Source organism: Papilio xuthus, unplaced genomic scaffold (assembly GCF_000836235.2).
Source record: "Papilio xuthus unplaced genomic scaffold, Pxut_1.1 DF829758.1, whole genome shotgun sequence".
In the NCBI taxonomy this organism is placed as follows: Eukaryota; Metazoa; Arthropoda; class Insecta; order Lepidoptera; family Papilionidae; genus Papilio; species Papilio xuthus.
Window position 1 is genome coordinate 3727109 of NW_013528891.1, and position 144179 is coordinate 3871287.

Sequence of the window (144179 nt, forward strand, 5' to 3'; positions counted from 1 at the left end):
GACCGATGATCTGGTCAAGATTGCGGGAGCCTCCTGGATGCAGGTAGGACAAGACCGGTCATTGTGGCGATCTTTGGGTACCTATGCCCAACAGTGGGCGATTAATGGCTGAACAAATGAATCGCTTGTAAAGATTTATAGCTTAATACTTGGATATTTTGTTTCACATATATATAAGTTCCATTTACGAAAAACCTGTTAAAAATATATTAAAAACTGTATTTTTTCAAATCAATCTTTGATATAATTTTTGTAAATTTATTTCTACAATGGAATTTACATTATGAAATTTATTTAAACTATCAATAATTATAAAATCTGATTATATTTAATAAATTCATCTTACAAAGTAAATCATAGCCTTTACAAACTTATAAAAAAATACCAATAAAAAATTACTATGATGACTACCTTTTTTTTTGCGATTAAAATAAAACTTTAAATATTTTCACATTCCGAAAAAACTAGTTGAAATATTAAAGAAAAATCTACATCTAGATTTATTCAGTAGTTAGTATTATTTTTACCATAAAAATTTTGACAAACTTCAAAGAATTATTTAGTGAGACAAATTTATTTGACCCGGTGACGCTATAGTAAGGCCTTATTTATGGCAGGGCGAGGTTGGGCGATTGCCCTTTGCGTTATTCAGATAGGAGCGCGACAGATCTTATAATTCTTCCAATAGGCATTATTAAAAAAAGAAAAGTAAGCTGTACAGATCTCGCCGAGGACGATAGTAAAGCTGGCAGAAAATACATAAAAATTTGGGCACAGAAAATGATATGACAGCTAAAGTCTAATGTCACTTTCATGATTAATTTGTCAATTATGTCCACCGGGTCAGATAAGTTTGTCGATCTATATGATTTATGTATCTAAAATCTATTGAGAACTTTTTTTTAATTACACAAAAGTTTAATAAATACTAATATAATATCTGAACGCATACTTTCATCACAAAAGATCACTTTTCTTTTGTACTAAACACGTAATTTGTTTGGCAACAATCAGTATTCTTTTTTCGAATTTTATATTTTTTTAAAGTCTTAATACATTGCCATTACACTGGCAGCTTACACGAATAACGTTATACGTTACAACGATTATAGCGTTATAACCGTTATAACGATATAACGGTTATTACGTTATAACTTTGAATCGTAGTAATAACGTTAAAACGGTAAACAAAAATAACGTTTTTATAAGTTATAGGCCGTTAGCCTGATATGTTAGGCATAAAGTTTATTCGTAATTTCGTATGATTTCACTCGGATTAATTTTTTCATCAGCTTGCACTGTTCACAAACACTGTTCACAGATAACACTGCTATAACGTTATAGCGTTAGTTTTTAACGTCTCCTTTAAGCGCTTGCTCGAGTACTGCTTTTGACGCTATTTCAACTGTAACCGTTTTGCTGATGGTGCAGAGTTGTGTCTGGTCGTTGACTTGAGACTCGGCGAGCGGTTCTGTTACTATCCTGAGAGAGGATACTTTGGCACGTTGGTACGCTATTACTGTGTTCATGCTTAGGAATCTGAAATTTAAAAAAAAAACAAAATTATATTTTATTAAATACATTTATTGCAAGTAAACAGATTTTGACGAGTCAGATCTTTTTTTTTTAAATTAAATAGTTATTTCTATACAAATATCAAATAAATAAATAGAAAATTATTGTGCATAGATCCTCAGTCTATTTGTAACCCTTTGCGCTGCCACACCTAACATTAGGTTCTGCTCAACGACTCGTGCGATTTTTTCTTTCTCTAGACTTAAGAGCGTCGGTGGCTGAAGGGTTAAACACTTGATTTGTAATCTGCAGATCATGGGTTCGAATCCCGCCATGTACCAATGTTTATAGATTGACAAAAGTACTGTCGACGTTCTTACTTTAAAGGAAAACATCGTGAAAGAAATTCAAAGATATATGATGATACCTGATGGCGACGTAGCAGACGAGGAGAGCTGCACCAGCGCAGAGCACGCGCACCACAGGGGAGGGGAACACCTGAACCAGCAGCCAGGCGGCAACTCCAGCGCCGCACATACCCGCCACCGCCAGTGCAGTGCGCGTCCAGTGTGTGCAAGTGAATCCGCGCTCCCACTCCACTCTGACATACAAAACAATCTATTTTAATACTTAAATACTTAAATCTTCACTAAGATAACCCTTAGTTATTAATTTACTACCCAAAGTGAACATTAAGTGATCACTAAACCTTTCCTGTAGATTACTTATTCTAAATATACATCTAAAACACTTTAAGCCTTTGATTGCGGCACTCAGGATCATCAATTAGTCAATTTGTAACCCTTAGTGATTGTAACACTCTGTTAAGTGTTCATTTAGAACAAAATTGTCAAATTTACTAGTACTAAGGATTTTACTATATGCAAATGTAATTAAAGAAATCCACTGACCTGTTTGTCTTTTGTACAATATAAGGCGTGTTGCACACTTTGCACTTCAAGCCGTCCGGTGTGGTTGCACTCTGGAAGAAATAATTTTAAATAATAACTGATTCATCTAGTATTTTCGTTTTTCTTTACAAATCTTATGACAGTTTTGGATATTGACCCAGAATTTCTTTTGTGTCTTTTATTTCAACAATTAGTCAAACAACAAGACATCTAAGTTGATGAGGGGCGCCACTGTCGCAATTAGTTCTGGCAGAAAATATGCGAAACTTAAATAAGCATAGAAAATGACTTTAAAAACATGACAGCTGCACTAATAAAAGTAACTCGTGACTCTTAACTTTTGCCCATCGGTCGGTGGCTCAGGGGTTAAAACACTTGACTTGCGATCTACAGCTCCTACGTTCGAATCCCGTCATGTACCAATGTGTTTTTCAATTTCAGATTTACATATGTACATTTATTCGACGTTCTTAGAGTGAAGGAAAACATCGTGATGCTGCACATATCTGAGAAGAAATTCAAAGATATGTGTGAAGTCAACCCACACTGGGTCAGCATTGACTATGGCCCAGTTACTCACTTAGGGTAGGCTCCGTGAGCTGATGAGCCTATCGGGTCTCGAAGTGTGTCAGTATAATTTATGTTCAGAGTAGACATTCTGTACCTCAATGAGCCAGCGACGCAGACAGTCATGATGTACAGCGGAGACATCACCAGTGCAGCGACAGGGTCGGATGAGCGGCTCGTTGCGCGACCCGTCGTAGCAGATCCAGCAGTCGCGAGCTGAACCCACACTGCCCACCAAAGAGTCCGTCTCCACATTCTAAAATACAAAATTATTCATATTATACAACTATTAAACAAAAAACTTTATAAGTAACCTATGTTCTATGCTAAATTTCACTGAGATCTATTGAGCCGTTGTAGAAATGCTTTCTAACAAACATACATCCATCTAAACAATAGCATTTATAATATTAGTAAGAAGTAAGACTTGGCTACTAAACCAAACTTGGTTTAGTAGCCAAGTTGCGTTTCAAAAGTTAGTCCAAAATAATCTATTTAAAGAAAATGCTACGTCTACCTTTCGAGAGTAACATTAAAACAAGAAATATTAATCACGAAAATTTTCACTCAAAACTTACCTTTTTAGATATCAAAGAAACATCCTGTAGACCTTCCAAATACTTAGCAGCAACAACTACATTGAAAACAACTCGCCAGACCAAAGATTGCCAGTAATTAAACATTTCTACAACCAACAACGCCCATCCGCGCCATTTCAAGTTCCAAAATGTCATCAATATCTGAGGACCGAGATTGATACCTTGAGGTAATCCTTAACAAAAAAAATCTATTTATATGAAAATAAAGCTTTTAAAAGCTTTTTATTTAAAAGAACAGATAAATCCCAATGAATTACAAACAAAAAAATATATAAACAAATGAAACTTTGCACCTGAATGAATAATAAGACATGTCTTCCGATGATCATTGTTGTCAAACGCTTTACACAGAATTTTCCAATCACGATAAACCAATGGACGACAAACATTAAAAACAACTACCAAATCTGTTTTATAAGATTGGTTCCATGTATTATAAATTACTTTAGCAATACAAAGAAATTACCAGACAGGATTATTTTTTAATTCATAAGATGGCAAACAAGCGAGCGGTCACCTGAAATCGCTGAAATAGCGAAGTGGCCGTTGCCCATAGACATACGCAATTGCATATTCGTTGCCTATCTTTAATCGACGGAGGAAAGGATGCACATAAAGAAAATATTTTCCCCTTCCATGCATCCTCTCATCCGTAAAGACCACTTCCACTTCCCATCATTTCCTTAAGAGAAAGAGGGTGGGAAGGGAAAGAGGACTAAATTAGGCCTCCGGGACGCACACTCATCAGACGAAACGCGGAATTGATTCCACTTCACGCCTGTCTTCTGTGTGGTCGTGGTATTTCACCGGGCGAGCCGGGCCGATTCGTGCGAACATGTTAAAGCGGCCTTTACTACTGTTACTGTATCTGTTTACCAATAATATACCTAACAAGCAAGGCAATAACATTTTCGACAAGAGAACAAAAGCATACAAGCTGAAGACTGACGACCTTACACTAAAAGCCAACAATGGAATCCAAAACACATTTAAAACATCGCGTCAAAAAGGTTAAAAATCAAATCAAAGTTATTGGATAAGGCATTTCAAATAATTTATTCGCTTAGCAAATCGTCAAACATACATCGGTTTTTTTTAACCGACTTCAAAAATGAGGAAGTTTTTAATTCGTTTGTATTTTTTAACCGGCCAATCTAATTTGTTATGCCATACTCCTTCAATTACTAAAAGTTTTATATATTTAAAAATCAATACTAAAAATATAAATTTGTAGGAACCTAGAATTCAATACACGAACGCCCACTCTTTAGTATTATTACTAACCTTGGCATCATGATGATGTGCGAGAAGGTCAGCGAGCTTGGCGTCATCGAGCTGCCTGGCGAGCAGACGGCGCGGGTTGAGCAGCCACAGCCGCTCCGGAGCCATTGAGTTCCACAGCACGCAGGGGAACCATAGCGCGACTCCGATCTCCGCCAGACGGAACACCACGTCGTGCCAGTTGCGTGACACCACCGGCACTCTTCATACAAACAATACGATTTTTTTTAACACCTACCCATAGATATCCGTAATACCAGGTGCATCTACCTTTAGTTGATGAAGGAGGGACGGAAAAAGGATATTTCCCCTATCTTTGCGTCCCACCCTCAGTCAAATCCACTTCCCCTTCACAACCCATCAATCTATTGTAAATAAATGTACTTCATATTACCTCTAAATAAGAAACCTCTATAAGCGAGAATATCGCGGACCCTTGACCTCTCGCTTATCCATCTGAATAAATTTATTGGTGCTACCGTTGCCAAGCGTCCGGATAAAGTCTAAGGTAAGCTTTTTGATTGGGTGTCCGGCCTTAAAAAAACCGTATCCTTGTTGTCCGGCTTTTTACATTTCGCAAAAAGGAATGGCCAAGCGAGGAGAGGTGACTGACGGTTGCTCAATATAAGTTGTCCGGCCTTTCTACCCAAATGTCCGGAAAACCTGGTTTGTCTGTCCGGCAATTAAGCAACTTGTGTTGAAGTAAGTGTAACAAAACATCCGAGTAAAAAAAGCCTACTAACTTGGTCTTCCAAAACTCGCTGAGTGTTTCCGAGGCCAGGAAGCCAGCGATCAGTATCAGCATGAGCGCCTGGCTGACGAGGCCAACACGCGACTGGTGCAGCTGCGACAGATCCACTGAGCGCAGGTCCACGGATCCGTCGCGATCCGCCAGGTCCGTCTGTATGCCCTGCAACCACGCATAAATATACATAAGACAGCTGTAAAGTGAAACTAATTCTAGGTTACGTCTTATGAGTGTGGTGCCAGCCAGGGGAATTGTCTTCTTTCCCTTCTCATGCTTTTCTTATAAGGTAAAGAATGGGAAAGCGGATTTGATGTAGGCGCCTCCACCAACGTCGATCATGTCATGTCACGTAATAATTTACGATGATAAGGAAGGTCTGCTCGCCTGGTATAGTAACACGACCACACAGAAAACGGACATAAAGTAGAAATTTCCTTTTTTAAAATAATAATATGGAGTCTAAATTCATCTCTTTTAAATTCACTAAATCAAAAATTTTATAAACAAAGCTATATTAATAGCCTTAGGATATTTATCGTCAAATTTGATATGCTAATCGGGACCGAATGAATCGGAAGTGGAGATAACTAAAATAGCAGCTTACCTTGACCGCTATATAATAATTATTATGTTCCTATTTCATAGATCTGCTATTGACCTTATATTTTTATTTATGCATATATCAAACATATAATCAAGCACCCGCCTGCTAACTAACATATTAACTAAACTTTAAAAAGCAAAGATATTGAATAGTATTACTAAAGTTAAACAAAATTATTAATAACTAGCTGTCACCCGCGACTCCATCCGAGCGGTATTAAAACTTAGTAGCCTATGTGTTCTTCTAGCCTATGTTCTACTTCAGCCAACTTTAAGCGAGATCCATGCTGCTGTTCTGGAGATGCATTCAAACAAACATCCTAACCTAACAATCTTACTAATAATATAAACGCGAATGTTTGGATGGATGTCTGTTAGAAGGTATCGCCAGAACGGCACAATGGATCTCGCTGAAATTTAACATAAACATAGAACATAGTCTTGAACACATAGGCTACTAATTAGGATTTTTAAAAATTCGGACGGAGTCGCGGTCGGCAGTTAGTTATAAAATAAACTGACTTGTTTTGTGACGAGTGTATCCTGCACGTCGTCATCGTCGGCACTAGACGGTCCAGGTCGTGGGGAGATGATTGTACATACTTTTGTCTCCTTCAGGAACTCACCACGGAGCTGCAACATAAAACAAATGACATGCCATGACAAACATACGAGTCAGTTGATATGAGGCTTCTTTGATAATTCACGAACAAAACAAAACCTAAACCGTGTTTACACAAACATATCTTACTAATATTATAAAAACTAATGTTTGGTTTCATGGATATCTCCTGAACGGCTGTATGGATCTTGCTGAAATTTGATATAGATGTAGAACATAGTCTGGAAGAACACATAGACTACTATTTTTTTTTAAATTCAGGGGGTTGGACAAAATGCATTCGCTTCGAAGCGATTCTATAAAGAACTTCAAAAATGTATAAAACTGGTAATAATTTTGGATATGTCACGTGATTGTCGCGTCAGTTCTATACAATTTTGAAGTTCACTTTGTCTAACCCCTGAGCAGAAAAATCACGGGAGATAACTAGTTTTCTATGTCTATCTATATCTATTTTTAGTTATTTATTAATAACAATCCTTTGGCAGGAATGACGTGCCTTCGCTACAAAGTCAAGTGACAGAATGAATCTGATGGGACACAAACGTCAACATTTTAGTAAGGTGAGTGAGTGAAGACTGAATTAATACACTGGCTGATTTCCGGATTTTCTTCCGAACACTATATTAAAATATGATAGCATATTGGGTTTATCAAGGGTAGGGAAAGACCAAAAAAAGTATGGAATGACTGTGTGAAAGAGGATATGCGTAAGAAGGGGGTAGACTCGGATATGACGGCTGATTGAGATGTATGGAGGAGTAGTACATACTGTGCCGACCCTCGATAGGGATAAGGGCAGGTTGATGATGATAGCATATTGGGTTTACATTCAAAACATCAAAATAATTAGCCATGTGGCTTTATTTCTGTGGTTCAAGTATTTAAAAATAGTCAAGATGACTAGACATCGCAATTACACTAATCATACACCATATAAGAGAAGAACATCTGTTTGAAATATGTTTTAATTAAAACAAACCAAAGTACACTAATTTATATGACAGACTAACTGTTTTTACTTTACATATATGGCAAAGAATATACATTTTTTATTATGTAGCCTATTTTTGAAATTAGTCGAATAATTTTTAAGTTTATTCGTAAGATTTTTAAGCAGATTTTCGTTAATCTTACGAATATTATAAATGCGAATGTTTAGATGGATGTTTGTTTGATGGGATTTCCAAAACAGCTCAACGGATCCCGCTAAAATGTTAGGAAGAAAATCCGACATTGTACCGGTTTACTGTCGCAACACCAGCCTTACTAAAATATCAACGTTTATGTCCCCACACTAATCATTCTGACACTTGACTTTGTAATGAAAGCGCGTCATTCACGCCAAATGATTCTAATTAATAATGGCTTAATTTACTAAGAAAGTTTTTTTTAATTCCACGCGAACGGATTACGGGCGAGAGTTAGTGTTAATAAAATGGGTTCTAACAATATCAACTCATCGAGGTGACATCCCTAACATTGTATATGTTAGGGATGTCACCTCGCCCGTATGCCATATGCCCACACAATTCGCTATTCCCACAACAATAGGACATAACACGTGCCAAAGTCTTCTAATACGGCAACTGATGAGCTCTAGACATGACAATAAAACCATCTTGGCATCATATTGTGGTATCGTAGCCTTGGCGAAATTATTAAATAATTGTACTCCATTGTTGTTATGGTTTGTAGAGAATGGTTACAGTTGATTGTAAAGCTGTTAAAACACGTACAGTTTTAAATGAAGGTCTTGCGTTCTAATTATAGCACTCTTTTCCTTCCTACCCTTTTTCTTATAAAGGATGGTAAGTAGAAGTGGATTTTCTGGATAAGGGGATGTATAGGAAGGGAAAATAATCTTTCTGTGCATCAGCTCCGTCGATTAAAGGTAGGCAATCGCATGCTATTGCGTTTGTTTATGGGCAACGGTCGCTTCGCTATTACCTGTGGTGTGCTGTTTTTCCAGGTCCCGGGTACGAATCCCAATGTGTTTTTCTATTTTCGATTAAAATACATACATTTATCCGATGCTCTAAAGGTGAGGAAAATATTGTAAAGTCAACTCGCAATGGGCCAGGGCGGTTGACTATGGCCTAGTCACCACTGACTTATGGAAGGCTCCGACCCCTTAGTATAGACGTATAACGAGTCGATCATGATGATAATATTACTTGTAACTTACCTTAAAGTAAACTTCAACCCCATAAATGAGGAAGAATATGACGACAATAAAAAGAAGCACAGCGTAGCAACCGTTGAAGACGTGCTGGTAGAAATTCTGCAACAAAACATATAACCTCAATTTACTATTATAAGACGCACATATATAAAGAACTATATCTAGATTTCATAATGTCTAGCTGAAGCAAAACCAGATATATCGCTAATTTATTTTCTCTTGCCACAACCTTCCACTTCAACAGCTCGATGACCGAATGTCCAACCGACCTCCTCCTATCTCCCACCTCTCGATAACTTTCCGTCCCTCTCCCTGATAGCTCAAAGTATTGGCCGCACAATTAGTGAACCCTAACACTATGGAATAGTAGGGCTGGATGGATCTCGTTGATATTTGGCATAGATGTAGAACATAGTCTGGAAGAACACATAGGCTACTTAAGATTTTGATTACCTCGCGGACGTAGTCGGACAGCTAATCGATCTATTACGATCCGAATATACGTACTTAATAAAGAGCACTTAAATTACGTAATATTTGAACATAAGCAATAATGAATGTAGTCACCTAGATATTTCTTTAGTGCGTTTATAAAAAGCTTTAATATTTATTTTAATAATAACAAGACTTGGTCACTGTATTGTAACAATTTTAAGGTTTTAACAACATCAGTATGAGCGCTATATATATTATAATTATAATATTTAAAATCAGTAAAACAGTTTAGACTAAAGCTGTCCTAATAGTACGGATAAACAGTCAAACCTAGATAAGACAAATCTCACCCACCATCATCATACTAATAAAATAAATGCGAATATTAAGATGAATAGATGTTTGAAGGTATCTACAGAACGGCTGTATGGATCTTTCTGAAATTTGTTATCAATGTAGAAAATAGTCTGGAAGAACACATAGGCTATCTATAAACATTTTATTAAACTCGCGCGGCCAGAGCCACGGGCGACAACTAGTTTAAAAATAAAAACATTCCTTATAGAGATATCTCTCCTCCTAGAGATATCTATCCTCTATATTCATAGGATGATTTTTTTTTTGTAAATCGTATTCTTATGACCGGTAATTTAAATATTACCGAGAGTCATTGTCCGCTCCCGACGGGCGACTTCGATAAGATGAAAGAGAAACAAGCATAAAATATCGTAGTCCTTGGACTCTAGTTTATCAAGGTTGGACTGCGTTTTCTTGTTAGTCGGACAATAACAACAATTACCATGAGGTCAAATAATGGTCTACTACACCCACGATGTCGTTTAATCAAATTATCTTATTTAGAAGACACTATCTATCGCCCGCGACTCCGTCCGCGTGGATATATAAAAAAACGTAATTAGTGAAGACCACCCATCCATCCACATCACATCCATCTAAACATTGGCATTTATAATAGTAAGTTAAATAAAAAGCAGCTCTTCAAGGCATACATTCGAAAAAAAAAATGAATAAATAGTATCCTATGTCCGTCTCCTGGCTCTAAGCTACCTCCTCACCAATTTTCAGGCATATCGGTAAAGCCGTTCTTAAGTTATAAATAGTGTAACTAACACGACTTTCTTTTATACATGTAGAATAGATTTAATAGGCCTATCCGCCTACCTTAAGATAAGTCAAAAACACCCATCTGATTTGATGCTTATAATAAAGTTAAGTTATAAAACTTGTTATAGCATTTTTTTCTTTAATCAATAAATAATCTCCAACTTTTATATTGTAAAATTCTTACTAATATTATAAATGCGAATGTTTAGATGGATGTTTGTTTGAGTGTATCTCCAGAACGGCTGAACACTAAAATTTGTCATACATGTAGAACATAGTCTGGAAGAACACATAGGCTACTTATTATGTTTGTTTTTAAATCCGCGCGGACGGATTCGCGGGCGATAGCTAGTATATAAATAAGTCATGTAACCATCGTTTTAAATTTTGACACATTACCGCAAAAAAGCGAGTCTTTGTATTTTTAACTCGATTGTTTAACTATTTTAATATTTGCGAATACATATATAGCCGTGTTACAAAATCAGTTTTTAATAATTATTTAAACAGGATAAAACTTATTTACTTTGACTAACATCTATGCCTAATTTCAGCTAGATCCATACAGCCGTTCCGAAGATACCTTTAAACAAACATCCATACATCCATCTAAACATTCGCATTTATAATATTAGTAAGATGACGACACAGTTATGATTGTAAACGCCCATACAAAACAATGTTCTTAGTTCTTCTAACAGATGGTTATCGAGACTAAAATCTGTATAAAACATGGTCATCTTCTATAACGTAACAATATAGTTTAAATGGAGATTTTGGTCTCAGAGCTCCACGATTCGTGTTTAATAAAATATTACTCTTACCTTCTTCTCAGCAGTTGTATTAGCTACATTCGTGGTAAGTACTTCTGCAGCTAGCAACGAATAGCTGATCACATTGAAGGTGACGAAAGCCAGGAATGATTTGGACAGGAACCGAGGTCGCTCCCAACGTATATCACGAAGATGGAATACCTAGTGACAAACAAAATACAATATTTATAGGCAAATTAAAAAGAACAACACTAGTAATAACGAATGGCATCTGACTCGTTTAATCGTTGGTTTCTGAGATCAATATCTGTGTATAAAACATATCATCACTGTCATTATGTTTGACAAAACCGAGATAAAAATATGTTTTAAACTTTTGTTATTTATGTCTTAGAAACCCACGGTAAATCGGTCACAAGACTTACACGTGAAAACATTACCTTACTGAGTCAGTCGGGTAAAAAAACTTTATTTCTGCTAACTCTAAAAAACCGTCATATTAAGGAAAAACATGAAACTAAGTTTGCGGTTTTAGGGTTCCGTACTTCGAAAGGAAAAAAAACTGTACCCATATAGTATTTATTTTTAATCTGTCTGTGTGTCAAGACCCTTTTACTCAGAAACGCGTGAAGGTATCAAGCTGGAATTTATTTATATTATTTAGGATACATATGTGTATTATGTAAATAATTTTTATTAAAAACCAGCTGTCGCCCGCGACTCCGTCCGTGTAGATACATAAAAAAACTTAATTAGTGTAGCCCACCCATCCATCCACAACACATCCATCTAAACATTCGCATTTATAATATTAGTAAGTTAAATAAAAAAGCAGCTCGAAATAAAAAAGAATAAATAGTATCCTATTTCCGTCTCCTGGCTCTAAGCTACCTCCTCACCAATTTTCAACCATATCGATAAAGCCGTTGAGTTATAAATAGTGTAACTAACACGACTTTCTTTTATATATATAAAATTAACAATGACTAAAAACTATTTACATATACGTACGAACAAAGACTGAACAAGGACCATAAGATTACAAGTATTAAAAAGTAGTACAAAATTTAAATAATAAGTACATTTTAAAGTCTCTATTTGTTATTCGAAAAACACTATCAAATAATTATGTAAAAATTAAAAAAAAAGCGATTGTCAATTCATTTTAAAATTGGAACACATAATAGTTTTTTTTAATATTTTTTTAATAAATATTTATAACATTTACAACAGCGAAGGCATCGGTGGCTCAGGGGTTAAAGCACCTTTTTTTAATAACAGGAGGTGGCAAACGAGCAGCGGGAACACCGAGGTGTTCAACGACGCCCATGGACATCAGAAATACCAGAGGAAAGATGCGTTGCCGGCCTTTGAGGTGGTGATAAGCTCGCTTCTTGAAGGACTTGTAATCTGCAGATCCTGGGTTCGAATACCACAATGTACCAATGTGTTTTACAATTTACATATGTACATTTATCCGACATTCTTACGATGAAGGAAACATCATTATGCTTTGCACATATCTGCAAAGAAATTCTGAGATATATGTGAAGTCAACTCGCACTGGGCCATTGACTGTGACCTACTTATCCCTAACTTAGGGTAGACTCCGAGCCCCTCAGTGGGGATATATAGTGAGATAAAGTTATAACAAAAGTTAATGTATATGCAACAAGTTATCATCATCAGCTCACTATACGTTCCACTCGAAGGGCTCGGAGCCTACCCTAAGGTGGCAAACGAGCGAGCGGCCACTTGAAATCGCTGACCAGTAAAAAAAGGGTGAGAAGCGAAAGAGGACTCAATTAGGCCTCCGGGACGCACACTCATCAGACGAAACACGGAATTGCTTCCACTTCACGCCTGTCTTCTGTGTGGTGGTGGTATTTCACCGGGCGAGCCGGGCCAATTCGTGCGATGATGTTAAAGCGGGCTCTACCATTGTTAAAAAAGTTAGGGGTGACTAGGCCGTAGTCGACCACGCTGGCCAATTGCGAGTTGACCTCACACATATTTTTAAATTTCTTCTCAGATATGTGCAGGTATTAATTATAGCTATTTTTAATAACGTTAGAACAATCAATTATACAAATGATAATTTTTTAATTTTCTTGTAAACACACAAGACCTCTGACACCGGCTAGTGACTGGGCGAAGCTTGTTTTTCTCATGTAATAAATAGACGATATTAACCTTCCATTCCGTGAAACAAATAAAAGATTGCTTTTTTATTGTTCATAAATATTATGTCAAGAATATTAATCCAGGTGTGGCTGGGTTCTGACTGTATAAAAAAAAAGTCGTAAAAATAAATCTTACTATTATCATTAACTAGCTGTCGCCCGCGACTCTGTCTGTGTGGTTTTTAAAAAAGCTATTGGTCGCAGCGTTATGTTATATAGCCTAAAGCGTTCCTCTATAAATGGACTATCTAATAAAAAAATATGTTTTCAAATCGTACCAGTACTTTCTGAGATTAGCGCATTTAAGCAAACTTTTCCGCTTTATAATATTAGTATGGATTACTAATTACTAATATTATAAATGCCAATGTTTAGATATATATGTATGGATGGATGTCAGGCTGTTAAAGGGATCTCGGTGAAATTTGGCATAGATGTAGAACATAGTCTGGAAGCACACAGCCTACTAATTAAGTTTATAATTCCGCGCGGACGGAGTCTTTGGACGGAGTATTTATAAACCAAACTTTTTAGATTATTGATAACGAAGGTAATACCAATTTAAAGTCTACAAAGTAAATAAATAAAATAAGTTGAATTATAGTCACGTGTATAACAAAAATTGATCACATTTCTCTATTAGATTAAAACTGTTTTAACTCTACGACTCTATCCGCGTGCGACTTAAAAAACATAATTACTAGCTTACGTGTTCCAGGCTATGTTCCCCATCTATGCCAAATTCAGCGAGATCTATGCAACCGTTCTAGAGATACCTTCAAACAAACATACATCCATCCATCTAAACATTCGCATTTATAATATTAGTAAGATAAAAAGTAAGATAAAGTAATTTTCTAAGTCATAAATCATTGTCAAGTAAATATATACTGGATTATTTATACATTATTTAGTTATATACATATACATGTTCACGTTTATTGTTGCTACTCGATATAATAACATTATTTATATCTTACTAATATTATAAATGCGAATGTTTAGATGTATGTTTGTTAGAAGGTAGCTCCAGAACAGCTGTATGGATCTCGCTCGCTCGACGACACATAGAACATAGTTTGAAAGAACACATAGGTTACAAATTAATTTATTAATACCGCGCAGACGGTGTCGTGGGCGAGAACTAGTATTTTATAAGATATTTATTTATTAATGATATCACGTGTTTTAGACTTAGATGCAGACAAGAAGGCGACAGGACAAGAAAGATTTAATTACCAAAGGTCAAAGGTAAAAAAAGGCGCCGCAAAAATCTCGTCCAGGGCGCCGGAAATACTAAAACCGGCCCTGTATAACTTGATTATTACATCATGAAATCCAATTAACTGGGTAACCTAAATAATAATTAATTACCTTATAAAACAACCTTGAATATAATAATACCAATTGACTTAGTAACAACGAACAAACAATTTTAATCCTTGACTAACTAATTTTAACATTTTAATACTGTATTCACTTTAATAATGGATCATGAAACAAAAGTAGTAGTAGTTATAAGTAGGGCCGCGGACGAGAGCGAAAGCGTGCCCGTGGTCCCGTCCCGATGCGTTGGAGGAACAGAGGGGTTTAGTGGGTCGCCTCCGCTATGGAGGAGAATCCCACATAACTACCGCGTCCCCCCCGGGGCGAGGAGTATGCATAAAGCATTCCCCTCTGAAAAAAAAAGTAGTTATAAGTAGACTTCATACTTTTTTTTATATGATAAGGTGGCAAACGAGCGAGCGGCCACCTGAAATCGCTGAAATAGCGAAGTGAGGGTTGCCCATAGACAAAAAAAAACAGAGTTTTAGAAATAAAAACTATTCCATTATAGATAAAAAGATTACTTTATACCAATTTTTAATAAATAAGAGTATAATTTGACACAGTAAAGGTTAATGTGTAATAAAAAATAAAAAAAATCTTTGATTATGAATAATAATACAATTTTTAGTAATGGTGACCACTACTACGGTCAATTAAAGCACATGACTTGCAATCTGCAGGTCCTGGGTTCGAATCCCGTCATTTACTAATGTATTTTTCGATTTCCGATTTACATATGTACATTTATCAGTGATGCAACCTGCACATATTTGAGAAGAAATTCAATATGTATGAAGTCAACCCGCACTGGGCTAGCGTGGTTGACTATGGCCTGGTCACCCCTAACTTAGGGTGGGATCCGAGCTCTTTATTGTGGATTTATAGTGACCTAATGATGACCACTAAACAGGTAAAAATAACTGTAAATAAAATTTTATTTTTGTTTTGCGATTGTATACAGCATGATTCAAATCAAGTAATATTTGGAGACCACAAATGAGCAATTCGTGAGTTGTCTGCATTTTTAATGACGTATTATAAACAATATTTTTGCCACAGTGAAAAACCAAGTGACCACCATGATAAGTGGTGATTAGAATCGGTCGGGCGGTAGGTTTTTAACAGTGGTACAAGCCAGCAACAATAAATGTTCGAGGCCTATTCGTATAACAATCATTTGTTAGGCTGTGAAATAACACGAGCACAGAGAACATACGGCTCATATGCGATCTCCTTCCAACTACAGTCCGATGAGTGCGTGCAGGATGCCTAAATTGATCTTTTTACCCTTCCCACCCTTTTCTGTCTTTGGCTTTATTATTTATTGTACACACTTTTTAAACAATATAAAAATTGCAAAAAGTTATAAAAAGGCAAGATTAACTCAACAATTGAGTTATCTACCAGCTAACCGTTAAAGAGGGAGAGCTTGGTGAAGGAGGGAGCACATAGGAATGGAAAATATCAGTGCGTCTCCTCCTCTGTCGATTAGATAGACAACTAGTAGACACTGTGCCGGTGTACTGGCACAACACTAGCCTTACTAAAATGTCAACATTTACGTCCCCTCACTAATCAATCTGACACTTGACTTTGATAACGAAAGCACGTCATTCGCGCTTAATGATTCTAACTAATAAAGTCTAAAAGTTGTAATTTCTCATTTCTTTTTATGGCAACATATGTTTTGTTTCTTTTTCTTTATTTCTTCCAATAGAAGTATCACGGCAGTGGAATTTTACGGTAATTAATGTATTTAAGTATTTACACGGACGCGTGACCTGAGTTTTGTTTTTCTGTGCACTGACAATGAGCCCTAATGGGAGGTCGCGACTCATTAAATAATTAACCCACTGCTACCTATAAATATATGGTACTAGCAGTTGCCCGCGACTCCGTCCTAATGAAACAAAAACCTAGCCTAGCCTATGTGTTCTTCCAGACTATTAAACATCAATCTCAAATTTTAGCGAGATCCATACAGCCGTTATGGAGATACCTTCAAACAAACATCCATCCATACATCTAAACATTCGCATTTATAAGTAAGATAATAACATGTCCGCACGTCAAACAAATCAAGCGTAGAACTTATATACATATTTTCAAAACATTGAAACTAACCCCGCTTTTAGTAAATATTGACTTTTACAATAGTATCAGCATATAAGGCCCTATGTACACAAGCAATGTTAATCTCGGAAACTAATACTGGATTACTCGCTACGCAAGTAGCGTGTATAGCGTAGCGCGCGCTCCGTACGTTGTTGAATCGTAGACGCGAGTCGTCTATACTTTTAGCACGGGCATAGCGACTACACGGCTAGCACGAATTAACAAGAAATCACTGTATACATTTGTTCCGTCATCTTGAAATTCGCAGCGATTTATTTTACAACGATCTTGACAAACAAGTAGCGATTGATTTTCGCGACGGAAGAACATAACGGTGACGAACGTCTGTGTTCTTGCGTGTTAGCGACTAAAATCTAAAGATTTAAATAGCATCGCGCACGAAGAGAATCAATTAAAAGACTATATAGATAATAGCCTAAACTACCTTATATACAACTAACTATGGGTTTCAAGGAAAAAATCTCTGAATAAAACATTTCGTCCTTATTGTTGACAAAACAGATACAACAATATGGTTCAAATAGAGACTATGATCTCAGAAACCCACTGTAAATGAAAACCAGATACTGGTTTCGATGATACACCTGTGTTTATAATATTGACATTTGAAGTAGGTTATATACCAGGAAAAGCATTAAACATATAAGTTACAATCATGGGCTATATGAAAACAGGTTTGTAGCGAATCTTAGTAAAAATAAAACCCTAGGACCACAAAATTCGAACCCAACATTTAAATATACGGTGTTTAGAGCGCATTAACACGGGCGTTTTTTAAACGCGCGTTAAAAATGTAAAGTAGACTTACGATGTAAAGTAATCAAATAAAAATTACAATAGAATAATTAATGAAACGTAAAGCTTAGTCTCATTAATTTCACAATCAATGATTAAAACCTCAAGTTTTATTGTTGTAATAAAAATTAATTGAAAACTACAATAATCGATACGTGCACATAAATATTCATACTGCTTACTGTACTTGTACGGTGCAGACAACCCTTTTGCTATATTACTATATAATAATAATAATAATAATAAGTCTTTATTCAGATACATTTACATTTGTACATTGTTACATTTGTATAAGGCACAGATACACTTATTCGGTGTCTATGCAAATAAAATATTTAAATGTTCGTATTAAAATCAGTCAAATTTTAACCCTGATTGCGCCCTTGCCTTCTAATATACGATTTAACCTTTAATATGTTAATTTCACAATCAAAAACTTGTCTCTAACTAGCATCAAAACATCAAAGTATGAATTTAACAGTAGGTTTCCATTGCTACTAAAATACTATAAAAACTAAATCTAATTTCTATCTTATACAAAAGTTTTGCTTATTACATCAGCTCACTATACGACTCTATTAAGGGTCTCGGAGACTACCTTAGGGTAGTAGGTTAACTAAGTTAGGGGTGACTACTCCATCCCACGGAAGTAAGCAAAAGCGTTCCCGTGGCGCCCGCCACAATGCGTCAGAGGGCAGTCAGGTTTTAGTGGGTATTCTGGTCACCTTCTGTGGCCGGCGAGTCCCACACTCCCTACGCCATTGCACCGCCCGGCGTAGGCGTGCGTAAATGCATTTCCTGACTATAAAAAAAAAAAAAGGGTGACTACTCCATAGTCAACTATGTTACCTATTTATGATATTAAAATGAATTAATTTATATCAACAGAATAATTTTGTTTAACTCCAACATATGTCATTATCTGACTCTCCTCATAATGTACTCGTAAGCGGAAACGGCGATATAAAACAATGGACATACTAATACATGTGATGCATTCAACAATTAAACCAGCAAACACCATACGACATAACACTAAAGCCGTACGTACACGAGGCAACGTAAATCTTCAAAAACTTGCGATTTTAGTTGCTAATACTATATAAAGGTTAGAACACAGCATGCATCGCCGTCGTTTCTATTTGTCACCAAAGGGAGTCTCTCGCAACCTGTTTCTGAAGATCGTCGGAAAAAATTCTCTGCGATTTTCAAGACAACGGAACAAATGCAGTTGACATGTAGTCGCTATGCTAATAATCGAATTGACGCGTCGGTTCAACGTTATGTGTATAGAACGAGAACAACGCGTTCATCGCGACATAAATGAAGACAGGCGTGAAGTGGAAGCAATTCCGCGTTTCGTCTGATGATTGTGCATCCCGGAGGTCTTAGTCCTCTTTACCTTCCCACCCGTTTTCTTATAAGAAAAGGATGGGAAGTGGAAGTGGACTTTTCGGATGAGAGAATGCATGGAAAGAGAAGATATTTTCTTTCTGTGCATTCTCTCCTCCGTCGATTAAAGCTAGGCAACGCATATGCACTTGCGTGTGTTTATGGGCAACGATCACTTCGCTATGTCAGCGACTTCAGGTGGCCGCTCGCTCGATTGCCACCTTATGATATAAAAAAAAACATCTTACTAATATTATAAATCCGAATTTTTAGATGGATGTTTGTTTGAAGGTATCTTAATACTAGCTGAACGAATCTCGATTATATTTGGCATACATATAGAACATAGTCTAGAAGAACACATAATTATATTTGTTTTGACAGCTAATACAATATAAGTTTCGACTTGCCTTGTGTACCAAGCGCCCAACTGTGCGTTTTCATTGCCAAAACATAATACAACACATTGTATCTGACTAAACTAAAGTCTGACAAGTAGAAGTACACAAAACAAAAACTCTATTTACTCTAAGTATAAGACGCAAATGTCTCACAGATTGAGATCATTGACCTACACGTTATTTAAAACGAAAAGTACACCCTTTATAACCTTTTTCTTAGTCACATGTAAACTGCCAGTAATTAAAATTACGAATAACCTTTAAAAAGAAAGGCGGAAAGAGGAAGAGTTCACGCTGGTTTCCTCAGTCACCGAGCGAAACGGAGACGTGTATTGCCGGATTATTCTAAGGTCAAGCAAAAAGTATAAACAGCTAATAATTGTTACGCAATAAATTTATATTAACAGTTTCATTTATTCCCGAATTGACACAGGCGTGTTGGGGAAAACCCATGCTCATGGGAGTTGCAAGAAGGGGAGAGACAAAGGGTCAAGCCTGTAAAATTGAATGTGACTTCAAAGGTAGAAAAAGACAAAAGAAAGTATATGTTTTTAGACATCATTAGTTAGAATCCTGTGGTGCTTTCATTACCTAGTCAAGTGTCAGAATGAATAGTGTAGGGACATAAACGTCGATATTTTAGTAGGGTAATGCGCCAGTACACCGACACAGTGTCGGATTTTCTTCCTAACAGTATGGATTGTGTGAAAGAAGATATACGTAAGAAGGGAGCGAATTCAGATATGACTGCTGATAAAGATTTATGGAAGGAGTTGTGGCTTCGTAAAGCAGTAAAATAATGAGTTTCGTCAATGGAAACCTATGGTTACAAAAATATATGTAAAACAAATTTTATAGGTATTAACTATTGTATAGTCATTCTTTAGGCTTGAGTCATGTTAATTGCTTTGGCCTTAAACATGACACCATATAACAAAGGATACAATACGACTTTTACATCTCAAAAACACTAACCGTGGGTTTCTGAGACCAGAACCCCCGTTTAAAACATATTGTTATATCTGTTATTTTAAATGATATTGACTGGGATGACATTTTGAATACAGAGATTTTAGTCTTAGAAACCAACGCTAAATAACTACTAATAACAACATACAGATATATTTATTTTCAATCCAACGCCTAAATTAAGTACACAAAAAAGCGATAGCATATTTAAATAATAATAATAAATTTAGTCTTAAAGAGCTCTCGGTAAACAGTTGGATTAAGGGCCCGATACAAAAGGCAGTTATCCTAGAAACCGCACGCATCGTGAAAATGTTCCTGCAGCCCTCACCACTGGTTGTTTCAGTCATGGGATTCCGCAGCCGATGGTGCTCTATTTTTAATATAATTTATTTTGCATTTTTATTTATTTTATATATTAAATGTACTATATTAAGAATATGATAAATAAATAAATACGTAATTAAATATAGAAAATTTATACTAATATTAAAAAGAAGAAATATTTAGCTGTTTGTTTTCATTGAATAAACTCCGGAACTACGGAACCGATTTAAAAAATACTTTCACTATTGAGAAGCTATTCAACCCACAAGTAACATGGGCTATATTTAACCCTTATTGTGGCAAGATATCTTTTTTTAAGAAAAGCAAAAAAACAAATTTAAAAAAAAACTAAGTTAAAAATGATATAGTGATCGTATATTTTTATAAAGTTGTATGTATGCTATACAAAATGAACATAAGAGTTATATATTTTTTAATGAAACTATAACTATAAGTATTTAGCAATTGAAAAATATAATAACTTAATAATATATACATAAACTTATTATTGAATTACTTAATTCCATATTAATTATTAAGTGACTAATTAAATTAAAATTAATCTACCAAAATAATACTATAAACTATAATATATACTAAAACTAAACCAAACTAAATAATATAAAAAATCGACCCCAAATTTTTAATTAAAATTATATAATATTCTATAATACAACATACAACTTTGATATGGACAAATGCATCAAACCACATAATATAAAATAATATGACAAATATTTATAAGTTAATTACAATCGAATTTTAATACAAATGAAAAAAAACACAGACAAATTACGAACCACCTCCTTTTTGAAGTCGTTTAACAGTTTTACCTTTATAAGACTGTAATCAAGACTTAATAAATACAGATATGTTTATAACATCTATTTAAACTTTATAAAATAAAATAAATATATAAACCATCGAAATCTACTTACTAATATTATAAATTCCAATGTACGGATAGTTGGATGTTTGTTAGGTATCTCCATAACGTTCACATGGCTTGTTGAAATTTGACATAGATGTAGAACATTGTCTGGAAGAACACATAGACTAATTTTAATCCCGAGCACGGAGTTTCGGGCGACGGTAAATGTGTAAATAAAATTTGTCATTTCCATTGAATTCGACTCGATCTAGTCAACCCCAATGATATTATAGAATTATAGAATTTATAGCACAAACACTAAAACTGCGCATTTAGTTTTTTTTATTGTTAATAGTTACATTCATATCGTTCATTTTTTATACAAAGAAATGTCAGCTTTGTTTATTTTATCTTTTATTATTTTATACAATCATTATAAACCTCTCGTTATCTATAGTTCAATGTTTATCGTATGTGAGCTTTTTATTCCAAAATTACAAAAAAAAACTTTATTATCGTATATTTATAATAAAAAAAGTTAATTAATAGTTCAATTAAACGTTATACTTTGATAACAAAACGTCTATAAAAAAAAACTTTTTTTATCTATTTAATAATGACTAAAATATAATAATTAAAACCTTTGAAAAACAAAATTAACAAAAAAAAATTACCTTATTCACAAACTAAGTCGTATAAAAACAACACGCACAAATCCACACTTGAGAAACGTCCAGTGCGCACGAGCACACAACAGCATCTGATATATCTATCACCACTTGCTCATATTTTGGTCAATAGATGTATAATAATATTCAAACGTATGGGATGCATGCATTTATAAGATGGGAGTGAATTTAGATATGAAGACTACAGAAATATAAAGAGCACATATTGTACTGACTGAAACAATTATACGCTTATCAAGCTGCTTATCGCGGTTTTTTTAATTTACATTATCAAACTATGTGGTTTAAAATTAACCAACCTAAAGCCAACGATAGCATTTATTTAGAGGGCGACGGAATAATTTTCTTCGTTTAATACAAATTAAAATAATTTTCGAACAATAATATAATAATATTGATGATAAATTTCGACCGTTACTAGAGTTTTGTAGTTTGATACTTTTATGTTGTTCAAAGTGTCTTACATTACGAGCGGCCGTAAAGTTTGAATAGTATTATACATACGCACAAACAGTTTATCTACTGCACATTAAACGTAAAATTCGTGTCATTAGTGTTAACATCGTTTGTTTCTTTGTTTTAAGCTCGAGATAAAAACAATTAAATTTTTGTCAATAATACGAACAAAATTAATGTATGAATAGTTTAAAATTATATCAAATTTCTATGTAGAAAAAAAGACTAATATTATAAAGAAAAAAATTTCTTCATAATTTATTTTTTATAAACTAAATAGCTTTTGAAACTATTTAAAAATCCTATTTCTTACTCTTACAATCTTACTAATATTATAAATGCGAATGTTTAGATGTATGTTTGTTAGTAGATACCTTCAGAACGACTGTATATATCTCGATATTTGTCATACATATAGAACATAGTCTGGAAGAACACATAGACTACTTAAGTTTTTATTTCCGCATAAACGGTGTGGGGACAGCTATTATTTTATAACGTTTTTAACCTTAACATATTACGTTATTACAATAAAAAAAAATGTATAAAAACACGAGATATCATAAACTTTCTCACGACACAAATGTGTTGATATTACAATATCAAAACAAGGATGCTGAATAAAGGATGGAGTAAAATACACATACATTTTCCCACAAAAACTATAACACTAATAGTTGTCTGCGACTCCGTTTCCTTGGAATTTTAAAAATAATAAGTAACCTATGTGTTCTTAGACTGTTCTTTTTTGTCCATGCTTTATGCATACTCCACGCCCCCCTGAGACGCGGTAGTTATGTGGGATTCTCCTCCATAGCGGAGGCATCCTAAACCTCTCTGTTCCTCCAACGCATCGGGACGGGGCCACGGGCACGCTTTCGTTCTCGTCCGCGACTTCTTAGACTGTCCTACTTATGTGCTAAATCATGATCCTTCGAGCCGTTCTGGAGATACCTTCTAATAAACATCCATCCATCTAAACATTTGTATTTTTAACGGAATAATATTTTAAAAAGGTACTAAGGTATTACTAAGCAACATCATTAGATTAATCTTCAGAACGATCTTGATAATAAAATATTGAGGTCTCTTTTTTTTCTTACAAAGAAAGTGACTTACGAGTAAAACTCTCATAATTACTACAAGACAAATAACTATAAAGATCGTCATTAGCTATTCGTTACTGAGTCAAGGTCAACATGTTATTTACACACTAATTTGGCAATGTATTACATAAGTATTTATCAATGTCACATAATCAGTTCACGTATCGAGGATTTACCGTGTATGCTAACGGCATACTATAAGTGAATCTTCTATAACTCCTTATATGGAAAGTAGTACAAGAGCTAGTAATCAAAAAAAAGTTCGTACTGTTTAATTTTTTTTTTCAATTAGCTTATAAATGTATAAATACACTAGCTGTCGCACGCGATTCCGTGCGCGTAAATAAAAAAAACGTAATTAGTATCTTATGTGTTCTTCCAGACTATATTCTACATTTATGACTAATTTCAACCGTTCTCGAAATACCTTCAAACATACATCCATTCAAACATTCGCATTTATAACATTAGTATAATAAGATTAATTATGCTAATAATTAAAGAAAATATATTAATATAATAAAGTAAACAGCCGAGTTTTAGTTCAATATAAGGGTCATAAGATATCTAGGTGTCACAGATTACAAAGTGAAAATATTTAAGAAATATGGATAGGTTACAAAGTCGGCTGCAATTATTTAACAGCTAGATTTATTCTTTTTCATTATAATCTACAAGAGTATTTCAAGATTGGCTCTTAGACTACACGGTGAGTTAATGACGCGCATTAAGGCCTGTCAACAACAATGTTGTATTAACAGTGAATGAATGTTTATATAAACATTAGTATATAAACGACGTAATCGTTATGATAAACAAGTGATAACTGAGGTAATTTGATTACGTCCTTTAAGGGAATAAATCTTATAAATTTTAACTCAGAGAGATAACAATAAACCTACACTTAGGGATATTCGTTACACAACTTTAACGGCTTTATAAAACGTAGAAAGAAATAAATTCCAGCTTGATACCTTTACGCGTTTTTGAGAAAAAGGGTCTTGACAGACAGACGCACGGACAACAGTGATGCTATAAGGATTCCGTTTCTTTCCTATGTGGTACGGAACCCTAAAAATGAATCTATTAATGCAGTCACAGCATATACACGCAAATCTTACTGATATTATAAATGCGAATGTTTATTTATATGGATGGATGTATGTTTGAAAGTATCTCCAGAACGGCTGCATGGATCTCGCTGAAATTTGACATAGATGTAGAACATTGTCTGGAAGAATATATAGGCTAATTAATTTTAATATAATAATTATAGACGTTCAGAAACTATTTCTATTCTGACTCAGTCAGATTCTGCTGTCTTATAATGCAATATTATATCGGTCATTCAGTCTAAGCCACGGCGAACGGTGCACCGACCCTAAGCAAAACCGGTATGAATAGGGCTGCCAACAATAGTCGATCAGAATGTTTTGACAGTGGTAGACGCCAGTTATAACATCGGTTGCGCGAATGGGCCGCTTGCCCGTAGCAGTACAACGACCACACGGAAGACTCGCGTCACCAGCTCACTATACTTCCCCACTAACGGGGTTTGGAGACTACCCAAATGTGACACGTAAAGTGGAAGCCATTTCGCGTTTCGTCTGATGAGTGTGGTGCCGGAGGCCTGATTTTAGTACCCTTACCCTTCCCACCCTTTTCTTATAAGGAAAGGATGGGATGGTTAGGTGGATTTGACAGGATGTGACGCATAGGAAGAGGAAACATTTTCTTCCTGTGCGTTCCATTCAGCATTCAGAGACTTCTTTACTTTTTTTAACAGCCAATCTAACCCGAAGACATCTAACAGTGGTTACTGATACCAAAAATTCTGTATAAAACATATCGTCATCCCTTTCATCTTTGACAAAGTAGAGATAACAATATGTTTTAAACATTTTGATATCAGAAAGCCACGGTAGGTTCACATACGATAAAATCGAAGAAGTGGCAACCCTAGTTATGTTCAATACAGACCCTGTATTACATACAGTTATACTTGGCTTAAAATATGCATTTCGTTTTATTTTATCCGTCTGCGTGTAAAAAAAGAACATTGGTATTTCTCGGTAAAGGTTTCATATCCTTATTTATTATCCATACAGTAACACAGATTTAAAGAAATTAATTTCAATATTGTTATCATTTACCGTTGGTTTGATTTACGTTGGTTATAATTTATATTGACGTATGTTTTTTCCGTTTGCGGCTATATGCAAGCAATTAGGTTTGTTAAGTTGGTACAACATATTCCATGATAATGTGCCTATTATTTGCTACTATAGCTTTAAAAAAAAAACAGCAAACACTTTAAGGTCTGACACTGGCCACGCAACTCTGAGGTCATACACAACATATACCTATTTTTATAATTATAAAAGCTGGCCCCTGATGTTAAATTTCCCATAAACATAAGAAATAACAAAATGTTTTAAAGATCCAGTACCTAATATTGTACAAATTAAAAAGGACATTTTAAATTCAAAAGGCATTTTCATATTGATTTTGTAAATAAAAAACAGACACCTAACGCCATCTGTATCAACCATTTTACACTAATAATAATTTGCTTCAAGTAACATAATAGTTCACTAAACAATCACTAGATGGCGCTTTACTTAAATATAAATTGCTTTACCAATCTCTGGGAGCATTTTATACGGCGCGTAATATAATTATTATAAAAACTTACCTCAGCCCAGAAGCACACAATGAGCGAGGATCCAGACATTAGGAGAGGATAGTAAGCTGATAGAAGACTCGTCGCCCATCCCTCTTGGAACGCTGACTGCAAAGCAAACGAAAATCATAACAGTTATTTAACATTGACAAGTGCTTACAAATTTTAGGGTTACCAGTGAGAAAAAATTGGCAATTCCAAGCAACTGATTTGCAATTTATAACCTTCTAGAGTAATTCCTTACTATCTTTATATATATAATTCTTCTGTGAGCGTGTATGTCACTGAACTTCTCTCAAACGACTGGACCGATTTTGATGAAATTTTTTGTGTGTGTTCAAGGGGATCTGGGAATGGTTTAGATTCACAATTTTGTCCGCGGGACAATGTTTTTTAATTAATTTTTAATTTATTTGTAGTTGTTGATTTTGGAATGTTTTACATTGGATCCGACAGACGGCGCTACCATCATTAATTCAAATTAAAGACGTGTAGACAGGACAACGTCTGTCGGGTCCGCTAGTTTAATTATATATTTTAATATATTTAAAGAGCCAACAAGCTCGATAGACTGTACCCTAAAACACTTAGGGGAAGAATACGAATCGAATAAAACCTGTGTCATAAAAAAAGTTCAGTCATTTAGGCTACAAAAAGTCACGTCTTTGTGGTATATAAAATACTAGCTATCGCCCGCGACTCCCTCCGCGTAAAATGAGAAAAAAAACTTAATTAGTTCCCGGCAATTGTTCGAATTTTTTCTCACCTTTTAAACCTTCCCTAGACCTCTAAGAACACTTCAAGACCAAGATAGGATAAATCCGTTCAGCAGTTCTCGAGTTTTAGCGAGACTAACGAACAGCAATTGATTTTATATACATATCGATTCTTTACTTTATTCTACACATACTTACCGGTGAAACAAAGTAAGCGCCGCGTATAAGGGACGCTAGAAATGCGACGAGGTAGAGCATCTTTTGAGTTGTGACTTTACAGGCGCGGAGGAATGTAGGCGCCTTCAGGCGACGGTACTCCGTCACCACACATATCGTCAGCTGCACCGCGCACACGAATGCCACCAATAGGAACACACCGCCAATACCTAGAAATATACATAAAGTAGTAAGCTTCCTTCATCACCAGCTTTTGCCCGCGACTTCGTATTATACCGCGCAGAATTAAAAAAAACAACTTAATTTGTAGCCTATGTGTTCTCAAAGACTGATGCATTTATGCAAAATTTCAGCGAGATCTATACAACCATTTTGGAGATACCTTCTTACAAACACCCATCCATCCATTCTCATTTATAATATTAGTAAGAAGTAAGATTTTATTTTATTTTTTTAGTTAGGTCCCTGTATTCAAAATGGTGCGAAAAGTTTGAAGCTGACTAAATCATTTCCCCCTTATCTACCCCCACCCCCTTAATCCGATTATCAGTACTCACATGCATGGTACGGCAGGTTGGGTCCGGCGCACTCGTCACCCGCGTACCGTATCTCGCAGAGACAAGTACCGTTCATACAATCACCGCGACCGCTGCAGCCAAGCGCGCAGCCAGCACCGCGCGCCGCCGCCGACATCACGTCCGCGTAGTACGCTAAGATAGAGCGCATTTTATGCGCCTACGCAACGACCTGCGAACAAAGAGAAACGTATATCAGCTATGCCTTCATATAGACTAGCTATCGCACGCGACTCCATCCCCGAAGAATTAAAACTGCATTAGTAGCCTACGTGTTTTTCCAGACTATGTTCTATGTGTGCCAAATTTTATACCGTTGAGCCGTTCTGGAGATACATTCAAACAATTATCCATACATCTAAATATTCGAATTTATAATATTTAGTAAGAAGTAATATTTAAAACTCAAACTTTACATAATAAAACCAATAATTCGTAACACTGACATCTCTTCAACAGAAAATGCGTCCTAGGCCGGCTTAGTGGTGCGTCTGGTATTGGGGACATCAACTAATATACGTTCTTTATTATATTTATTATTATTAAACAGAGTACAATATAAAAAAATTGCAATAATAATGTCTAAAAACTCATTGCGGATTTATTTTAGCAGGCGCTAAACCTTTTCGCACCCAGGCCAAAAATATAGTTTAGAACACTCTGTAAATTCGCAACATACGCAATTGCTTAAACCTATTGTATTGTACACCGAATAATAATATCCATTATATTTAAATTTGTGTTAATACATTAAATTTATTATTCTGTCTGTGTGATAAATTAAACGCCCCTATGTGACTTGAATATTGATACATCGAATCATACATAAACATTTATATTATAACTAGCTGTCGCCCGCGACTACGTCCGCGCGGGACTATAAAATAGATAGTACTTATTACGTACTTAGCTTACAAAATTTCATGAGAATCGGTCAAGCCGTTTCGGAGGAGTATGGAAACGAAAATTATGGCACGAGAATTAAGTAATGGCAGCAAATGTAGTTTTACTATATTTAAAAAAAACATACCTACTTAATATATTTAATACACAGATGTACAAATTATTTTTAACCATTAGCAAAACAAATCTTACTAATATTATAAATGCGAATGTATAGATGGATGTTTGTTTGAAAGTATCTACAGAACGACTGCATAGATCTTACTGAAATTTGGCATAGATGTAGAACATAACCTGGAAAAACATATGCTATAAATTGTGTTTTAATCTCGCGTAAACGGAATCGCGAGCTACAGTTCGTATCTTCTAAATATTTTAATAACTTTTAGTGTATAGAAACATATTATCCATTTATTAACTTTAGTATATTTGTTAACAAAACAAAATTGTCCGTAATCAACGTATATAAAGTCTTGTTTTTATATTATCATCACGAAAACATTATAGAGAACACGAATTTAATTTACCCAAGTACATTAAAGTACAAATAATTCATATTATATAACAAAGTAGAAAGACATCACAAAAAAAACGTTAATTAACAAAGGAATTTATTACTTCAACCCTTTACATAAGATCTAAATTCCAATGCAAAATATCCGTCTATATGTTTTGCAATCTGTACAACAAGTAATACATTGGACAAAGTCAATAACACATAATACATTGTAATATCACACTTCTGCTAACGTAATAAGGTCTTAAATACAATTTGATTAAGTACTATTTTTTTATTTATATTTGCTATTAAACTTGATGACCTTGAATTTTTAAAATGATGGTACTCATAGTCTAAGATTGATTAAATAATAAGCAAAGAAACTGGTAATCTTACTTATATTATAAACTAACTGTCACCCGCTACTCCGTCCGCGTGGATATATAAAAAAACTTAATTAGTGTAGCCCACCCATCCATCCATCCATATCACATCCACCTAAACATTCACATTTACAATATTAGTAAGTTAAATAAAAAACAGTTCTTCAAGGCTCGAATTCAATAAATTCGACAAAAAAGAATAAATAGTATCCTATGTCCGTCTCCTGGCTTTAAGCTACCTCCTCACCAATTTTCGGGAATATCGGTAAAGCCGGTTCTTGAGTTATAAATTTTTATATATAGATGCGAATGTTTAGATGGATGTTTGTTTGTAGCAATATCCATGGCTGCATGGATCTTGGTGACATTTGGCATGGATATAGAACATAGTCTGGAAGAGCACATAGGCTACTAATTAAGTTTGCTTTTAAATTGTTAAACAAAATATGCTTCTAATACACGACTAAATATAACTTTGAATAGAGATGAATTTATAACACTAAGATATAATAAATGCATTAACATTCATCTTCTCCTTGTCTCTATATTCCAGAGAAAGAGGGAAAGAGAGAGTTATATAACATGTTTATTTTACTTTTTAAGTATGAACACACTATTAAACCAGTTTGCTGCCAGCAACATCATTCCAATTTAGACAAACATTCGAAATTCAAATTCAAACGTCACTTTCCTAATTTAAATGAAAACAAAGAAACATAGATAAGATAATATTCACAAACATTATCAAGAATGTATATCACAGATAAAACACTGGGAATATTTAAACGATAATAAAAAAAATATCCTTAATCTAACATCAGTTGCTATGCTTCGAGCAAAAAAACTTTATAACAATGGTTAAAGCATGGTTTCTGATACCAAAATCTTTATATAAACATATCGTCCATTACATTCACGAGGTCGATCACCTACCCGCTGGTCCGATCAAGTGCAGGATATATTGGGACTCAATATCACGACTGCATGAGACAAGCCAGGTAGGCGTGGAGGCAGCTGGTTGATACAGCCGTAAAAGCATATCAAGACAAGCACGACCTTCAGTAATGAAGTATACGAAGAAGATCTTCCCTGTCATTTGACAAAACAATATATTTTAAACGGAGATTTCGGTCTCAGAAACCCACTGACAATAGAATATAACTCGTGTGCAACATTTCACCGTACTGTGTATACATTTCAAAGATAAGATAGTAGAATATTGATAAAACCAATCTAGAAATTATTTTTTACAGCGCACTTCATTGATTTATTCTTAGGTAAATACAGTGGCTTTTGCTGACTCTACTTTTCCGTGCAAATGCACTTAAAAAGTAGAGCCTGCAAAAGAAGGCAGTAATCAATACATTGCCTTCTTATGTTAGTCGCAATTTGACTACGCGAGTTCTGACTCTGTTCCGCAACTGTCCCTTTCACACTTGCTACGATATGTATTAGTAATAACGAAACGACAATATCAGGCAGATAGTTTAGAGCCTGAGAAAGGATATAAGCTATTTTTTAATGCAAAAGGATTGTAAAAGGTTGAAAGGGGAGATGAAAAGTTGTATACAAGTATCGTTATTTTTACAATTAGAACCTTAAAATTTATCTTAGCGAAAGTTTGGATGGATGGATGTTTGTTGCAAGGTATCTCCGCAACGGCTGAATTAGGCACAGATGTAGAACATTGCCTGGAAGAATAGGCCTATTAAGTTTTTTTTATTTTACGCGGACGGAGTCGCAGGCGACAGCTAGTTTCTTACGAAAACATGGTATGATTTACCGATTAAAATACAAAACTCCAAATGAATTATAGATTTACTTGAATTACAAGACACATTATTAAATTAATTACAATTTTAATAAGATAAGTTAAATTAAATATTTTTTTACGTATAGCATATTTGCAAAACACACCAGTGTTGAAATGATAGCGTTTGACCCGTGTTGAATAAGACCACGACCCGTACAACGATTGACCTAAATATATTACCACAGAATATATAAACAATTGATGCTTTTAAAATGTACTAAATAATGTAATTAACATAAAATTCAACACTATCACAACTATAATAGATAGGGGGATTTTAATCGTTCATGTTTTTATTAAACTTTTGACATTGTTTTCTTGGAATATTCGTATTAAAAATATAATACACTTGCTGTAGCCCGCGACTCCGATAACACGAGAATTAAAAAAAACATAAGTAGCCTATGTTCTTCCAGACTATGTTCTATATTTATACCAAATGTCATCGCGATGAACCGTTCTTGGAGATACCTACAAACAAACATCCATCCATTCATCTAAATTTATAATATTAATCAGAAATAAGTTTTACAACTTATCGGACACACTCAATAATTAAAATTAAACATTATAAGGTTTAACAAAACAACTAATTTTGATCATTACGTCAATGTGTCGCAATAATACTGGGTCGTATGTAAAATCAGAATAAAAAAAACACAATATCCTCCCTCTCACTCTTTGAAAGAAACGGATGTTTTCGTAAGTATTTTGTCTGTGGATTGTGGATTACAGTTTGCATTAAGGTTCGTTCCGTTTTAATTAGAAGCACTACAGCTAAACCAATTAGTCGAATTCAATAAAAAAAAAGTTTTTTTTACACATGTCGCTGGCTGACAAAATTCTGGCTGGCTATAATTCTTTAGATTGTCTTATAATTTCTAATCTGTTTTAAATTCGAATATTGTTATCTCTGTTTTACCAAAGATAATGAAAGGGATGGCAATATTGTATTTCAAGCGTATGACGCAGTGGTGTTCTACGGTACTATTTTAAGGTACGCGTCCAATGGCCCTCGCAAACGCACCACGGCCTGGAACGGATTGCTTATAGATAATTGCTATCTTTCGATGCGAGCGGCGCGCAAACTAAAATCCGTTGCGGGCCGTGCGTACCGTCCAATGGACACGTATCCTTATAGTATGGCCGTTACATTGTTACACGATAAACACGCGGCGTTCATTTCACGCACTTTACACTGAAGTAATTAATTAACGCTAATGACTCATACATCAAGAGGTGGGGCATGGAAAATAAGTGCTACATTTTGTACTCAATCATTCTATAATATTACTAGCTGTCGCCCGCGACTCCGTCCGCGCGGGATTAATAATAGATGTTGGCCGATTCTCAGACCTACTCAATATGCTCACAAAATTTCATGAAAATCAGTCAAGCCGTTTCGGAGGAGTATGGGAACGAAAATTGTGACACGAGAATTTTATATACAAGATAAATGCGAATGTTTAGATGGATGGATGTTTGTTTGAAGGTATCTCCGAAACGGCTCAACGGATCTCGCTGAAATTTGGCACAGATGTAGAACACAGTCTGGAAGAACACATGGGCTACTACTTATTAATTTAATTACGCGCGTACAGAGTCGCGGGCGATAGCTAGTATTTTTATAAAAACTAAAAACCGTCATCATTTGTTTGTCTTTGAGATTATTGCACAAGGATTAGTTTCCTGTCTTTTTTTATCCTCGAAAATGTCTGGTTTTTACATCTAATTAAAAAAAAAATACTAGCGTTCGCCTGCGATTCCGTCCTCGCGTAATAAAAAATAACTTATTTAGTAGTCTGTGGTCTTTCAGACTATGTTCTATATCTATGCCAAATTACATGTAGATCCGTTGAGCCGTCCAACAACTGCTTTTCCAAAAAAAAATTGGTATGTCAACAAGTCAAATGAGACAAAAGATGGTAATCTTCCTCTCTCCCGCTCTAAGCCACTATACACAACACGTGATTATGTATTTCTATTACCATACATAAATGTATGTGAAACGTTATATACTCTAGTTAATATCATCGCGTCGTTAATGTGTCCTTCGTTCGCAGTAAACAGATAAATTAGCGCTACGCCATAAGCTTTTTTATACACGTGTACGACAAAATAACAGTCCCGTTTTATGTTTGTGTACAGGAAATTATGTTTCTATTCTATACAAGCCGTGCCCGCGGCTTCATCCACTTGAAACACTGTATTTATTTTTCTAAAATAAACTTAGCCTAAGTTACTCACTTGACTTGCAATCTGCAGGTCTTGGGTTCGAATCCCGCCATTTTTTCGATTTCTGATTTACATATGTACATTTATCCGACGTTCTTACGGTGAAGGAAAACATCGTGATGCTGCACATAGCTGAGGAGTAATTTAAAGATGTGTGAAGTCAACCAACCCGCACTTGGCCAGCGTGGTTGACTATTGCCTAGTTACCCATAACTTAGGGTAAGCTCCGAGCCCCTCAGTGGGGACGTATAGTGAGCTGATGATGATAGAAAAAGTTTAGGCTTCACTATGATTTAATATGATTATTGTTCATGACAATAATAAACGCATTATAACAAAGTATGTAGATCTAAAAACCCATGTTTATCACAATTAATCGGTTCAAGATGTCTCTGTATTAGGATTTTCTTAATAAGGGCTCGTTAAGTTATATTCCATCTCCTTATGGTTTGGTAAACAAGAACAGGTTGCTGTTTGTCCATTACATATCCAGTGTATCTTGTAGCCTAAGTAAGATATTTAAATAATACCCACTGACATGGACCGGCTATAACCCGTGGTATTTTGTGACTAATTGATTTACGCCATTTTGGCGCTGATTGTTGCGGTTACGGTGGTGGGGATGCGAACTAATAATAAAGATAGAAGTAAGACGAACCAGAATTTTTTCACAAATGATTAGTATATTTACTTAGAAAATTTAATTTAAAACATTACCAAAGTTTTGAAAGTATTTTTGGCAAATAATATATTCATCATTGTTTGCAAATTTACACCTGCGTCTAGTTTGTCCACCAATCAGGTTTAATTTACTGTTATACAAATTTGAACCTTATTTCTATAGCTTTATGATTTAATTATAAAATTTTCTTGGTATAAACATGAAACCGGTTGCCTCGTAAGTTTTTCCTCTGTCATTGTATCGTGATGTCCTTAAACCTGAGCTGAATCTCCATTTGACATTAAAATCCCCACCCTCTTGTACCCGCCAAAAACCCGTTCGATCGGTCAACATGGTTGCACTAATAAACATATCGCCATCTCTCTCATGCTCTTTGGAAAAAATGAGAAAACATAATGTTTTACAAGTTTTACGGTAACAAAGCCACGATTATATACAGAACTAGAAATTATCTGTGGGCACAGCAATGTCCCAGAGAATCGAACTTTTAAGTCGCTTAACGAAAAATAAAAGTCGTATTAATGGTCAATGGTCTTACAGAAATAAGGTGTCGATAATTGTAACCAAAAAGGTCCGATCTGAGTAATCCCATACGCTCACATAGTATTACTTTCAATATAGAGTTCAAGATTTATTACTAACAAGTCGCCCGCGACTCCATCCGCGTAGAATTAAATAAAAACATAATTAATTGCCCATGTGTTCTTCCAGTATTCTGTATGTATACAAAATTTCATCGAGATCCGTTCAATCTTTCTGGAGATAACTTCAAATAAACATCCATCCGTCCATCTAAACATTCGCATTTAAAATATTAGTAAGCGGTAAGATAATAATAAACGTTTAATGCCACAAAGAAATTTACAAAGCTATACAGTCATTTGAAAACAGTGATGACAAAGACAGTTTTAAAAATGGTAGAGCCCGCTTTAACATCTTCGCACGAATTGGCCCGGCTCGCCCGGTGAAATACCACGACCACACAGAAGACACGCGTCAAGTGGAAGCAATTCCGAGTTTCGAATTGCGTATGTCTATGGGCAACGGTCACTTCGCTATTTCCGCGATTTCAGGTGGCCGCTCGCTCGTTTGCCACCTTACGGTATAAAAAAAGGCTCAGCTTTACCAACACCGGTGAGAATCAAGTGACAAGCTGATTTTCAGCTACCCCCCCTTCCCAAGATGAAAAAAAAGACTGGATAGTCGATGGTCGTTGTAAATTAGTTATATTCAAAGAAAAAATCATTTTTAAACCCGACAACTGTACCAAAAACCAGATATAGCAATAATAAAAGGGTCTTCACAGACGGACGGACGGCCAACAAAGTGATCCTATAAGGGTTCCGTGTTTTTCCTATGAGGTACGGAACCCTAATAACGGTGATACAAGCCAACATACAATTCCAAACAGACACAAAACAGCACACAACTAATTACAATGATTAATTGGGCAATCTGGTAAAACATTACAACGTTATCCACATCTTACTAATATTATAAATGCGAATGTTTGGATGGATGTTTGTTTGAAAGTATCTACAGAACGGCTGAACAGATCTCGATGAAATTCGTCATACATGTAGAACATAATCTGGAAGAACACATAGACTACTAAATAAGTTTTTTCACAGATGTAGGACATAGTCTGTAAGAACACATAGGCTACTAAATTTTTTTTTTAATTCCGCGCGGACGTAGCCGCGTGCGACAGACAGTACAATATAAAACAAAACACAAGCATTCTATAATCACACCGGTCAGAATTTCGCCTTTCACTCTCAATGCCAAATATTTGAAATAAACATACGGAGCCAATACTTTTATGTATAAGATTGTACCAGATTGTGATTATGTGGAAAATTTGCCAAGTTTGTATGTCACGTGTGTGATAAATCTATATGTTAGGTGACGTGTTATATGTTATATAACATAATAGATATTACTTATATACAACGCTTTTAAAAATAAGAGTAAGTAGAGATACATCGACGTAACTTTCGGAGCAGTGGTCACTTCAATTTTGAAGTGAAAACATGTTTTTGCTATAATTAACAGTAAGTTAAACCCATCCTACTAATATTATAAATAAGAATGTTTAGATGGATGTTTGTTAGAAGGTATCTACAAAACGCCTGCATGGACGTAGTCACGGGCGACCGCTAGTTTATAAATAAAATCTATATTAAAATTTGTCACGTAAGATCTATTCTCTGGGGTGTCTTGAATCCTTTAGCTAATACAAATATTGTAATCCAGATTAAAGAATTAAACAAACGAACGACTACATTGAAATAGACGCACAGAAATAGAACCGAAATAACTTTCGCTTACGGATGGCGCACCTCTGAGTCACGTGCCAACACTAGGAAGATCACTGTCTGTATGTTTTATACATATTAATAAAATTGGAGTGTCTGTATGCTAGTTGTCGCGCGAAATTTTAAAAAAACACAAATAGTAGCCTATGTGTTCTTCCAGACTATGTTCTATATGTATGCCAAATTTCACCGAGATCCGTTCAGCCGTTTTGGAGATACCTTCAAACAAACATCCATCTAAACATTCGCTTTTGTAATATTAGTAAGATGTAAAATCAAGAAATAATTAATATATCGTACTTGTGTTGTTGATAACGTAAAAACAATTTTTAACATTTATGTCTGTCTGTGTGTGTACGTAAAGCCGCGCCTGTTCCGTCTAATCCTGAACGGCCGGACCTCGGCTCGGTAGGGAAAAGTACAGGATGATCCTCAAATTGTTACAATTATAATGCAACAAACTGGTTGAAAAACCATTCTACAATTTGTATCTTAAAAAAAAAATTACAAATTTCGTCCGAAGATAATTTTTTTTTATCTTCGGACAAAGACAGCAAGCTATTCGAAAGACTAAAATTATCTAAATTCACTACTCGTACTGATAGTTCACGTTATATTAAAAAAAGACTAAATTTTCCGGTTCTCACACAGTTATATTTATTTAAATTGCATTACAAAGACAACATGTTTTTATACAGATGAACAGTGAAAACGACTCGCATATCTACAAAACATGTTTTATCGTTGCAATAAAATTTACTACCGTTCCTATTCTGTTGTAAATTAAATACGTTTGTGAACTAACATTATTATTATACGTAGGTGTACAACTGGGTACTTCGGGGGCAATGACTGGTCGGACTGCCGACAGCAACTCAATATTTATCAAGCAAATATTGACTGTAGCAACAATTTTAACAGCTCTTAGCGTCCGTGACACTATTCCTGTTGAACGCGGAGATAACAGCACATTTTATAAATTAAAATAATAATTTAAAAAAAAAAACAGAGCAAACAGTTCAGGGAAACATTAGAAGCGTCACTAGTCAAATCGATTCAATCATATAGACTACAGTAGAGTACAATGGAATTGACAGACAAACATACAAAAAAATTACCATCCTAAGCGAAAATCATAGTGATGTTTCTATATCCCACTCACGTAGGGTTGGTGTAACAGTTTCGGTCCACCACATCTTCTACTATTATTTCAGTCATCACTGCCTTGTTTCTCATGTCCGATAAAATATGATAGTATTTTGTTTATTGAGGAAAAACTTGTGTTTGGAAATAATATTTTGATAACATATCCCACTCACGTAGGGTTGGTGCAACAGTTTTGGTCCACCATATCCATCTACAATTATTTCAGTCATCACTGCTTTCTTTATCATGTCCGATAAAATATAATAGTCTTTTGTTTATTATTGAGGAAAAAGTTGTGTTTGGAAATAATATTTTTATAACATATCCCACTCACGTAGGGTTGGTGTAACAGTTTTGGTCCACCATATCCTCTACTATTATTTCAGTCATCACTCCTCTTTTTATCATGTCCGATAAAATATGATAGCATTTTGTTTATTATTGAGGAAAAAGTTGTGTTTACAAATAATATTTTTATAACATATCCCACTCACGTAGGGTTGGTGTAACAGTTTTGGTCCACCATATCCATCTACAATTATTTCAGTCATCGCTCCCTTCTTTATCATGTCCGATAAAATATAATAGTCTTTTGTTTATTATTGAGGAAAAAGTTGTGTTTACAAATAATATTTTTATAACATATCCCACTCACGTAGGGTTGGTGCAACAGTTTCGGTCCACCACATCCTCTACTATTATTTCAGTCATCACTCCCTTCTTCATCATGTCCGATAAAATATGATAGCATTTTGTTTATTGAGGAAAAAGTTGTGTTTACAAATAATACTTTTTATTATAATAAAACTACACAACTAAATAAAACAGTGAAATCTTTATCTAGTTGACTTTGTTATCAATGCAAAAGCGATAGAACATTTTATCCTTTACACCTGCTTACATAAGCTTAGATTTACCGATAGAAATAATATTTTAATTTTACAATATGCTAAAAAACTACAAAAAAAAGTCCACAAAAACATAATTATTCCTGAATTACGTAAAATATACGACATAAATTTCACAGATACATCTATGAAAACACTAATTAGCACCAGAAAAATTGGTTCAAAGTAAATTGACTTGGCGATCTGCCATACCAGAAGCAGTTTGAGCTTTAATAAGCTTCCTAATAAATGGCCTAAAAATTTATCTGCAAAATAAAATTATCAAACCACATTTCCTTTAAAACTTGATAACAAAATAACTACTATAAAGGTTAAAATAAATGTCGAAACAAAGCGACTTTATGACTTTAGTTAGATGTTTTTTTATTTCAATATCGCATTAAATTTATTTCTTTTTTTTTCATTTGCCAGCATCATAAACTATTAAAAATCAAAAAGGTTTTAAACTCTAATATGAAATGTAACGAAAACTTCAAATATCAATCTATTACTCACTCGAAGGCATTTTCGTATCAGTCCCAAACTTTATACTCTTTCGAAATCCATGCCAAGTTAAAACAAGCCAATTTTCTCACAAACACAAAATAAAACCGGCCAGCGGTCAACCACTTATCACTTCAAATACAAAAAAAAACAATTTTATAATATTAATCTATACTTCAACACTATTAAAAAATATAATGCAACAATAGCTACAATTTTTTTAGAAAAAAAAACAGCAAATTTTTTAATCTTTGTTTATAGCGCGCGTAAAATTCAAATAATATAATCTGTGACAACGTGACGGCGCGGGAGCAGCGCGGTGTAGACTGCGCGCCATTGCTCAAACGCGCTCAAAGCATTATCAAAACGATATTAGTTATTCACATCGAGTGGCAATCCTTTGTTCTTTTATTTATAGACCAATGACTTTTGACACTGGCTGGAAAAAAAAATAAGGACTGACACGTATAAAATGAGGTGGTAAAGGTATTAATATGAATATTTGAAAGTTTGGTCGAGGCTTTGTTGAAAAGACTTGTACAATTGCCACAGTAAGAAAAGGCACTTAGAACTTACTATTCTTTGAAATCATAAACAGTTTAACCCATTGATATTATAGCTAGTTTCTTTTTTTTATTTCTTGTTAACTAGCTGTCGCCTGCGACTCCGTCCGCGTGGATATATAAAAAAACTTAATTAGTGTAGCCTATGTGTTCTTTCAGACTATGTTCTATACGTATGCCAAATTTAATCGAGATCCGTTTAGCCGTTCTAGACATATCTTCAAACACCCATCCATCCATCTAAACATCGGCATTTATAATATTAGTAAGTTAAATAAAAAGCAGCAATTCAAGACATAAATTCGAAAAAAAAAGGAATAGTAACCTATGTCCGTCTCCTGGCTCTAAGCTACCTCCTCACCAATTTTCAGGCATATCGGTAAAGCCGTTCTTGAGTTATAAATAGTGTAACTAACACGACTTTCTTTTATATATATAGATTTTACACATCCTGTATTTCACTAATCGTGTCTAACGAATTTATCCTTGTGTGACAATGACATTTTCGTTACATTCAAACTTAAACATACATTTACATATTTACACGAAGAGAAGAAGTAAAACGAATTTAAATTACATGTATATTTGCATAAATTGGATTAAGATAAAGCAAACATAAATTACTCCGTCGAAATGGTAATAAATATTGTTAACTCTTTTTATTTTAAACTGAATGAGAGAGACGACTATATATTGTTATATGCGTTTCGATAAAGAAAGCAAGGAGAAATGAACTTGAACAATCTGTATCTGACTTCCTTTACGGCATGGATCATGGTATCAGAGCATGGCTTCTTAAACAATGAAAATACCATAACAAAAACAAAACTATACAATTTAATCAATACTAGACCGGTTCGCAAACGAATTATTTATAATTAGGAAACGGAAATTTTCAAGGTTAACCAATTCATTTATTTACCTAGGAAATAGAAGCAATATATTATAAATTTCCATTATAATAAAAATGCTAAAAACGAAAACCTTATTAATTGGATGGACAGATAGACAAGACAATAATCCGGTTGGCGGAAAAGACATCGCTAACTATATAACAAACGCATAATATGAACTTGTATACCAGGTCGAAAGGGTTCCGTAGAAATCACAAAACATCACAATAGGAAAGATTGGATTGTTTGTTTGCATTGAATAGATTCCGAAGCTACGGAACCGATTTGAAAAATTCTTTCACTGTTTGGAAGCTACATTATCCCTGGGTAACAAAGACTATTTTTATTACTATTTTTTTTTAATTCAAGCGGATGAAGTCGCGGGGAACGGTTAGTATTTTATTAAACAAAGTCGCTTTGCGTGTTCTTTTTTTGTAGATAAAATTAAATCAAACGTATATATGTCTTGCAACCCGGGTAAAGCTGTGGCAGGTCACTAGTATCTGGCCACGGAAGTAAGCAAAAGCGTTCCCGTGGCGCTCGCCATAATGCGTCAGAGGGCAGTCAGGTTTTAGTGGGTATTCTGGTCACCTTCTGTGGCCGGCGAGTCCCACACTCCCTACGCCATTGCACAGCCCGGCGTAGGCGTGCGTAAATGCATTTCCTGACTATAAAAAAAGGGTCACTAGTATCTAACTAAATGATTCGCGGACCGAATTAAAAAAAATATAAAATTATAGCATGTTATCAAAACATTGAATTATCACATTCTGGAAACATCTCACAGATAAAAACCGCTTTTTTATTATTTTTGAACAAATTTATCGTTATTTTTATTTAATAGTTGTAATAGCTTGATTTTGTTACAGATTAACAACGTCAAATATAAAATAAAAAAAACTGAAAAAAGTAGGAAATATGCGAAAATAAATTTTACTTTTCAATTATAAACAAATCATACTTCTTAAATATACGAGCGATTCTTCGTAAAAAGCAATGAGATTATCAAAACAAACATAAAAAAACCCATATTTTAATTCATAACGTATCGAAAAATAAACAACTCTAACAAAACAAGTTTAGCTTCTGAGAATAATGGGACATGATGTGTATATCACCGATCGATCGTAAATTCCGCCCGTTAGTAATTTGCCTACACAAATAATAGAGTCGGCAAATTAGACATCGGACGTGTCATCAATATTGTAATGTTTCAGCAACAAATACAATAAAATACTTGAATTATATAATTTGTCTACTTTACAAATTGTTTAGACAACTTACAAATGGGCGGCATTTACAATTTCCCGGTGACGTATACACATTCAACCATACGAGAGACGCAACACGTGTAGGGCTCCCCACTAAACGTACACGTGTAGGACAGGTTCCTAACCTACGCAGTAGTAATATCAATTACGTTCTAATGTTTACTAAAAATAGGGATGATCAGTGAAACATCGATAATATTGATATCGATAATTAACAATCGATACTCGATGTAAAATCAACACCGCGCGTCTACGCATTTTCCACACATCTTAGTGTAACAATTATATAATAACTATAAGGAATTCATAACTTTATATACAATTTATAATAATTCTAGTAATGTGTAAACATAAAATATTTAAGACATTTGAAGATATCGATACTTTCAACTCGATACAAAAATAATTAAAGCAATGAGAAGTTCCTACAATGAATGCCCGTAGCCACTTTGTACTTTTAACAATACTGAATTTAAAAAATTATAGAGCTATTATCTGACTCCCGTGACTCCGTTCGCGTGGAATTAAAAAAAACATTATTAGCCTATGTTTTCTAACAGGCTATGTTCTACATATGTGTCAAATTTCAGCGAAATCAATACAGCAGTTCTGGAGTTAACCTGCTAACAAACATCCATCCATCCATACATTCAAACATACATATTTATATTAGAAAGAAAAGTAAGATAAAACTTATCTTAAAAACAATTCACTAACAGCACGGTTCTTTGAAATAATAAACAAATATCTATTACCGTAGAATTCCACTATCGTGATATTGTGGTCTGTTTTGTCAATTACAATGAAAGAGATGTCAATATGTAGAAGTGCCACAACAGTGAAGTTCTACTCTTACACATACATAATAAACATTTCTTAAAACTGTGTATAACAATATTTGCATTGAACAAACATTTGATAGCACTTTCCTATCTCATGGCACAGAAGCGTTTGAAGTAAAAAAACTCGATAAAATTAAGATATCAGAATGACGTCACTAATTTTAAAGTGACACTGATTGATGCGAAATTATTATCTGTATTGCGTAATATGATACAGTCGAACCGGGATAAGCGAGAGTTCAAGGGCCTGTGATATTATTCTCGATTGTAGGGGTCGTCTGTGAACAAGACAATGACTCTTGATTATAGAGGTATCTCGCTTATCCAGATTTGACTGTATACGACAATTATATATATATAATATGTCTGTAATTTTAATCATAATAGTATTGTAAATGCAAATAATTAGATGGATGGATGTTTGTTTGAACATATCTCCAAAACAGTCAAACGAATTTCAATAAAATTTTGCATACATATTAAACATAGCAGGGAAGAACACATTATGTTTTTTTTATAATTCAGCACGGACAGGGTAACGGGCGACAGCTTGTCATATCATAAATGTAACAAATCGATATACAAAGATGATTTGCAACCTTGGTCCATTAATAAACGTGACACTAATGACAGCCGTGATCTAGAATCTAGAGCGTAAGTAATCTAGCCAAATCTGTCAACGTAGACGCGTTGCAAAACTATCGTCATTATAAAGGTTCATTTAGACAAAAGAGGGTATCGTACGAAGAACGCTTAGAAGTCGCTTCAGAGCGAGACAAATGTATGTATTTCCGATAAGTTTGTCTCTCTCTGGAGCGACTACGTTTTTGGTACGATTCCAACTTTTGTCTAAAAGAACCTTAAGTCGTCTAATTACGTCATAATCATCATATCAAAGGAAGACAATTTGCTGACGTCACAGAGAAATGCATGTTATTCACCCAGTCACCCATACTTTAGCACTCCCTTAGAGATTGTTTAACAATCTTAAGAAGATAAAATTATTAAAGCACTAGCTTTGGCCCTCAACTTCGTTCGCGCAGAATTAAAAAGAAAAATCTAGTTATAAAAATCTACGTCACTCAGGGATAGTATAGCTTCACAGTGAAATATTTTTTAAACTGGCTTCGTAGTTTCGAAGCCTATGCAAACAATCAAACTTTCCTCTTTATAATATTAGTAGTAGAAGTATGGATATTGTAATATACATAATTTAAGCTATTTTCTATGATGATACATAAATCTTTATAACAGTAACAATTCCAACATAATTTCCTTTACAACATAAATAATTAAATATATTAAAAACATAGGTCAAGGCAAGGAAGACGTGTTGGTTAATGACTTTTTACATTAACCGCAAAACCTTCGTAATTACTTCCGAGGATATTTATTTGATTCTAAATGAGGAAGATTATGTACTAACTACCATTTAATTGCCACTAAAGAAGTACCTTAGTGTAGATATATTATTATTAAAAGTAAAGTAAGAAATAAGCCATAAACAATACAATACTAGAAATTGCACTAGATTTCGTTCGCGCAGAATTAAATATAGTTCATATGACCCAGGGATAGTGTAGCTTCTAAACAGTAAAATAATTTTTCAAATTGGTTACGTAGTTTCGGAGCTTCAATACAAACAAACAAGCAATCTTTCCTCTTTATAATATTAGTATAGCAAATATAAAACCGGTATACGGGAATTACGGTTAAAAAATAAATAAGAACACTGTAAAATGCGAACAATCCAATATCTTGGATGTGATCCAACTAAATACCATTACGATACTATTGTAAAGAAACTCAACATTCGAACTATCAAGGCCACATCTAGGGAACAAACACCGATATTGTATTTTTATCAATCAGCTTTTAGTAGCAGTTAAACGACAAAAACATTTGTACGTGACCCAGACCCTGCAAATTACAAGTCAAGTGCTTAACCTCTGTGATCGTATCCCCCCTCTTTCTAGCGATTCTAGCTTTCTCGATTGTTATTAAAAGAGGTTATAAGGTAAAATCTTTTTTTTTTCTTGATAAAAAATTGAAAATCATAACTGGCCGGTACTAAAATAGTGCTGGCTTGGTCTAGTTACGTAAATATCAAGGTAAGTACATAGGCCTAGATTACCTACGCTATTTATGCGCATAACACTTTATATGCACACGGCCTTCCCCGCACGATATTTTCTCGTAACATCTAGTATAAGGGGAACAATTCAAAAGGTTATGTACAGCAGGGTATTAATAGATAAGAGTGCACTTAAGACCTGATTCCACAACACTCTCAGGCGCTAGTGAAATTAGCACACACAGCTAATGAAATTAAATCCAACTTGAACTAGTCTACGCAAATTATTCGTTACAACTTAAAACTATTACTAAACCTACTAGGCTAGGTTAGTCTAGGTTTTATAACATACTAGCGGACCCGACAGACGTTGTCCGGTCTACACGTGTTTAATTTGAAAATTTCAAACTTTTTTTAATAAGCTAAAATTAAAATTCGAATATTATTTAAAATTTGACACTGCGATGGTAGCGCCGTCTGTCGGATCCCATGTAAAACATTCCAAAATCAACAACTACTAATAAATTAAAAAATAATTAAAAAATATTGTCCCGCGGACAAAATTGTGAATCTAAACCATTCCCAGATCCCCTTGAACACACACAAAAAATTTCATCAAAATCGGTCCCGTCGTTTGAGAGAAGTTCAGTGACATACACACTCACAGAAGAATTATATATTTAAAGATAATAGTTGTCGCCCGCGACTCTATCCGCGCAGAATTGACAAAAATAATAATTAGTAGACTATGTGTTCTTCTAGGCTATGTGTTAAAACATTCTTCTATATCAAATTTCAGCGAGATCCATGCAGGATTTTTTGAGAGACACCTTCTTACATTCAACCATCCATCTAAACCAGTGGTTTCCAAACTTATTTTGTCGCCCCCATATTTTCACATATTTAAAAACCACTATAACTTCAAATTAAATTAATTAATTATTGTGACCTATGTATGTATATTAACATACGGTGAATTCTAAACCCCCCAGGCCTCTACACACCACCCCCATTTTCTGTCTGGGTCTCTTACCTTAAGACCTGCAGCGCCCACAGGGGGGCGTTACTTGCACTACAGCGCCCACTTTGGGAAAGACTGATCTAAACATTCGCATTTATAATATTAGTAACATCAATTCACTATATTTAAAAAAAATCACAAAATAACAGAAATAGTGAAATACAGTAATGGCCGCCAAGTATGAAACATTCCTTTATATAATTTCAGCATTAAATTGAAACAACAACAAAATATATAATCAAACTGAAACAAATATCATCCTTATCGCATTATTATCACTAGTAAATACCATATAGACAAAACATCAAACAATAAAAAACCTCAGTTGTACAAAAATCAACTCTGTTACCAAAACAAAAGGTTAATTATTCACAAAATGAATAAACACCAGTGCGATAAGTGCACATGTCCTTAACCTGACTGTACTTACATAATATTAACATATGTTTTCACTGCTGAACCACATATACAAAAACATATCATCATATTCGTAAAAAAAAAGGGTCTTGACAGACAGACGGACGGACAACAAAGTGATTTTATAAGGGTTCCGTTTTTTTCCAATGAGGTACGGAACCCTAAAAACAAGATAAAAAGGCAATATACTTGAAGTGTCTTTAGTTTGAACTAAAAGCCGCACTTAGGTAAACAGAGGCATGCCAAAATCTATACATTGCGGCCAACAAATATGCATCCATCTAAATTTTCACATCTTACCTTTGGATGGATGGATATTTATTATTAGATATCTTCAGAACAGCAATACGGAGCTTAATTTAATATAGATATAGAACACAATCAGAAAGAACACATAGGCTAACTAAGACCTGTTCACTTTTCCGGGTTCTTACCCGGAAAAGTGAACAGTTCCTAATATGTTTGACGAGTTAACATATTTTATTAAAATTTGACACAGGTATAAAACATAGTTTGAAATAACACATAGTATAATAACTTTTATTAGTATATTCATTCCCTTTTTAGTATCGGGCAAAAGATAGTTTACAATATTAGTAAGATGTTATAAAAATTCTATTAACACACATTTGACGCATTTAAAAACAAAACCAGCAAAAAACTTATTCTTTGGGAAACTAATTTCCCGCTGATATTATCAAAACATCTATAATCTTACCAACATTATAAATGTGAATGTTTAGATGGATGTTTGTTTGAAGGTATCTCCGGAACAGCTAAACTGGCTCAATGAAATTTAGTAGACATATATAACATAGTCTTGAAGAGCACATAGGCTACTAATTATGTTTTTTTTAATCCCTCGCAGACGTAGTTGCGGGCGACCGCTAATCTTTATATATATAATTCTTCTGTGAGTGTGTATGTCACTGAACTTCTCTTAAAACGACTGGACCGATTTTGATGAAATTTTTTGTGTGTGTTCAAGGGGATCTGGGAATGGTTTAGATTCACAATTTTCATCAAATATTAACTTCATATTAATTTATTCAAATTAAACACGTGTAGGCAGGACAACATCTGTCAGGTCCGCTAGTTCATTATAAATTACAAGTTTCAAACAAAAAACCAGCCAGCAATTTAGTACTGTGAAAAATGTATAAATAAAACTGATCTGTCTTGACTCACCGTTAGTACACACGCACTCAATGCACTAACGCTAATGTATACTGTACTGAATGAAGGAAATTGCGCCAGTGACGCGTTTCTATTGACTACAATTGAATTGTGTAGACTGAGTCAGCTGTTCAATACATTTATTACGCTCAAACAACATATAGAATACTACATAATGATACAGAACCTTTAAAAACAATTTAAAAGGTACAAAAGTGTTATAAAAATGCTAATTAATCCTTAAAAAAATGTTGGCTATAATATTTAATGCGTTATAATAAAATATAAAGGCACTAAAAAGTAATCAAATTTTTGAATGAATTTAAAAATCTTAGAATATCATTGTAAACTATGTCAGTAAACAATCTTTGGTCAATTAGTTATATAGCTACTAGCTGCCGCCAGCGACTTCGTCTATGCAAAATTAAAAAAAAATTATGACTATGTGTTTTTCTTTTAGACTGTTCTTCATCTATGACAAATTTTATCAAGATCTATGCAGCCATTCTAGAGATAACTTCAAACAAACATCCATCCATCCAAATATTTGCATTGATAATATTAGTAAGATTAATTTTGATGAGACTTCTATACTTAAAATACCATAACTATGATTTATCTACACTTTAACAGATTTTTAGTTACTCATTACTCATATTACTGTATGATTTCTATTAAAAACTGAAGATTATAAAGTTTTACAACATCTTAATATATTCCACTATAGCAATATCCACTAACAACGCTTTTTATGCCAAAATTTGTATCAAATTGAACATAACACAACATGATTTATCTTAACTCACAAAAAACATTAAAGAAAAAACAAGCACCGGCTACACAATCAAGAAACCCAGCTAAAAACTCTAGGCTGTTTGGAAATAACAGCCATATCGAAAACAAGCATAATGTTAAAAATAACATCAAACAAATATAGCACCTAAAACATTTGGTATTAAAGTTGAAACATCAAACAAGACAAAATAGTAACAGCGCATCAAAGTAATACATATTCTATGTAACACAGATAAGGTTCAATTCGGAATCTCACATTTTAAATTTTTCTGAGTACATTTGCACCGAATGCACCGAAGTCAGGTCATTACGTGTCAGTGAAAAAACGTGAAGTGTTAACATTGCTTACAAAACAATCAATTCTTTAGTAAAAATGTTTTATATTGAAACTAGCTGTCGCCCGCGACTCCGTCTGCCCGGGATTAAAAATAGATGTTGGCCGATTCTCAGACTAACTCAATATGCTCATGAAATTTCATGAGAATTGGTTAAGCCATTTCGAAGGAGTATGGGAACGAAAATTGTGACACAAGAATTTTATATATAAGACTAGCTGTCGCCCGCGACTCCGTCCGCACGGGATTAAAAATAGATGTTGGCCGATTCTCAGAGCTACTCAATATGCTCACAAAATTTCATGAGAATCGGTCAAGCCATTTCAGGGGAGTATGGGAACGAAAATTGTGACATGAGAATTTTATATATAAGATGGAATGCATGTATAAATATACAAGCATTATTTGAATAAATAAATTAAATGTAATTGTACATTTTAATTGATAAATTTCAAACATGTCATTTTTTATAAGTATACAGTTTAACAGAAATTTTTACAACAATTTCAATGTATTTTTTAAATTTTGTATAAGGTAGCACTTGACTGTAATCCTACCTGATGGTTAGTGATTATGTGGTCAAAAGATAGTAGTGCTAGCTTAGTAAATGCCAGTTACACCTTAGAAAGTAGTAAACATAACAACAAGGATTTATATTCATAATGAAGCTTTTAATGTAGAGGGAGACAAAGAAAGTATGGACGGATTATCTGAAAGAGATTATGTCTAAGAAGGTATATTAAATATACCAGTTGATAGAAATACACACAAACCAGCATCTGATATAACCATATTGTTCATACCAAACAAAGCCATACTGCAGATGGAAAAGTAGATCATACTGTAACTGTAATAAGTTAAATTTACATTTGGAAAGAGCCATATTTGTAAGAAATTTATGATTGCAATACTTTTTTTTTCAATTGCAATACATTTCCTTGAATATAGCCTTTGTTGTTGAGCCAGTTTTGAATTGCAAGATTTACAGATTCTTTACTAGCCTTTGTGTTAAAAAATAAAGATTTCTTGATGAAAGATAGAGTCGAAAGTATAAAATTTCATTTAAATCTAAACTTGATGCACGGTTTGGTAATTTGTAACATGTTAGCAAAAATAATTAAAAGCTTTCTAATAACAATATTGATGGAAAAATCAGCGAAATGTACTTCGCGGGAATAAGTTGTTTTAAGTACGTTTAAGCTATATACGAAAACACGTTCTCGTTGTCGTGTATTTATGTACGATAATACTTAATAAATATAAAATTAAATACTCACCAAATTCGATTAATCGTGAACAATTTCCTTTCCAACCGGAATAAATGAGCAAAATTCAATTGTACACAAAAATAATATGACACTAAAGGCACAAACACTTAAAAAATAAAAATAAAACAAACAAAATCACCGTATTGATAAAATTAATTTGCAATTCTTTACATTCAGGCACGTTCAATTTCAAACACAAATATCAACTTGCTCTTTCTCCATCTGTCCAAATACGTAACAATTTCATCACACCAGAGACCACCAGAGACAATTGTTATGCTTTTTATACAGAGTATCTATAACTATTATGTGCTTGCAAACTTGCGGTGTACCGAGGATTCAAATCCGAAAAGTAGTCAAAAAATTCTAAACATATTTCATAAACTTTATCTTTGGCATCTATAAGTCCATAAAATGTTTGAAATTGAAGAGATTCTTTCCCAGTTCTTCGTAATCATAAAGTATTTTGATCTTATCAACGATATTTAAATAGAGTTTAAATATAAATATGTATGTATTTTACAATTAAATATATAACTATTATGTAATTAGAAAAACTTCATCACATTATATTAAATTTAAAGAAATGAGAAAGATAAAACTCATACTATAGTCACGTGAACAACATGCGCAACGCGCCATTATTGATTTTTCCACTAAGTTGCTAAAAACCTTTTACCGTATTAAATTCAACATGCTAAAAATACCTTTTTTGTGGATCATCTACATTAATTTTGATTTATATAAAAGTTATGTATGTGAACCGACTGCTGTTCCATTCACATTTAAAGAATACCCATACAAAGATACGCCTAAGAACGTATGTTCGGAATTTTATTGTTGTGTTTTTCATATTATTGTTATTTCCATAATGCGATATACTTATTTCAGGAAATGACGTTCCGAGAATTTGAAACAGCCTGCGAACAAAGTAGTGCATGCAGTCATATGAATGGTTTGGCGCGAACTCGCTGCATCAGAGAATGTGTTTCGCCGTCTTGTTACAGAGAGCTTTACATAAACGACCCTGTAAGTTAATATTGATTGTTGTTAACGTTGATTAAATATTGTATAATGAAGAAATTAAGTTTCTATACCGATTTGTTTATTTTTTTTACAGCTCGAAGAGGGTGAAATTGATGTCCGATTAAATTCCTTTAAAGGTTGTTTTATACAAAGAAGCGGACGTACGCGAAACTGATTTCGTATGAAAATTATACTATCTTTCATCTTTTGTATTAATAAGATACACAAGATTAGGCAAAAGATACAATTTATGCTAATGGTAAGGAATAGTAAGGTTTTGCGTGATACCAATATAACACGTTCCCATTAAGCCAGCACATTCAGCGCTCGAATTCACCTAAAATATGTTTAATTTCTAATTTTTACAGCTCCTGATGGCCCTGAATTTAAAGCGTACTACAATCTTTATTTTTACAATAAGAAGGTTTAAGAGGTAAAATAATAGAGTGTGAAAACTATTTATCTAATTTATTGCGAAAGATATAACATTTCATATAGTTTTTTAGCAGTGAACTGGTATGTTCAGCGCAAAAAATATTAACAGGTGAATAAATAGTGTTGATTTTATCAGAGTTAATGAAATAATAGTTAATTTCCCGTAGCATGACAGTATTAACATAAAATTAAGATTAAGAACACTTTTTCCTTCAAATAAAATGGATTTCATTATTTTTTTCAATATGAACTACTTATAATGTAAATAACTTCGTTGTTATCTTTCCAATTAAAAAGAGATAAAAAAAGTTTATACGGCATTTTTAATTTAAACCCTTTTAGAAAAAAAATATTGCTACAGTATAATTATATACATAAATACCTGAAAGTATTTTTATAAAACGAATATTTTATGGAACATAAACACACAATACAATTATAATAAGATCTTAAAAGAAATTTTAATCTATCAATTTAGATAGTAGGAGCTACTCACTATCCCTTATAAATTAGAGAATCATTAAGGGGATAGATATTCCGGAGGGCTTATTATAAAAGAAACAAGACGAGTGGGTATAGAAAAAGAGAAAAATAAGGTAATATTAAATAGTACAGAGTTGACGAATCGATGGCGATATCATTTTAAATATATCAAATGATATATTTTAATAAATCTATCCCGTTTTTAACTTGTACTCAAAATAGTAAAAGTTTTCGACTTTAAACTTGTGTGAAAGGAGCCGATGAATTTTTACCTTAAAGAGTGCAACATTAATACCAATTGTCTTTTGAATTTTTTTGACATTGCAACACCAAAGACAATCTTTTCCACTTGCTGCCGTGAGAAGCGGTCTAGTGATAAAATTGTGAAACGTTTACTAACCATGGCCTCCTTGTGCAGACAAATTCTTCGCGTAAATGCCTGCAGAAATCTTATTTTATCCACTGCCCGACGGGGATATGCGGACAAAAGTAAGAATATTTATTATTTATTAGAGTTTTCCTTACCTGTCAAATTTAAGTTACGTAATGTCAAATTTTCCAAGAAAAATACAATAAAAACAAATAATATTATAAAATTATACAAAATGTATCAATTTTTGTTAATATTTATTATGTTTTATTATTTCACAAAGTGACAGTTACTTAATCATGAAAAAATCTTGTCCTTCAGCAAAACGTCATGTAAACCACATTTTATTGATTTTTTATGGTTCCATTTGTAAAACATATATGTATCTTTGATAAAACTTAATATATTTACAACAGATTTAATTTGTTAGGCATGATACGTTACGCAAATTACTTGATTTACAATTTATTTTATAGGTTATGAATGTTATCACAAAATCCGAATAAATATCGTGCGATCCGACTTACGTGTATAACCCAAAATTTGAGAATCTTTAGAATCCCGTGATTTTTCAGTAATTTATAGCTTGTGCAAAAATTATATACAAATTTATGTAATTTGTACGTGAAATATATTAAAAACAATAAATATCAATTACAATTGCTCTATTTATTTCTTTTTTGTTAATCAAATTTTCTAATTTATGAAATGTAATGATTCTAATAAGGTAATCTTAAAAACATTTCAAATAACTCTATGATAAACAAAACATTAAGAATATTATAAATTTTTGTCTTTAATCTACAGTGATGGCTGACCCCATGGAGCATGCTACTGGTCTAGAGAAGAAAGAACTGCTGGCATTACAGGCTGGTAATGACGATCCCTTTAACATGAAGATGCTTAAGAAGGCTGCAGGCACACGCGAAGACCCTACACTTGTGCCATCCTGTTTTGATGCAAGAATTGTTGGCTGCATATGTAAGTTAATATTTTGTTTATGTAATAACACACTTATGTGGACATACAAAGGTAAAGGAAGACCAATGAAAGTATGAATATATTGTGTTAAAGAGGACATGCGTAAGAAGGTGGTAGATTCAGATATGACAGCTGATAGAGATGAAGTAGTACATGGTGTGCCGACCCTTCGTAAGGATAATGGCAGGTTAATTTTGTCAAACAGCAACAAAGGTTATGCTTATAACCCAAGGGGGCGGCAGAAACCACTGACATCCGTTAACTGTGGTCTTAGATGTTTTTTGCTTCAATCTAAATACATAGCTTCCTTTCACATTAGTCATTGTTTGCTCTTTATGCTCCCTTACTGGAATATTTCATACTAATATGTATTGTACCGTAATACAATAGTATTTATTTTTATTATCTTAAAATAAATTAATTTATCTTATTAGAATCAGAACAATATAATATACTTTTTTATTCTTAAAATTTGTAAATGGCTTGTATTTTATTGTAATTAAGACTTCAATATGTAGAAATACTAATAAATTCATTTATTATTTATTTCTCCTATTGTTCATCTAGCATTAGTCTTTATTTATAAAAAATTAAAGATAAAAATATCTATAGATAAAGTCATAGATAAAGAAATTATTTTGATTAGCCAGTAACAGCCAAATGTTAAGGAATAACTGCTGCAAACATCAATAAATGTATAAATTAGTAGATTCTCTTTCCTGTGCTGAAAACACTTTAATAAAAACTCATTCATTCTCTTTTTAAAACCGAGATAGATGTTTTATCTGTGGAAAGTTGTTATGAAATATAAAACTGTTTAATCATAATATTTAATTTTTCCAGGTGAAGAACACTCAACAGCTATCAACTGGCTTTGGGTACATAAGGTAAGTTTGTTTAAAATAATTACATAAGTATTATTTTCTTTAGTCCAGATCCAGGAAGACTATGATGAAGAATTTATAAATTGATTCTATTTAACCTTAAAATGATGCATTCTATGAGATAAAATGGCTTTGTCGCCCCTAACTTAGAGTAGGCTCCGAGCCCCTCAGTATGGATGTATAGTGTGCTGATGATAGTCACATTGTTTGTATGTATTCAATCGGCCCAATGGAGAAAAAACCTTCAGGCCAATTGATTGGTAAGTGGATCATGCCAACTGGAAACATCCAAAATAACATAAAAATATAACTATTGAGTTCCTTACAATGCTCATATTATACAATAATAAACACATTGCTGTGTATATTTCTAAATTAAATTTAATTATATAACGGCAAAAATGTAAATTGCTACTTATAATAATGTGAATTCATATTTAATGTATTATGGTTCACATCCAATTAAATTATTAATGCCTTTTATTAGTTTGCCCCTGATGAAAACATTTTGCAATTATTCAATAAAAATTGTTTCTATTTTTTTTTCCAGGACCATCCACGCCGCTGCGAGTGCGGTCACTGGTACAAACTTATCGAGAAGGCACCTCTATAAACTTCTATCGATTTTAGTTTAACGTTATAGTAGTGATTACGATATTTGCAATGATTAGCATCTCTATAGCCGCACAGCATATCGTTGTCAATTTGTTCCTTTGTGTACTAAATGTACAAAGATTGAATAAGACCGCAGATGCGCTAGTTTGATTTCTAAAATCGTATTCAATCAATTAAATAATCGTAAGCATAACAGTGTTTTATTCATTGAATGTTACCTGTGCATTAAAAACCGATGTAATTTATTATGTAAGAGGTTAGTGATTTGTAGTCAAATAAATGTTTCAACTTTGCCTGTGTTTATTAGTAGTTTTATTTTAATTTTATATAAATGTTAATTTTCAAAGTAAACATTGTCTCTACGACATTGCACATCATTAATAGAAAAATGTTAAATAAAGCTCTTGATGAAATGATCAATATTGTTATATTAATTTACTCACATTATTCTTATAATATTTATATACCAAAACAAATCTATTTAAACAATATATATTTAAGGAAATTTAGAAGTAAAAGTGTAAGGAAAATGTCACAAAATAAATAATTCTTCGGCACTTGGAAGTCTTTCTATATAGAAAATGCGAAACCGTGTACTCAATGTCTGTCGTTAGTTTGACTAGTGAAAAAAATATCAACCTGTGAGTCAGTGTATAATCTGTTAACATTAATTTTATCTTTATGTCAAAGAATACAATGTCAAAAATTCTATCATTGTCTCATCGAATGTCATCTACTCTTTGGAAAATTGCATATGGCGTTGGTGGCAAATAGCAGATTTTCAAAAATTTGTTTTGGTGTTGCTGAACAATACATTTAACAATACATAATTTATTACAGATTTTACGACTGCTAAGCACTATATAACAATGTCGAGTTCAATTTATGAAACGTTTAACTTACCAAATACGAGTAAAATGTGTAAGTAAAGTGTTGTAAAATATTTTTATTTCTGCAATATCTAAAGAATGATCGCACGAAAGCGACGAACAAAACAATTCTGTGGTATTAGCAGTAGAAATTAAGTAAACTTATATCAAGGATTTTCGACATAAATATAATACTCATACATTCTTATCTATATTATTGAAATTTGAAATACTTCAAACAATCCTATAAGTTATTGAATACCTTTTCTAGATTAATGTTTATGAATATATCCTTAACTCTATGTAAGACAGTAGCAACTTGTTAAGAAGAATATTACATTTTATTATAGATGGAAATCCAATCTGTCACGTGTATATTGCCGATGGGTTCCAAGACGATTGTGAAAGTTTGATACAGAAATGTATAATGAAACATGATATACTGGAATATCATATGTTCTGCAGAATATGGAAGGAAATGAACATAGGATGTCTTTATCAGTAAGTGTTGTGAATGTTACAAATAAAAAAAAATTAAGTGAAAAAATAGACTGCAGTATATTATACCTTACAAAACTTACTATAACATAATTATTACATATATTCATTTATTTACATACTTTCTAAATAACAATAAAAAAAACTAACAAAAATCATACTCCACTATTGACGGAAAAGTCTGCAGAGACTGGAATCTCATCACATTATGGATTCCAAAATAACTTTTTTTTTTATATCAAACGGTGGCAAACGAGCGAGCGGCCACCTGAAATCGCTGAAATAGCGAAGTGACCGTTGCCCATAGACATACACAATTGCATATGCATTGCCTACCTTAAATTGACGGAGGAGAGGATGCACAGAAAGAAAATATCTTCCCTTTCCATGCATCCTCTCATCCGGAAAGTCCACTTCCACTTCCCATCCTTTCCTTATAAAGAAAAGGATGGGAAGGGAAAGAGGACTAAATTAGGCCTCCAGGACGCAAAACTGCCTTTAGTATTAGACTGTGTTTTGTTTCAGACAGATAATAATAGTTATTATTACAGTGTTCTTGGCTATTTGCTTTCTGTGTTATTATATGCTCTAATACACATATATATACTATTATGTACTATTCCAGGGGTAGAACATCAGCAGCTGAAATAGCGGAATTATCAGAAGAAGTGTTGCACATAGCTAAACATTATATGGTCGCTGATACTACTATATTTGAGGTATTACCTATTTCATATTTTCCTAAGACTTATAAAACATTACTTAACTTTGGAAAAAAAAATGGTTAAAAACCGGAGAGTTTTAGATTGTTGGAATGTTCAGATTACTGGATTTATTATTTAAATCTAGTGTCTTGTGTTTGCATTTATTTGACATTGTTAAGTATAAATTATTCTCACTTGAAAAATTTACACTTAGACTGCTAGTCAACAATGCAGGGACCGAAGTGCACAGTTATAGAGGGGAGGGGGAGGAGCATTATTGGACGAGCCGATCTATCGATCCAGATTAGTGAGATTATATTGCATTAGCACTGAAATTATGGGTGTGAAATAGATTTTGTTGTGAATATAGCAAATAAACAGTGGCCACCTCCCTGAAAATAGATGCTAAGTTACTGAAATAGTAAATTAGTGTTTTTTTAGATCACTGGCTGTACCCAGTATATGTGCGGGATGCCCCTTTGATATTCTAAAACTATCATCAGCGCACTTTACATCATGTCTGGAACTTGGAACCTACCTTAAGTTAGGGGTGACTAGGCCATAGTTGACTCATTTAAATGGCATGTAAAATACAATCTAGTTTCAGAATAGCCCCTTGCAACTACTAAATGCTTCTTTACAGTTAAAAAATTTCATAAACATATAGCAATGAATCTGTTTATCATATTATTAACTTTACAGGAATCAGTAGCTGGTCTTTTCTTGGTATACAGCTTATTGAATTTACAACCATATCCAAATTTTGCATCATTACGTCTCGTACCGGAAGATATACCAGCAATTCAACATATAGAGTCCGTTGCTAGGAAAGAGAAGCGATACGATGTTTTGTATATACTAGCATCTGTATTAATTAAAGGACCATGTCAGTTCCACGCTGCGGAGAGAGAAAGAGGCATGGAGCCAGCTATTAAGAAGTATTTGGACGGTAAAAACTTTGTTTTTATGATTAAAAGTTCAGTTTCAGTTTTTTTATTAATTAATCATATTCCATTTTGTTACAATTTTGTATGAAGTGAGTCTGGTTAGTTCATCATCGTCAGCTCACTATATCCCACCGTGGGCTTCTGAGTCTACCCTAAGTTGGGATTGACTGGGTCATAGTTGACCACGCTGGCATAGATACCTAGGACCTGCAGATTACAAGTCAAGTGCTTAACTCCTGAGCCACCGACAGTCATCTGGTTGGTTAGTCGCACTGAATGTGTTGAATTTTTTGCCTTAAATTGCTGTAGAAGTTTGTGTTTTTCAATCCATTGTAGCAACAATAATAAAATGTTTAATCTGTAGGAAAATATTCTCATTTAAATGTTCTTTTCAGGTTTTAAAAGCATAGACAGTGTAAGGGGAGTGCGTTCTAAGGGTGTATTCTACCGGCAGACTGAAGAACTGGATCTCATCAGGGAACTCGGAGTTATAACAAAGAAATATAGTGAAACAAAGGCACAAGTAATGGGTATGTTAAATTGGCTTTATATCATTTGTACCAATGTTATGTTAAATTGTGAATTAGGTCAGTTTATAATGTTACTATAGAATATTAATAAATCGGCAAAATTTGAATTTAACAAATAATATATGGTTTCAAGTTTAACAAAACATATCTTTTTTTGGTTAATTTGTATCTTAATTTAAATGAAAATTTACCTTTATTAATATATTTGATGATTAATACTTCTTATTTACATATTTTGCCCGCGACTTCGTCCGTGCGGAATTTAAAAATACTTTTTAGTCGACTATGTGTCCTCCCAGACTATGTTCTACACCTATGCCATATTTCAGCGAGATTCTTATAGCCTTTGGAGATATCTTCAAACAAACGTCCATCCATCTAACCATTCGCATTTATAATATTAGATTTAAGGGTCCGGGAATATTCTGAGGCATATTCATTGAATTTTACAGGCACAGGCCCTGTGGATCAAAGTCTTCAGTATATTAATGAAAATTTATGTGATGAGTTGACTTCATCACTAAAAAATGTATTGAATGGTTTCCAAGATGATGATGAAGATATTGGTAAGTACTAAACTTATAAATGTACTTAAAAAAAATGATTTTAGTATGAATTTTCTATTTTCTATATAAAAAAAACAGTGTTTGTTATCTATGAATTGCTAAACCACTGACTGATTTCATAGAAATTATAGTATGGCATTCTAATGACGCCGATGCTTTAAAAAAATATATTGAACTTAATTAAAAATCTGTCGCATTAGTAGCCTATGCGTTATTCCAGAGTACATCTATGCCATTTTTCATTGAGATCCATGCACCCATTCCGGAGATATTATACATTCTAACAAACATCTGCATTTATTAGTAAGATTTAGAATTTTCACTAGCTTAATTACTATATTTTTTTTCTAGATGAAGACAGTGTAAAAACTGAAAACGAACATGTGAATTTAGTTGAAGAAATCAAAATGAAAGCTATGAAAGAAGCAGTGAATCCTGTAAAACATCTAACAGCCATTGGAGATAGGTATGTTACTGTAATCAAATATATTTACAACTCCGAACATCGTACGAATCGATGCAGATTTCAAGGTCAACTGTAGAAAAGAATGAAATGCACAATCATCATCAGCTCACTATACATCCCCACTGAGGGGCTCAATGTCTACCCTAAATAACTTGGCCATTGTCAATGCTGATCTTTGAATTTCTTCTCATATGTAGAGCATCACGTTTTCCTTCATCGTAAGAAAGGCAGATAAATGTACATATGTAAATTGAAAAACAAATTGGTACATATCAGGATTCAAACCCAGGATCTGCAGATAAGTTGCTTAACCCCTGAGCCACTGATGCTCAAGGGCGAATAACTTTAATAGTATATATGTAGACGGAGACATTGGTATATGGTAGGATACAAACCCAGAACATGCAGATAACTTGCTTAACCCTTGAGCCACATGCTCAGGGGTGATTAGCTTTAACAGTTTATTTTTGAAACCATAAAATCCTAGTAGCATTGAATGTGTTAAAACACACTATTAAATATTCTATTTTCAGAAAACAAATATTAAAAAAATCCAAAAATATAACTGGTGATAAAGAATTTGAAACTATTGATTTAGATAAAAAAAGACAACCATCACCAAATGGTAATAAAAATAAGAAAATAAAATTAAACGAAGACAAAACAAATGTTAAAAATGAAGATGAACGAGATATAGAATTAAATATGTCATATTCTGATGAATCTGAATCAAGTGAAAGTGATGAAGATATAATAAAAAATACAGGAAATAATACTATAGTAAAATCTTTACCGATGTTACTCAACGATAATTTTGGAGAATACGAAATAGAGATAATAGATGAATGTCAAACAAACGATTTAAATGAATCAATGCCAAATATTAATTCTATTGATGTCAATACAACTGTACCGTTGACAAAAGTTAAAAAGGAAAAAATAAAAAATTTAAAAAAAAAGGGCCACTTGAAGTCAAGATTGAGTCGTTTAGGCATGTTGAAGGTTGCAAGTTTTGATAAATAAGTTATAAAAATTTGTAATTTTATTAAGTATATAAGTTGAACGCGACTTCGTCTGTGCAGAATAAAAAAATCTAGTTGTAAATATAGCCAATACCACTCAGGGATAGTGTAGCTTCAAAATGGTAACAGAATTTTTCAAATCTGTTCAGTACTTTTTGGATTTATTTATTACATACAAAAAAACAGAACCATAAACACTTGACATTGGCCCAATCCGATGAGCGAGAGCCATAAACAAGAAACAGAACAGTGCATATAAATAAAAAATTGTTCCTTATAATTTTAATGTAAAATTAACCGTTTTATATTTATCGACATTTTATTAATCTTACTAATATTATAAATGCAAAAGTTTAGATGGATGCATGGATTTTTATTGGAAGGGATCTTCGGAACGGCTCAACAGATTTTGAAAAAAAAAATCACTGTCATACAACATAGTCTGGAAGTTCAGACAGCTATTATATGAATTTTAGTACATTGGTAAGGGTCAAAACAAAAATAAAATAAATTATATTGGTTAATTAATTTATTATATGACCATTGCAGATTATAAACCAAAATGAGATCGCCAATCAAATTCATTTTAAATTTCTCAATTACATCAGTTGAAAAGTACATTTTACATTCAGACTCAGAATCATTTATTCATCATCATCATCAGCTCACTATACGTCCCCACCGAGGGGCTCGGAGCCTACCCTAAGTTAAGGGTGATTAGGCCATAGTCAACCACGCTGGCCAAGTGCGGGTTGACTTCACACATATCTTTGAATTTCTTCTCAGATATGTGCAGGTTGCTTCACGATGTTTTCCTTCACCGTAAGAACGTCGGATAAATGTACATATGTAAATCGGAAATCGAAAAACACATTGATACATGGCGGGATTCGAACCCAGGACCTGCAGATTGCAAGTCAAGTGCTTGACCACTGAGCCACCGACGTCTCAATTAGTAATCATTTATTAGTAATTTATATATTACCTTAGTGTAGATTTCTAAACTAAAGCTGACAACGAATGGTTAATTTCTTATCTAAATATTTAAAATTAGGGTAATAATAAAGAGAAAAAAATTATTTTAATGTAAAAAAAATTCAAATCATCGGACTAGTATGAATGTTAACATATTGTGTTAGAATTGAAAATTATTTGTTTCTAATATCTTGGCCGCTCTGAACATCGTACGAGTCGCTGCATAACGCAATGTTAGGTGTAGAAAGGGTCGGTTTTCCGGCGTCCCCTTTTTCTTCCTTCTTCTAGTGCCTTTTCAGTCTTGAAGGTTGGCCGCTAACTTGGAATATTTGGTTCTGTCAAGCGCAAGGCGAAACATTTCCTCTGCTGACCTAATCCCCGTCCACTCCCTAATATTACGTAGCCACAACTTTTTTAAGCGTCTAGTAAAATCTTACAGATAGGATATCTTAGGGGTGCAGACGCCTTTTTTTATCCGACTCTTGCGTCCGAGGCGCCCTGGGCGGTCGCCCCACAGCGCCCTCTTGACCTTGAGTTTTCAAGATATTTGAAACGGAATATACAACAGCAGAAAGGCAAGTAATGCAATAAATAAAATTCTTAACCATTAAGAAACAAAAGTAATACGATAGTAAGGACTCAACCTATATGTTTGTACATTGTATGTTTGTATGCAAATTAAGTCAGTAAATAGGCAATTTAATATATCTATTACATCTGTACAAAAACATAGTCATCTCTTTCATATTTAAAATAAAGAATTATTTCCGATTAAAATCAGTACATATCATTCATAGGAAAAAATCAAACTAATTGTTTATTCTGTCAGAATAATTAAAAAAAAAATGGCCCTAAACATGAGTTACCTTTGACAATGTATAGAACATTTTATGTCAACTTTTTTAGAAAGAGACAACGATATGTTTCTGTACGCGTTTACGCAGTGGGGATCCAGTTTTTTTTTTCATTATATTTGCTCTAATCTGTATTTATATTTGCAACGGACATTATAATTTTCTATTAGTTATTATTTTTAAAAACTAGACTATCACAATTATTAACAATTACTAAAATACAGAAACACACTACTCCAGTCTAATTTTTATTATAGTCGAATTCAATGGATATGTAAAGTTATGTTTACAAAAAAACACTGGCTAACAAAGACATTTATTGTTTATTAGCTGTCGCTCGCAGTTGTGCGAGCGGAATTTAAAAAAAAAACTTAATTAGTAGCCCATGTATTAATCCAGACAATGTTCTATATCTATGCCAAATTTCATCAAAAATCCTTTGAGCCGTTATGCATATACCTTCTTACAAACATCCAAACATTCGCATTTGTAATATTAGTAAATCTAACACGTCTATTCTTAACATGTCTGTGATTACGTACTTGTGAAAATAAAATTATTTAAATAGGTTTATAATTTCTCATTTCTATTGAATACGACTATACATTTACATATAATACAGCCGAAAAGTGAAGAAAATATATGGCAGGAATGTAGAGTATACATTTTTGTATATAAAACTCAAAAATTACAAGGTGCTTTTTAATGTTAAACTATAAATTTCCAATACCATAATACATATAAAGGACTTTTACCGTAAGTTTCTGAGAACGAAATCCCTCTTTAAAACATATCTCTGTTTTATCAGATACAGAGGTTCGTCTCAGAAACCCACGGTTAAACCGACATCTGTGGTTCCTCAAATGTTGATGTCCATGGGCGTCAGATCAATCGAACATAAGTGAGAAATTCTGGTTACAAGAATGTTTATAAGCTAGAAAAATATTTTACTTATCCAGATTTGATTGTATTAGGAGATTCGCAGCATAATTTCCCCAGTCTATAAGAAAATATGGAGAAGACGGCTTAAAGTTGACTTCATACTATTATTTATATATTTTTAATTTATTAATATTATTTATTTGAAATGATGTAATAATCTATCGTAAAATATAAAATGGAATGTAAGTAAACAATTTTATGTTATTTTTTTAACCCTTAAATGCATAAAGTAGTAAAACTGCAACATACCATTCAAACGACCATAAAATTATTAGTATGAGTTCAATGCATGCTGTTGCAGGATTATTACTATCATGGTGATATATTTAGAAGTAGTAGTAGTAGTAGTAGTGATATATAGTGTAGTTCTGCAACAAATGGTTTTTAATAAAAATAGCTATGAAAATAAAAAAAACTATTTTTTTTATTATTTTTCCCTAAATCAGCATATTCATGGCTCCAAAATATATTTTTTCTCGGTCTAAAAATAAAATCATGCATAAAATCATGCATTTAAGGGTTAAGATATTTAAGCTATTGTTAAACCTTTAGATATGACTGTGGTGATAAACAATGCAAAGAATTTTTGTTAAAAATAGCAGCGTAAAAATATTATTTAATTAATCTAATAAAGTTTTTATGTCTTAAATTCACTTGATTCTACAGAAAAATAAAAAAGGTTAATAAAAAGTATGTTTTTAATTTATTCATCCCATAATTTTAAAATGTTTTTCTATAGTTTTCTTTTAGGATCAATTTTATGTCTGCTGTTTAAATTATCTAGTTTCTAAAGCTCTTGTATAAAATCATTTAGAAAGCGACATTTCAAAGGTTAAAATGTAATTATAAACCTTCTTTCGCATTCATTAAAAGCTACAAAACCTTTTTTGTATGTTGTTTTTATTTTATAACAGTCAATTATTTAAAAATATTGACATTTATTGGAATTCAACTTTTCAATCTATATTGTGAAAAGTAAACAGGTAAATAAATTCATGTTTTAACAATTTTCACTTTTTTCAACTATCGCCAATTCATCTTCTTCACCGGATGTATTTGTTTTTGTATCATATTGTGCAAGATTAGCTTCGGAGGAACCGTTACTAGACTCGTGTGATCTCGGACTAATACTTGTTTTCCTTACGTAGAGTACATTTGAACTGACTCTTGTACTATCACCAACAAACTGTCCACCGTAAGCGCTGCCATCTGATATCCTATTTAATTTATGTATTTGTTCTCTAAGTTCACAAACTTGACTGTAAAGTTTTTTATTTTCACGCAATATAGCTATGTTCTCCGTTTCTAAAAGTTCCCTTTTACTCCATTGTATTGTATTTTCCGACTTCAATCTTTCTATTTCCATTTTAAGCTCAGCCATCTTCTCTTCCAGCACTTGTTTAGCTGCTGTCTCATCTTGTAGTTCATTTTGTAATCTCTCAACTTCACTGTGACTAGAATCTGTAGAACCTAAAGTTCTATCACTATGTGTGAGTTCCATTTTCGCATTATGTAACTCTGCTGTTAATGTTTCTATTTTTGCTAATAAAAATGATTTCTGATCCTTTTCACTTTGTAGATTTTTAAATGTTTCATCTAATCTTAGTCTCATTTCGCTAAGTTTGTTCGCGAGAACGTTATCCACATTGGAAAATTTATGAGAATCTAATGAAGCTCTTTGTCTTATAGATGCTTCATTAGGAGATACATAACCTACATTTTTCCGCCTCAATTCTACTCCATCATCAGTTGTAAGGTCTCCAGATACAATTCTGCTTTCGCCAATACTAAGAAGCTTCTCATTGTCCCTTTTAAGTTCCAATAAACTTTGTTCCATATCATGCTTTTCACTTCTTAGTGTCGTAATTTCTTTAGTGAGTATGTCGACTTTGTTTTTCAATTGTTTCGTTTCCTCCCTTGCTTTATTTCGCTCGTTTCTCACTTTAGACCACTTCTCTCGCCAGTTTGCGGTGCAATCCGACCACCAACGCATAGTTTTCTCCATTTGTGAAGCTCTGGCTCGAGCCTCGTCTAATTCTCGTTGGTAGAGAGCCTCTTTCGCCTCCCAATCTGTGTTTGTGTACCGCATGGAACCTTCGGGGTCGCGACTGCGTCGGTGGCTGCCGCCGTGAGAACTTTGGGCCATTTTTCATTTGTGTTTCTGTAATTATTTTTAAAAGTTAAAAAAACAAACATCATCTAATTTAAGCTTGGTGCATAGTTTTTCTATGGCCTTTACATACCAAACATTTTTTTATTAGGTCAAAAATATGACATAAAATAAACCCTTACTTACAATCTAAATATACAACTTTTTCCCTTTTGTTAAAATATATTTTATTTATAGTTATCCAACGGTATGTCTACATGTGTGAAGCCATCAGCAGTAGTATGCCCACCACGGGACTGCCCTCCGCCACCACCAAAGCCTCCATGTTTAGTAAAGCCAGTAATGCGAGGCTTGCATTGGGCACAGACAAAACGTATATTGTCCCAAGCTATACTGCTATCGATTTTAAGCGGTGCATCAGTATATTTCTTTATTGGTTTGCCAAGAAGACAAAAGTATCATGAATTTTATGCGTAAGTACTTTTTGGTAATTACTTAGAAACTTAGAGCAAAGAACACCAGTGTTCGTTTTGAGTGACCGGGACTTTCTTCAGTTGCATCAGGATATGAACAAAACACTATGGTTTTGCTTGCAAACACTGTAGAAAATGGTTTGATTCAAATTTAAATTAAGAACAAAAATTTAACACAATGTGCGGTTCCACCATAACTTTTTAAACCTATTTATTTAGTAGTGGCTGAACTAAACTATAGTCTTTGGAGCAAATTATAAACCACAGTATAAGATTTCATTAAGTAAAATCTTAATATTCATAGTAAATGTAAAAATGACAAAATGAGTTGTTAGTGGTATGATGGAATCAATAAGATATTAATAATAATTACTTGTAAAACAAAATTTGTGATTTTTTACAGTCTTTTAAAGTGTATTTATTGAAATTATTTCGATCCGACAGTAATTTTGTAAATGTTATAATTCAAAACGATATAAACAACAAAATTTGAACCGCGAAACCTAGACCAATAATGTAGAAAATTACCTTAACCAAGACAGCGATGAATATCGTTCCGACTTGCAATTTAAATTTACTTTTACAGTAAATTAAAAAAGGTTTTTGTTATCAATTACTTTCACTTAAACAATATTTCAAAGCAATTTGCTAATTCGGAAAATACAGACTATATAACAACCACAGCACTACGTTTATTTTACAAATTCATTACAGATCTCAACCATATTTTAGAAGATTGAAAATATTTTTTTTCTTAATAAATTTGATTAATAGATATTACGCAAATAAACAATTATGACTTTTTGTTTAAGGTTTCGTTTGTTTTTCGAAATGATATATGTAGATTTATAGAGGCCTTTTTAACTAAGTTGTAAATTTTTAAAGTTGTGACTACTTATCATTTTGTATCGCCATAAAAGTAAAATGTGTCGCTGAAACAGATCCCAAGATTTCCTTGTATTATTCTTGTTCTTTTACTTTAACGTTACATCTCTCCTATATTCCCATATAGGCTGTTCTTCGCTTATCAGAAAAATCTTTTATTCAACTTGGATTACAGGACTATTTTTAATTTATGGAGTTTAAATTACATATAGTGTTTTTAATTTTAGGAAAGGAGAATTTGAAGACTGGGCAGATGAAATGGCTCGCAAAGGATTATTTCAATCAGTACCTATACCGCCACAGAAATAGCATCGCACAAATGTATTAATGGTTTTATTTAGGAACTTAGTTTTATTGCGAATTTCTTAAGCTATGATAACTATCGACATTTTTCTTGAATAAAACCAAGATTTTTTTTCAAATTTATTTTTAATTATCGCCAAGAAAACAGGAAGTGAATCGTGTCCTCACGTTTCATGGCGGCAGCCAATCGAAATTGTTTATATTTTTACAAGAATATGAAGATTATGATAAGCACCAATCACGTTTAGTCATCAGTAGAGCATGAATTTTCCATGATGTACTTTGTAAAGGCGTGTTAATAGGATTCAATAACAAATATAAATTACGAAGTTATTTTAAATATTCATTCCCTATATTTTTAGTACCTCTTATTTCCACTTAGTTAAATTCATACAAAAATTTTATATTATTGAGAACGATGATATTTTTGGTTTTGTTAAAATGGACTACATCCAAAGTATACCACGTATGTTGTCTACATCGAGTCAATGCGCATGTCAAGTTGAAAATTGCAAATGGCGGCCGTTGTTATTGTTCGTACCGAATAACTATTTGTAAAATATATACCAATCTTTTTAGCGATTTTACTACTGGACTGTTATACTGATGAGATGCGTTAACTTCTTATGATTCGGCGCGATACGTTTTATGTACGATTTTATGTGTTTTGGGTGTTTTCTTTTAATTCTATGTGTGTCATGCAAATGGGGTAAGCTGGAATTATCGGATGTCGCTTAGGTTGTTTTGGACAGTTTCAATGGGAAAATGGAGTGAAGTTTTGTGATCTAAAGTGTGGAAATGGAAAATGCCTAAACATATTTGTACATCGCGACACCATTGAATATCGGCAGAGGACGAGAACGTCTATAAATTACGATTGTTCCATGCCGTGATTGCACTCCCCGTACATTTCAAAATGGCTGCTGCTCTTCACGATATATGAGCTTTGCGTCACTGGAACATAAATCAGTGGTTTAGATTCGTGTTGAAAATCGCGTATTTGTACGCTGGTGACTATATGTGAAAAATCTAAAATAAGTTGTGGACAGTGCCCCGGGAATACCTGGGGCGGAACAATAGTGGCTAATATCATATGTTGCTGAAGTAGTGGACAGGACAAGTGCCCATAGGACCGATATTGCCTTGCGTCCGGCGGATTGTAATGTTCAGCTTCATTTTCCAGGATGATTTGGGACACGAGACAATAGAAATTTTGTGTTATTGAGCGGAATGTGACATTGTATGATAGGTGAGTTGCTTTTTTTTTAGTTTATTTACATTTCGAGGGGTGTCAAACATATATGTCCTTACAAAATGGATACATTGGTTGACAGGAGATCGGTCGGTGGTGTAGACCGCGCGGTGTAGGTCTTAAAGGAAGCTAATTATTACAAACAACTTTTAAAACTACTATTTTTGTAAAATAACAATATTATCGTTGTGTAACATGCGGCATAGTTTATGAAATTACGACCTTGTCGATGATCTAGGAAATATTCCGTTTAACGAAATATATTTACACAGTCATTAACTTTATATTTTGATTTATATCTTTTAGATTAGCATATATTATTGACGTATTACAATAATAATATTTGCGGTTCGTAAATTTCGTAGTTTTGTAAAATGTTTGAGGTTAGATAAAACACTTTTGCTAAAATCATTTGAATCTTTTTGAAAAACTTGCAGTAAAGTTTAGGATGCTTAGTTTACTATTTCAATTTAGTTCCTAATAGCATATTTCTGTTTTTATAACCTCTGTAAGTTCTGGGTTTCTGGAACTAAACAGATTGTTATTGGTTATATCAAGATGTTAAATAAAGAGATATAGAAATACTATCAAAAAGTTATATTATAGTAAATTAATTGACATTAATCCTTTTTTTAAGTTTTTATTCCATTTTTAGTCTATAATATGTCTAATAGGTTTTTAAACAACTTTATTGAAGAGGAAAACATATTGGGTTTTTTTTACTTAATGTAATGTACCAAAGAGTATTAAATATATAACTATAGAGTGGACATTATAAGCGTTTTGGATCAAATGTTATAAACATCTCTATTTTTCTGGAATTGTTAAAAGCACATAATGTTTCGCCTAGTGAAATAAAAATGAACAGATGGTATAGGTTTGGTTTACACATTAAAATGTTTAAAATTTTTATGAATTAGTAATTACATTTGACTGAAAAAATCTCGAAGATGTTATTGCTATGTTAAACACTACTTATAGTGACTGCTGGCTTCTACCATTCCATGACTAAGCATGTTTTTGTTAGTCTAAACTTACCCTAATGTCTGGTTTACATTATGTCAGTACAGTAGAACAGAAGTGCTGGCCTAGCATGGACTGCTTGTTCTCACAGGTCCCAGTTAGTGTTTACATGTGTCCTATTGTTCAGGCATAGTAGTTTTATCAGAGAAAGTATTATGTATTTTTAAGTTTCATTGGTTATTTCCAGATTTTCCCTACTTTGACAGTCTAATTACTAAGTTACTAAACAAAATATATTTGAAAATATATTTACAGATGATAGATATATTATGACAATATATTTTAGTAATATTATAAATGCAAATGCGGTATGTTAGATGTCTCCAGAGTGAGAAATTTGACACTAATGTAGAACATAATTGCGAAGAACATACAGCCATTTTTCTTATTCAGCATGGTTGGAGTATCGGGAAAAGCTGAAGTTTATTTTTGAACAGGTTTTGTGTCAATTGATATTGATGTGATAGCAAGATTTTAAACTTTAAACTATCATACTATTTGCACACACTGAGTAAAATCTTGTTGCAGAAATTCTTTATTTACTATCAGTAATATCTTACTAATATTATAAATGCGAATGTTTAGATGGATAGATGGATGTTTGTTTGAAGGTATCTCTGGAACGGCTACATGGATCTAGCTGAAATTTGTCATAGATGTAGAACATAGTCTGGAAGAATATATAGGCTACTTATTTAGTTTGTTTTTAATTCTGCACGGACGGAGTCGCGGGTGATAGCTACATACAATATTGTTTTATTTTAGACATATTTTAAATTATGTACAAATAATTTTTAACACTGTTTACCACATAAAAAAAAGGGATGAATGTTATTAGCAATCAAATCTGAAATGTTTGAAATGATTGTTAATTAACATATAATTACAGTACATACTAACTATGTATTAGATGTTAATATGTTGTGGCCCTTGACCATGACCTGTGTAGATCATTGACTCTAGAAACATGATTGTAAAGTCATTAACTAATGGGCTTCAATGAAATAAGTTTATTTGTACTTGTTTATAGTATACACATTTATAATTATACTTAGATTTTAACTAGCTGTCGCCCATGGCTTTGTCTGAGGGATTAAAAAAGTTAGTAGTCAATGCATTATTCTGGACCAGAGATTCTCAAATGTTTTATTTTGTAGTTACCGGTTGATTTCAGTTAACTCCCTATATCTTATTTCTTATTATTAGACACCCCTTTCCAGTCATGGACCCCAGGGGGTCCGGCTAGTCCACTTTTGGATTTTTTATTCTATACTGTACTTTACCTCTGGTCTAAATTATATCCAAACCCTTTCATTGTTTCTTAAGTAATCTAGACATCTATCCAAATTATTGCATTTATTAGTTAAAAGTTGACTGTGGATTTACTAACCATGAATTTCATATGTATAAGAGCACTACATCTATCTCTGTTTTTTTACAAAAGGAATGAAAGAGATAGCAAATATAATTGTAATACAGAGTCTACAACAGTGAAGACTCACTGTTATTGTTTTCAAAACTTTCTAGACACAGACAAACTATGAGGTTAAGGTTAAATAACACCCATTGATAGACACAATCTTGTAGTAAACATTGAATGGAATATATAGTACTCTGAAATGTATGAGGACAATGAGTGTTTTTATTGCATTTGTGATATATAAACTGTGTGAGCATCGGTGGCTCAGGGGTCAAGCACTTGACTTGCAATCTGCAGGTCCTGGGTTCAAATCCCGCCATCCCGCCATGTACCAATGTGTTGTTTTTCGAATTCCGATTTACATATGTACATTTATCTGATGTTCTTACGGTGAAGGAAAACTTTTCCTTGTTTTGCTGCAATAGTAGACCACCACCCGATCAAACTGGACCACTTTGGGAACCACTGCTTTAAAGTATTACTTCAGATTTTTAGTGTGTTGACAGTATAAAATACAAAGTTTGCAATAAGAAGTTTGAGAAATAGCTATCTAATAATGGCTGAATGTTGGCATCTCTTTTTTATATACTTTTGATGTTGAAGAAGTAAATTTTCGTGCAGAACTTTGTTAATTCTGACCACCCAACTATGTTTATGGTTATGGAAAGACAAGTTACTGTGTCTTTAATAGTTGCAATTTTTTAAAGCTTATTGTATACATGAGTTTTATAACAGAAGTATGTTATATACATGTTATGAATAATTTTCTAATAATATTACATAAAGTACATGGAAATAATGGATCTAAAATTAGAAAAGGTGACTAATCTATAATGTTACGTTGGAGCTTGATATGTTTGTATAACAATATTAAATGTTAATTTTATTTTTTATAAAGATGGCGCCATTTTTTGGTTGTTTCCATTGTTTATAATATAATTAGTATAGGTTTAAATATTATTAATAACATTTTTTAATGCAATACGAATTATTAACAACTAGCTTTTTGTATATGATGAAAAATTATCCATTTACTAGCTGTCGACCGCGACTTCGTCTGCTCTGAATTAAAAAAAGTTAACAATGTGTATGTTACTCTTTGGTAATGTAGTAGGTTCTGTTTGCAAAAGTATTTTTGAAATTGATCCATATTTTGAGTATTCGTTACAAAAAATACATTTTCTATTTATAATATTAGTGTTAAATACTATTCTTATCAAAATTAGTAGTTATTAAACCTTCAATTATTTGTTTCCGTAGCTAAGTTGTGCAAAAAAAAAATTATCTTCCTGCCCTTATCTCATTCATATAGAAACAACGTACCAGGTTTTCGTTTTAGATTTTAGGACAAAATCACTGGACACCTTCTCTGATCCTACCAAAGATTTTTTTATCAAAGATTAATAAATATACAAACATTGATTTTTTTATATAAATACTAGTGACTGGTCTACATGGCCTAGGTATTTGAAACTGATGAAATTGACCATTCCAATATTAATAATGGTCGGTTTATAAGGTCAAGATCTTTGTATGAAACATATCCTCATCACTGTTATTATCTTTAACAAAACCACAATGACAATGTGTTTTAATAATGATTTTGGTCTCAGAAACCCATGGTTAGCGTGTTTGAAACATAAAACTTGTAACATTTAAGAGATATCAATATTAATGTTACTGTTTTGTTTATCCCGAAGACAAGTTTATTGGGTACTTTTCATTTGTTAAAAATAAACATACAGTTACCTAGCAATTTAATATTGATATACAATATTTTAATGGCGCAATGGCAGAAAGTATGTCGCCCATTAGTCACATAATAATTTTATATTGATAGCTATATACTAATTATGGTTTGATCATGCCATTACTTTTCTAATCAAATGAAAAGCACTATGTTTTATATTTATGTATGATTTTTCTAACCCCCTATAGATATACATCTAAAAATGTAATGCCTATATTCAATATCTAAAGTAGATCTTTTGTTATCATGATGGAACTGTTGTTGTTGTTGCTTATAACGAAAAACTAATTTCTAAAAAATTTCTTTGCAAATTCACATTTGTTCCGGATAATCTTTGATATAGTTGGACTGTTCTTCTTGGCTGACTGCAAGGTAGCTTATCAGTGTGGGTGTAACTTAAGTCTATAGAGTATGTAGGGTTTTGCTAGCAATATAATTTTCTAACTTTTAGTTTCCTTATATATAATGGTGAATTTCCACATAAGACCTACTCTGTAATAATATTTCCATTATTCTTTTTAAAAATCAGACATAATAATTGTCTTATGCTAAGATGGTTGAAATTTACGGTAACATTTTCGGTTGTTGATGGATGAGGAATTATCCTACTGACTCATAAGAGTGAACTGACTTTGACAGACTGAATCGATTTTGACGAGTTAGGTGTCATTCGATTCATATTCTTCTATGGAGTCTAATACAGTCAGTCAGGTTTTTTTATTTACAATTAATATATTATTTTTATTGTTTGTGCAGCATGGCAGCGGACAGCGATGGGCTAGGCTCGGCGGGTGGGGGCGGGGGCGGGGGCTCGTGCGGCGTTGTGGTCACCTGTGAGGGAGACCTACGCGACCCGCGCTTCCCCGCGCGCCTGCGCCGCCTGCTGCGAGAGCTGCGCGCGCTGCTCGCCGAGCCGCATCCGCACACGCTAAAAGTTAATAAGGTGAGATAGATGCATAAAGGAAGAGATAGCAAATATACATTATAGACAGTACACGTATAACAGAAAGGGATAGCATACATATAGTCAATTGCGGGTGCATTTGACACTGTGAATTTTAGTATTTGTCTGAATAGGCTAAATTTGTTACAGGTTATGTTGTGGCTATGCTATAAAGATGTTGTAGACTGAGTTATTAGACATTTAAAATAATAGACAATGTTTACTCGTATTGGAAAATCCCTCGTACTTCTTTTATGAAGATATTTATTTGTTACGAACTCTCTGTTTATCTGTATTCTTTCTTATTTTTCCGCGCCTTTATTTTTTTTATGTTTTTATATATATTGAAAAATGTTACGATATACTTTTAATTTTATGACGTAGCGATTGACGTCACGGTTATTGCAATTAACTTTGGTTACAGTCACGGATTTAATTCACTGCAGCTAATGTGCGGTGTTAGTACTGTAGCTATGCAACTTCCGATGGTATTAAAAAGTTCCGATTTAAGGTCTGCAACGCATCTGTAATTCCTCTGATGTTGATGTCTATGGGCGTCGATGAACACTTCGGTGTTCCCGCTGTTCGTTTGTCCTCCTTCAAAAAATCTAGAATCTTCTAGAAGTAGTATCATGCCTGCGTTTAGTTTAGGGCTGTCTCTAGGTGGGCCGGATAAATACATCGGCTTTTAATATCTTCTTTGCAAGGCCGCAAGGGTTGCCACCAATGTCGTCTTTGATATTTGGTTCATTGAAAGTTAACAACCCTATTTTTTTATAACTAAGGCATTGGCTGAGTTAGAATTAATATTTGGGAATGTTGAAACTAACATAATGTTGGTAAATTTTTGTTAAAAAAAATTATTTCGTAATTGTGATGTTATTGACCTCGGGATTTAATTTATCAAAAAGGAAATGTCTATTTTGCCATATCACGCTTTATTATATATATTATTTTATAATTTATCCTCTTAAATATATTTTTTTACTACACTAGTTGTCGCACGCGACTCCGTTCGCGCGGATTTAAAAAAAAGTCCCTAAAAGGTTTTCCCGGCAATTATCCGAATTTTTCTCACACTTTAAACTTTCCCCAAATTTCAACCCAACATTTCAAGATTTAGGAAAGATAAATCCGTTTAGCCGTTCTCGAGTTTTAGTGAGACTAACGAACAGCACTTGATTTTTGTATATATATAATGTTGCTAATATTTTTAAACATATTTTTTATGACACTGACACCACAATAAAGTTTACGGTCGTGAGGGTGATGTTAAACTTTACAAATATAAGCAAACTCAATTCACAAAACAAAACATCACAAAAAACCGTCTACTTACGAGGGAAGGTCAAAAGTTCACTATACTGACGGGAAGGAAGGTGAAATTACGCATTATTTTTCCTTTTCGATTTATTCTCATTTTACATTTACACGTTTCATAAATTATTCATTTTTTTTGTACGTAAAAAAATGTTTTACATTACCGTTGTTTTCCACTGCCGAAATATCTATATATATTATTCTATCCCTCTCTTTCTCTTTGAAAAAAAAAACTGAGATGGACTGTCTGGATTGTCTTTGTATATTTTCTGGCATGTTTGTGTGCTATTTCTACGTTAGTGATGGATGGATGATGATGACATCTCCCGACATGTTTCTACAAAATCTAAGGAACAAGTCAAACATTTCCAAAGACTGCACGTAATATTAAGACACATTTGTTATTCTACGTATTTTGTTTTATCATTAAATGATTTTCAAATAAAAATGTTCATGAATCCGTGCCTGTAGTGATTACGTCATATATTTTTTATTAAAATAAAAGTTTCTATTCTAAAAAATACAATTTGAAGTTGTTAAAATCTTTTTTTTTTACAATTTTTTATCATTACTACATTATTATGTAACTATTTTTTTACAATTCTACTTCTGTTAGTTTCCCATACAGCTGATACGTTGTTATAATTATTCCAGGTGGAACCTTGGAACTCTGTGCGCGTGACGCTGTCGGTGCCTCGTGCGGCTGCGGCGCGGTTGCGAGCGCTCGCGGCGGCCGGCGCGCCGCAGCTGCGTGCGCTCGGCATACTATCCGTGCAGCTGGACGGCGACGCTGCGGTCTCGCTGCGGTTGCAGCACGGCGCTGAGCTCAGGATCAACACCGATAACACCGATGGTGAGGAATATTAAACAATTACTTTCTTTTACAACGATAAATTACGATTACTTTTAATAAAAAAAAAATTGTTCCTTAATTACAGAAGGCAACTCATCAAGGCAAGCCAACTCTGAGTTGCTGGCGGGTCTGGGGGGCATCGGGCGACTGCTCGGGGAGGGGGAGGGCTCGTCATCATCGGAGACCCCCTCCTCCTCGGCCTCCACCCCCCGGGACAACTTCAAGTCGCCTAATACCGTCTGCCCGATGGACGGCAAGATACCGCAGAACATTCCCACGCCGACCACCGATCGCTGCGAGTTCCCCTTCGGCAGCATGACCCAGGCCAGGGTCATACATCGGAAGGAGAATACCTTAGGTGAGCCATTTATATGTACAGCAAAATATTCTATCAGCCAGATGGCTCTATGTAGGCTCGGAACTAGTTTTCAGCAATCAAGCATATAAGTATGCTTGATTGCTGAAAACCAATACGAGAAAGTTTCGTATTAGTTTTTGGTTGTCGAAAAAGTTTTTATAGAGCATCTAAAGCTATAATTCTTTCTTTATGGCCTTCTATAATTATATTTCTTGATTCACAGGTATAAGTGGTCCCGGTGTCCGTCCAGCGGCGGCGCTTGCGGGCGCGGAGCAGTTCCCGCGCCCTTCAACGTCCGCCTTCCCCGGTCCCCCACCACCCTACCCCGCACCCTCCCCTACGCCGGTGGCGCAGCCCGCCTCCCCCGCCACGCCCGCTCCACCCACCACACCGAGCGCGGCTGCCTCCGCGCCCCCCACTGTGGCCATGTCCTCCCCCCTACTAGTTAATCTGCTGCAAAATGATGCGCCTGCGCCGCAGCCAAGAACAAAGCCTGTGCCACACCCGGCCAAACTGGATCGTCTTGAAGACTCACAGGTAAAATACAGTTGTGAATTATTATATTCTGGATAATTACTCATTGATATATTCTCATTCTGAGGATGTTTAATAAGGATGAAACCTACAAATTTTAAAATAAATTCAACCATCAGGTGGAGCTGGCAGTGGGTCGACCGCCGTTCGAGTACCGCGGCGTGCGGCCCACAGTCCCGCGGCCGCAGACCACGCCTCCCCCGCAGCCCTCGCTGCCGAGCCCCGCCCCGCCACCACCTCCGCCGCCCCGGGCACCCCTCCGTCCCTCCTTTATCCGACGCTCTTTCCCCCCTCGTCCCTCACACCATCCCTCCCCGGTGTACCGTAGTCCGGCGCCAAATGCGACCGTGGTGGGTCGCGCCCGGTTCCCCACAAACTATACCGCGGAACCATTTCCTGCTCCGCCGCCGTATAGGCAAGGGGTCCAAGTGGCGGTTGTGCAGAGGCCGAGACCGCCGCCTCCCACGAGGGTCACGCCGGAAGATCTACAAGCGTTGTTACCACCGCCTACCACCTCTATGGACCAGAAAACGCAGTCTAGCTTCCAGGTTCGTACTATTTTAAATACTAGACACAATATTAAAACGTTATAATAAATGTCTAATATATTTTATAATTTTTGCTACAGGAATTTCAGAGGTATCAGCAGCAGTACAACGCGAGGCAGCGCGCGGCCTCCAGGGCGGCGTCACAGCCTGACTGGAATGAGCCTTATCGGGACACGCTGGGACTCTCTATACCCGATCTGCCCGACAATTGCGACCTGGACCAACTACTACCTTCCCTTGGAGCGGATCTCAACCTAGACGACACTGCTCTGTCGGCCATCTCTGATCTGGACGCCAATACCAAGCTGGATTTATTATACGATCCTCAACAACAGGATGGTTTGCCAAACGCGACCGATTCGAACCCGGACGCGCTGCTCCAAGAGATCACCGGTGGTCAATACACGAGTACAAGTCTAAACGGACCATACAACTCCGAGTTACTGCCCAGTACAAGCCATACAGTTAATGATGTGCCTTCGAAAGTTTCGGATAATTTTGAAAATACTAATGAATCGAGTTTCATGCCACCCCCGCCTGTTCCCCAGCAGTCGACGTCCAAGTTTTCAAGCCCTCATCACAATTCATCCCCCAACCATGCAGTGGCGAGTCCAAACCCGCCTTTTAAATCTCCACCAAATGCCACTTACTCTATGTCTCCGAATAATTTAAATAATGAAAGAATCAATGCAAGCCAGTCTTCTATGCCTCCTCCAATGAGACTGCCAGTAAGAGCGACGTCTTCAGTGGCCACAGCGACTGTTGGATCACAAGCAACCGCTCAAGAAATAGAAGAACAGAGCAAACAGTATCTCATCAAAACTCTAATGAGGGATGATGATGTTCCACCACCGAAAGAACAGGAAAAGAAGGTCGAAGAACTAACAGTCGCTCAATGCAAACTTAAAGAAAATTCATTGGATTCACCAGAGGTTTTTGGAATAGCGAAAATCACAGAAGATGATAGTAAAAAAGAGGATGAATTGAAAACGAAAAATAAAGTAATAAAGAAAGACAAAGATGATAAACTGCTGGCGCAAAAAGGAGGAAAGCCAAGAACAGGGGGGGCGAAAGAGAAACCGGCTACGTTGAAAGAGAAAATAGTGCGAGATGGAAAGTCTACCAAAGTTGCCTTACCGCGGCCTCATGCCGCAAAACCGGCGCCCGTTAGCGACGCACCAAAGTCACCGACGGGCGAGAAGGTTGATTCCTTTTCGTTAAAACTACGGTTAAAGTTAAAAGATAAGAATGAACCAGTTGTTCAACCTGTGTACCAGGCCGATATCAGCTTTGTTAACTTGCAATCCCAGAAGGAAGCTCTTACTAAACCTACAGAGGGTGAATTGAGAGTGCCACCGTTACATATAAGTCTTAGAGGTCGTAATTCAGCTGTTATTAAAAACTCCAAGAAGGAGAAGAAAAAATTTAACCCAGGAGACATACATATGAAGAAAATTAAAATTAGAAAATCTATAGAATCAGATGAGAAGTCTCACAGGCGGGACTCTGATGAGTTACTCGCTACAAAATCTGGTGACAGCACTGAGAATACAAAGACTGATGAGTATATACACAACAAGAATACAAAACTCAACAACCATTATTCTGAAAGTGAAACCATCACATCAATACCGGGTGACATGAATGTAGTCTACAGAATGAAGACAATATCAAAGAATGCTCACATTGTCACCAAACACGATTGCAAACTACTCAACAATAAAACACAATTAGACAGTTTGAAAATGAAAAAGAAATCAAAATTCTTAGGCGACAGTGGTAAAGTGATTGAGAAAGAAAGAGACAAAGATTGTAGGAACGATTTATTAGAAAAGGAAGGCAAATATGCTCAGAACGAGGGTTACAGAGAGACTCCTAACAACCATGAAGTGAAAAAGAAGTTACCAACTCCAAAACAAGAGAAAGAAGGTAGTGCAAAATGTGATAAGTCCAGTGATGTTAAAACTTTACAATTGGACGGTTTTAATGAAAGTGTAAAATGTGGTGCTAGTGATGTGGACAGGGTTAAGTGTCACAAGAGTTTAGAACGGACGCTAAGTGCTGACGAACTGACGGACAGTAAAAAGTTCGAAACGCACAGGGCCAGTGATGATAATAAATTAAAACGGACACTTACTGACAGTGCTATTACCTCACCCAACGGACTGATATCTTCTGAAAAGAAACGGAAGACTAGCCATAGTTCCTGTCCAGGTATGTACATGTTGAAGCTTTGATTGTAAAGTGTATATAAGATAAACACAAAATATTATTTACACAAAATGAGAATTTTTGTACCTCTCTCTCTCTCTCTCTGCCTAGCTTGCATCCCACACACTTAACGAGGTTTAGGCTAAGTGCCATCTGCGCTCGGCCACCTCAAGCCCGGTGAAGCTGTAAATGCCTCCTCAAGGCAAACAGTGGCAATCAGTCACAAAAAAAAATTGCATCCCACAAGGTGGTGGGGTCAGATTTATCAATCCGTCTCTTCCACTTTGCTCTGTCCAATTGAATATTTATGTCTATTTACGTAAATTTATTTTTATAAACATGACATTTTGGATGGATATTTTGTGTTTATCTTAAAATAATTAATTTCACATAATATGTATATAATCAGACAAAATTAAATGATTATTAGTTCAATTAGATAGATAGATTTTAGGTATATTGTAAAACAGTATGTTAAAGATATGTTTTTTATGATAGAATTATTTTATAAAGTAAGATTTAACTCGATTATTAGCAATTTTGTATATTTTTATAATAAAATATAAATATAGATTTTTATGTTTGCTGAATTAAAGTTTCGAATGAATGAAAGTTACTATATTAAAAGATTTTTGGTTAAAATTTGTGACAACTGTTTTGTTTTATTTTTTTCTTATCCATTTAATTTTGTCCAACGGTATCAATATGAGAAAAGGTATTTAAATTTGTCAAAAGTATTATTCAATTTTTTTTTCTTTCGTAACTTATCATTCAAATATTTTAATTTATATGCAGCGGTACATTTCTCAAATTGATTTTTCTTGCTCATTTATACATTGTCAATAATTTTAAGTATCTAATTTTAATAATACAATCAAATAAAGTATTTAACTCTATCAAAGAATGTATTTTTTGCCAATTATATTATAATTTATAAGAGAACATAAAATCATTTCCAAATTGTAACAAAAATATACCTTGTTTGTTTGGCAAATTATCTGTTTGTTACAGCATCGCATAATAATTGGCTGGGTTTCTGGGAAACTATCATGTAGTTTAATACAGTACAAAATTAAAAAAAATTACTTACACGATTGGCGAACAAAAATACATAATGGAAGGTGCGCGAATACCCGTACTAAAATACCTTGTCCCGTTAGAACGAGGGATTAGATTAGATTTTGATAGTTTGCTTACTGGTATTCCAGATCCCCCTGGATCCACAAACGTAGGCACGATCAGGGGCGGTCGGGTGGAGTCGCCCCCACCCGCCTCTAGTCAGCGCCCCGGGGCGGTCTCGCCGCGCAGGAAAGAGAGGCCCAAGGACAAGTCCTACTGCAAACTGGTCGCCGAGCGAGCCGCACGACCCGACGCAGACAAGTTCGGCAACCGCTCGCCCAACTCACAGGCGCAGGGGGAGGACTCTGGAATCGAATCCATGGACGCCCTCTCGGAAAAGTCGCCCAACCAGGCCAGCCAATCCCCGCCGGGGCCACAGAGGAAAGAGCGCCTCGATATGCCTCGCTCTACCAGTCCAACGTCGGTTCAGAGGATAATAGGCGTCATAGACCCACCGCCTGCTTCTGACGAACTGCTGGAGAGGTTATCATTAGCCACGGGCCAACCGCACTACGACCCCGGACCTCCCGACATCGATGATTTGGGCGACATCGAAGCAGAGTTGGCGAAAATGCACGCGGACCACATCAACGGCGACGACGCGGTAAGGAGGCCGCCCGATGATCTATCACAGACCAAAGAGGTGAAGAGGGAGCCCACGCCGATTCTCAGGGATGACGAGAAACAGGGCCAGAACAACGAGAGGGTCGATAGCAAAGACGAGAAATTGGAAATGAAGGTGGATGATGTGAAACTCGAATGCAATATTGCTCAAAATAACGAAACGTGCAGTAAAGACGAGTGTATATCGACTAAAAAGGAGAAAGGTTTAGAGGACTTTGACCATCTACCGAGCAGAATGTCGCCACCTCTTTATACGTATTCCAACCAGGAGAAAGTTTGTGCGAACGATGCGAAAGATGAGAAAATTTTGTCAGAGAATGGCGAAACGTGTACCGATTCCTCGAAAGAGAAAGATTCCAAGTTAGAAAGGTTACCTCTGAAAGCCGACTTTCCAGATAAGAGTTTACTAGAGCAGTTGCTGATAGAAATTCCTACTCCGGACTACGGCAACAAGAGACCGGAATCTCCATCACCTTCAGCGTTGGAACGTGTCGCCCGGAGCACGGTCCGGACTAGATCGAGCAGTAAGATGAACAGCCCGGCCGATGGCCCGAAGACGCCGAGATTGAGTCCTGGACTCAACAAGGCAGACAGATCCGATTCACCCGCGTTACAGCCTAGGAATTGCCTTCGTAGTGGGTCCGTAGATAAAGTGAGCCCGCGAACCGTTAACTCTGTACCAGCGCCGGCAAAACCTCCGCCCGGCGTGAAGAGAAAGAGAAGGGAATCTGAAAGTTCGTGCGCGTCCACCATTAGCTGCGAGGAGGGCTTGTCTCCGGCGGGGAGGCCGAAGAAAAAGCCGAGAAGACTGGACCAGAAGCCTATCAATGCGGCGGTCGCAGCTTGTGGCAAACTGAAGAAGGAATCGGACAGTGATAGTGATGAACCTTTAATATGTAAAGTGAGGGGGAAAACGGGGAAAGGCCTAAAACCTGTGGGCGTAAAGGTGGTGAAGACTGCTGAGGGTGTGGGTACGAGGCGCTCTGTGCGCCACGGCCCCGCGCCCCCAACGCCCGTCACGCCTGCGCCAGCCACGCCTGCCGCGCCGCCCAACAACACCGCCCTGCGACGGAAAACGAGGAGTGCAGGTGAGTTATATCATTTATGATGATGTGTATCTGTGTATTATCCAATGTGTAAAGAAGGCATTATAACGTGAAGCAACAATGTAAATTGTGACATGAAGAAAACCAAATGATCTTTTATTAGTGAACGTATCGTAGCATAGTACGACGTTTATTTACCCTGAGTAGAAAATATACAATATTTTTTGGATATTTTCAGTTGGTGAAAGTCCGAGCGCGACTGCGGGCGCGGTGAGGCGTCGACGGGCCTCTCGCGACGGGAAGTGACGTCGGCGGCGCGCGGAGCCCCGCCCCGCGCCGCCGCAAGCCCCGCTCCCGCTGCCGCTCGCGCTCCTGTACCCGCTACCGCTCGACTGACACCGCCCCCACCGCCCGTGCCTCGTTTACAACTGTTGACATCTCACCGACTTAAAATAAAAACTATTGCCTCTATCATCCACGAACTGTCAAAGTGAAATTAATCAAAATTAATGTGTGTGTCAAATTTTTATAAGTGGTGTGTATCTAAAAAAAATTAATCTTTTGGCTTTTGGATTTAATGAATCTCAACGATTTGGATAGATTTGTGCAATATAAATGTGAGAGATGTGACAGTGAAAGTTCGGTGTTGTGGCTTCGTGTAGTAAGTGCGGGGGAGAGATGGACGACAGTCGATGGTACAAAGTGTCAACAGTTGCCCCGTTCCTGACATCACAAGGACTTGAACCGCTTATATTATTTTAACTAGTGAACAAATGTTACCATTTCACTATAGAGCACTTGTCGTTTTCATTTATATGTAAGTTATTTTCCTCTATTGAGTATTTTTAAGGATGTCGACGTATTTTTTGTACCACCATCGGGCTGTATTGATTGGATGAGCTTGGGTCGACCGTGGGAGCCTTAGTATAGTGACTAGGAAGAAATCAATCATTATTGTACAAAAGAGCACTGGACTGTAGGCACATTGTTATAATAGGTTAAATACCCGAGATATATAAAAATAAATGCATAAAGTTTTAAAAGATATTTTCATACGTTTTTGCACGTAACTTGTAATTTCGTGATCGGTGATGTGAACCGCGTGTAGTTTATTCGTGTTTACGACAGTTCGCCATCTTGGATACGTTAATGTTTCTTATATTTATTGATTCGAAATTTGAAAAAAAAAGTGACGTTCGTTCCAAGATGGCGGCTTGTCGTGTGACGCATTCGCCGCTATTACGATGTAACATTAGTGTTTTTATATTTAAGGAATTCACGACCAATAATTGTAATTGTAATATGACACGAAACTTGAATGATTTCTTAGTGAAATGATAATAATCGTGACTGAGTGTTTCAACAGATCATCTGTTTGGGCTTCCAGTATACTAAACTTTTTGCTTTGACGCCCCATTTTTTTTTAATTTATCGATTCTCGTATTTTTTTATTAAATCTACCCTATTGTTGACCTTTTTAAATGTTTGTAAAATCGTTTGGAATCCATTGAATCATTTAAACCCCAGTGATTGTAGTAAATAAGCCAGCATTTATTTTGCACTGTACATATTTGATTGGATTTTAAAAAGAAAAATGCATTCGTTTTCTTTATTTGTAGTTGCTAGTATTTATTACCACAATATTTTGATATACAGTCACTTATAGTAAAGCATAGACTAAATATATTTTTCGATTCTTATGGAATCATGTGTGTGTCATGTTCATCACTAGGGTACTTATTGGTTCGCGTATTGCGATAGATTAATTGGATGTATCAAAATTGAACCTTGCAAAGTTTGTTTCGCTGAATAATAAAAAAAATTCGTACGTGTTCATAGTATATTACGTGTGTATAAGCGGTGAGCATCATAGATATATTTTTGCATGTGTTTTTTTGCGGTTCCTAATGTCTGAGAGGATAAGATCCAAAGCAATAATACGTGGATGTGACTCTTTAATTACTTTTATACGAAATGGTTTATAGTAACGATTGCCTTAAGAACGCTCATCACCCTTACCTACATCCTAACGGTGAGTTTCCATTGACTAAACACTTTATTATTAAAGATTGTCATTTGTTATTCTCTTTGAAAAAATCAGAGACAATAGGTTTAATAGAAGTGTTTGGGTTTTGGAATTTCGCAGTTATCTATCTACTTTATACCTTTCTTATGTCAGATTTCCTAAACTTCCTACTTCAGATAATCCGTTAGGGTGGAACAGTGATACATAATGTGTTTAGTATGTACGTAGTAATGATATAGTATATAAAGAATATTTTATAATAAATTACATTGCCTGAAATTAGTGCCCTATAACATGTGCCGTGGGAGCTGTGGGTCTTACTGTGTTTGTTGTTAAATTATATTATAGTATTGTACTAGGGGAGCGACGGCCAGCCGCCGGCGTCGGGCGGTGTAACCAGAGACAATCGAACTGCGTGACAGAGAAAAAAAATAAAGCCTTGTTTTTTTTAATCGTTTTAAATTATTAGTTTAAGAGAATAATCGGTACGTCCGATGTACAATCTCTTGTAAATTTTTATGTATAGATGGGGAAATTTAATATATGTTATGTGTTAAGATTTTTTTCTTTTTTTTTTGGATGTATTTTAATGGGGGTGTTGTCGGTGATTTTTACCTTGTAAATACGTATTGGCGAGACTAGCGCCAGTGGCAGTTGCCGCAAACCGACCCCTCCGTATAGGAATACAAAGCCTTGTACTATAAAATGAACTGCGTGTACCATATAATATTAATAAATGGACTCTCAAAACTAGCTCTGTATATTGGGTGTATAGTAATCATTTTTTTTTTAGATTATTGTTTTGTTTTTAATTTTCGACTAATTGATAGTAATTTATGCCGATGAATTATCTATTATATACAATTATACATAATTATGATAAAAGAGAAAATACAAATAGATTTAAAAACACTATAAATATAGTATATAGGGGTTACACAACACAGATAGCATATAGTTTTGGTATGTAAACATGATATAAATTGTACATAGAGACGGAGAAATAGTAAATAAAAGAATTGATACAATAAAAAATTAACTTTATGTTATTGTAATATTTTTTTCTAGTAGAGTTTTAATCGGGAAGGCGGGGCCCTATTGAGGGCTTCATACGCGAACGACTGTGAAAATGTTGTTGGTGAATATTGAAAGTTCATCTACCATCCCATTTTTATTGTGCATTATTTTCTGTAAGTTGCTTTATCTGTCGTTCTACATTATTTTTAAAATCATATAATTATATTCATAAATTACGATGAGTCATGGTGAATTATTATCATATTATTATGAATGAAAAGAAATAAGGATTATTATTGTTCTGCTATTATTAAATTTGTAAAGTTAGTTTATTAATAAATGAATAAAAAAAATGTCTCGTATTATTCCACCTGAGAGTTTGTACCTTATCCACGTTTTGTATCACTCCCTTAGTATTTATAATTTTAGTTTCATATATCAGATGCTCCTTTGGTTATATACTCCCCATAAAAAAGAGAAAAGAGGGTATCTTCTCGTATTCCGGTCGTCTTTTCATTAACTAGATAAAATATTATTCAGAATAGGATGAGAAGTGAGTTAGGAGAGATCAATTTATTTAGAATGCAGGTTAATCACCGTTTTTGATTATTTATGTCAAGACAAGAGTTGTATACAAAGTTACTTTCTAATAGATGTTTCTGCTTTTCGTTAATGTTATTCGTCGTTTAGATCGCTTTATTTTGATTAAAAAAAAGAATCGAGTAGAGTAAAATAAAATTGTTCTGGTTAGAAACACGTGGATGTTTTATTATTACTAAAATTAGTAATATTTTATCGATTTATGAAACATTATACGCAAAATCGATTACAGGCGTAATTTTTGTTCTCGTTGATTACATCAATTGAGTGAATTGCTGCGTTTTCATTGGTGGATATGTGTCATCAATTTTCAAGAACCAATAGCGAGCGGTCTTTTTGACATAATGTGACGTAATGCGCGAGTGGCGAATGTTAAGCCATTTTTGAAGCACTGTAATAGAAAACAACTTTACTGTTTTACTTGCTGTGTGGTCGTACTTTTGTGCAAGGTTTTACTAGAAAAACCAATCGAAACTGTAAGTATTCTACTTTGTTAAGTACTGTTATTTCTTTATTACACTTAAGGTATTTCTGTAATGATAATAATCGGTCATTAAGTAGTTAAATTATAAAATAACCAAATGTTATGTAAGATGGGTTGTCAATATGACCAAGTTAACTCCACTTGAAAATAAAATATTTTTTTTATATTTACATTATTTTCTGAGACACTGTTCAATATAACGTTTATAATAATTGGTCATATCAATTTTGCTGTTTCTGTTTCTGCAAATATTGTCAAAAAACTTACATACTTTAATGAGACATTTTGAGGTACTTCGACAAATATAAATTTAAAGCATTTAGCTTTAATTAAAATCAATTGAAAACGACCTAAAAAGTGACGTATATTTTTCTTTCGAGATTATTAAAAAACAAAACAATATTTCAAAGATTCCAAATTTGGAATTTTTGGGTTAAGATGTGTTATCAGTTTCAAGTATATTGAAGATAAGGACTTTATTTAAAACAAATGATATTACTAGCTGTCGCGCGGTATTAAAAAATACATCATTAGTAGCCTATGTTTTCTTCTAAACTACATTTAAATCCCTGCCAAATTTCATCGAGATCCATACAGCCATTCTGGAGATATCTTCAAACAAATATCCATCCATCCTCATTTATAATTGGTAAGATTATGTGACATAACTTTATTTTTAACATACCAACACAGAGATAAAAAGCTATGTATATTAAAAGTTAATATAAAAGATGTAACTCTTCATCTCATGGGTCAATATGTATATCAATCTCAAATAGTTACCATTATGTACTACAGATGGCAGACAAGGCAGTATCGACCATGGCGAAGCCGCAGATGCGCGGGCTCCTCAACAATGTCATCAAGCGCAACTTGATTGTTGCCCTAGCACTGGCAGGTGTGGCCGGCTTCAGTTTCAAGCAGCTTGTTGGTAATGAACGCAAGAGGCGGTATGCTGAATTCTACAGGTAAAGAATTGGATATACATATTTTTAGTGTGCTATACCTCAAAAGAAAAAAATGGAACCCTTATAGGATCACTTTATTGCTCCTTTTTCTCAGGAACAGACTATAAATGTATTGTTAATTTGTACTTGTTCATCCATGTCTTTATAAAGCTTATTGGTCAGTAATGGAACTTTTTCTCCCATTAAATCTAAGCTAAGGGCCTCTCTTAGTGACCAATTAGTGTACTAAAGTAAGGAATTAGCAAACACAGTAAAAGCATGATTAAATAATCATCAAAAGATTCAGTATTGTAACAAGGAACCACATTTATAACCAAAAGATGACTGCCACTTATCATATCATGTACCAATAGTGGGTTTCTGAGACCAAAATATTTGTTTAAATTATATTGTTATCTTGGTTTAGTCAAAGATAATGACAGGGATGACGATATGTTTTATACAGATTTTATTGTTGGAATGTCACGGATAGAGAACCGTTTATCTTTTAATGTTTAAGAACTGGTTACAGCAGTGTGCAAAGTGAAATAACCAAATGTCCATTTTCAGGACATATGATGCGGAGAAGGAATTCGAAGAGATGCGCCAGAAAGGTTTATTCCAATCCTGCTAATTTATTGAACAACTCTGCTGTAGTATTAATATTATAATTGCTGTGAATAATGTAATTTAAAAAAATAAAAATCAATTACTGATTTCATTGTTTATTTTATTTATTGCAAATGATATATGTTTTTAATTTTGTTTAGAAATGTCACAAAAGAGGTTTAATAAAAGAATATTGGAGTATAAAGTTTAGAAAATTAACAGAAGTGTTAAATAATTTAACAACTTTGGATTAAGGCATAGAGTATCTAGTCTAGTTTTCTTTTAATTTCTGAACGTCGACAAAGCCTTAAAACAAATAGGTAATTTATTAAAATTAAATGGTGATTGAAATAAAACGATAGCGTAGTTAAGATAATTTTAATCAGGACATCAATTATACGGCAGCCGGAATACACAAATTAATTTATAACAATCAGTTTCGTCCGCTTTGACACTTTTGACACATTTTGTCTCTGTTCTTTCAAAGAGAATGAAAGGGATGACAATATCATGACAGACGAAACTCACGTTACAATTTCAATGGATTACACATTTTTAATTTTAATTACACAATTTAATTGATTTTCAAAAATGTCTACGTAATAAATAGTACTTAATATTAAATGATTATCAAGGACCAGCCTGTTAACTTTACTAATATATCGAATATTTTAATAAGATAAAAGTTTTTTTTTAAATCACTGCCGGCAGGTATTTTGTCTTTTAATTTAAAACTTTTTACTCATTAAAATCATATCGAAGTTTAAATTCTATATTAATGACAAGTCACGTGGTACAGAATGGCGCGAAAATGTAGCATTTCAAATTTTATAAATATTTTTTTTAATAGATACGTTCATTGATAAAAAAAACTTTTTTTTTAAGAATAAGACGAAGTTTTTTGCATGAATATTATGGCAAACCGTGGTTAGTAGATTTGACACATTTGCAAAATTAATTTTATTGTTTGCTAAAAATAAAATTATTCTTCATTTTAACAAGTTTTGAAAAAAAAATTAAAAGAACATATTCACAAAAATATTTTATACATAAAATAGACACAATTTGTAAAAACCTAACTAATAACTAAACTTTGTGCATAAAAATATATTTATTTTTCTTAATGATGTGTGCGTATGAAAAAAAATGTACTTACATATCATGAAAATCACACGTTAAAAAGGCAGTGAGAAATAGAGAGAAGATAGAAATATATTATTTTAACAATTAATTAGATATATATTAAATTACATATATTTTAAATAGGATATGGCAGTTATGTGTTCAACTTAAGGGCATTAAGCCCTAGAATCTAACAAAAAAACAAATTGACAAATAAAATTTGGCCAATAAATCTATTTAAATCAATAAATAATTTTAATCAGGTAATAAAAAAACGATTCGAAGGATTTCTCGCTTGTTTATGATTAAAATACTGTTCAGTATTTCTTGTTGTCTTTGGTTTAACTTCCACACTCAAGGACATTTAATTATTACTAAAAAAATCCTTAAGTATAGATTAAGGTACAGAAATCTAAAATAAATAAATTAATGTATTACATAATAGACTTGTTCCAAGCCATTTAGAAAGTTTATTTGAAAGGATTAAAATGTTTATAAAATAGATTATTGGTAACCACAGACTTATGACGAACCAGCGTCATAATAAACCTTATAATTATATTAGCTTTGGTATTCAATACAAAATCCCGATGTACATTTTGTTTTTGTTATTTCAATGATAATGAAAGGGATGGCTATATATGTCCAGTATTAGTGGATTATTTTAAATAATTTATAATATTTCATTTATGTGCATAATAATTTTGTTACGTTTAAAAGAGAAAGACAGTAATTATCATTAGTTATAAATGCTATAGGTAAGTATTTCTTAGATTCCATATTAAAAAAAAAACCATAGACAAAGTTTTTTTTTAATGGACAAAAGCACTTCGTTAGAGCCAGTGCTTTTAAACTTATAATCAAATAATGATTAAAATAATTTTTAAATAATTCAAATACAACTCGTGCACGATAACATAAGACGAATGACGTCACACGAGTGTCATATTGTAAACGCATAGGTAATATGAAACGAAATAATAAGAAATTTATTATTTTTGAGCGTCGGTGCCTCAGGGGTCAAGCACTTCACTTGCAATCTCCAGGTCTTGGGTTCGAATCCCGTCATGTACCAATGTGTTTTTCGATTTCCGATTTACATATGTACATTTATCCGACGTTCTTACGGTGAAGGAAAACATCGTGATGCTGCACATATCTGCGAAGAAATTCAAAGATATGTGTGAAGTCAACCCGCACTTGGCCAGCGTGGTTGACTATGGCCTAATCACCCTTAACTTAGGGTAGGCTCCGAGCCCCTCGGTGGGGACGTATAGCTGATGATGATGATGATTATTTTTGAAATGAATATATTCTTACATTACTTAATCTTGTTAATTCTATAAACATCAACATTACAGGTAGAGAAATTCACTAAATACAATTATTATAATGTAATTAATAAGCGTAATAGATCAAAAAACATTGATTGTTTTTTTTTGTTCATAAATTATCATCAAATTTACTTAATCGCCAAGAAGATTCTGGTCTGTATATTTATTTAAGAATATTAATACATCGTTTTTTGATATTACATAAATAAATACAATAAAAAAACTTACATATTTTTGGATATAAAAAAAAAAACAAAAAAAAATCATCTTGTAATTTTAAAACTCGATGTATTAATAACTTTATAGATTTTAACCATAGACTGTATGTGGATGTTAGATTGTTGAAATTGCATATTAAAATTATTTAAAAACAGCTAAACTCACGTATTTACAATGATTCTAGGATAAATGTAGAATCCAGTTTAGTAAACACTCTTTTTTATATAACAATTATAGACCAAGATACCACCAAAGTGTTAAGTTCCGACTTTATAAGTTAGGGAACGTACCCATACTACGTGACCCGTTTAGGGGGGGGGGGGGGGGAGTCCTTACAATACTACAGTCAGTCACAGGAGCGGGGGGGGGGGGGTGGCTCAAATTTTAGTCACGTAGTCTTTAGTTGTTTTTTTTTTCATAATACATAATTCACTAGTAATTTAAGTATGCATGCAGTCTTATGCTATAATGAAGAGTATGAGACAAATTTCTTTTTCAATTTTTGCCTGTGAATTGATTAAAAATCATAATTATGAATTACTACGTAATAACTAAAGGGGGGGATCTTGGCATGTACTACAAGTGGTCACCGAGGGGTGGGAGGGGTCGAAAAAACTAAAATAACTAAAATAGGTCATGTGGTATGGGTATGTTCCCTTATTTGGTTGAAAGATACGCTTGAAGAATGGCTCTGAAACTAATCGACGGCTGACAAAAGCTTAAGGTACTATATTATTTGTAATTAATAAAATAAAAAAAAATATGATACGTAAGTTTAGCCAATTTTTAATACATTTTTAATAAAGATGATCTTGGCTCCTGTTCCATCAGCAGTTCTCCATACCCCTGACATCGAAGGTCCGACCTTCATACTCCTCATTTCCATATCCCCTATCATCATATTCACAATCTCTACCATTCTTGACAGACTCTACGAGTGGCCCGTGCAGTTTGACACAGACTATATCCTTGTAGTTCTCCAAGGCCAGTGCGAGAACAGACCCACCGAGGAGTACTTCGCAGGAAGTTATACTTTCAGGTGGTGTGTATACTGCGATTAGTTTACCTGTTGGTTACAAATATTAAGTAAAAATATCTCTAAATAGGTTTGATCCTTCGAGCAGGATTTTATTATATGACCCCCCTAATTCGCTGAAATAGCGAAGCGACTGCTGCTCATAGACATTCATAATTGCAAATGCATTGCCTACCTTTAATCGTGAAGGAGGGGATGCAAAGAAAGAGAATATTTCCCCTTACTATGCGTCCCCTCCTCCGACAAATGGGTTAAAACGAAAAGAATGGGAAGGAGATGATTAATATTAGGCTTTTGGCACCACAATCATCACACTGATGTTGGAATGAGTTTGCATCTGAGGTGTGTCTTCTGTGTGGTCGTGGTGTTACACCTGATAAGCCGACCCATCCTGTAAGAGTAGTTTTTAGTACTGTTTTTATAATATACCAGTATGTAGGTCCCACAGTCTGACAGAGAGGTCCCTGGCGGCGCGGTCAGCTGACAGCAGCACTGCGCCAGCACGACACAGACGCAGCATTGATGGTGCTGCTGCGTGCCCGCGTAATGTCAGCCTGCAGTTACCTACACAACATATATTTTAAAATGAATATCTTACTAATATTATAAATACGAATGTAGCTTAACGGATCTCGGTGAAATTTGGCATAGATATGAACTGTTTAAGAAGAAAATCCGACACTATGCCGGTGTACTGGCGCAACACTAGCCTTACTAAAATGTCCACGCTCATGTCCCCTCACTAATCAATCTGACATTTGACATTTTAACGAATTCTTACCTTAACGAAACTTACCAGTGACGAGGTCCCAGACCAGTATCCTAGTATCCTCAAGTCCGGAGACGACGCATCCGTCGACAGAGCTGATGGCGAGGGCGGCGGTGTCGCAGCCTGGCTTCCACTTCTTGAACAGAGTGCCAGACTGCAGGTCGTATACCACTATGAAGTTAGGTGTTGGCTCGTCCAGCTCTCGCGACACCACGCATACGTACGAACCTGTATGAGAAATAATTTAATGAAAAAAAAACAGATCGTTTGTTACCTGTCTATAATTTAAATTTTTTATCATCATATACTTTTGCCCTAGGGAAAGTCATCACAGTACTAACCATTTTATATATTAAATTCTCGTGTCTGAATGTTAGTTACCATGTTTCTCCGAAACGGCTTGATAGATTCTTATTAAATTTTATATGTATATTCACTAGGCCTGAGAATCGGCTACTATCTATTTTTAATAACACACGGACCAAGTCGCAGGCGACAGCTAGTATATTAATATCAGCTGTAATATTTGAATTCACTGCATTCTTACGCACAATCCATCCAAACTTATTTCGTTCATTTCATATTTTCAGCCATATTCAATCTACCTTCGTAATAGATGGTAGCACTAATTAGCCTTACCTTCGTAAGTGATGGCAGCTTTAGAGGTGATGAAGTCATGGTGAGGTATACGTAGGTCGTAGAGTAATTTGCGAGACGTCAACGACCACACTAACAACGGGAACGGCTTCTGTGTCTCGTCGCCGCACACTAAGATCCTACACCATTACACAATTGTATACATTGAAAACACGACAATCAAAATGTGTTTATTACGTTGTTAAAACACTATGATAAAAATATATTCAAAACAATTATTTCATCATAACTTTTAACTAACGACATCTTGTTGTTAATCACTGAACTCTATGGACTCTCTATCACTAGATGGGTGATTGCTTGGAATTGACAGATTTTTTTCGTTCCGATTTAAACGCTTTAGTTGATGTAAATTGACAGTTATACTATTAGTTCCAATCGACACCACAGCTACAAATCGTTACCATCAGCGCCAAAATGGCGGAAATCAAATAGGCACAAAATACTACGTCTCCAGTCAATCCATTTATAGAAGTTAGTGTTGTTAAGTCAGTTCCCGCGCGTTTCTGATCTTTTTTTCACTGTTACAAAGGCAAAGGTCTCAGTGGCCATTATGCCACCGTTGGCAGAATGCAAACTCATTGTCCACCAAAGAGATCGGATACGCATTTCACTTAACGCCATTGCATTATTACAGTCCATCTTTTTACGGTAACAGTTGTAGGATCTTATGTGTATCAATTTTGGTTAATCAAAAGAAATCAAATAATTTGCGAACAGTACTCCAATTGAAATCGTAAATTTGAATGCTAAATGTAATCCTTACCTTCCATCGCCAGACACGAGTAGAGAGTTCAGAAACCTGTCCTCCCCAGCTTTGAATGTCGTCACACAATCACCTATAAATATAGATAAAAATGTTCTACCTCTTTTGATGTAAACGTAAAATTCCACTGCACATTTGGATTACTATTTTAACGATGAGACATTTGACAACATTTATTACCCAATGAGAGAGACGCTACTATCGCGATTATTTGTCACTTTATATATAAAACCTACTTAGACATACAAAATACCATAAAAGAAAAAATATGACAGCTACAGTACTAAAAGGATCTTGTGACACTTTTTTGACAATGACAGAAGGGCGCTAGTGAGCAATCGTTATTTAGTTTGACATATGCCCACCGGTTAACCTAACTTTAATATCTTACTAATATTATAAATGCAAATGTTGAGATGGATGATGTTTGTTAGAAGGTATCTCCAGAACGGCTCAACGAGTCTTTATAAAATTTGGCATATTTGAAGAACATAGTCTGGAAGAACACATAGGCTACTAATTAAGTTCTTTTTTTATTCCGCGAGTGCGGAGCAATACTGACCTGTTTCTATATTCATTAAGTTGACGTACATTCTGTTCCTGGAGAGGGCAACAAGATGAGAGGCATCGTGTAACCCGTAGTAGGGCATCTTCTGGTTCATCACACCTTTAAGTGTTACCACGAACTTACCCTACGACATAACATAACCTTAAAACATCGCCATATTGCGGAAAAAAATGAAATTACGTATTATAAAATTGTTGTGATGACTAGGTGCCAGGCTACGTATTTTTATTCTTGATCAAGCTATACATACTTATAGAGTTAAATAAAAATTTATTTCAAAGGTGGAAAGGGAAAGTGGAGTTTCCGGATGAAAGGATACATAGAAAGGAGAAATATTCTCTTTCTGTGCATCCTCTCCTCCGTCGATTAAAGGTAGACAACGCATACGCAATTGCGTATGTCTATGGGCAACGGTCACTTCGCTATATCAGCGATTTCAGGTGGCCGCTCGCACGTTTGCCACCTTATGATATAAAAAAAAACTTCATAATTTTATTAATATCAGAGGGAGAGGAAGTGGAATACAGTCGAACCAGGATAAAAGAGAATTGGATAATTTAGTACTCTGGATAGGAAGAAACATCTATTAGCTAGAAAATGTCGTTTATCCTGATTCCACTGTATATATTGTTAGGAAGAAAATCCGACAGTGTGCCGGTGTACTGGCACAAGCCTTACTAAAATGTCAACGCTTATGTCCCCTCACTAATCATTCTGACACTTGACTTTGTATCGAAAGCACTTCATTCGCGCCAAATGATTCTAACTAATACTGTCTAAAAATATGTTTGTTTTGTGCATTTTACGGCAAAAATTTTTGCGTGTTTTTAATGCGATGCTTTTTTGTCCAATAAAAAAAACCTCTTACCTGATCCAGGTCATAGACTCTCAGTTCTCTCCGGCAAAGTACCACGCATCTGTATTCGTCTATCGGCACTAGATTTATAGGATGAGTCACACCAGTCAACTTTCTCACCAGTTTACACCTGGAAGATTAACAAACAATTTACCGCTGGTTTCTCAGACCAAAATATTGACAAAGATGAAAGAAAAGAAAGAAAGAGATGTTTTAAATGGAGATTTAGGTCTCATAAACCCACGGTTGGTCATTTAAAATATATTTTATAAATAAGTTTACTATACAAATAACATAACCTAAAGTTAATTTGTGATTAGTGAAATAATATATCGTGGGTTTCCGAGCCCAAATTCCCCGTTAAAATAAGATTGTTATTTCTGTTTTATCAAAGATAATAACAAGATGACAATATACAAAGATTTTGGTGTCAGAAACCCGCGGTTAACATCTCAAATATAAGACAAAATATTGTTTTTTTTTTAAATATCGAAAAGGATAGTTAACCTATAAAAATAGCTTACCGACTAACATCCCAAACACATATTTCTTCCCTTTCCGTAGATATGGTAGCTATAAATTTGCCTCTTGTATCAAATCTCACGATCAAATCAAACGATTTACTATCAAATCCATCGACCATAGACATATCTCTTCTTTCTCTATTCTCTACCACCTTCCAGAAATCTTCATTGACAGGGTAAAAAGTAGGAACAGGTGGTTCCCAAACTTGTGCCATCCATTGTTCAACTATTTCGCTCTCTATCTCTATTCCTTCTCTCTTTCTCTTCTCTAATGTAGTTCTTAGAAGACCATAGAATTGTCTATGGTCATAATCTAGTGCGTACGAGTGAGTTTCGAAGACATCTTTTAATACGTCTAAATGTTCTGGAAGTGGATCGATGTGTACTAAAGCTATATCTTCTAAGAAAAGTCCGCAGTCTGTTGCTGCTAGTTTGTCATGAATCCAGTCGAGTTTTGTAAAATAAGGTTTTATTGAAAAGGATTCAGGATCGTCTTTTAAAAGATGGTAATGTTGGAATGGAAGTTCATCTAATTTTCTCGTGTTGTAACTGAAATATGGCAGTAAAAAGATGGAGAAGTTTTAGAACTCTTTGTTTGGCTTGTAATATATTTTGACATTTTTATTATGATTTATATTATACTAGCTGTGGCCCGCGACTCTGTCCGAGACGAATTAAAAGAAAAAACTAAATGAGCCTATGACTTCGTCCAGACTATGTTCTACGTCTGTGCTAAATTTCATCAAGATCTGTTGTGTTCTAAAGATACTTTCAAACAAACATCCATCCATCAAAACATTCGCATTTATAATATTAGTATGATATACATACCAATCCTCAGAGAATTTGTTTTCTTGTGATATCAAACGACCGGCCATTTTAGGATCGTTCTCCGTGTACCACATGCCCTGGGAAATTAAAAATTAACTTGTACAAACTTATATTAAAATTGGATTGAATTTAAGAACCGATTATTGGTTTTGGTTGTCTTTCTCTGCTCTACAAGTTTGATGGGTCAACATGGTGTAGGACTGTGGAGTGTTTTATTGCCATCATAGAGCGTCGTTGGCTCAGTGGTTTAAGCACTTGACTTGTAATCTGCAGGTCCTGGGTGATGGTGCGGTATGGTGATGCAACTTGCACATATCTGAGAAAAAGTACCAAGATATGTGTGAAGTCAACTCGTACTGGGGCAGCATTGACTATAATCTAGTCGCCCCTAAATTAGGGAAGGCTTCGAGCCTTCGGGACGGACGTGAACTGATGATGATAAGTTTATTTGTGTTTGTGTGTATCCTCACCTCATAGTACTGTACCAACGCTAGTCTAGGTACATGTGGTGCTGGAGCTAGATATCTTTCAGATGCAGCTGCTGCAAGTGCCGCGTCCCTCCAGCGTGCAGCACCTCGCGCGTCCCAGCGCAGCCATGGCGCGAGCAATGCGGCGAGCTGCGGCCAGAATAATGATGCCGGCGCCCATGGTACTGCAAACGACGTTATTATGACTTTAAGAATCTCGATAGCACAGTGATTAAGTACCGGAATTGTTATTCACTGCTCCAGGTTCGAATCCATCATGTGCTAATGTTTGTTTAAAATTTCATATCATTTTTCCGACTTTTTAACTTTCGTTTTAAAGCAATGAAATATATTTATCACTTTCATTTTCTTTGTTATCATAACCCACATTTACGGTGAAGGAAAACATTGTGATGCTGCACATATCTGTGAAGAAATTCAAAGATATGTGTGAAATCAACTCGCACTGGTTGAATAAAGTTCGTCCCCCCTAGGGTCTACTCAAGATGTTCGTATTTTGGTACATAATTGTATATATCGTACGATTCTATACTTACAATAAGTTTCCTCGCTTCTAAACAGTTCATCATGTGCCAACATATCCAGCATCTCTGTATCATCAAGCCCGCGCCGTGACGCGGTAAGCAGAGCGAGACAGATGCGCACTCGTTCCTCCCCCAGCGCCTGCTCCGTCGCAACCAGGATCTGCACCAGCTGACTCTCCAGGTCTTCGCATATCACCAGCTCCGGTTCTATCTCCGGCTCTGTTTGTTCAGTGAATGTCTCCGCGGATAGGGATATCTGCCACGCTAGGATCTGGATACAAATAAAATAATCTAGCAAAGAAAGAAAGAGATGAAAAGACAAGAATGTAATATCGTCCTTATCTCTTTTGCGTTGGCGCACCTTTTCAAAAAGAAGAATGGAAAAGTTGATTTAACTTTCTTGCAGAAAAGTCTTTCTTTAAGACGCATTGTCGTTTAATCTTATCTTCCTTATGTTAGGAAGAAAATCCGGCACTGTGTCGGTGTACTGGCGTAACACTAGCCTTACTAAACTGTCCACATTTATGTCACCTCACTATTCATCATTCTGACACTTCACTTTGTAACGAAAGCACGTCACTCACGCTAAATGATTCTAACTAATAATGTGTAGAACTACAGACATTAATTTTTGCCATCAGTTTTAAACCTGTAATACTCCAAATATATAGTAATTTTCTATTAAAAAAGGGTCATGCCAGACAGACGGACGGACAAAAAAGTGATAAGGGTTCTGTATTTTCCTTTCTAGCTACGGAACCTTAAATACAGACATAACAATGTGTATTGGTTTAGAAATCTGCGGTTAATGTTCACCTTAGCATATAGCGGCAGTGTACACCGCCGCAGTGCATCCATTGCCTCAGGAGGTGGTGCGGCGGCGCCAGTGCGGCAGTACGCGGCCGCGCACGCTATCAGCGTCGCCTGCGCCTCCTCCAGGCACACTCCTGGAGCACGCACCACTTTGGGACCATCCTCAGATGATAGCACAGCCATTATTGCTGATGATGAAGGTTCATCCGTTTCTGTTTATGATAAAGAAAGACAGATTCTAAGTACTTAATTCTTAGACGGTTCTAATTATTGTAAACTTGCCCGCGACTCTTACCTTTTAAACCATCTCTAGACCTCTAGGAACATTTCAAGGCCAAGATAAGATAAATCCGTTCAGCAGTTCTTGAGTTTTAGCGAGACTAACGAACATATATATATTATATATTAACTAGCGGACCCGACAGACGTTGTCCTGTCTACACGTCTTTAATTTGAATAAATTAATATGAAGTTAATATTTGATGAAAATTGTGAATCTAAACCATTTCCAGATCCCCTTGAACACACACAAAAAATTTCATCAAAATCGGTCCAGTCGTTTGAGAGAAGTTCAGTGACGTATGTATACACTCACAGAAGAATTATATATATAAAGATATGTAGATTATTTCTGACATTTTTTTACTACGATAAAATAGATAAAGTAACTAGAGTGATGCTGTGATCCCAAGTGAGCTTTTACCAACAACAAAAGTCTCTGCTTTCCCCAACCCTACCTCGCCCAGATCCAGTCTTCTGGAGTTCCTGATGATTTTTCTCCATTTCATCTATCCAGCTAATACATACTAGATCGTACTGGACTTACCTTCAGAGACAGTAACCAGCATTTTGACATTATCAGGCAGTTTGGACGGCAGCCAGCGCGCCCCGCGCAGCGCGTCCGCCGCCGCCACACACAGCAGCACCGGCCGCGTGCGACCCAGTGCTGACAGCAGCCTGCCCAGTGCACTGGACAGTGCGCTTGCCTCCTGACATCACATAACCAGCCCACATAAGTAAACCGATTGTTTTTTAAACTAGTTGTCTCCCGCGACTCCGTCTGCGCGAAATTACAAAAAGATTTAATAAGTCGCATATATGTTCTTTCAGACTATGTTCTACATGTATGCCAAATTTCTACGATACGTTCTGCCGTACTGAAGATACCTTCTAACAAACATCCATACATCTAACCATTGGCATTTGTAATATTAGTAATAAAGTAAGAATTATAAATGCGAATGTTTGGATGGATGTTTGTTTGAAGGTATCTCCAGAATGGCTGAACGTATCGTAGAAATTTGGTATACAACAACATAGTCTGAAAGAACACATAGGCTAATAATTAAATCTTTTTTATATTTCCGCGTGAATGGAGTCGCGGGTGATTCCTACTTTATAATATTAGTGAGATTGTTACATCCAAAAAGGTTAATATACTACCTGCATATATCATAACATCATGCGTGATATTTTTATAGAATTACAAATTTATGAAAATGGCAACACTAAACACTGCCGCTCTCTCATTGGTCAAAATATGACGCTGTCAAAATGACTGATAAATTTAAAATGATAATTATAGATAATTTACAATTACCACAAGATTTTTATGGTACTATTGAACATATTATCAGTCCGATATATTTATTTATTTTAAATTTTTAAACAACAACCAATACTTACATTTCTACCTCTATACACAGTGCCCGTGTGCAGCACGTGGCATTGGTCCACGATAGATTTGAGCAGCTGGTGCGAACTGCTGGACTGTGACGTCAGACCTACGAATCTGTGGGTATTACAAAAACTTTAACACTAAAAAACTTACAAATACCCACAACGTAAGTGTTGCATATCATGTTATGTTGTTCGTATAGTAATGACGTCATTACCGCACTATGAGCGCGAGGTCTGGTAGCCAGGTGTGTGCGAGCGAGGCAGCACGAGCTAGCAGTGTCGCCTTCCCGCACCCCGCGCCTCCCAGTAGTGCGAGCGGGACAGAACTCTCGCCTGTCACATAGCTGAAAAGGACAGATATAGTTTCGTGTGTTTCTTCAATCTTAAAACATAGAAATGTCAAATGAAATACATGGCGGCCGTTGCGTTTTTCATTGTTTAAGTTTTTTTTTTTAAGTTACAAGATAAAATGATGGGATATAGAAATAAAATAAAATTAGCTAATATCATATTTGAAAGTTACTTTTAATTCTTTGGTTTGCTTGTAGTAAATCGTTATGGTAAAGAGTACTCACGTTTTAAGGTCATTAAGCGTGATTTCTCTGTTGGAGGTGCACTGCGCTGCTTTCTGACAGAACGTCAGATGTTCGCTTATTTCATCAAATAAACTGAAATACATAAACAATTTAAATTATTAAGCTGAAAAAAAAATATTGACGCAACACGAACATGTGGGAAGTCAACCTTAACTGGGCCAGCGTGGTTGACTATGGCCTAGTCACCCTTAACTTAGGGTAGGCTCAGAGCTAGGGTCTACGTGCATATAAAAACAATGAATTACTGTACTTTTATTTGTTTACCGGGCCAGAAAAACTTGTCATATTACACTGAACTGACAACTTTTTTAAAATATTGAATATTATTGCTTGACCTATCCTATCAAAGGTGGTTGAAAGAGGGTACACGCTTGCTTAACGTCTACCAGGTGTCACGTGTGCAGTATACAGACCTGGTGGGTACACCGCAGCTGCCTGCAGGCTGCTCATTGTCAGCTACCAGCACGTCAAGCAGCGCGCCCAGCCTGTCAGCCAGCGCAGCGCGCACCTGCTCCGCGCACTCATCATCACCACCAACGCGACTTCTTACACTCGCACGAATCACGTTACGTTCACTCAGGTGACACTGAATAGTAACACAAAATAGAATATTGTTTATTGTTTCAAAGTAACATTTTATATTTAGCCATTCTTGGGTATACCACGAATCAAATGACATCAAACACTTTAATATTAGTCAAGTCGTTTAGAGTTACGGCCGTCAAAATGTAAACGTATCACAATCTTACTAACATTATAAATGCGAATGTTTGGATGGATGGATGTTTGAAAGTATCTCTTAAACGGCTGTATGGGTTTTGACAATTTGGCATAAATATAAAACATTGTCTGGGAAAACACAAAGGCTAATAGTTAAGTTTTTTTAATACCACGGAGACGGAATCGCGGGCGACAGCTAGTTATATATAACGAATACTATTTGAAATAAGTAACTATATTTGAAATTGCAATTTGAAATGTTAGTCGGTTTTCCTTATGTTTTAAGCGGTTTATTATTAATTAGTTTTATTTGAGTGGTGTTATGTCACCTTTAGCTCTTTCTGTAGATTGTTAAGCCTGCGCTGCAGCTCGGCGTGGTGCGCGGGGTCTGCGCCCTCCGGCTCGGGCTCCGGCGGCGCGCCCCCCCGGCACACCCACACGCAGCGCCGCGCCGCCTCCCCGCTCATCAGCACTGAGTGCTGTACCTCCTATACACAACATCTCCTAACGATACAGGTGTTCAAATACGATAAAATTTCAAACTTCGATATTATTTACTCGTAATCTTATGGAAATTTATGATTCATACATAATGAAATATGATAAGTATACAGGGTGTTCCAATATGATTGTGAGTAACCGATAAATTTGGAATTTTGACAATTTACTATAGATCCATGAACAGTATTTTGAATTACAAATTTGAATGCATGAGTAGTTACCTGTTCAACAACAGTGGTGAGGTATGCATCACAGGCTTCTTGTGGCAACGTACGTACGAGTACGCTCAGAGTGCGCGCCATCTCGCGACGCCAGCGTGCAGGCGCACCGCGCGCCAGCCTGTAGCATGGCGGAGTGCACACCATGTCTAGACTGTACCTGGTAAATAATTGTCTATTCTAATTGCTGTAGAGACAAGACAAGTGTGCATGAAGCCTTATTTTAGACCTCTTTCCTTTCCCACTCTTTTGTTATAAAGAAAGTAAGGGTCTGGGATATGAATTTGATTAAAAAGTCGACGTATAGGGAGGGATCTCTTTCTGTGTTTTGGTGAATATTAATAGTTTGAAGCTATCTGCTTGCATAAGTACCATTTATTTAATAGGGCTTGATCGTTTTCATCCTCCGCAGCTTCCAGAGCTGCTTTGAAGTCTGCGCACTCCAGTGTATGCGGTAACAGCGGCGTGCCTAGGCCGGAGTTCAGGAAGAGAACTGGTACTACCGCACCTAATTCGGATTGACCTGGGAAGAGAACATCATCAGCTATACGTCTCCAATGCGGGACTTGGAGTTAAGGTTGACTAGGTCATAGTCAACGCTAGCCCAGTGCGGGTTGACTTTACACATGTCTTTAAATATCTTCACAGATATGTGCAAAGCATCACGATGTTTTCCTTCATCGTAAGAACGTTAGGTAATGTACATATGTATATCTAAATGAGAACAGAACTATCTAAAATTATTAACGTGAGTTTCCACTGTCGTAAGAAAGTAATTCTTAATCAACAGAGAGATATAAAGTCGAAGGAAAGGTCATTTTCCTTATATATCAGACTAATTTAAGATCTACAAAGTGTTCTTACGGGTTAGTTCAGCGATACACAGTACTGGAAAGCGATGGTCTCGTTGTTGTTCCAGCGGCGAGCGCCAGTGTAAGTCTGATACATGCACTCGCCAGCCGCGGCGCCGCGCGCGCACACGTAGCTTCGCCGCCACCGCACACTGCAGTATGCCTTTCTCAGCGCAGCAATCTGGAATAACATATTTACGATCACACCATGATCCTATCAATATATACTAGCTGTCGCCCACGTCTCTGCGTGGAATTAAAACTGTATGCCTATGTGTTCTTCCAGACTATGTGCAAAATTTCAACTAAAATGGGCTTAGCCGTTCTAAAGATACCTTCAACTAAACATCCACCGATCCGTCCATCCATCTGAACTTTCGCATTTATAATACTAGTAAGAAGTAAGATATGTAGTTTATTCCGTTCTGTAAATCACAAGGATTACCTAGTTATTAAAAAAATATACTTGTATGACTGTTCGCTATGATATTTTGAATAATATAAATAGAATGACACCCAACAGACGATTCAAATGGAATACAGAGGTATGCATAGCCATGGTGAATATATCCTGGCAGTTAAGAAAGTACTCTCCTTGAGCAGCATGGCATAGTCTTTTACCTTGTGAGTCTGCAGCACAGACATATATTAGCATAGCTCGTCGCCTCCGTGTCCTCATTGGGGGTGTCTTCCCCAGCAGGAAGCAGCGCAGCTCCTCTGGGAGAGCAGCCACGCTGGCCGGCACCGGCGGTCCCACAACTTCCTCTCGCGGCGACGCGCATGCCACCGGTGAAGACAATGAGATGGAATCTGTGCCGGCATTCACTACACATTTGTTATGATTATCTGTTTCTGTTCTATATTTCATTTAGAATGTTTTCATTTTTGTATTCTGTTCTAAATAACCGTAGAATTCTACTGACTTACATTATTTTCATCGACAAAACTGTTACGGCAGTGGAATCTTATCGTAAACGACAAAATCGTTGATTGATAGATTTGAAACCAATATTATATAAGCTTTAATTTAAATTTATTCAATCATACAAACTTTAATTTAGAAAATGGTTTGGAAGTACATTTAATAAGGCGTATTAATACATGTAGGTCACTTCCACAAGTACCCTCTCACCTGATACACTGGAGGCGACGGGTCGTGGTACTTTAACGGAGGGCTTCTTCTCCCGCAGCGAGGGCGCAGGCTCGAGCAGCTCCAGCGGAGGATCTGCTGCCGGCTCGGGCTCCGGCGCGGCCTTGCTAGTGCGATAAGACGGCGACCTGCGCGCGCAGCAGTTCGGCCTGAGATATAAAGATGATAAAGCTTTGGTACACACCTTTCATAGCTTGGTTAGTAGTATATTTTAGATGAAGACCCAGTTAATTTTCTTGGGAAGTATTATACATAAAATTTTGCAGTGTATCTTCAAAGTTATATTTTTTTTCGACATAACCTGAACATAAAAGCGTCCAATTTTAAATTCATAATGTGTTTTAAAGAAGGTCAAATATAGATTATATAAAAATCATCATCATCATCAGCTCACTATACGTCCCCACCGAGGGGCTCGGAGCCTACCCTAAGTTAAGGGTGATTAGACCATAGTCAACCACGCTGGCCAAGTGCGGGTTGGTTGACTTCATACATATCTTTGAATTTCTTCTCAGATATGTGCAGGTTGCATCACGATGTTTTCCTTCACCGTAAGAACGTCGGATAAATGTACACATGTATATCGGAAATCGAAAAACACATTGGTACATTGCGGGATTCGAACCCAGGACCTGCAGATTGCAAGTCAAGTGCTTGACCACTGAGCCATCGACGCTCCCGATATAAAAATAGAATCATTTGATTAAATAATGGCGCGTAGCTAGTTGCTACGTGTCGTAGCCCGTAGCATACAGCTGTCGACATTAGCATTGTCTCGATTAATTATTTTGTCACGTTCATTTAGCATTGTTAATTGATTCATATGATTAATTCAAAGCGCTTTGTATTGTATAATTGGCAGTGATATTGTAGCGCCAAATTTGCGCCAAATGTATGCTGTCAATGTGCCGGATACATTGTTGGTATGGTTTATATCGAGAATAATTTGGCCAGTTTGAGCGTTGCATCATTTCTATTAGAAAACTAACTTATCAACTACTTCTATTATATTTTTATTATATTTGTCTAAAATCATTGAAAAAAAAATTACAAAATATTCATCGTAGAGCGTAGACAAGTTACGGTCTTGCTACGATTCTACGACGTAGCATCTACATCTACGATTTGGATATTAACAATGTATAAACTTAATGTTTTTCTCTTTTCCTAAAGAAATTAATACATAAATGTGTTGTAAATTAAAGTAGAATATATTTACATTATATATCTATAATATAAAAGAAAACATAACACTGAAGGAAGAAAGAGCGCGGTCAGAAAACAAGGCACTCTATCATGAGGCCATTCAATCTGACATGGGATACAAGTTAAATATTTAAGTTACTTTGAAGATAATATCGATAAGTACAATGTGTTATGTTCTTAGTAGTAATACCAGTTGGTATTTTCAGTATAAAGATCGTTTATATTTAAGGTTAATATACTAGTACTTAATTGATGAGTTCACAAACAAGAAAGTAATGAGATGCGGACTTTAAATATTTAATCTGTAGTCTAGGTGTTCCGGACTATGTTCTATATCTATGCCGAATTACCCTAAGAACCGTTAATAATAATAATAAATCTTTAATTCAAACACATGGTCCATACAAAATAAAAATACAAATCTAAATTCTAGCACAAAAATAAAACACAAAACAAAACGTAAAATTCTGCAGGGCACATGTAGACGTGTCCACATGGCCAGCACTGGACAGTCCAATCCCACTCTATCAACAATGAGTTGCAGGTAGCTGTTGGCGCTGTCCCGCACCCGCCGCATCAGGGATGCTGCTCTCTTCCTGATCAATGCGGCGAAGCCGTCAACACCAGCATCAGCAAACATACCAGAACGCTGCAGAAGCGCGCCAGCCCCAACAGAGCCCTGAACCCATTGTTGTATTGGACCTGCAAGGCATTGTAAGCCCTTTGCAAACGCTTGACCTTTGCAAACCTTCTATCAAATATCTATCCATTCATCTAAACATTCGCATTTATAATATTAGCAATAAATATTTAATATGTTTATTGCATTAATGAAATGATTATATGCCTCGCTATAAAGAATCAAGTCCAAAACTATCAACTTATATCTATATAACTTACTCTCGACTCTCACTAGTAAGTGATAGTGATCATTTACTGGGTACTTTTACCTTATGCATGTTATATGTAATTTTATCTACTATTAGGTGTCTCCGCGACTTCGTCCGCGCGTAATTAAAATAAAACATAATTCTTAGTCTATGTGTTCTTCCAAACTATATTCTATAGTCTGGAAGAACATATAACACTATATGTCCAGACTATAGAATATAGTCTGGAAGAACATATAACATACTATGCCAAGTTTCAGCGAGGTCTATTCAGCCTTTTACATGGGAAAAGGAAAGGGTTATTTTTGGGGTTTTCCCGGCAATAATTCGAATTTTTCTCATCTTTTAAACCTTCCTTAGACCTCCTCGAACATTTCAAGATCAAGATAAGATAAATCCGTTCAGCTGTTGTCGAGTTTTAGCGAGACTAACGAACAGCAACTGATTTTTATATATATAGAGAGGTAGTTTTATATTTGCGTGTCTTCTCTGTATACGGTGTTTTCAAATAGTATATTAATAGTTGGTTGATGGGAATTGTAATGCAATTTTCTCTACACTAAAGTTGATAACATACGTCGGAAGGCTGAGCAGGAACAATAGTGAAAATAGAGCGGATGTCACCCCTTACGCCACTTCCGGTGCGGGGCAAAGGGAAATAGGTTCCCCCTTCTAATAATAACTTTACTAACCTACTTTGAATAAACGTTTTATATTATATATCAGTAGAAAAAATACAAGAGAAAATACAACATATTTGAATTTGAAATTACCTAATCTTACTTCTTACTAAAATTAGAATGTTTGGATGGATGTTTGTTTGAAGGTATCTCCAGAACAGCTGAACGGATCTCGATGAAGTTTTGCATAAATACAGAATACGGTCTGGAAGAACACATCGAATCGCGGGCGATCGCTAGTTACCCCTAAATTACTACAGCTTATGAATTCTTGCACTTTTACTAACAAAGATTCATCAAACATTGAGTTAGTAAATCTTGCATTCAAAAGCTCTTTAGCGCGAATTTCTCGTATACGTCTACGTAATATTAATACTAAGGCGTGGTCAGAGGAGGGGCACTGACGTCACAACTCGTGACGTCAGTCCCCCCCTCCTGCGAGCGTGACGCGCGACCTCCCCGACCTACTTACGGCCTACGAGCTGCGTGATGCTTTACCTGCAAATATTTTTATTCTTTTTCGTTGCATTGGCTGTACACCTTTGTGCTGTTGCATCGATAGAAAAAAAAGACAGAGAAATTGTAATGACAGCGTTTTGAATTTGGAACAGCAAAATTCAAAGAACTGACAGAGTAGTGATTTAGCGTCATTTTCAAAAACAGTAAATAAAAAATATTTCAATAGCATACCAGAGTTAAATAAATTAAAATAACGCAAATATGATTTTTATATTTTTTAAAATATTAGAATTATACCAACTTTTCGTACACAAACAAAAAAATAAACAATTAGTTATAGCATAGTATTTACGGCGCAAATGGACGTGTTACCGAACGCAGCACAATGGCGGCCTGTCAGGTTGACAGATGTACGTCATCGTAACGTTACAAAGAAAACAAATACGCGGGAATACTACAAAAATAAAATAAGTTAATGGATTAAATTTCGATAGTTATTTTTGAAAACGTTTGTAATATTCATTGTTAGTCATCATCATCATCAGCTCACTATTCGTCCCCATCGAGGGACTCGGAGCCTGCCCTAAGTTAAGAGTGATTAGGCCATAGTCAACCACGCTGGCCAAGTGCGTGTTGGTTGACTTCACACATATCTTTGAATTTCTTCTCGGATACGTGCAGCATCACGATGATTTCCTTCACCGTAAGAACGTCGGATAAATGTACATATGTAAATCGGAAATGGAAAAACACATTGATACATGGCGGGATTCGAACCCAGGACCTGCAGATTGCTAGTCAACTGCTTGACCACTGAGCCACCGACGCTCCATCATTGTTAGTACACTAACTTATTTATTGTATACACTTTTAATGATGAATGACAGATGTCAACGGTCTATTTTAAAACGTGTCAACGCAAACATGGCTCAGACTCAAGTCCATTCATTGTTGTTTATTTAAATAGTTGTCTAGTACTGGTAATTGAATTGAAAATTGAATTATTAAATCTTAATAATATTATAATACCTAGATTTGGCTCACGAGGTTACCGCCATGTGGTGTATGAAATCGACTACTATTATTCCGATAGTCGTATCGGTGAATGGACTGATAGCGAAGAGCTTTGACCAACATCTCAAGGAGCTCTCGCTAAACAGTTGGATTAAAGGCCCGATACAAAAGGCAGTTATCCTAGAAACCGCACGCATCGTGAGAACGTTCCTGTCTTTGTAGCAGTGACCACTGGTTGTTTGTGTCATGGGATTTCGCCGGTGGTGCTCTATTTTTAATATAATATATTTTGTATATTTTTTTTATTTTATATATGCAATGGAATATATTAAGAATAAGATAAATACATGAATATGTTTGTAAATACATGATCATAACGGCTGAACAGATCTCGATGAAATTTTGAAAGAACACATAAGCTATTGTTTTTTTTAATTCCGCGTGTCGGAGTCGCACATAACAGTCAGTTAATAATTAAATAGCACACAATAATTTATACACTAAAAAGTGTAAAAAACGACCATCTTTACTTTAAACACAAATTTAGTAATTTTAAAAAGTTAGGCAAGACATTAAATGGCAAATGGTTAAATGATTTAAGGGTTAATATAAACTGTTAGAACTTAATATTTAGTTAGTAAAATAGACGAGTTAACGATCCTGTTAGATAGTAATAATGAAACCTTAACACAAACCATATTATAAGTAAGTCATCAATAAATCTGTCTTCCAAACCTTTTGATATTCGTTGTCAATGTATACCTGTATAAAAACATAATAGAACAATAAATAAAATATTAAAAACCAATAATTATCTAAAATATATTATTAAAAGGAATTAGTCAGTTTAGGCAAGGTTCCGAAGATACTGACAGCGTTCCCCCTTTGAATAGCTATACTAATTCTTTGTCCGAGGTAGCTGCCAGCTCTTCGGTCCCCTGTGATGTAGATTAACTTTTTTTTAACAATTTTATTATAATAACTATAAACAGAGATCTTATAGTTTTATTGTAAACATAAATAGAATAATTTCTTTAGGTGATGGAAAACATCGTGATACACATAGGCTAGAAATTTGAAAATCTGTGCAGATAACAAAACCGCATTGACTACGTGGTTGACTAAGGCCTAGTCAGCCCTTTCTTAAGGCTTGGCCGCCGAGAGTAAGCAAGTGAGCTAATTAAATATATAATCTGTTGACCATAAATGAAAAGGTCTTATTTAACATATGAACAGTCTAGATTCTAGTCAATTGAGATTCTAAATAAATATTAGTTAACCAAACTATTAATCAAGTTAACGACTCAAATACCAATGGTTTTCCGACGCGGGTCGTTAATTGTGTCGCTGTGACGTCATCGATTTTAGTCATGATTAACGACTAACGCTTAGTCATGATAAATGAGGCCCTTCTGGTTCCACTTTAATTGCTTAGTAGCAAAATAGTATCAGATAAATATTGCCTTGGATTGAGTAATTATATTTGAGTAGCTGTAGCCCGCGACTACGTCTGCCCGTGATTAAAAAAAATAATAAGTAGCCTATATGTTTTTCCAGACTATGTTCTATATGTATGCCAAATTTCAGCGAGATCCGTCAAGTCGTTTCGGATATACCATCCAAACATTCGCATTTATAATATTAGTAAGATTAGAAACATAAAATAGATGAATGGGTAGCTTCGAACTTACAGCTTTTGTTTTTCCGACATAAATGTACATGTTGATATTCCTAACAGTTAATTCTATATCTTATTAGATTAAAATGGCAAAAATCAAATAGGCACAAAATACAATGGCTCACAGCCTGTCCATTAAATAGGTCAGTGAGGAAGTAAAAGAAATTTGACCTTGCCCTGTTTTATGATACTGTCAACTAAGAGACAAATTGCAAACAGAAAAGAAACATTTAATGAATTAAAGAAAAAAGAGATTTGAGTAGATTTTTTTTTTTACAATAATCGACACCACAGAGTAACAAATACTAGGAGAAAGTTATTAATTTATTAAGTTTTATTTACTGGTATTTTAAATATTAACTTAAGGTTAAACTTTTGGCAAAAGATAACTATGATTAATAATTTTTTTTTACATATAATCGTGTTCAAGAGCGTCGGTGGCTCAGGGGTCAAGCACTTGACTTGCAATCTGCAGGTCCAATGTGTTTTTCGATTTCCGATTTCCATATGTACTTTTATTCGACGTTCTTACGGTGAAGGAAATCATCGTGATGCTGCACATATATGAGAAAGTCAAAGATATGTGTGAAGTCAACCAACCCGCACTTGGCCAGCGTGGTTGACTATGTTCTAATCACCCTTAACTAAGGGGAAGGCTCCGAGCCGTATAGTGAGCTGATGATGAATATAATCATGTGTTCACACTAGCAAAAAAATCATACAAACCCAGTTTGCATCTCAGTTGTTTTTAAAGAGATCGAAAGGGACGAGTATATGTTAAACTTATTCCTTTCAACCCACATAAAAGGTTTTAAAGATATTCTACAAGCGTTCAATTTACATTTCGTAAGGTCAATGAATGAATGACGTCAGAATGCAGTCAGTTGGCAATGCTACGCCATAAATCTTTCCGCAAGCGAATCGTGAATACTTACTTTCGTTTTAAACTTTTACGTTAACGAAGTTTTTATTACGTTATACGTAATAAACTTCGTCTGAGCGGAAATTAACAAAAACTTAATCGGTAGCCTATGTTCTTCCAGACTATTTACTACATCTGACTGCGTCCCGGAGGCCTAATTTAGTCCTCTCTCCCTTCCCACCCTTTTTCTTATGAGGAAGGGTTGGGAAGTGGAAGTGGACTTTCCGGATGAGAGGATGCATGGAAAGGGAACATATTTTCTTTGTGTGCATCCTCTTCTCCGTCGATTAAAGGTAGGCAATGCATATGCAATTGCGTATGTCTATGGGCAACGGTCACTTCGCTATTTCAGCGATATCAGGTGGCCGCTCGCTCGTTTGCCAACTTATGATATATAAAAAAAGAAAACATACATCTATGCTAAATTTCAGCGAGATCCATGCAGCCGTTCCGGAGATACCTTCTAACAAACATCCATCTATAAATTCGCATTTATAATAATAGTAAGATATGTACATACATACATATATGCTTAACCAACGACATATAGACGTAATTTAAAAAAAAGAAATAACCACCAATCTTGACTTCAGCGACAGTTTACGTAAAGCTTTTCCATCAATGCTACATTCATCATCAGCTCACTGTACATCCCCACTGACCGACTCGGAGCCTACCCTTAGTTAGGTGTGACTAGGCTATAGTCAATGCTGGCCCAGTACGGGTTGACAACACACACATCTTTGAATTTCTTCTCAGATATGAGCATGCATCACGATAAATGTACATATGTAAATGGAAAACATTGGTACACGGCGGGATTCGAACCCAGGACCTGCGGGTTTCAAGCCGACTACTGAACTCCGGAGACACCGACGTTCATTCCTATATTACGATTAGGATAATTTCTACTCTGCTGGTATCGATATTAGATTGATTATCAGACCCAGACTGTGATCAGCTGATTTGGACGATGTACAGAGGAAGTTGGCAACATTGGCAACAAATCAAATAGCATACAAACCTAACATCTATTATATACGACATGATAATTAAATTTAATTGATTTATATAATAGTAACTGTCGTCCGAAACACTCAACAAACAGTTTTGACGTTCGTTATGGAATCGCTTCGTAGCGAATGCCTTTTGTCTAACCTCCCTGTTGTTTTCTTCACAATATTTATTTTCTTTTATAGTTTTAAAATATAAATCTTATTTACTCGCATGCACTCAGCCTCCCTGGGGGTGTATCTGGAGTGCGTCGGTAACTCAATACATTCTATAACAGCGCAGTGACATATACTTGCATTGGAATGACGTCATAACATCGTGACCTACTTCACTATATGGCTAGGGTCACCAATATCTTACTAAGTGACGGATAACAGGACAATAAAAATGTTACCCTTCTGTATCACTGTTGGTTTTGCGCGACCAAAATCTCTGTATAAAACATATCGTCATCCCTGTCATTATCTTTGAGAAAACAGAGATAACAATATATTTTAAACGTTGATTTTAGTCTCGGAAACTTTAGAAATTTAGACAGATAAAATATTATTTAACGTGACATTTAATAACTAGGACATAGAAATCTACGTTTGCTTAATCGCTTGATTTCACATACATCTTTGATTTTTTTCGCATATGCGTAGGTTTTTCAAATACTTTGCTGTTTTCCTTCACCGTAAGAATATCAGATTTATCAGACGACATATTACTGACCTTATGCACAGGAATGTTCTCGAAATAACTGACGTGTGTTGACCGCATGCGTGACGCGGGATCTTCATCACACTTTGTTAAACGCCATTGTCTTGGCTGAGCGTAGTGAACGTTTGCTCCAACACGCCAATTAACGACTGTTCCTTGGCCGTATACTATTAAGGCAATTTTTGTGTACTAAATTTTATACAGCAACATTATTAAGTCTAAGTCTGCCTATTCGTTGACCCGATATAAATTCGACCATGCCAAAAATATCTGTTATAATCCGGCTCGAAGGACTACGGTTATAAATCTTGATTAGTTCATAAAACTTATGTAATGTAGAAACATAACTGAATACATATTGTTGTCCTTCTCATTCCTTTTGATAAAAGAATAGAGAGAAAAATACCAGTACATTAAAGTTTGGATAGACAAAGTCCTTCTAGCAGGATTATAACGGAAATCATAATAACGTTTAAAATTTTGAAATTTCAAAAATAGAACACTATCTTTTTAATTTCTATTCATCATTAGCATTCTTACGGAATGACTGGCTGAAATAACGAAAGAAAATACTTCGTAGATAAATTGGTCGGGTCACAAACAAATAATTTAATTGAATCACCCGTTCTAATATCAGTCTAGTATTATTTTATGTGTTGTTGGCTTGCGGCCAGAGACGGGGAATGTGTAGTATTTATTGGAGTTTTTCGACGTAACGAATAGTAAGTGGCCTCACAGTGAGGTTTCATCGGCTTGTTGAAGTAACGTGATGTTATTAATATTATATTACGATGTATACGTCACTAGAAGAATACTGACGATATTTGAAGTTAAGAAATCACTACAAAATATGATTGGTGATTTAAATTCTATTACTAGCTTTCGCCCGCAACTCCGTACAAACACACAGTTAAAAAAAAAACTAAGGAATACTATATGCAAACGTTCCAGAGATACCTTCAAACATACATCCATCTAACCATTCGCATTTATAATATTAGTAGAACAACTGGTAAGCCATCTTTCAACCATATCATAATATCAAGTGGGATCGTGGTGGAGCTGTATTCAATTTAAAAAAAAGACTTCACTATTTGGATATGTCATTTTGAATAATGTTGGACCTGTATTAGGTCTGTGATGCCTTCATATTTCTAGCTTCTATCTTATTGGCATAATGTATATTAAGCATAAGACTCAAAAGCCTTCGTAAATTATAAGTATGTAGGAACTTTAAGAGAAAATAAATTCCAGCTTGATACCTTCACGCGTTCCTAAGAAAATGGGTCTTGACAGACAGACGGACTGACAACAAACTGATCTTATAAGGGTTCCGTTTATTTCCTTTCGAGGTACGGAACCCTAAAAATATGTTAATACAATTGTTTTTAATTCTTACATTTTTTTCACATACTTTATATAGCTTTTCGTCGGTTTATATATGTCTCCAAGGAGCTCAAACCTACACTAAATTCGAGGTTAGGTTAACCTAACCCTTTTGGCCCATAGCGGATTCATTAACCAAATAGTTATTACTTATTTATTAATAGTAAAGGATTAAATCCGGTTTATTTTCAAAGGTTATCCTAAATCCAAGGAGACGTTTAATTTATACATCAATGCGAGTATAAATTGGTGTTCCAATTTAGCTTTGGATTCACAAACAGACGTCAATTATAATTGGACAACGAAATTGGACGTTAATAAATTCCATAGCGGCGAAATAATTGTTTCAATCGTTTTAGATGAAAGGAAATTTATATTTAATACTCTTAAAATAAAACTTGCTTTATTTTTAACTTTAATATATTTTTTATATAAGTAAGAATTGGTCGTGCTTTTACAGTGGTAAAACGCACTACTTAAAAGAAAAACAATTAATATGTATCAACATGTGTTATGTCCGTGAAAACCCAACGTAAGATGTCTGCAAATGTGTTTATTTTACCGTGAATTTCTGAGACAGGGATGACCTAGTGATATAATTTTTCCATAGATTTTGGTCTCAAAAACCCACGGTAAGACACTATGATACAAATTATTTTTTCCATCATGTAATAATACATTGCTACTGTCTGCAGACATCGTCTTGTTTCGCATCATTTAGATTTGCCCATTAGCTATGGTCGGCATAAACGTATATTTTTTTTTATATATAGAAAATTCCTCCTATTTTCAATTTAAGATTCATCGGAATAAAGACTTTAGAATATTGTATTTGAAGCTTAAAGCATTTATATTGTCAAATTCTTTAAGATCTTAACAAATTTATTTAAGTAATAACATATTCAGACTTTCAGTATTTATTTCAAATTCATAAGATATTTCTAGAAGATTTCTTTCGATTTAATTTGTACGTATTTATCTAAATAAGCAATACAAATCGTGTCAAAATGCCAACTCTCGCTAAGATTTTCTGAGATGAGTAAAATGATAAATAAATTTGTCCCGTTCGTTCCCGGATATCCGGCAGTAGTCCTGTATTGATTTATGTTTTCGTACCGTCTGTTATCTCCGTTACGTACAATTCAAATACAATCTGACATAAAGATATGTCTTAAAACCTTCACGCTACGTTAACATACTTACTCCTCGGAATGCTGCGAAATATTGTCTTTATCCTTGTGAGCCTGACCCGAACTGCAAGAGTTGCCCATTTCGTACCACTTTCTACCACATCACTAAAATAATCGAGTACAACACACAATTTGATAAACACACGCGCTCACGCCGAACTGGGCACACCTTACTAACATTTCACAACGTCGCGATATTTTCGAGCGGCAAATCTAAATTTATAACGCACGTCCATACTGTCACAGCTCCCGGCGGCGAATAATCGATGCACGCGATAATGTTGCCATGCATGTAAGGCTATTTTCCCGAATTATTTAATTTTTTTTTCAATTATTTGATTGTAACAAATTCATTATACTTTGCTCACTTTTTATTAATAGAATTTTTTTTAGATTTCACCAATTATTAAATAACCTCCATATAATCTTAATCGTGTTCTTTCTTCTCAGTAAAAGCATTTGTATTCAAGGGAATTACTAAAATTATTAATTAAGCTTGTGATAAACAAAATTGACAATCGTATATTTATAAATTTGGTTTAGTTATTATAAGTTCCTGATTAAATGTATCTTAAATATCATTGATTAACATCTTATTGAATATGTATAGCACCATATTACGGCAGGTGAAAATGTATTATATCAAAAGTCGGCTAATTTAACTAACATCTTTCAAATAGGGAAATATCATAAATATGGTAACACAACGCGCCCTGACTGTCGTATCCCCTGTCTCTGTCGGAGTAGCATGTCTCGCACCCGGGTTATCTATTTTCCATACTCTCCGTCATATGAAAGCTTTCACTCCGTATATCATATCATTATGCTACCTTTTTCTATAAAATTTTTGATACATTTGTTTATAAAAAAGCGTTGAAAAGTGATGATAAATTATAATTATAATATAAACATATTTTTAGTGGAAAATAACAATGAACCAACGATCGATGTCTAAAATATTCTTGCAGTGGTCTACTTAAATAAATTTTAAACAATAATTGTACAAACATAAAATAATCTATTATATTTTTCGTTATTCTATTACTTTTACAGTTTTTATTAAGCAGTTATTTGAATCAGCTTTTAAGATTTTGGAAAATTCCCTAATAAGAAACTAAATTTTGGCAATGTGGCAACATTGTTATAAAAATTAGAAAAGTTTTTATATGCACTGACGTTAATATTAAAAATTGAATAAATTTTCATTAAAATTATTAAAATATTTTCTAAAAATAATATTATTATAATAGAATAAATTACGATTTTTTTTATTAATTAATATTCCTATAAAATTTAGTTTCAGATCGTAATAAATACTTTTTTGTAGGTTAAGAATATTTGACATTTACAGATTAAACTACTGGCGACTGATTCTATTTAAAATTCGAAAACTTTATTCAGAAACTCATTTGAGCGCTTGTTTCTTGACCCGTCATAGCAAGTGCGCTACAGTATTACTTTTTTAACGCACTTTTGATTTATTATTAACCAATTATTGGATAATACCACATTGATATTATTGTTTGTAACAATGCCTAGATGTTTCTTAAACTCTGTAAAACCAGTACAGTTCCGTTTCTTAGAAGAATATGGAAATAATTTCATTGAAAGTAAGTCATTATAAAATAAACGTAATGTCATTTTAAACTAAATGTATGTAAATTATTAACACGAAATATAGTCTTAATATTTAAATAATATTATTTTACAAATGTTATTAGATCTTTTGCTGGAATTTATTCTTGCGGTTCATTTTATTTTAGTACCAAATATCGTAATGGTTATATGTATTAACGTACCTAACTTGTACATCGTATTATATGTCGCTTTATTGATTTATTTTTGAATAATTTTTTATTTATTTGGCCCAAGAGATGTAGTATATATTTTTGACCTTGAACTTTTACTAAAATTTCGTTAAAATAAGCTGCATATTAAAACATATCTGAATATTTTCGAGATCCAAGAGTTGGTTTAATTCTCAGCTCAAGTACACATATGTCTACTCACTGTCGAAATTTTACTATGACTCCGTCAACTATTAAAAAAACATTCGAATCATCAGTCCTAATGGTAGCAAATGTTATTTGACAGAGGTGAACAACAAAGAATTCCTCTCCTTAACTAAAAGTCTTCTTCCAGATGATTTAAAACCAGGACGAACACCAAAATTAATAGCTAAAAAACAAAAAACTTTACTAAAAAGCAATGAAACTGTATACCACGATAAAGTTCCTATTTCCACGCGTTTCTATCTTCAATTATTAAAAAGGAGTCAATTTCTGCAAACTTTTATAGAAAATGAAAGTTACGATTATGCATCTGAAAGTGAAAAGGCTATCAATTCATCGGAAACTAAAAAAAACAATTGTCAAGTCAAAAAAGATCTTGATAAATCTTCTACTTATAATCTGCGATCAACAGAATCGAAAGGTGAAAGAAAAATATTCACGGAAAGAACACGAGCGCAAAGAAAATCAAAAAATTCAGTTACATCAAATGATATGGAAAATTTACCATCGAACGAATTAAAAGTAAATGAAGTCAAAAAGAGATTGAAAAAGGAACCGTTAGCACCAATCATAGAGGAAATTAAGCATAGAGAATTTTTAAAATGCACCAATCGTGGTGGTACAGAGATAGATAAAATAGCAGAGAAACTAAAAAACTTGGTAAAGACTAACTGTGATGAGAAGCTGAACAAAGAATTGCTGTATTGCAAGGAGTCGTTTGATGAGACCAGTCTGGAGCCAGGTTTCGAGGAGGAGACAGCTGAAGAAGATGGTAAAGATAAAAGTAAAGGTACAATATTCGACTACATTCTTAGGTTTTCGGTTCACAGGTAGCTGTAGGTAGTGTATTTAAATGTTCATGATAGCTTTGAGTATCGCACAATTAGAACAGAACACAATTATCGACAGTATGTATAGAGATATAGAGACGGGATTCAACGCGCTGTTCTTTACATTTGTCATAAAATTTGACTGTCAATTACCAGTATTTCCTAGGTAACGTAGAACCACGCAGTCATCCTAAGCTGGTAGACTGGACGGAGCGTCGTGTGCGGCCGAGCCACATCTGTTCGTACTGCGGGAAAGGTTTCGACAGGCCGTGGGTACTGAAGGGACATTTACGACTCCATACAGGGGAGAGACCTTTTCCCTGTCCACATCCAAGTTGCGGCAGGACGTTTTCTGATAGGTTTGTTCGGTGAAATCTATATTGTGGTTTAAACTATTTTTAAACAGTTCTTTGTCTAAGAGTAAAATATAAGAAGAAAAGAGGTAGTAACTAAAGCACGATAAACACTTTTTAAATATACCCCTATCTTGTTGCAATAGCAAGAAATATATTAATATAGTATACGTTCGTTTAATTCATTTTACAAAACTTATTATTAAAAAAGTGTGGAGTCTTACTATTGCAGTCTTAAGTGATCTTCATTAGTGTAGATTTAGTATACTTAAATGACCCTGAGTGCGGTAGCAGTGATAGAACGATAGTAATTTTATAGGTCAAACCTGCGCGCCCATCAGCGCACGCGCGGCCATCACTCTTGGGAATGGCGGTGTTCGGAGTGCGGGAAAGCTTTCAGTCAACGTCGTTATCTCGAGCGACATCGCGATGACGCGTGTCGCAAATACAAGTAAATTACTGCTTTTATTGTATTAAACACAAACTTTTTGATTAATAATAAAAATTGAAGTGTAAGTGACCATAGATAACCCTAGACATTGACAAGCAAATGTTGCCAGCCTTTACGATGCACAGATAATGAAATAAGTTGTAAGAATCAAGACTACTTATTTCTGGTTCTTCTATTGATGAACTGCTGAATAGTTCATCATCATCAGCTCACTATACGTCCCCACCGAGGGGCTCGGAGCCTACCCTAAGTTAAGGGTGATTAGGCCATAGTCAACCACGCTGGCCAAGTGCGGGTTGGTTGACGTCACACATATCTTTGAATTTCTTCTCAGATATGTGCAGGTTGCATGATGTTTTCCTTCACCGTAAGAATCGGAAATCGAAAATTGGGATTCGAACCCAGGACCTGCAGATTGCAAGTCAAGTGCTTGACCACTGAGCCACAGACGCTCAGCTCGAATAGTTCATAGAGTTTCTAAATATAGATAAAATAAGATAAATATACCTTTGTGTGGACCAGCAATAATAACATGTATAATTTTCTTTTAGAATGCATTCCCGTAACTCGAGTAAATTCAATCAAGCTCATGCCACCAAATCCGAGGTCAATGATCTCTCTGATGTTACCATACCGGTACCATTGTACGGCATGATCTGTCATAACCGCAGTAACCAGCCCAAATGCAGTCCTGATGAGTTTACTAAAGATGTCGGTGAGAGAGGACTCAATCCTATCGGATGTGATGAACCTATAGATCTCTCTATTGGGAAGAGGAATGAATGTATCGTCTCAAATGCGTAGTTTATTAATTCAATTTACTAATCTGTAGTCATAACCATAGACTATAGATTCATAATTTTCTTTTTAAATTTACAATTGTTTTTTTTATTGCATGTGAAAGTAATTTAAATTAAGCTATAATTCTTAATGGATTATGTTTTAGTTTTTAGCCATTTCTTGAAAATGTTTGCACTTTTATGTTGTCTTCAAGAGTTATCTTTTAAAAAAGTAAAACATTCTTTTACAATTAGATATAGGTCATAATATTATTATATTCTAGTTGAAAAATAGTAGTAAAAATACTAACCTATTGAACGTGTACCTGTAAATATAGAAATAAAGTTATTAATAAAATAAATAAACCGGAGTTTTTGAATTATTTAATATAATAAATAGATTTTGTACATCTTACAAAATACATTGTTACAAACATCTAAGCTTCCATAGACACGACTTTGACACATTGACAAAATGGCGCGAACGTAGATTATAAATACTAAAGCAATAGAGAATTTATTATCTATATAGAGTGGTCAGAGGTAGCAAAAAATTGTTTATACTCATAATAATACGTCTTTGTCTATAACAATGTTTGAAAGACAAATTTTTACAGCAGATATAAATTTATAAATAATTAAAAACTTTACATAATTTTCTCAATTTGGAATAATTTTGATATTCAACTTCAGGCTTATAAGGTATCACATAGAAAGATCTAGGTAAAATCATAAATAAATACGTTATTTACCTTTAACTATGGGAAAAGGTCTAATACTTGTTTTGCATTAATGAAAATAGATAAATAAGAAAAAAAAAGTGCCTTAGAAAGCCGAAATATATATGCAAATTTAATAAATTGTGCGTTAGTTAAAATTATTAAAAAAATACGTACAGTATGTATTCTATTTAAGTATAATACGTGCATAATGATTCTATATAGCGTTGACAGGCGTCCGGATAAAACCGGACAGGTTAATTTTGTGTGTCCGGCTAAAATAAACGGTGTTCGGGTTTTTACAATTTGCATACGAAAGTGGCCGAGTACCGGCGACGAGACAAAATCCTCAATAATGTAGGGTGTCCAGCCTTTCTACTAAAGTGTCCGGAAAAACTGTCTGTCGGGATATTTGGTTTAACGACCTGGCAACCCTAATTCCATAAATAATAAAAAAAACTATTAGGAACAGTATGTTTCTTATACATCAAATTATCTTAGTTAATGAATTTATTACGTAAACATATGGCATCTTTGGGTAACGTGAGTTCATTTTTTTTTTATCTTACAAACAAAATATACAACAAATTCATAGAAATAAATATTGCAACGTTCAAAATTATGACACGGTATTTTAAATAGCATTTGACATCATTATAACGCTAATTTATATTAAATTTTTTTTAAGCAATATTAAGTATATCTCTTAAGCAAATTATTTTATTCATACATTAATAAGGGAACCTACCCATACTACGTGACCCGTTTAGGAGGGGGGGGGGCGAAGTCCTTAAAATACTACGGTCAGTCACAGGAGCGGGGGGAGGGGGTCTCAGATTTTTAGTCACGTAGTCTTTAGTTGTATTTTTTCATAATACATAATTCACTAGTAATTTAAGTATGCATGCAGTCTTATGCTATAAAGAAGAGTATGAGCCTTTTTTTTTTCAATTTTTGCCTGTGAATTGATTAAAAATCATAATTATGAGTTACTACGTAAAAACTAAAGGGGGAGGGGATCTTGGCATGTACTACGAGTGGTCACCAAGGGGAGGGAGGGGTCGAAAAAACTCAAAAATAGGTCAATTAGTATGGGTATGTTCCCTAAGACGAAATAATTATAAATAATACTAATAAAATGTACTAACTTCATATAGAAATATTTAAAATGTGGGCTCCCTAAGTACGTTGCTGGGACCCAATTTTTATGATTTAAATTATATTAAGCAACAAGCACACTAATTTATAATTATAGACATATATAAATTATATCGATTTGATATTAAAATAAATAGCATAAATGGGGAGAAAAACCTTTGTTTGAATGGATGGATATTTGAAGATATCTCCGGAAAAGCTGAACGGATCTTGATGAAATTTGGCATAGATATAGAACATAGTCTTGAAGAACACATAGACTCATTAAGTTTTTTTTTTAATTCCACACTTACGTCGCGGGCGATAGCTACTTTATAACAAAAAAAAAAGGATCTTGACATACAGACAGACGGACAACAAAGTGATCCTATAAAGGTACCATTTCCTTCGGAGGTACGGAACCTTAAAAATGAAAAGAAATACAGTTTTTTCAAATCGCTACAATGACGTATAAACATTTTGACAGATGACAGATGTCAGCCTACTTGACGCTAGCGCCACCTACATAGAACTTTCAGTTTTTCTCCCCATTATCTAGTTATGTTTTATCAACATAAGATTTGGTCAAAATAACTAAAAAGCATAAATAATTAGATGCGAATAAATATCATATTTATATCTACAATTATAACTAAGGATGACGAAAAATTTAAAAATGACTTGTACCAGATGGTAAACACTTGGAGATCTCCGATAGGAATATCTGGAAAAAAGAAAGTCTTATATAAAGGCTGTCAATAATAGGCAATAACTATCAAGAAATAATGTTGGTTTCTGAGACCGAAATTTAGGTCATCATCATCATCATCAGCTCAATATACGTCCCCACCGAGGGGCTCGGAGCCTACCCTATATCAAGGGTGATTAGGCCATAGTCAACCACGCTGCCCAAGTGCGGGTTGACTTCACTCATATCTTTGAATTTCTTCTCAGATATGTGCAGGTTGCATCACGATGTTTTCCTTCACCGTAAGAACGTCGGATAAATGTACATATGTAAATCGGAAATCGAAAAACACATTGGTACATGGCGGGATTCGAACCCAGGACCTGCAGATTGCAAGTCGAGTGCTTGACCCCTGAGCCACCGACTCTCTATCTTGACCCCTGAGCCACCGACTCTCTATAGGTTAATTTAGGTATAAAACATTTATTTTATCTATTTTGTCTAAAATAATATGAGGGATGATATAATTTATAAAATAATTTTATTTTCAAAAACCAACGAGACGTGAACTAACAAGAAAGAAACGTCGTGTACATTTAATATTAAAAATGTTTTCTTAATGGATTGTTTAATAACCATAAGATCAGTAAGACAACGGTCGCTAAAATGGCGAAGTGGCTTCTTCCATCAGAAATCTATCTATAAATAGTTAATAAATTTTGTATGTCTGTAACATCGCAAATAAAATCATATTTCGTATACGTGATTTACCTATAACGGAAAAAAAAATCTAAAATTTTTCTATCCGTTTTCCAACAGCTTGACTGTTTTGGACAGGACTTTAACTGAAAGGTATGTATCCGGGCTTATTGGTTATTTCTTTTTGTTAAGTTTGGAAATGCGTGCTTACCTTTAATGGACAGAGGGGGGTACAGGAAAAGGAATTATTTATATAAGTGTCCAAACTACTACAATTATTATTACTTACAGATGATTATGTTTATAACGGCGGAGGCTCACGTATACCCTCGCTGTGTCGCGTGCGTCCCGCCATGTCCAGTATCGCCTTTGCCTCGGGGTTCGTGTCCAGTACGCTCACATCACGCTCCTCCTACACACATTCGATAAAACATGCAATCATACTAATAAACATTATAAATGTGGATGTTTAGATGGATGGATGTTGAAGGAAGACAGGAACGGATCACAGAAGAACACATAGGTTGTTTGCGAGTGTTTTTAATTCCGCACAGAGTTGCGGGCTACAGCTAGTTTCGCAATGAACACTTTAATAGACCACAGTGAAACCCCACGATTATAAAAACACATCTCAAATTACTAAATCAGTCATTTACAGTGAACTCAGTATCTTTACCACTCCATACAATATTTTTCAATTAATCTACTAGTTAACAATCTTGAATTACACTTATGTTGAAACATATAGTTATCTCTCTCACTCTCTTTCTCTCTTTCTGTGGACAGTAAAAAATACTAACCATTTAGTATTCATTTAACAAATCCCTGACTTAGTTCAGGCTTTGCTATCAGTTGTACGAACTCGTACTCCGACCAGCGCGCAGAGCGCTCCGAGAGGAGAGCCTAGGAAGGATAGGAAGATAAAGGATAGCAATTAAAAAGGATAATGTATGAGATATGGAAGGAATGTATGAAAAACTGATTCATCTCTCTCTCTCTCTCTATCTGTCTGTAGGATTATCGTGTAAGAGTGAGAAAGAGATTGTAGGTAATATTTGACGTCTACAAAATAGCAAACAAACCAAAACTGTTATAATTAGAATTCTTAAAATCATGCTAAACTTTTCCTAAGAGAAAAAAAAAACAAATTATAAAACAACGCCATCTATTGTCTTGAATTAACTAAAATTCCTGCTAAGATAAATTCCTTAGTTATTTACCTGTTCCTTTTCTGTGAGTGGTTTATCTCCGACCCCCCAGACCTCCAGACTACGTATATGGAATGTGGGGTCCTTGCTGAGACGCCGGTACCCCCTAAAAGTACTGCAAGACTCCGCCGAGGACCCCTCACCGAACGGATCCGCGTTCACCCAGATACCCCCAAAGTGGAATTGACCACCCATTAACTGTATTCAAAATATAAACAAATCAGTCCCAAAGTACGTTCAGACCCCCGGGGAATTAATTTGACACGGAAGGGGGATCAAAATTACGAGAAATAAAGTTAACTTCATCAAGATTGCAATGATGCAGAGAGTTCAGAGGAGACTGCAAAGTCCTGGAATGTCGACCACCACCAAGTCGTCATAGCATGTGCAGACCTGCTAGATGGAGGGAGGATCTGGTCAAGGTTGCGGCAGTATCCTGGATGCTACCCGCACAAGACCGATTAACATGGCGATGTTTTAAGAGGTCTTTGCCCAGCAGTGGGCGTGTCGTGACTGAAGAAGCAAGCTAGTAAATTATGGGGTCTAAGAAAGAAAAAAGGATATGTAGAGTGTCGGTGACTCAGGAGTTCAAGCACGACTTGTAATCTGCAGGTCCCGAGTTCGAATCCTGCCATGTACCAGTGTTTTTCAATTTTAGATTTACATATGTACTTTTATCTGACGTTACGGTGAAGGAAAACATCGTGATGCTGCACATATCTGAGAAGAAATTCAAAGATATGTATAATTCAACTTGCAGTGGGCCAGTGTTGACTATGGCCTAGTCGTTTTACTTATGGTAGGTTTCCGAGGTTTCCTCATTGGGGATGTATAGTGAGCTGATGATGAACAAATGTTAAAGCTTCACTCACCAAACCATTAGGCAAGGTCTTTGTATGATGATTAATATATTGATAATGGTCGTTGTAATTAGTTGCAGGATAGACGCGCATCTTGGGGGCGGCTGTGAAGAGGAACGACTCATCAGTGCCGGTGAAGTTGGGACCGAATGTCCAGGCGCAAGCCGCGAACCCCCCGAATATGTGCCCGCTGCTGTCTTCAATTATCAGCACTGATGGACCTTGCTCTATTATACGACCTGGAAATATAACATACTAGTTTTCACACCAGACTTCGATTGGTATTAAAAAAATATAAGTAGCTTATGTGTTCGAGAATATGTTTTACATCTATGACAAATTTTAGCGAGAATGCAGCCGTTCTAGAGAAACATAATTTCTTTTATATCAAAAGGTGTCAAACGAGCGAGCTGCCACCTAAAATCGCTAAAATAGCGAAGTAACCGTTGCCTATAGACATACGCAATTGCATGCGTTGCCTACCTTTAATCGACGGAGAAGAGGATGCACAGAAAGAAAATATCTTCCCTTTCCATGCATCCCCTCATCCGGAAATCCACTTCCACTTCCCATCCTTTCCTTATAAGAAAAAGGATGGAAAGGGAAAGAGGACTAAATTAGGCCTCCGGGACGCACACTCATCAGACGAAACGCGGAATAGCTTCCACTTGACGCCTGTCTTCTATGTGGTCGTGATATTTCACCGGACGAGATGGGACAATTCGTGGGAAGATGTTAAAGCGGGCTCTACCACTGTTACATCACATTCTAACAAACATCCATCTAAACATTCGCATTTATAATATTAGTAAAATAAGATTAGATTTTGTTAAAAATTATCCTATGACCTTTATCACTTTCTAAGCTAACCTCCCACCAATTTTCAGCCAAATTGATTCAGCCATTTCTGAATTATACAGTAACTAACATGACTCAAATCATATAAGACCTTATAAAAATGAGTACAGTGAATAGTTTTGGGCCACCTTTATAAAACTCACCTGCCATAGTAGAGAATGACTCTCCGTGTATATGAGAAGAGAAGAGAAACCGCCATTTGCGTTGGTACTTCTGCGGGAGATGACTGTTGATCCATACGATATGGGATAAATCGATGAAAGCAGGGTAGTCAGGCATTGCGTCCAGACCTAAAACAACACTTATTAGCTGGTATTTAATTATAAAAAAACTGTCTATACTATATTAACGTCAGTGGCTCAGTGGTCAAGCACTTGACTTGCAATCTGCAGGTCCTGGGTTCGAATCCCGCCATGTACCAATGTGTTTTTCTATTTCCGATATACATATGTACATTTATCCGACGTTCTTACGGTGAAGGAAAACATGCATGATGCAACCTGCACATATCTGAGAAGAAATTCAAAGATATGCGTGAAGTCAACTCAAACTGAGTCAGCGTTGACTATGACCTAATCACCCTAACTTAGGGTAGCCTATGACCCCTCAGTGGGGACATATAGTGAGCTGATGATGATGAATTTTCAAACAAATTCAACGGAAATATTTAAATTTATGTCGTGGAAAAAGTCAAATAAATATAAAATTGTAAAAAGCGCCATCTATCTGTAGTATTAAAACTTTATAGACTTACCATCAGGTATAGGCAGTAAAGAGGGCGCTGCAGGAGGCATTGGAGTAGGACTCTCATCTCCTCCACGTTTGTTGATACCGTACAAATTTACATAAACCAATTCCGCTAGTTGTTTTAATAAGATATTTGATTGCAACCTGAAACAATAAATCCATTTAACTAGCTGTTGCCCACGACTCCGTACGTGCGGAATTAAAAACTTAGTAGTCTATGTGTTCTTCCAGACTATGTTTTACATCTATGTCAAATTTCATCAAAATCCGTTGAGACGTTCCGGAGATACCTTCTATCAAACATCAATCCAAACATTCGCATTTGTAATATTAGTAAGATTAAATAGTACATAATAACATCTTATGCATTATAATAGCAAAGTAAAAAAAAAACTCGACTAACTATACTTTTAGAGCACTCCACAATTGAAAGCAAACCCATTTCAGACTAGAAATTAAGTAAAATTTCATATTTTAACCTACAAATGCCAGTAACTAGTCTACTTTATTAATCTTAAAAATATACAAAAATCATATAAGAAAACTTCCATACATTCCTAATAAAAAAAATAATCCTTCGAGTCGGATGCCTTACCATTTAGATAGCTGAGCTGCCGTACAATGATGCTGTGGTGACTCCAAGTCTCCGATAGTCGCGGTCACAGCCTCACCTAGAGCCTGGACGTGTGATGCACTCGCCCTAAACCCTTTCTCCATCCAAACACGTACCCGTTTTGATGATGATGATTTCACCATCTTTATGTAAGTTGATGCTATACTTTCACAATACTGAAAAAAAAAACAAGACAAAATACTTATTTTTTACTCCATAGCTAACTGTCACCCACGACTCCTGCGCACAATTTAAAAAAAACTTAATTAGTAGCCTATGTGTTCTTCCAGACTATGCTCTACATCTATGGCGAATTACATAGAGATCCGTTTCACGATTCTGGAGATAATTTCTAACAAACATCATTCCATCCATCCAAACATTCGCTAATTTTGTTAATTTCAAATTAAATAGCCTAAGTTATCTGAGGACCGTTTTTTTCCATATGGCGGCCATATTGCTTTTTCTTTTTTTGCTATTTGGGAAATTTATATTAAAACGTAACAAGCTAACCTCTTTTAGTAGCTGGTAGGGTAGTTCCACTTCTTCATTGTAGTCCATGCCCAGACAGTTGTATGTCACCATCATTCTTTCATCAACAGTTCCTATTATCAAGTAATAGATTAAATCAACACTAGTAGTTGCCCGCGACTTAGTCCGCAAATAAATTTTAAAAATCTATACAAATATTATAAAGCGGAAGAGTTTGTTTGTTTAAACGTGCTAATCTCAGGAACTACTGGTCCGATTTGAAAAATACTTTTTTTGTTGGATCGTTCATATATAGAGGAAGGTTTTTAGGCTATACAACATTACGCTGCGACCAATAGGAGCGAAGCATCAGTAAGAAATGTTGCAAAAACGGGGAAAATTTTTCTTTAGTCTCTTTAAAACTCGAGATTGGCTGAACGGATTTATCTTATCTTGGTATTGAAATGTTCGTGGCGGTCTAGAGAACGTTTAAAAGGTGAGAAAAATTCGAATAATTGTCGGGAAGTAATTAAATTTATTTATTTTTTAATTTCACGCGAACGGAGTAGCGGGCGACAGCTAGTCATTAATAAATAAATACTAATTCAACCGGGGTAACTTCCCAACAGTAAAAGAATTCTTCAAATCAATTTAGTAGTTTTGGAGCTTATTCAATGAAAACAAAGAATCGCGCCTTACAGCCAGTCCATTCACAAAGGTTACAGTTGCAGTTGCGGTTGCAGTTGTGTTCTGGATACGTACCTCTTACATTATACACGTAGAGTTCTGCAAATCTATTGAAGTCGACTGTAGCAGTCTTTTGTTGGCCAGAACCGAACAAAAAGTTGGTTAGATACTGCGCTAATCTGGGATCTATTTGTGGACCCCAGAATTTCTGAAATTTAATATTAAATATTAGCGAAAATATAACAATTAACAAGTCATTTTACTGTACAGAGTGATAACTCAGTGCAGTAAAAAGTGTAAAAACAGTGAATTAAAATATTTCATAATTAATGTAGAGCTTCAGTGGGTCAGGGGTTAAGCGACTTGCAATCTGCAGGTCCTAGGTTGAAACCCGGCATATACCAATGTGTTTTCTACATATTTTCATCCGCGTTCTTACGTTGAAGGAAATCGTGATGCAGCCTGCACATAGCTGCGAAATTCAAAGATATATGTGAAGTCTACCCGCACTAGGCCGACGTTGACTACGGCTTAGTGAAACCTGTCTTTGGGTAGGCTTCGAGTCCCTCAGGGGAGACGTATAGTGAGCTCATGATTAAATCAACACTAAAGATCTCCTTAAGCTAAATTAAAGTCTGGGTACAGCAATTGGTATGTAAAACAAATTCGTAACTTTTAGCCATCACTTTGAAGTATACAAAAACATATTATCTCTTTTTTTTCTTATAAAATGAAAAGGATGACTATGTTTTTATATATTTTAAATTAGTATCCGTTTTCTCTTTAATAATTTAAGGGTCGACGATATCCAGTGACGTGTTAATCTTCACTCCATTGAATCGACCCGTTAATTAGAGTATAAAAATGACCCAAATATGTAGTAATAAAGTAAAACTCCGTAATACATACTTAGGTTCGTTTAATCTATATTTAAGGGTCCTCTTAGTGTAGATTAGGTAATGAATAACACTAAGAGTTTCTTTTATGGAATTAACTGTAGGTGCGGACGGCTATATTTAATATTTAAATGCATATCAAGATGATTGAATTAGACGACTCCATAAATAAACTTTAAATAGTGTTCTTGCACACTGTGTTCTACATCTATGTCAAATTTCACCTAGATCAGTTCTGGAGATACCTTCTAACAAACATCCATCCGTACACACATTCTCCAATATAATATTAGTAAGATTGTAAACGTAGGTTCTAACTGCCAATAGACTCGTACTAAAAATATATTGTTACTAGCTGTCGCCAGCGACTCCGTCCGCGGATATATAAAAAAAACTTAATTAGTGCCTATGTGTTCTTTCAGACTATGTTCTATACGTATGTCAAATTTAATCGAGATCCATTCAGCCGTTCTAGAGATATCTTCAAACACCCATCCATCTAGACATTTGCATTTATAATATTAGTAAGTTAAATAAAAAGCAGCTCTTCAATAAATTAATTCGAAAAAAAAACAAAATGATTAAATAGTATCCTAATGTCCGTCTCCTGGCTCTAAGCTACCTCCTCACCAATTTTCATCCATATCGGTAAAGCCGTTTTTGAGTTATAAATAGTGTAACTAACACGACTTACTTTTATATATAATGTTATATGAAATTATCTGAATATTTCGATGTTAAGAAAGATGAATTTTTATACGATTATTTCGACAGTGAAAATGCACCTTTACACGTACACTATTTGTCTGAAAGTCTAATAATATGAATGAAAATAATATTTATACTTTTATTTCAATCTTTCAACACCTTTTATTATAAACATGAAAGCTTTCTTAAATTTATTCTTCTTTCCAAAATGATATTTCCATCAAACTTTTATAAAGTAAATAAAAGGAAATCATAATTTATATTTACATCAAAAATTTATAAAAAAAATGTTTATTATTTCTATGCTATTGCTATCACATATGATGACACCCACGTCGTGTTGGGCCACGAAATCCGTGAGACATCTCTTTCATTCTCTTCAAGACAGAGACAACAATATTTTCTTTATACAAATGTTTCGGCAATGTCACGTTGATTACGTATACATTTGGGGCCATTAAACTTGCGTTACAAAACTAAATTACTCGCTTATGTAAATGAGCGCGTGATCACACGTCACGGAAATACTAGACTATTTATAGAAAAAGATATTTAACAATCATATGATGACTCAAACGTGATAAAAAATTTAGATCGCATGATTGACATTTTTGATATAGTATAATACTTTCATGTAAGAACGTAATTTTAAGCAAATCATATCTAAAACAAATTTAACTAAGTTTAAAATATGAAATTAATGTTTTTTTTAAAATATTTAATGTGGGACTAATTAATCAATTAAATTATATAAGTGCAAATTTTGTTATTTGACTTGTTGCTTAGTTTCAGTTGCGACATAATAATGATTACTGTAAGGCTTTTTTGCAAGAAGAAATGAAATAGAAGCCTCTCATGAGACAATTCATTTCTAATACGGTCAGTTAGTCGTTGTCTAAGCAAACGTTCGCATAGGCCCTACATACACAAGGAAACGTAAGTCTTTGAAACTGACATTGCGTACTTTAGTCGCGAATATCGCGTAGCGCGTGTTGTAAAGTTGAATAGTCGACGTAAGTCATCTATTCGATCAATACAAACATAACGACTACATGGTAAAGGTATAGTTTTGCTTCGCCATCTTGAAAATTGCAGCAACTTTTGCCACGACGATCTTACAAGCTTCCAAGCGACTGCTTTTTCCGATTGAATAACAAAATGTCGGCGACGTGTGCTTGTGTGTAAGCCTCAATAACATTGTATGGGTTAGAGGGCGTAGCGACTACAATCGCCAGGTTTCAAAGATTTACATTACTTTGTTTACGAAGGGACTTACAGTTAGCGGCTGCCAATTTGATATCAGATATAATAAGAAAAGAAAAATTGTTGCAATAATGATTATTTCTGATTAATGGGTTATAAAAATATGCGTTAAATTTTCTTTTGTATTTAGAAATGAATTAAAAACTTGCGTGTATGAAATATAGTTAGAAATTCTTGGCTAATATTTCACAGCAACACCAATATTTATACGCGGCGCCTGGTTTCCATCAATTCTACTACATAATAATAGATTGTAAGCATTGTGTATGGATTGAGCCATTAAAACAGCGGAATAAGTAGATATATTTAGGTCAAAATTCTACGAAATTTTTGAGTCTGTCCATTCTAACTAAGCTTCATAATTATGTAATTACAATAGTAGCAGAAGCACCAGTAATACGAATAGAGTTATAAATAAATAACCGCTATTTTTCACTTTAACATAGGAGAAATAAGTGGACTCTTCAAGATAAACATTAGTCCATGACAAAATGTCATATCATTAAAAATACAATAACATATAAAAAAATTTAAACTAGAATTGCATGGCCACACAAGCAACTGGCAGCTAAAATACTATCCGACATTGTTCGACAACAAAAAAAATAAACAATCTATGGCCGAGCGCCCTGTTTATATCTGCAGATTGAATTTATGCTCTCATTACTGATGTCTCGTTCTTTCATTCACAAATCCTTGCGCGTGTTATTAATTTCAAAATCATAAAGAAAATAAAGGACTAAATAACTTAAAGTTTACAGTTTAACTAGTACTACAAACAACTACGACTTAGGATCCTTTAAGAAGCGAGCGTATCACCATCTCAAAGGCCGTCAGAGCATCTGTGGTTCCTCTGGTATTGCTGATGTTCATGTGAGTCGATGACCACCTCGGTGTTCCTCCATCTCTTATAAAAACATCTCTTATAAATGAAATAATAAAACCACAATTTAACCTAAACTCTTTCAACTGGTATTTCAGTTTCGCACTAATTAACTGTAAAAATTAACAAAGAGGATTGAAAGAACCTCAAACCACCTAGAAATCCTAGGCTAGGAACTGTAGGGAGAAATCTATCGTTGCTAAATGTGTACAGGGACAAAGATGGTACCAATAAAATCTCGTTCTTACTCTAAGGGTAAAGCCGCGTTTATCCGCCAAACTTCCGCTTCCCGTATTAAAAAAAGAACAACGTCCGTATTTCAGAAAATATTTAAGGCGTTCAAATAGCAATAAATAATTGTACATTGTACATAGTGTAGCATGTACAGAAAGTTTATGAGTCCGTCCATCACAGTTTAGATAATAGACTAAGGTGAGAATGAACAGTTGCGTTTCATCGCGCCCACGCACGCTAAACAGTGTGTACTGGATTTAGTAGACTGCATGTAATTAAACGCATTTTTTAAATATCAAAATTGTAATTGAGGCCATGAGAACCAGAGTGGCCTGTCATTTTTGCAATACTGATTTTCAATGATCTTCTATACGATGAAAGTCATAGCACCACAGTAGCCGAAAATTTAGTTGAAATATTTTTATAGACGGCAAGAGAATTACTCGGGAATTTAAGAAGTTTAACTTTTACTTAACTACTGTTTAAGTAATTAGACTACTCTGGATCTCATAGTCCTAATGTAGACAACTGTCTTCAATGAGTACCCGCGTAAAATACTACTAAAAATACAAATTTCGTCATGACTTAACGTTCTTACGTAGAATATAAGCCAAATTTTAAACAACAAAAGACAATAAAGAATTTCCAAAATGAGTCAAAATGAAATGGAAAATATTGGAACAATCTTTAATTAAGAAATTAAAACACGTGCACATTCAATCAAAATTACACGCCACCATATTACGAACGCATTAACTTTCGCGCCAAAAAAAGGGCCGGATGTAAAACAATTCGCGACAAAAGTATTCGATTGAACAGTTGGAATTCGAGCTCAGATTTAGCGTTTGCCACCCACGTACAGTTAATAAACGCGATTTTACAGTCCGCCTGCAAAGTTTGACGACACGATTTGGTGAAAATCTTCAGTAATTTGGAGCAAATACACAAAGTGCGGTTATTTGAATGTTGGCTGAGTGTAATTCGCTGTGTAATTGAGACTGGATAATAGTGTGTTTGATGTATATGCTTTAAAGTCTGTTATATTAGTACATAGTGTTGGGCATTATTTTAGGATACGCTATTTTTAATTAAAACGCTTAAAATTTTATGCAATTGAATGATTCTTTTACACCTTATCCAATTTATAACGACAAATACAAGATGCAAAATTGATAATAATTGTAGTGTCTGTCCATTATTTAATCTATGATATATTTGCGATATATTCCTTAATTTTCGTAACATCATCTTAGGATTTATTTGTGTTATGAATCATCACAGATTAGATAATGAGCAGACAATACAATTATTATCAATTTCACATCTCATATCAGTTTTTATTTCAAGTTCTCTTAAGCTTTTCGACCATTTAAGCATGTAACTAAATAATTTAAAAACTCAAAAAAAAAGCATTATTTCGTCAACAAAAAAAAAATTACACAAAATAATATGACCACTCAATTCAAGCGACATTAGTTTGATGTAATATTTACAAGGGTGGTACAACCCCTATTGACCCTGTTTGCGTCTATTGCCACCCGCTGACGTCATGGCCCTACCCAATGTTAGTCTATGTCTACATGGGAGTTATTTGTCATTTTTGTTTGTTGATTTATTTGAGTACTCTTCGGAATTAGATCGCAATTTTTTAAATGCAAATATATTGGTCGTTGAATAATCGTTTTTAATGTAATTAAACAAGAGAAAATAGAAAGTAATAAATTGGGGAGAGAGTTTAAATAATTTTTTATTTACCTAAATAACGAAAGAATTAAATTATTCAAACTTTCGTGAGACATTATACTAAACTGATATATAAACACGGCTAAACACTCACGTATATACGTCCGGTGGCGGCACCGACTAGTTTCGAGCCCATCGGGGGCCCTTCATCAGGACAAGAATTTCGCGAAAACCATTATTGCTACTTGCTTTATCTAATACATTTTAATTTAGTTTATCTTACTAATATTATAAATGCGAAATTTAGATATATAGATGGATGAAGTTATCTCCAGAACGGCTCAACGACCCTTGATAAACACAGAGATATATAGGCTGCTGCTTAAGATTTTTTTTTTATAATTCCGTGCAGACAATGTCGCGAGCGACAGCTTGTTATGTACAAATTTACGAGAAATGCAGCGATAGTGCGATTATCCGTACATCCGCATACCCCAAGCTTTTATTCCTCATTAAACTATATTTTTCTTGGCAACCCTAATCCTGGAATGTAGTCCGGCTATTCCGAGAACTTTTAATTTTTTTTTTTCATAAGCATTTCTTGTTTACGGTCACGGCATTGTCGAAGCTATAATCAGTTTTTAATCACATCAATGTTGCAATAAAGTCGAATTCATTGGCAGCTTTCGCATCAAAAGCGCGTCTGTTATATTATAGTCGGTAATAAAAAAATAACCAAGATTTTTTGCTTTTTTATTATTAAATTGCAACTATATCTTACTAAAATTATAATTGCGAATGTTTGGATGGATGTTTGTTAGGAGGTATCTCCAGGCTGCATAAATCTCACTGAAAATTAGCATGGATGTAGAACAGTAGTCTGGAAGAACACATAGGCTACTCATAAAGTGTTTTATTTAATTCTGCGCGGACAGAGTCGCGGGCGATAGCTAGAAATATTATAAAATTATGTGTAGTAGAGAAATTGTGGATTTTCCGCAAAATTTTATACTACATTCTTTTGAATTTGACATAAAAAAATTAAAAATCGCTTTATCTGAAATAAATAATATTATATAGAACATTCACACTACATTTTCCTACCAATCTCCAACTCCATACATAATGCTGATGTGAATAATAGACGTAAGATGTACGATCTTTAAGAAAAAAAACTGGTGGCGATAAAATTTAGTGATTAAGTAACCGATCGTAAATACTGACGTCCGGTTTACTGCGGATCGGACAGTGAGGGGAATCAGATGGCCTTCCTACTCATTGTTAACTGACGAGCTGAGAGTTGACTAGAATTAGAAATGGCTAGAATAAAATTTAAGAGTCAAACGAAATAATGGTATAGTATTTGAATTCTAGGCCATTTAATAGAGTCCCGGCTAGGGCTTTTGGGGTTCTACCCTTCTGTGTTACCAGCCTTTACGGTACTATAAGGTCTGATAGTCACGGACTACTCTAAGAAGTTAAAATAGAAAGTTTGAAGCGGTCTGCATATGGCTGGCAGAATTTTTAGCGGTTTGCAAACTAAGGTCTGTGTATGGTAACTTGAAATGCTAATCGCTCAACATCGGTCGCACTTCTTTAGCACCTTTGTTCACAAGGCAACATAAGTCAACGAATCTCGGCGATTTTAGTCGCTAAGCGACTTACATAAGACAGTGAGTTTAGTGCACAGTGCGTGTTGCCCATACCTGCTTGTTAAGGTCTCCGTATGAGCAAATCTATACAGTTGAAATGTAGTCGCTACCTCTATTAACTGAATATGCGACTAGCGTCGACGATTCAAATTTTTGTGTACGGAACGCGCGCAACGTAACCATACAATATTAGTTTTGACGACCTACGTTGATAACCTACGACTACGCCTCGTGTACCAAAGGCCTTAGTAGTAGTTTTAGTAAGTCTACCCTTAGGGACTGCTTACGTGAACTTTCGACGTACAGTAAAGTGTAAAGCATAAATACCATTAGTTCTGGAACGTTCTATTTCGATACGTACTTTGTGGAGCGGCGTTCATTTGCCGAATCGTAAATCAAAATGTACAAACAATCGGACAATTACGCACCGGCAGCTATAAACTTAGGTTACATGTAACATGGGTCAATACTGGTAAGTTTTGAAAGTACGCACTTTAGTGAAAAATATTGCATTATGTTTACACTATTCCAGTACAGTAGGACAGTAGTGATCAAAATCAACTGGCATACTGACTTCATTTAAGTACTAATTAGTGCCAGTGGACCAAAACAGTTGACGCCAGGACAGCGCTACTATGATACTGGCATGTAAACTAAATTAATGGACAAGATTCTACAAAAAGAAATTCATCTTGAAACATCGAAAATAATTATAGTTTTCATTACAACGTAAACTGAAAGAATGTAGAGATTAATATGTTGTGCAGATGTTTTGGCAGTGAAAACCCGCTATTAGACTACAACATTCAGACTATTAGAAATCCTGAAGAAGGTCCTAAGTCTAGTACCTATTAGATGTACATAATCTGAGCTATATTAACAAATTATTTGAATAATTAAAATTATGATAAGTTTTAATTATATTGAAGTGCTGGTTCTTAAAAAAATATTTAAAAAAAAAAAAACTTTAAAACTAAAAATAATAAACAAAAATAACGTTTAAATTAAAAACGAATAACATTACATACATTTTAGACACCATTGTTATAATTTTGACATTTGGACATAGATTAAAACAACTAAAGAAGCGCAATTTAGTAGAAAACCCACCACCATATGTTTACATGTATGTAATATTTTTAATTGTACTAACAAATTAAAATAAAATAAAATTTTCGACCAGTGATAAGTTACGAGTGCAATTCGAATCTACAGGATGCTACAAAATGGGAAACGTAACGAATTGCCTAAACTTTTTTTTGCTAAATTTAACATTACCAACACTCATATACAGTGGCTGAATTTTTTTTTTTTAAAAGAAATGTTTTCGATCGTTTTTTTTTTTATACGAGGCTTACATATTAATTAATGGATGCTCAAATAGTAAAAAAAAATTATTACCAAGAATTTTTAAATTTTATATCTAAATTTTTTTTGTTGGGGCTGGTATAATATTTCTATCTATAAATAGTGCGTTAAGATTTGTACATCCGACGCGTTTACGACTCATTGGAAACGTGAAAATATGTTTGGACAATAAATAATTTACGACCAATAACAATGGTGGCAGCCTCTCAAACTGATTTCTGTTTGTTCCAGACGCAAAGCTATTAAAGCTGTAACAAATTTTGTTTGTGGTCACACAGGTATTTACGAGTATGCTTAAATTTTTTAACGCTATCTCAATATATCGATGTTATGAATCGATATACGACAAACTTCAAAGTCCTTGGAAAAGAAAAAAATAACTTTATCACTGGCCGAAAAAAAAACAAAAAAAATGAAATTAAAAGAAAACAAAAATGAACACACTTCCAGCAACACTGCGTCTACTTTTCCACTCACGATGAGATCGTCCTCCCGTATCCGTTCCGAGTTCTTGCTGGCCGCTCTGAATGTAGCCGCTACATACTTCTGTTCCTCTTTGGTCAGTAGTGTGCACTTAGCTGCCAGTTTCTTACTTGTGTTCCCCATCCTGGAATAAAACCTTCACGGTCACATGTTGTACAAGCCGCCAATATTTAAAAAACATTCACACTTGATAACTCATAATTTCTTAAAAGTCCTAGAATAGATTAAATGATTCTCTCACTTTATTCTAGGTTTGCCACTAGATAGAGTTGGTCTAGTCAAAATAAAGTGAAGCCATTAAATTATTGAAAAAAAAACATTCTTTTCTATTTAAATAATACTGGTAAAAACCGGTTTAGACCCTGACCGCGGACTTAATTATACTATGTCAGTAGTACATGTTCAAGAGAACAATATAATAATCATAATGTACTAATTACAGTAATAAAATTGAAATCTAGTCTGACAAGACATAAAATGAAGTTAAAATAACAGATGTAAAACTAATCATCCTACAAAGAATGATTTTTAAGAAATTAAATTAAAAAATTTATTGCATTTTATTATTTAGAACCACCAAAACTGTTTTGCTGTACATTATAAATGTATTTGTTAAACATTATTACTCAGGAAAATGTTATTTAGTAAAATGTTCACACCTATATACATGGAAGTTTTATGTGCATTTTCCCCGATTCAATGTTAACAAACATAAATTTGAATGTAACTCTTTTATTACATAAAAATAATTAAATGATACAGAAATAATAATTGCTGTTTTTAACCAACTTCAAAAAGAAGGAGGTTCTCAGTTTGTCTATGTTTTTTTTATCATTGTCAATGTGCTTATAAATATGTACTTCTTTTTAAGTATATTTATAACTTAAACTTATATACATATTAGGGATGATTAGTTATATTTTTTTATTTTATAAACACTAAACCTCTGTAATCATGAAATTACTTGAAGCAAAGCTGTCAAAGAAATTAAATATTGCTTCATTATACAACCTATTTTCTAACTTTTAGATTAATTAATCCAATAAGAATCTTATCCATGTATAAAAATAATCTACAATATTTTTTACACAAAAGAAGTTGACAAAAAAAAATCTTTTTAACATTAATCAAATTTAATAAAAACTACCAGGTTTTAATCATAACTATGTTTGGCCGCTTCAGTAATTTATTAAAACTTAACGTAAGAGAAAAATCACGAGTTACTTAACCCTGACAAGTTTTCCGTAACCATTCATACAAAATACACGGAAAAACAATCAAACAATAATATAGAAGTATTCAAATGTTAAAAATGGTATCGAAAGAAATATTATACTTAAATGAATGCATATAAAAATATATAAATCTTAAAAAAAATACCTGTATTAAACACAAATAAACCCCATTTATTTCCACTATGTACACATTAAATTATTTTTCTCGTAATATTGTACATGTTGAACATAATCACGAATTGAGAGATAGTCGCTAAATAATAAAAAATATATTACGTATACTTTAACAACAATCTATTAGCTCAAATAATTCAAATCAATTAATTTTTATCACATCAATACACAAACACTTCATAGCAATAAGGTTACCTGTCAAAATTTTATTTACTTTTTTTATCAGCTTTAATCAGCGACAAAGTTAATAAAGTCACCGACTCACTTCAGTTCGTCCACAAAACACAATCCACGTCAACGTCCTAGCAATACTTCCAGCGACTGTGTAAAACAGCCTTATTCTCCACTTATTCTTATCGTGAAATTTTTCGGCTCCAGAAATAAATCATCATTCATACCGTTTTATATTTTAAGAATTACTGAATTTATTTTTACACTAAAAAATTATCTTTTCATATTGTGCATTATTTTAAAACTCAAATACTTACACACCATTACTGTGTTTTAAAATTGTAAACATTCAGACATCAGAAGATTTCTTAGCTTTGATTGACTTTGATGTGCGAATTATAAAGGTAAAGAAATAAACAACGTATAATGAAATATGGTGGTTTATTATATAAGTATTGTACACTTCAACTTCAATATCTGAATTACTTATCTTCAATTTATTAATCTTCTATTTGACAAAACTTTTTTAGGTTTTACCTTTTTCAAGATCTATTACAGTACTTAACTCAATATTTTACCAATGTAAAAACTGTCCAAAGCATGGATCCAATAGTAACTGCTGTGTAGCCTTTGATAGCTTTATGAAATGGTTCATTTTCAACTTTCCCAATAGTTTTATGAAGTAGTACCAATAAATGGATTTGTGGAAAGATACTTAAAGCCGTTGCGACAAACTTAACTCGAGGGCATAAAAACTTCGGTAACCATGCACCGATCAATATGAATCCAAAAATGGTACAACTCAATATGGCGTTATTGTGCGGATTATTTGGATAAATAACAGATCCAATTAAGTAACTCCAGTGTGCTAAGGATCCTAGTCGGATTACCCATAACATTTTAACAAAATAACAACTTATTACAAATGACAAAACAGTTGTAATAATAACCATTCCTGGCCTAAATCCTTGATTTAAATATCTTCAAGCATAGTTTAATTGTTTTATTGCGCTAATTTATTTAACTTGTGTCGATTTGGTATAGGATGTTTTTAAATGTTGTACTAAAAACTATGAGGGATGAAAATTTAATTTTATTACGTTACATTATGTATTTGCCGGGAACATTAAATTTAAAATTTGACAATAATTGACAGCAAAACTCTGTAATGTCTAATTTATGACACCTATTATTTTAATTTCAGTTTATTTAGGTCTACAAGTAAAAAGCGTTTACGCCATTCGCTAATACAAAACCTACGTTAGTGTTAAACTCAAATAATACCAAAACATCGGCCTAGTTTGGTCTAAGTTTAGTTTGATGTGCATAAGTGTGCATTGTGCCCTATGCAACTTTTCATTAGTTACTAATTTTCGATATTTGAGTAAATCTTAATCTCAATCATACAACTTACAACATTGAATGTGAAAGAAATCTTTAGATTTTTAAATTTTATTTCGCTCACCGATTATTTTCAAAACTGAAATTCTAATATTTGTATCCGTTTATACTGGCAACTTTTTTCGACATGACTCGGAAAATATCAATGTGTCGAATCTGTCACTTCAAAGTTCGCTTTTTCGTTTTCTCATTGTTTGAGCTCTATACCATCACTTAAAAGCTAAATTAAACAATAAACACAAGTACTAGTCTAATGAGAGTGAGCCAACTCTCAAAATGACTTTAACTAAAATGGAAGTGGACCCTGTAAAGGGCGAAGGTTTCAGACCTTACTACATCACGAAAATCGAAGAATTACAGCTGATTGTTGCCGAAAAATCTCAGAATTTGCGACGTTTGCAAGCCCAGCGTAATGAACTTAATGCTAAAGTACGTATGCTTCGTGAAGAACTGCAGTTACTTCAGGAACAAGGTTCGTATGTTGGCGAAGTGGTTAAGCCCATGGACAAAAAGAAAGTACTCGTAAAAGTTCACCCCGAAGGAAAATTTGTTGTTGATTTAGACAAGAATGTTGACATCAACGATGTCACTGCCAATTGCCGTGTAGCTCTTCGCAACGAAAGCTACACTCTACATAAGATACTTCCCAACAAGGTAGATCCATTAGTCTCTCTTATGATGGTCGAAAAAGTGCCCGATTCTACCTACGAAATGGTAGGTGGATTGGACAAACAAATCAAAGAGATCAAGGAAGTTATTGAACTTCCCGTTAAGCATCCTGAGCTGTTTGATGCTTTGGGTATAGCCCAGCCTAAAGGAGTACTGCTGTATGGTCCACCTGGTACTGGTAAAACCTTACTGGCTCGAGCTGTGGCTCATCACACTGAGTGCACCTTCATCCGAGTCTCTGGTTCGGAGTTAGTGCAAAAGTTCATTGGAGAAGGTAGTAGAATGGTGAGAGAACTGTTTGTTATGGCTCGAGAGCATGCTCCCTCTATCATTTTCATGGATGAAATCGACTCCATTGGATCATCCCGTATTGAATCTGGTAGTGGAGGAGATTCTGAGGTACAAAGAACTATGTTGGAATTGCTTAACCAACTTGATGGATTTGAAGCAACAAAGAATATTAAAGTGATTATGGCTACAAACAGAATTGATATCCTTGATCCGGCGTTACTCCGTCCTGGACGTATTGACAGGAAGATTGAGTTCCCGCCACCGAACGAAGAAGCGCGTTTGGATATTCTGAAGATCCATTCAAGGAAGATGAATTTGACTCGAGGTATCAACCTACGTAAGATAGCTGAGCTGATGCCAGGTGCTTCTGGTGCAGAGGTGAAGGGCGTGTGTACAGAGGCAGGTATGTACGCTCTCCGTGAGCGCAGGGTGCATGTCACCCAGGAAGATTTTGAGATGGCTGTAGCTAAGGTGATGCAGAAAGATTCTGAGAAGAATATGTCCATTAAGAAACTATGGAAGTAATACTTTTTTACTAATTATCTTTGTAACTTAGTTTATTAATAAATTTAAAATTTCTGATTGCTTTAAATTGTGGTTTTATTTTAGCCAATTAAATGATTGCTAATACTTAATACTGACTTTTTGTTAAATGTATAACTAGCTGTCGCCTGCAACACAGTCCGGACGGAAATAAAAAAAAAATAATACTCTGTGGTCTTCCACACTATATTCTACATCTGTACCATCCATCTTCTTTGTTCAATAAAGCTACAGAAATGATTGTAACAAGTTGCCATTATTTGTTTAAATTCATGTGTTTTTGTAAAGTCATTTTGCATGGATTATGATTAATTCATATTGGCATTGAAAGCATTAACCTATGAAAAGTGGAATAAGTTGGTAAGTTTTAAGATCCAATTTAGTATTTTTCTTTTACTTGCCTATCTCTTAAGTGTGGTGTCATATTTAAATGTTTCGAAATAAAACTCTGAACTAAAATTCATTATTGCAAATTTATTGAACAATAAAAGAAACATTTCTTCTTAGAGATAAAGAGAAATTAATTATGCTCCTCATAATATCATAATGTAAATTTATAAAACATTGAAAAATAAATCTTATTATAAAATAACTCTATAGATATGTTTTGTTTATTTACATATTTTGTAATCTGCCTGCAGATTTTACAAAAATACAAATAATAACATTGTTCATATAAAATATATTTCTAACACTACTGTACCATGTGCACACATAATATTTTTATATTTAATTTTATAAAGTGGGATAAAAATAAAATTATATTAATTTCTTAATATTCTTCTTGTTTCTCTCAAATCCAAATCCGATTCTGTGTCAGAGTCTTGCCTCATCTGCGGAGAGTCAAATGTGATGCCCGCAGTGCCCTGAAACCATTAAGATCTCAAGTAATACTGTCAGTCTTGATGTTAGATTTAGCCTAGGTATTCTTTATGACTACAAGGTGATTTGGTGATTATAAAGGTTTACTTCCTGTCATTTTTGGTATCTAATGATGAGTTTTGTTAAGATATTGTTTAATATTACTTACGACTGGCCTGTTTCTCGGTAAGGATTGCCTCCAAATATCTCTAACAAACTGCAATGGGTTCACAAACTCGTGCGCAATACCTCTGAAATATTTACATAATATAAATTGTTGGAACTTTCTATACAACTTGCCTATATGTATTTTCGGCACAATATTTGCTCTCTCATAATTCTATCAGCCGTTATATCTGAATTCACTCCCTTACGCATATCCTTTTTCACACACTACACTTTCTTCGGTCTTCCTCTATCATTGTAACCATCCACATTCATATTATGAGATAAACTGAATAAAATAAGTAATTACCCAATTGTAGGTGGTACACTGAAAATAGGATTGTCCAAACCAAGGTTGGGCATGGTCTCCGATCCATTATTCTGATATCGAACTCTAAAAAAAATATGACAATATTTTATGAAACTTTAGAAGTACAGTTATTGTTTTAACATCAAAAGCAATTTTAAATGATCGGTTAATCCTGTACCACTCGAAATCAAAAACCGATCCGAGAATATTTTATTACTTCGACTGAGTATAAATATGGATCGATCGATTTCTAAACGATAAATCATCCTTTATATCAGTAAGATGTGTTACATACGTTAATTGAAAAATGTGCACAAATGAATCTGCGTTAATTAGTGTTTTTTTTAAGTTGATTGCCTGCGAGCTGATTGACCTTTGCCTTTCTTAAAAAAAAAAAACAAATGTCAAAGTATACTTACTGCATGTATTCTCCAGCTCGTTTCTTGGCGGGTTTTCTTACGAAGTGGTAGTAAATAAATAAGCAAATGTAAGCTCCGAATAGTGTTAGTACAATTGCAATCAATGTGTATGAGTACGCGTGACGCACGTAGTCTTGTTGCAGCCAGCCGTTAAATAGTGGCAACTGAAAAAACAAGTGATTTGCAAAGCACCACGGAAGACGCGGCATCAGTTCAAGAAGAAAGGAACATGTCGACGAGTTAAGTACTTGATTTGTAAACTGCAGGTCCAGGGTTCGAATCCCACCATGTACCAATATGTTTTTTGATTTAGATATGTACATTTATCCGAGATTCCTACGGTGAAGGAAAACATCGTGATGCAACTTGCACGTGTGTGAAGAATTTCAAAAAGATGTGTGAAATCAACACGGACTTAGCCAGCATTGACTATGGCCTAGTCACCCTTTAGTTAGGTCAGACTCCGTGCCCCTTAGTG

The 144179-nt window shown here is 34.7% G+C and overlaps 11 protein-coding genes across 20 annotated transcripts in view; 6 read left to right on the forward strand and 5 right to left on the reverse strand.

Moving 5' to 3' along the window:
- Nucleotides 1–310: 310 nt before the first annotated feature.
- LOC106127865 (uncharacterized) lies at nucleotides 311–50429 on the reverse strand. 2 transcript variants are annotated; one of them, XM_013326156.1, is made up of 13 exons: nucleotides 50204–50429; nucleotides 28152–28341; nucleotides 27616–27803; nucleotides 26714–26809; nucleotides 11416–11565; nucleotides 9035–9130; nucleotides 6747–6857; nucleotides 5617–5783; nucleotides 4877–5075; nucleotides 3091–3249; nucleotides 2427–2497; nucleotides 1943–2116; nucleotides 311–1539 (listed from the first exon to the last, which is right to left on the reverse strand). In XM_013326156.1, the coding sequence occupies exons 2-13, from the start codon at nucleotides 28318–28320 to the stop codon at nucleotides 1347–1349; spliced, it is 1773 nt and encodes a 590-aa protein (XP_013181610.1). In that variant the 5' UTR covers nucleotides 28321–28341; nucleotides 50204–50429; the 3' UTR covers nucleotides 311–1346. The 2 variants fall into 2 exon arrangements, with proteins under 2 accessions (XP_013181610.1, XP_013181612.1); XM_013326158.1 differs by lacking the exon at nucleotides 50204–50429 and adding an exon at nucleotides 39552–39749.
- A 393-nt stretch (nucleotides 50430–50822) lies between these two features.
- On the forward strand, nucleotides 50823–51576 carry LOC106124952 (uncharacterized). Its single transcript, XM_013322040.1, has 3 exons — nucleotides 50823–51014; nucleotides 51086–51223; nucleotides 51315–51576. The coding sequence occupies exons 1-3, from the start codon at nucleotides 50889–50891 to the stop codon at nucleotides 51393–51395; spliced, it is 345 nt and encodes a 114-aa protein (XP_013177494.1). The 5' UTR covers nucleotides 50823–50888; the 3' UTR covers nucleotides 51396–51576.
- A 920-nt stretch (nucleotides 51577–52496) lies between these two features.
- On the forward strand, nucleotides 52497–55178 carry LOC106120848 (cytochrome c oxidase subunit 5B, mitochondrial-like). The gene is given in 4 exon segments (NM_001312367.1): nucleotides 52497–52627; nucleotides 53316–53489; nucleotides 54333–54376; nucleotides 54924–55178. Coding segments are annotated over 4 exon segments (369 nt in total). The 5' UTR covers nucleotides 52497–52539; the 3' UTR covers nucleotides 54987–55178.
- Nucleotides 55179–64352: 9174 nt separating this feature from the next.
- On the reverse strand, nucleotides 64353–66632 carry LOC106126960 (coiled-coil domain-containing protein 102A). Its single transcript, XM_013324906.1, has 2 exons — nucleotides 66473–66632; nucleotides 64353–65522 (listed from the first exon to the last, which is right to left on the reverse strand). Exon 2 carries the CDS (start codon nucleotides 65505–65507, stop codon nucleotides 64362–64364), a length of 1146 nt encoding a protein of 381 aa, XP_013180360.1. The 5' UTR covers nucleotides 65508–65522; nucleotides 66473–66632; the 3' UTR covers nucleotides 64353–64361.
- On the forward strand, nucleotides 64468–85493 carry Ncoa6 (Nuclear receptor coactivator 6). Its single transcript, XM_013325028.1, has 11 exons — nucleotides 64468–64556; nucleotides 65709–65944; nucleotides 67057–68381; nucleotides 73334–73520; nucleotides 75495–75693; nucleotides 75779–76051; nucleotides 76275–76588; nucleotides 76705–77133; nucleotides 77214–79347; nucleotides 80553–82175; nucleotides 82372–85493. The coding sequence occupies exons 4-11, from the start codon at nucleotides 73335–73337 to the stop codon at nucleotides 82437–82439; spliced, it is 5226 nt and encodes a 1741-aa protein (XP_013180482.1). The 5' UTR covers nucleotides 64468–64556; nucleotides 65709–65944; nucleotides 67057–68381; nucleotide 73334; the 3' UTR covers nucleotides 82440–85493.
- A 650-nt stretch (nucleotides 85494–86143) lies between these two features.
- cype (cytochrome c oxidase subunit cyclope) lies at nucleotides 86144–87928 on the forward strand. The gene is made up of 3 exons (XM_013320297.1): nucleotides 86144–86252; nucleotides 87059–87228; nucleotides 87778–87928. Exons 2-3 carry the CDS (start codon nucleotides 87059–87061, stop codon nucleotides 87839–87841), a joined length of 234 nt encoding a protein of 77 aa, XP_013175751.1. The 5' UTR covers nucleotides 86144–86252; the 3' UTR covers nucleotides 87842–87928.
- Nucleotides 87929–90988: 3060 nt separating this feature from the next.
- LOC106113392 (NACHT and WD repeat domain-containing protein 2) lies at nucleotides 90989–115426 on the reverse strand. The gene is made up of 25 exons (XM_013306124.1): nucleotides 115194–115426; nucleotides 109024–109050; nucleotides 104022–104188; nucleotides 103511–103714; nucleotides 102903–103070; nucleotides 102411–102561; nucleotides 102042–102198; nucleotides 101649–101807; nucleotides 101013–101185; nucleotides 100579–100671; nucleotides 100219–100347; nucleotides 100010–100115; nucleotides 99150–99312; nucleotides 98327–98535; nucleotides 97523–97781; nucleotides 96969–97150; nucleotides 96499–96575; nucleotides 95668–96216; nucleotides 95156–95273; nucleotides 94282–94411; nucleotides 93720–93792; nucleotides 92936–93072; nucleotides 92324–92524; nucleotides 91957–92091; nucleotides 90989–91557 (listed from the first exon to the last, which is right to left on the reverse strand). The coding sequence occupies exons 1-25, from the start codon at nucleotides 115259–115261 to the stop codon at nucleotides 91319–91321; spliced, it is 4074 nt and encodes a 1357-aa protein (XP_013161578.1). The 5' UTR covers nucleotides 115262–115426; the 3' UTR covers nucleotides 90989–91318.
- Nucleotides 115427–116605: 1179 nt separating this feature from the next.
- On the forward strand, nucleotides 116606–119724 carry LOC106118895 (neurotrophin receptor-interacting factor homolog). The gene is made up of 5 exons (XM_013313691.1): nucleotides 116606–116790; nucleotides 117323–117982; nucleotides 118189–118381; nucleotides 118695–118826; nucleotides 119378–119724. The coding sequence occupies exons 1-5, from the start codon at nucleotides 116712–116714 to the stop codon at nucleotides 119628–119630; spliced, it is 1317 nt and encodes a 438-aa protein (XP_013169145.1). The 5' UTR covers nucleotides 116606–116711; the 3' UTR covers nucleotides 119631–119724.
- Nucleotides 119725–121829: 2105 nt separating this feature from the next.
- On the reverse strand, nucleotides 121830–139398 carry LOC106113111 (TLD domain-containing protein 1). Of its 7 annotated transcripts, none has more exons than XM_013305849.1 (11): nucleotides 139086–139398; nucleotides 137424–137586; nucleotides 128368–128500; nucleotides 127648–127739; nucleotides 127117–127310; nucleotides 126529–126665; nucleotides 125918–126064; nucleotides 124929–125155; nucleotides 124069–124254; nucleotides 123138–123260; nucleotides 121830–122185 (listed from the first exon to the last, which is right to left on the reverse strand). In XM_013305849.1, the coding sequence occupies exons 2-10, from the start codon at nucleotides 137583–137585 to the stop codon at nucleotides 123150–123152; spliced, it is 1389 nt and encodes a 462-aa protein (XP_013161303.1). In that variant the 5' UTR covers nucleotide 137586; nucleotides 139086–139398; the 3' UTR covers nucleotides 121830–122185; nucleotides 123138–123149. The 7 variants fall into 7 exon arrangements, with proteins under 7 accessions (XP_013161303.1, XP_013161296.1, XP_013161329.1 ...); XM_013305842.1 differs by having other exon boundaries at nucleotides 139067–139398; XM_013305875.1 differs by lacking the exon at nucleotides 139086–139398 and adding an exon at nucleotides 138843–139060 and having other exon boundaries at nucleotides 137457–137586.
- A 1277-nt stretch (nucleotides 139399–140675) lies between these two features.
- Rpt6 (26S proteasome regulatory subunit Rpt6) lies at nucleotides 140676–141995 on the forward strand. Its single transcript, NM_001312091.1, has one exon. The coding sequence runs from the start codon at nucleotides 140720–140722 to the stop codon at nucleotides 141926–141928; it is 1209 nt and encodes a 402-aa protein (NP_001299020.1). The 5' UTR covers nucleotides 140676–140719; the 3' UTR covers nucleotides 141929–141995.
- Nucleotides 141996–142662: 667 nt separating this feature from the next.
- Nucleotides 142663–144179, reverse strand: part of yl (Putative vitellogenin receptor yl) — a 15954-nt gene continuing 14437 nt past the window's right edge. For all 3 annotated transcript variants that reach the window (XM_013326491.1, XM_013326485.1, XM_013326478.1), the window contains exons 33-36: nucleotides 143702–143865; nucleotides 143283–143366; nucleotides 142977–143058; nucleotides 142663–142812 (exon numbers count right to left, since the gene is read on the reverse strand). In XM_013326491.1, coding sequence (XP_013181945.1) covers nucleotides 142711–142812; nucleotides 142977–143058; nucleotides 143283–143366; nucleotides 143702–143865 — 432 coding nt within the window. In that variant the 3' untranslated portion in view covers nucleotides 142663–142710. The remainder of the gene's footprint in view (nucleotides 142813–142976; nucleotides 143059–143282; nucleotides 143367–143701; nucleotides 143866–144179) is intronic.

Coding starts and splice junctions, on each gene's coding strand:
- LOC106127865 (XM_013326156.1), bottom strand. CDS start 28,320: ATGCGCTCTATCTTAGCGTACTACGCGGACGTGATGTCGGCGGCGGCG. Junction 2,498..3,090: donor TGCGTCGCTGGCTCATTGAG/GTACAGAATGTC, acceptor TATTTCTTCCAG/AGTGCAACCACACCGGACGG. Junction 2,117..2,426: donor ATTGTACAAAAGACAAACAG/GTCAGTGGATTT, acceptor TTTGTATGTCAG/AGTGGAGTGGGAGCGCGGAT.
- LOC106124952 (XM_013322040.1), top strand. CDS start 50,889: ATGCTAAAAATACCTTTTTTGTGGATCATCTACATTAATTTTGATTTA. Junction 51,015..51,085: donor ACAAAGATACGCCTAAGAAC/GTATGTTCGGAA, acceptor TACTTATTTCAG/GAAATGACGTTCCGAGAATT. Junction 51,224..51,314: donor AGCTTTACATAAACGACCCT/GTAAGTTAATAT, acceptor TTTTTTTTACAG/CTCGAAGAGGGTGAAATTGA.
- LOC106126960 (XM_013324906.1), bottom strand. CDS start 65,507: ATGGCCCAAAGTTCTCACGGCGGCAGCCACCGACGCAGTCGCGACCCC.
- Ncoa6 (XM_013325028.1), top strand. CDS start 73,335: ATGGCAGCGGACAGCGATGGGCTAGGCTCGGCGGGTGGGGGCGGGGGC. Junction 73,521..75,494: donor ACACGCTAAAAGTTAATAAG/GTGAGATAGATG, acceptor TAATTATTCCAG/GTGGAACCTTGGAACTCTGT. Junction 77,134..77,213: donor AAACGCAGTCTAGCTTCCAG/GTTCGTACTATT, acceptor TTTTTGCTACAG/GAATTTCAGAGGTATCAGCA.
- cype (XM_013320297.1), top strand. CDS start 87,059: ATGGCAGACAAGGCAGTATCGACCATGGCGAAGCCGCAGATGCGCGGG. Junction 87,229..87,777: donor CGGTATGCTGAATTCTACAG/GTAAAGAATTGG, acceptor GTCCATTTTCAG/GACATATGATGCGGAGAAGG.
- LOC106113392 (XM_013306124.1), bottom strand. CDS start 115,261: ATGGGCAACTCTTGCAGTTCGGGTCAGGCTCACAAGGATAAAGACAAT. Junction 103,715..104,021: donor CGTCGCCTCCAGTGTATCAG/GTGAGAGGGTAC, acceptor ACAAATGTGTAG/TGAATGCCGGCACAGATTCC. Junction 99,313..100,009: donor CTGTGTATAGAGGTAGAAAT/GTAAGTATTGGT, acceptor ATGTGATGTCAG/GAGGCAAGCGCACTGTCCAG.
- LOC106118895 (XM_013313691.1), top strand. CDS start 116,712: ATGCCTAGATGTTTCTTAAACTCTGTAAAACCAGTACAGTTCCGTTTC. Junction 116,791..117,322: donor TGGAAATAATTTCATTGAAA/GTAAGTCATTAT, acceptor GTCTTCTTCCAG/ATGATTTAAAACCAGGACGA. Junction 117,983..118,188: donor TGGTAAAGATAAAAGTAAAG/GTACAATATTCG, acceptor AGTATTTCCTAG/GTAACGTAGAACCACGCAGT.
- LOC106113111 (XM_013305849.1), bottom strand. CDS start 137,585: ATGGGGAACACAAGTAAGAAACTGGCAGCTAAGTGCACACTACTGACC. Junction 126,666..127,116: donor GCAGCTCAGCTATCTAAATG/GTAAGGCATCCG, acceptor TTATTGTTTCAG/GTTGCAATCAAATATCTTAT. Junction 125,156..125,917: donor GTCATTCTCTACTATGGCAG/GTGAGTTTTATA, acceptor TTATATTTCCAG/GTCGTATAATAGAGCAAGGT.
- Rpt6 (NM_001312091.1), top strand. CDS start 140,720: ATGACTTTAACTAAAATGGAAGTGGACCCTGTAAAGGGCGAAGGTTTC.